The sequence below is a fragment of the Drosophila tropicalis genome, unplaced genomic scaffold (assembly GCF_018151085.1).
Source record: "Drosophila tropicalis isolate 14030-0801.00 unplaced genomic scaffold, ASM1815108v1 contig_593, whole genome shotgun sequence".
In the NCBI taxonomy this organism is placed as follows: Eukaryota; Metazoa; Arthropoda; class Insecta; order Diptera; family Drosophilidae; genus Drosophila; species Drosophila tropicalis.
Genome location: NW_027173070.1, coordinates 210962 through 355140, shown reverse-complemented (window position 1 = coordinate 355140; position 144179 = coordinate 210962). Strand labels below are relative to the sequence as shown.

Sequence of the window (144179 nt, the reverse complement as noted above, 5' to 3'; positions counted from 1 at the left end):
CAAATTCGGCAGACTAATTAATCTTATCTATTTCTACAAAACTACCAAATTTTATTGAAATCGGACTAGAAACATGAAAAATATGCGTATGAACGTATTTTACTACGCGGTCCACAAGGCCAGAATTGGCCTTTAATAGACATACATATGTACATTTGGTTTTCGAAATTTAAAAAAATTTGTTTCACCTGGTGTATGGTATACCCGAGTCGACGAGTCGACTTACTTGCTTCATTTTTTCTTTCTAGCGATTCAAACTTATAGTATATATTTTTAATTAAATTTTCTCACACAAGTATCATTGACTTTCGATGTTAGACACAAGATAAGTGTAGAATTGTTTTCAATTAGGAATGACTTGGCTATTTGCTTGTTCGCCAACCCTCGGGTATCTCACTCGATTTAAGTGTGAATGTGTCCGCAAAGATGGATTAAAATTGATATGATTATTTTGTTTGACAATTGAGGAAAACTTTTCATCTTTCTTTCCTCTCAAACTACAAATTAAACCATTCTTCAACTTAATCTTAGCATTTTGATTGCAATACTGCTCCGAAACTGAAGTCATATCTCATACTTCGACACTTTCATTTTCATTTATGTGGTAAAACTTTTTCGAATCTTTTTCCTGACCAACTTGTTGTTGTTTAGACAAAATATTCGATAAAGTTTTTCTCATGTTTTTTTCGTTCCTACCCTAATCCACACTCTAGGACTCAGTTCACCCACTTTTTGGCCGAAACTTCTTGGACCAAACACACTTTTACTTTCGTAACCAAAAGGCGGCCTAGCTCTTGATTCAAACGAAACCTAACTTCAAACATCAACAAACTCTTCGAAAATGTATTGCGTTTCATTCTCTCTTAAAATATAATTTCGAATTTCTTTGCCACTCTACGAAAAAACATATTCAGCTATGGTTAGAAATAGTAGAGTTCTGCAAAATAATAATATTTGAGTGGAGTTTTAGTAGAGTAACACGAAGGACTCTGCGCAGTTGCGAGAAAATAACACGAAGTCGATGTACTAAAACGAAATTTATTGAGAAAGGTTCTCAAGGATAGACGAAACACTGACGAGATGTTGGTGCTGAGAACACACAAATCGAAAACAGTTCAAAAATGTAAAAAAAAAAAAAACACAAAATTTAAGCCAAAGAAAAAATAAAAATTATATCATTTTACAAAAGTCTCTGCGATTTACAAGAATTTTGTTTCTTAATTTTGTATAAGTCCTCACTTAGCCAAGACACCGGCAATCAAGTTGCAAGTTGCAAACTCGAACAAGCAACCTCTGGGGCAGGTTTGACTGTGGGTTGCAGGCGCTACTTTTCGTAGGTTTGTGTCTCGGTTAAGAGAGAACTTATACAAAACTCTATATGATATCAAACATGGTATATGGTTGATTGTCTGAGTCTGGCTTCGGGTTGAAGATACTATTCAGTCTTTAACGGTCCGCCGAGGCACATTGACGTAGTCGCGTACGAAAATTTATCCCAAACGAATTGAAAACGAAACGTAAAACAAGAAAAAAGGCGCAACTGAAAATCAAAATACATGCAACTCGATCAACAGTTTGTCAAACAAAAAAAGGAAATACATACATATATCTAACGATATTTTAGTGGGTGATTTTGTGTGTTTTCTATGTGTGTGTGTGTGTGTTTAGTGCATGTGTCAAGATGTGCGAGTCAATAATTAAACAGTATAACTATCTGTAGTTTTGAAAATATAGATAACTTGAAATCATAAAAGACAGCAAAAGAAGTTACAAGCCAAAATCAACAAACACCAACAACTGAGACGCGGAGAGCAACAAAATGCAGTTTTGGATAACTTTGACATTTGTCTGGCTTACGGGTAAGTTTTAATTTTTTTTAATTTTTTATATTTTTACATGTGCACACAGATAACCACAGACAGTAAAAATAAAAAAAAAGTATCTCATAGATGCTTCTGACCGCTGTGCAAAAGTTCATGACATTTTAACAGCAAAAGAGCCACCAACAACATAAAAAAAAGAAATAGACAAAAATGAAGATGAGTTCCCGTCTAGTAGTTAGTTATCTCTGCCATATGAATAGTGGCTTAGCTTCGGCGTCGGGGTCTCCTTTTGGCCAACTACTGTTGTTGACTGCTTTTGGCTGCTGTTGGCTGCTGGTTTTTCTCGCTCTTTTTGGTTTTCTGTGCTGCTGCTGCCGCTTGCTGTTGACATTTAAACACTTGTTTTTCTCTGCTCTGCGGTTTTTACTTCGCAATAAATAAATAGTCAACCAAAAAGAAAAAACAGCAACGAATAGCGAAAATTGTTTTTGCCACAGTGTCCCAAGTGTTGCTTTAATGCCTCACCTACATCTGCTGCAAACTTCAGCCCCCACTTCCGCCTCTCTCTTGCCCTCTAGTTTGCTTCTTTAAATGCAAAAGTTTATCGTATACCTTTTTGTGTTTTCTTTTTACTTTTGTTTTTTTTTTTTTTTATTTTTTTCTTTTAACTGTTTATTTGATTTATGCGACATAATTCTGGGCGAACTCTTGTGGCACACATAATTTAATTTTTACCATCTTTTACGCTTGCCTCCGATGCTCGATTTCAACGGACGGACACAAAACAGTTTCCGAGTATTGTTTACCGGGTACTTTCGTTGTCTGAATCTGAGTCTGGGTAGTTTTTCAATTAATTTTGTGTTTTTGTCTTTTGTTTTATTGTTTGCCTGCTAATTGGAAAAAGGAAATTAAGGCATTTGCATTTTCGATACAATTTTTCTTGGTGTATTCTATTTTTGATTTATTTATGAGAAGAGTGTTAATTTTCTTACATTATAACGGTCAATCGACAGTTAGTTAACACTATGTACATATGAAGATTTTATTTTGATTCAACATGACGAATTTATTAGTGGGCATTGAAAATCTTTTTCGATTATAATCATTGTGTGAATTGTCTTAAAGCAATGCGGCGCTCAAATTGATAAAGACATGGACAACAGTTCTAATATGGATTAGAGGCAGGTCTAAAAAGAAATACGACGACGGGAAGTTTGATGGTTTGTCTTTCTCTCTAACTGATGCATTCAATGAAATCTGCTATATATTTTAGTTGAATGCAAAGACATTTTTTGCTTCTATTGTAGATTTTTTTAATCCTTTTTAACGAAAGGGACAACAAGATTTTATCAAAAGTAATTTAATACTAAAATACTAATCTTTTAAAAGTATATTAGGTCTACTTGAATTGTGAGTACTTAATAAGTCAGTTTTCTTGGAATGTAGACATAAACTAATAGAGAGTAAAAAAATTAATTATCTTATACTTCTTAACTTTAAAATTCAAATGAAAATTATAAAAATTTTTATCATGTTTCAATTGACTTTCTTCATCAACCACAAGTCATTGACAATGTCTTTAGGGCTTCGTTTTACAAGAATTACGGGATTAATTTTGAAGTTATTTTGGTTGAATTGAAAATCATTTGTAATTATTGCCTTCTCAATTCATGTATAACTTATTATTTGATATCACAAATAAGTTATACATATGTATACGTTTATGCCCATTCGGGCCACAATTCTGTTGAATTTTGTCGACAATTAAATATTTATATACAAATGAAATGAGATTTCGTGGAATTTCATCCTGGCATTAGCTCATGTCAAACTCCAACTCCATCTGCAATACCAATTCCAATTCGAATGCCAATTCCAGCACTTCAGTCAAGTCAAGTTAATTCAAGTAAATTTAATTCTGAAAAGGATGGCTGGTTGGCTGACTGGCTGTCTGGCTACCCTCTAGCTAGCAGGTTAGCAACCATCATTACCACAATTTGGCGCACGCTCAGAAGCAGCTGCTTTTGCCATCATCATCATCATCATCATCTTGGACACAGACTACACAGTTCCCCTTCTCTCTCTGTCTTCTCGCCACATTTGCACGCGTTCAGGAATTAATTCAAGTCAAGCTGCAAAAGGCAAATAAACAAGCCCGAAAAAAATGAAGAGAATAAAAACCGCCAAGAAAAACACCTGCCCCGAAATGTGCGATGAGCGAGTGCCATGTGTAGCAAATAGCTCCAACCAACCTAGAAAAAATTATGATTATTATTACTCTATATCTTTCTTTCTGTACACATTTCTTCATGTGTGCCTTTTTGGGTTGTTTGCGTTTTTTGTTTTCTGCTGCTGCTGCTGGTTTCCTCCAGCAGAAAATTGAGGATGCGGTTAAATGGAATTTGTGAAATCTCTTTTGTTGTCCATTTCTTAAGCAAATCCCGTCGTCTACCAAATGTAGGTTTATCATACCCAGATTTACGTAGGCAAATTGAATTAAAAAATCCCTCCTGTCCTCCTCCTCCAGTACAGTGTGGATTTGCAGTGCATTGAACTCAGAAAGCTTGGACTAATCGCTTGGCCAACTACTTACTAGTCAAGTGAACCAGTAAGAGAGCCAACTAAAAGCCACTTGCTCTGATTAAGTAAAGCAAAAAAATGAATTACATACTCGTTGTATGACGAACAGGTTATGGGGTTGGGCTTTAGAATCAACACAAAAGTGCGAATGAAGTACCATAGTTAGCCCACATATAAGGCTAGCTTTTAATTTTTTTGTAGTTTGCTCAGATTGAAAGCAGAACATGAAAAAATGGAGATGAAAAAAACATACTGACTGACCGCAATTCCCTGTACTAACAACAGCAACAAAATGGCAGCTTAAGCAAAGTTGTGCCATTTGGATGTGATCCAAGATTATATACCTGCATCTATGTATATGAAAGGTGCATATCTTGAAAACGAATTGGTAAATTGTGCAAATTTCATGAAATTCCATTTCTACATACATGCAATTTATGCAAAAAATAATGCCAAAAGTCAACAAATTGGGCTGGCGTTCGGGTGTATGTGAATGTGATGTGATTTTCAATGTCTGATCGGGGCTTCTTAACAAATGAAATAATGTACTATAATTCTATATTTAGACTCTGTTCTTATACCAATTTTAAATATTTTGAACTTTTCTTTCTTCTTAAATATAGAATAAGTTGGGCAGTATTTCGAGTTATAAAATTGTGTAGGCTTCTGTATATATAATTTCTGTTTTCCAAGTAATTCAATAACTTTAATCTCTAAAGTTAATAACCAAAATAAACTATGAAAACTTTTGCCATTTCTTGAGCCACCGTTAACCGTTTCTCCTTCGCTTTTTTTGGCTATCTTTATGGGGGTAGACCCTTAATCATAGCAATGCTGATCCCAATCCCAAACCCAAACACTCTTGTCACCGAGCAAGCCAAGCATTTAATGTTCGCCTTGGGCACGCTTAATAAATTCACAATAAAACGCATTTGACTCACGCGAAACAAGAAGCTCCTCCAGTCCATTTTGTTGCTTCTCCTGCTACCCATCCCTCATAGCTCCCTTTCGAACGTTTGGCCGCCAAATTGCCGCATTACCAAGTCTCTTTGTGTGTATTTGCTGGTGTGTAATTCTCTCCCTGTGTGTGTATGTTGTTTGCCAGGCACTGATTGAATTATAAAATTTGCAGCTGAACAAATGTGGCCTGCAAATGCTAACAGAGATTCGGGAGCCATTCTCCTACAGCCCCTCTTGCTCCCCTTGTCCCGTCCCTCATTCCGTTAGGGGGGCCAGTCAACGTTAAACTAATCAACTAATTTGCTATGAACTTTGCGGTCTCCGCACAAATTAGAAGCCAGAGCAGAGACTCAGTAACATTTCCCATTTTCAGGCCCAGTTCGAAAGGCATTAACATTAATTATTTTCTGCTTCATGAGCATTTTAGATGATTAAGCTGTTGACCAGAGTACCATAGAGAGAGATAGATAGATAAAGAGAGAAAGGGAGAGAGAGCGGGAAGTAGATGATTTGGGGGGTCTTTTCATCTTTAATTAATTAATAAAGAAAACACACAAAAATTATTATTGCCCTCTTGTCTGAACTTTGACAAGAATTTGTCGATTCACTTAAATATTTCAAACAGAACGAAATCGACTAAACATAAATTGGAAAGGAAACCGCAGAGAATATACCAAAAAAATTCACTTTCGCTTTCGTATTTTGCGTTTTTCTTGTTTAAACAATTAATCCAATAAATTTCCAAACAAAAACTAAATGGCCAAATTAATGTTTAGTTTTTCTTTTTTCGGCAAAAACGATTGACAATATTTAGGGACACAGAGAGAACTGAATTTGATGATTTTATAACTTGGCTCGTCTGGTTTTACCGGTTTACGATAGGGGTATATATATATATATATTTAAGTATGTATATACATATGTATCTATTTTTTTATTTGTTTGTCAACCCACAAAAAAGTAAAATCTAACAACAACAAAAAAAGAAAAAAATTAAATAAAATACAACAACGCGTGGGTTAAACCTAGGTCCAACACCCACACACACACATGCACGTTCATAAGGGAGAAAGAGACAACGAAAAATGGAATATGAAGAACAAAAAATTGACAAATTTTATTAGTCATAAATTCAAAAGCATAAAAATCATAGAGAACACCTAGGTGGAAAATGCAGAGGAGATGGAAAACCGACTGGAGCCACAATATTTTCGCTTGGCTCGGAAAAAGTCTATGAAAATAAATTAGCCAGTGCGTTGAAGGAAAAGTTGTGCCGAAAACGGGAAAAGCGCCCTAAAATATGCAACAAAATAACAAAATGGCAAAAAATATTATTTAGTGGGTCTCGTAAAAGTTTTTTCGCAGCCAAAAAAAAATAGATAGGGAAGGAAGTTGGTTGAGTGATAGAAAGTAAGAGCTGAAGTTTTTATACCCTATAAAACGTCGTTTAATAGAGGTAATAGGCAAAAAGGAAGCACTTGGAAACCTATGAAAAATCTACTCCTTTTCTTTTTATACCCAGTTCGGTAACATTTCTTGTGTTCTCTTACTTTCCATTAACGATTAGCTCTAGGTAATGATTCTTCAACTACTTCTTTGTTCTTATCTCAATCAAAACCTAAAGTGAATAGTAATGTCCTTTGTAAGCCCGGGTCCTATATTTAAGTAGCTCTAACTACCTGAAAGTCTTCCAAAAGGGTCAGGGTCAAAATGACTTAACTAACTTCGGAAGAGCATCTCAAAGTCGTGAAGACTTGTCGTTGAAAAAAGAAAAAAATTAATATTTCGTTTATATACGCATATATTATTTTGTTGCATGGGCCAAGTTTAATGTGTTAAGTTGAGAAGATTTTGGGCACACTTTGGGAATAGGGGACAAAAGCTGGTGCCTAACTACCTCTCCTTTGTGTGTGTGTGAGTTAAGTGTCGGCGGCTCTCTAAGGGATATTTGAATAAAAAATCATTTCGTTTTTCTTTCTTTTTTTTTTTCTTTTAAATGAAGGTAGTAAAAAATGGTTCAAGCAATAGACTCATAAAGAAATCAAAGCAGAAGGCAAAACCAGTTCGACAGACTAACTAAGACGCAGGCAAAGCGCAATCGACAGCAACAGCAGCAGCAGCCTACGTGCTTTTGGTACGAAAAAATACGGGTTTATGAATGGCCACCATATGAATGGTTTACAGAGACCCCAAGCCTCCACCGCCCTACACCATCAATTCCCCCCTCGCCCTCCCACACAAACACACACACACACAAGATATCAAAACGACGACGTGGGCTTAAACTGAATTTAAATTTAGCTGGGCAATGTCTCTCAGAGTCGGAATCGTAGTCAGTCTCTGGCCAGGGCAAGCAAGGCACGCACCTGGCTTTAACTCTTTTTTCTTTTACTCTTTTGTTGCCTTTTGTCTTTGGACTCTCCCCTCCTTCTTTCTGTCTCTCTCCAAATGGCTTAGTTTAATACCAAGCTGGATTGGCCGACAATCGACCATCGACGAGAGAGTTGTGCAAATGCACTTGTCGCTAATGCAATGGCAAATGCCAATGTCTGTACGTCTATAGGTATACCGATCTATGCATGTATGTACATATATATGTGACAGCTGCATAATTACAATGTCTGGCATGTCTTAAATCGGTTTGAGTTTGTTTGTCTCGCCGAAAGGTCAAACAACATATTTTTTGAGAACAGCGCCAAACTTGATTGCTACATAACAACTAACATTAATATTTTAGAACTTTGTTTCGTAAGATCCACGAAAATGTCTTTGAAATGTTATAGTAGGTGCCGATGGTCAGCAAGTTAAAGTTTTCTGTCCAAGTAAAGTCCGACTTAGACAATTCAATATTATTCAGTTTGCTGACAGATTTTATAGGTTCACACAATTATAAATTCAAATGTTTTGCAATATCTGATTCACGATTTTCAAATCTTTTTAATTATTCAACAATTTGTATCAATAAATGTATAAAATTGAATTAAAAAGATTTTTGTAATGGTATTTTATTTTAATTGGAGTTTAATACTGTTTAAATGCATAAGATTTATGTCATCGGCTGCTTTTAAAAAATTTAAGAACTCGAGAGTTATTAACGATCGTTTCAACACCTCCAAAGGTAATGAAAAATCTCAGCCCTATACTTTTATAGCAGTCTCTCTCGTTTGCTGATTAAAGCACTCCAATTATAAAGCAAAAAAATCTCGATCACATCGTAAAAAGTGAATAATTGATTAAAAAAAATGGATAAAATTTTTTTTATCATTTCAAATATTTAAGCGAAAATATTGATGATAATAAATTCATATTCTCTCTTCCATATGCAAATTGATTTAATATACATAATCGATTGTATTTTATCTGGTTTTTCTTTCATTCATTTGGGGTACACATGTATATGTTTAAAAATATGTTGTTTTTTATTATTTTTATAGCCATGTACCCGCACACTCTAGGCAAAAGCTGTTAGTGTGCCATTCATCTATTGCCTTTTCCAATTTGTTTGTTTTACTTTTTTTGGGGTTTTTGTTTAATTTTTATTTATGTATGCCGCTTAAAATGTTTTGAATTTTGTGTTTTGAAATATCTATCTATTTATAAATATCTCAAGGATATCGCTCATTATGCTGTTTTGGAAACAATTCCGTGTGAACTTATGCGGGTCTCAGATTCAGGTAGACTCTGTGTTTTTTTGTTTAATGGACAATTTTAATGGACATTAAAACCACATTTTATTTTGCACTTTTGCTTAATAATGAGTAGTTTTAATTTTACTTTTTTTTTAGCTTATTGTTCGTAGGTAATGTAAGGTGGCCAGCAGCAAAAAGAACTAAAAAGTCAGTCAAGCGCGTCACAGCCAGAAATTCAAGTTATCTTGTCGACTCGCTCAAGCATAGCATTTGACTCCCCAAATGAAAAAACGACAGAAAAACACCGAAACTCCACTCAAAAGTTAGATAATCAAGAAATAGATACAAAGATACAGATGGAACGACAGACAGTTAGATAGATATAACGAATGCAAGAGACAGAAACTGAAACTGAGAAGACTGAGGAAGAGGCACACTACACAGAGCCAGATTAATGGCTTCAAGCTGATTAGTTTGAGGCCAAAGACAAAAGACAAAGTCGTAATTAGGCAAAAGACCAAGCTAGGCCAGGCCAAGTCAAGCCAAGTTGTTTTTGTTATTGTAGTTGTTGTCGTCGCAGTTTAGTCAGAACTTGTAAATTATAGACAATGCTCTTCATCTTCTTGTGTGTCTGTGTGTGCAAGTGTGAGTAAAATATGCCCAGAAACCAAATTCATTTCCAAATCCATTTGTTCATTTGTCAAAATTAACACAAGCCAAACATCAAAAACAATAACAACAACACGAAAATACACCCAAAAGGTATAATGTGGATAATCTCCCAGCCAGTCAGTCAGTTGTTGGCCAAGAGACATTCGTATATATATGTATATACATACATACATACTTATAAGATGAGATTGAGGTGATCAAAAGGTTTTTTTTTATATGGCAAAAATATTCAGTTATTTAATTATGAATAGAGAAATACTTTGTGCACAGTATTAATTATTAGCAAATAAAGGACTAAAATTTGAGATAAAGATTGGTGTTACGGTATCTATAACTACATATATCTATAGGGAGCATCAGACATCTAGGGTATTAATATTATTGCCATTCAAATGGAGATTTACATAGAGGGTAGTAACGCCTCAAACTCTGCAATTGTATAACGTATTTTAGGTAATGTAGCTAATTGTGTAACCATAAAGTAGAGTTATGGCAGTAATGTTTAAGAAAGAGCCTTTGAAAATGATTCATAATGCTATCACTGCCCGGAAAATTTCTTAATTGTTTTCAGTTTAATTTATTTTCTACTTCTATTATGATGACTAGATTGATGTATTGACGTGTAGACACTGCAATGAGTCAATCAATAAGTCTAGATTAAGTCTGATTTTCAAAATTTATCCCCTTACTAGAATCCTATATATGCATGTATATATAGGTAGGTCAACATACACATATCAATCAGTTTATGTTTTGTTTGGATTTGACACTTTTGAGTAGGTGCTAGATGATGTCGCATACTTCTTTCTTACAAACCAGTTCATCCATCATCAGACTATTGTAAGCTATATATAAAAATTTCGTTACTCAAATTATTCTTAAAATTAGGCAATGTTTTTGAGGTGAAGAGAAAAACAGTTTTCGCATTGTCGCGTTCTTTAGTTTTCGTTTTGTTAACTTGTTATTAATTCAATTTTTTAGTCCACTTTTTTAGCCTGTTACCGTATACTTTTGAGTTTTGTTGGTGTTTTTTGTTGTTGCTTTTTTTTTTTTTGAGGGGCTAAGTTTAATTATGGCACAACAACAACAACCAACTGACTTGCAACAGTCAGAAACCGGCTTAGGCGCGTCTCACACTTGTTTGTATGTACCTACATATAGGTTTATACATATGTACGTATGTATATAAATTCCCATGCACATGTACATATGGCCATCCATCATTATGAAAATGTCTGTCAGAGTGTGTGCAGCCACTGCTGCACCTGCTCGCATTTTGTGCGCCGCGTTCGGGAAGCCTGAGAAGAAGTGGCAAGTGGTGCTGAAGTGGAAGAGTGGTTTTGTGGTAGCAGCAGGTCTCCGCCTTCATTGATAGTTTTCTCAAACTGAAACTGCAACAACTTTCGCATGCGCAAAGTTGTCGGACAACATATGCTCAACACAGCTCTCAGCCTCAGATCCAGATATCCAGCTGGGGTCTCCAAACTTCTGTTTTTTTTTTTTAGCTTTTTCTCGTTAATTTTTTTTCTTATTTTTGCACTGTGATTCTTCTGTTTCTTGTTGTTGTTTTTTTTTTTTTTTGCCTGGTTTGTTGTGAGCCCAGCGTAAGTTAATATGACTTGTATCACGATGATTGCTTCCTGTGTACCTAAGAGGGGAGAAGACATTGAAGACGAAACTCTGCTTCGTTTAGTAGGCGCTGACACAAGGCTTCAGCAGCTTTTGGTTTGATGGTTGACTTTCTGCCTCATCGTTGTCGCCGTCGATTTTTTTATGAATGAATGAAAAATCGGTGCTGCTGCTGCTGCTGCCGCTACTGCTTCTTTTTTCCTCTCTGTTGCGGAAGTTATAAATTAATTGAGTAAATATCGATTCACTCTGCTCTGCCATGCCTGTTAATTGGCAGCACTTGAAAATCAACATCAACTTTGCCTTTTTTTCTCCGCCATTTGCATAGCTAAATTGGCAATCGAGTTAGGATATATAGAACTCTCTTCCTCTGCCCCCTCTCCACCACCGTCATGGCTGGTGCTGCTCGTCAATGTCTCGAGATTAATGACCATAGATATCTTTCGCATATTCAATTGCTCATCGAGTAAGTCAGTACTTAAAGAGAGGCAAAAGAGCTTTGATAATTTATTGAAAGTACTTCTAATGAATTTTTATGTTTTCGCTCATGTCGGGGTGGTGTTGCTTCCCATATACTATATAAGTATATACATATGTACATATAAATATTATTATCTATCTGAGTTTTGCCGTTGCCTTTAATGGCTGCTTCCGCTTTTTGGGGGTTCAGTTTCAGGTTTTTGGGTTTGGGTTTCGGGGCAAGTAAAACGCGAGTTTTTATGACCATCTTCTACGACGTCGTCGTGGTAGTCGTTGTTGGTTAATGGCATATGCCATAGAGTACTAAACTTAATTAATTGCTATATGGTAGTTGGGTGTTGTTTTTGCCATTATTTACTAGTTCTCGAAAAGTAGAGAATAGTTAATTTTTTTGAGGGGTTTTTTTGTTAGCTTAGCTAAGAAAGCATTAAAAACAAAGTGTGAAATTGATGAGCAGTTTATGAAAGAGATTTTGATGGTGCCTTATTTGATAGGGTTGTCAGGTGTTCAGGTATCTCTGGCCAGATCGAATAACTATTAAATTGTAGAACCGTTATTTTTTTACTCTTTAGGTAGCCCAGTTACCTCCCTGTGGGCAAGAGGAAGACTTTAATAACAGTTTTCAACAGTCGCGAAGAAGTTTTTCTTTGCCTTCGTCTTCTAGTTCTATCTTCTAGAGACTTTAAATCCGTTTCTTCTTTCATCTTCGCACGTTACATATCTTTAACCCAATAATTTTGGTTTTTTTATTGTTGCTTTTTTGTTATCTTTCTGACATCTGTGAAAGCGTCATGCATAATTGCATGCATATATCAGATGCAAACACCTAACCTGTATGCTACAGATACATACACATATATGTGGATAAATATGTATGGAACTGTGAGTTGTTGGTTATGGGCGCAGTTGCAGTTGCAACTTGTTTGCTGTTGCTGTCGTTGACGCCACCTAACTGTCAACTTTCTTTTTTCTCTTCAACATAATTACAGACAGTGCTGGGTGTGTGTGTATGTGTATGTATCTTTCACTTACATGCAATTAGCATAAAAAATATCAACAACACGGTTTCGCATTTTATATAACGTTACAAATTATGCATCATTGAAACTGCCAAGCGAGCTGCAGCAACGCGCCAAACTGCAATGACGTTGAATAATGACCGAAAATGCAATGCCACCGACATCACTGCCTTCTCCTCGTTTCCCTGCCAGCAGCATCATAGCCATCCTTCCAAGTGGCAGTGGCAGCCACCGCCACCGCAGCTTCAACTTCAGCTGTGACTATGTACATTCAGAGTCACAGAGACATGCGACGAGACATGTAGGAGGAGCAGCCAACAGCAACAGCAGCAGCAACTATGTGCCATTGACACCTTCCAGCAACATCCTGCAGGCCCCAACCCACCTACAATCGCCCCGTTTGAAACCACACCAATATAGTGCAAGTGACTGAAATTAAATACAACTGAAAAGCAATAAAGTATTATTGCTTGGCATGATCCTATAAGACTGTACCTCTCTTCAATCAGATCGGAATCATTTTCATCAAAGTTGACTAAAATCAAATATATTATTGGATTCGATAGAGTTTATACATAAGCTAGAGCTTAATATTTATATGCAAATGCAGTTCATCACATTGAGTCGGATATCTAAAATTGGAAAAGGGGTCTGTCTGTCTATCTAAATTAGTTTTTGCAAGCAGGGCTGGAGTTAGTTGTGTTTGTAGTTGAGGCAACCTTTTAAAGGAATTCGTGGCCTTCTTATAAATATATTTATAAGATAATTTTGGGTATTTTTATTTTTCAGCTATAGCTTAATAGTTTCCATTTGTTTGACTCATTTTTAAAACCTTTTTTGTTTAGAGCCCTGTGGTCCCAACTTGTTTCCCGACAATCCCTACCTGATCATTGGTTTAGAGGTTGCCGTGATGCGCACAAGCATAAAATTGTAATATCAATTTCACATTGGCTCATCTCTAGCAATTCACATCCGTGACATGGGCCGCTGACATTGGTACAAATAAACATACATATATGTACATACGTAGGCCAGTCAGCCCCAACTCCACCGCACACCGCCTCCCCTCCCTTCATGGTTTCACCACGCATGAATAGGTGCTTCTGTACCCCCTCCTGAAAGCGCATCACATTCGCTCCGGCATTCACACATATTCACAGTCGTATTCGCATTCGAGTTTTCACTCACTTGACGCGCAAAGTGCTGCAAAAACATAAAACAGCAAAATATGTTTGTAGTATATACCAGAAGAAAAACAAATGGCAAAAAAGACAAACAAAATGAAAGCGCAATAGGAAATAAACCTAAAAGAAGTACAGTGCGGGCGGGGAAGTGGAAAGAAGAGGTAACAGAGAGAGGAAAAAAACGAGAAAAAATTGGTTCAATTTAGCACAAAGACAACATGGGCCTATTGAAGGCTTTCTGCCAACGACAACTCGTTAGCACAAATTTGCTTTAGGTGTAACGCAGGGTGGGGCTCGAGAGAGATGAGCAGGCGTGAGGTAAGAGGGCGTTTGTGCTAGTGGGGAGTGTCAACGCCTTTTAAATGGCCAAGGCAAAAAAAAAAAAAAAAAAAACCAAAGCCAAAAAGCAGCAAAAAGATCCAAACATTCTGTCCACAATAAAACCAAAAAAAATTTTAGTCGCATTCCCACAGCAACAACCAAACAGGAAAAGTCACTCCATTTTCATGACTTTGTTGTTTTTGTTCCTATTTCTTATTATTTTCATCCTCATTTCTTTTGTTTGTTGTATTTTGGCAAATTTTCATAAACTGCTATTTATTTTTATTGCAAAAAAACCAAGTTGCTGGCTATTTTCTGCCACCATCTTTTTGCTTTTTGTTTTTTTTTTTTTTTTTTTGGTGTTGGTTATCGTTAATTTTTTTCGCTTTTTGTTTTGTGATCATCTCTGGACGGAAGTGAATTTGCAGAAAAAGGAAAAGAAATTTGCTTTGCGCTTTTCCTCACAGACACACAGAGAAACCGAAATGTTTGTAAGTAAAACAAAAAAACATTTCAGACAGAAAAGTCTCTGGAAGTAAAACTTTGAGGTAGAATTTTTTTAAAAGTAAAAAAAAAAAAAAGAGGAGCAGTCAAAAGGGGGACGAGGAAGGGGCTTAAATATGCACAACATGGAAGCGCATTTTTATTTACATAAAAACAAATGACCAGCATTTTGTTTGTGTTACCAAGTCCAAGTCGCAGTCGGAGTCAGAGCCGGTTAAAAGAGATGGAGTCAGACCAAGAGTCAGAGCTGGAATAGAGTGAGATGTGCACAAATGAGAGTGAAGCCAACCAGCCAGCCAGGGGTTGTAATTATGCTGCATTTTTTTCTGTTTTTGTTTTTTTTTCTTAATATAGATGGGGGCCAAAGGAAATTTCAGCAGGGAGTCTATTAAGAAAGGGACAGACGACGAATATGGCAATGGCTGGAATCCGCCTGGGAAACAATGGAGCACATGAGATGGCACAAAAATATTATATAGGGATAACTACCAAAGTTAAGGAATGTGTTTAGACAATGTACAGTTGTTTAATCCTAATATGGTACTCTATAAACACGATATATTTTCCTTATACTTATGAGCGATTTTGAATATTGAATGCCAATTAATTTATTACTGATTAAGTAAACGTTTCAGAACACTTGCTTATAGACTGAGAGTATAAGGGTGAAGATAAGAGTATAATTTTGTGAATGATCTACAACTAAAATTAAAGTCCTGAGTTACTGAAATAAAAGACATTTTAATTTCGGAAAGACGTTATATGTATGTACATAGCTATGTATGTATATGTATTTAAATACCAACTCTAAGAAGTGAAGCGGGACGCAGCCATAGAGCCTTCCCCCTACCCGCATTCAAAAGATAATACAGTCAAAGAAGAATTGTCAAAGTTCTTAATATTTCGCTCGTTGAAATCGATATATGAGACGACATAGTGGCACGAATTACTAGAAATTCGATAAGCAATTTGTTACTCATGAGATTATCATCGGAGAGCAGCAGCATCAACAAGATTCTTTTTTAGCCAGCTTATGTTACACATCTCTTGTCATCCATGGTAATACCTACTTGAGTACTAAAGAAATGGAAATGAAATGAGAAATGAAAGTACTAGAAATGGCAGTACCCTGTTAGCCATCATTTCTCTTACTACACTCAAGATGATAAGCCCAAGGCCCCACGCCACTCGATACAGAGAAAGGGAACGGCTTATATGTTTGTGGAGGAGAGAAATAATTGTCATGGCTAAAAACATTTAAAACAATTTTTCGTCGTTTCAAACACTTAGCCCGCCCTCTGACAACAACAAAGCCCCTTTAATCAATATAATAAAAGACATTTGTTCAGTTAACAAACCGAAAAAACAACAACTGAGAGATAAAAATGGGCGCAAAAAAATGTTTTTAATTAAATTTATAACGCAAAGCCGCAAAACCCAGTCAAGAGATTTATGTGCCCGTTAATTTTGTCAAAGCGAGTAAATGCTGTAAGCAAGTGAGTATGAGTATCCCGGCTGGAGCTTTTTGCTGCTCCATGTCCTGCCAGCCGAAAACGGAAAAAATGCCAAAAACCAAAGCAAAAACAAGAAAAACAAAAACAAAAAGCAGAGTAAAGCCAAAAAAAACCTCACCGGATTTCCTGTGATATGCCACAATATTTTCCATTAACGCATTGAAGTTACCAACAAACAGAGAGGAAAGGAAAAGAGAGACACAGAAGAGCAGACAAAGACGGAGAGAACTAAACTGGTCTTGATAAGAGAGAAGGAAGAAAAAACAGAAAACGTCAAGACAGAGGAGGAAAAAAGGCACTAAAACAACGTAAGAGTAGAAAGGAAGATTGTGCGTTTGGTCCAGCAGATCTCAGGTCCAGGCCACTTCAGAATCTGCTTTTATCTATCCCTCTCTGTCTCTCTCTCTCTCTCTCTCTCTCTGTCGTAGGCCTCTGCGGGCGACAGTTGTGCCTGGCTTTGTATGAGTTAATGACTTGTAGATAGTTTAACTTACAAAGCAACAGAGGAACTGTGACTAGAGCAAGCAATTGGAAGGCAGGCAGTCAGGCAGGGGCAAAAAAGGAGTCTAGTCCAAGGTAGGGTAGGGGTTGTGAGATGCGTTTGACCATTAGTGCGACATCCGGCGTTGCGCTTCGCTTGCCATTGCCACACGAACATCCAGTGTAGTGGACCCAACAATAGTGAAGAATATGTGCTGTGTATGTATGTATATGTGGCAGCTGCTAGAGATGACAGCGTGTCAAGAAATACTTCAATGCATCACATCTCTATATAGAAATGTGCAGAAAACGATGTCAATATAAGTAAAAATATAGTTTCTTATAAAATTCACAAGTGAAAATAATCAACGAGTCAAGTCTTAGGGATTCAAATCTATTATGGCTGGAATGACTCAATACTTCTTCTTCTTTTGTGTAGTTGGTGAATCCTTAACTTTAAGTCGTCTTTGTTATAAATTCAAAATCGTTTTTTTTTTAGCGATTTGCCATTTAAAGCAAACTTCATAACACATGGCAAACAATATTGACTAAAAATCAACTTTGTTTTCGTTTAGCATTTCCTGACTTTTTGACTTCCTGACGCCTTCAAGTTGCAGTGGCAGTTGCAATTGCAGTTGGAGTTGGATAAAGTGGATCGATTTACATTTTAAAGGCAAAGTTTTCGTCACTCACGAGTTTTGTACACAATCGCAAGAACTTTACTCATGTCTTTTGTTTCCTACCCCTAAAAAAAAGAGGCCAAAAAACTATTAGTAGGCTTTTGTGACTTGAGCTGAGAGAGAAACTACTACACACACTTAACTTGTGGCCAAAAAGGAATAGGATCACGGGGGGATAACGTCATTATCATCGTCGTCATCCTCATGCACATCCACATGGACATCGAAGAACGTTTTGTGGTTAAGCTGTTAGTTTTAGTTTGCGTACAATTTGTGGGACCAAGTTGACAATTACTGCCTCTTACACACAGTATACATACATCTGCTGTTGGCTAGCAGCAGGTCTTGACCATGGCTTGGAACGAAAAGACCCATGAATGAAATGAAATGAAATGGTAACCGGTTTTAGGCCATTGCAGGCTCTCATCTTTCATTTACTTTGCACTTCACTTTACAATTTTGTGTTTTTTTTTTTTGTGTCGTCGTCGTCGTTGTCATGTCGTGTTTGTGTGTTGTCTTTTTTCATTGCTTCCTACACTGTCACACTTCAAGGATTTCTTTGTGTTGTGTGGAGGCTCATCCTGTGTGTTTGTATACCTCCTGCTTTCTGCATATGTGTGACAATTACCCGCTGCTTATTGTCTTTCTTGAAAACAGGAGGCCAAGCCAAGGGTTACTTCCCCTCACCCAGTTTATTTCCCCCTTCCTTTCCCTCTCTTTCTCATAGTAATGACACTAAATGAGTTGTATGCAATGCTGTCGTCCGGGTCGGACAAGCAAAAAAAACCTGTCAAGTTGTGCAGTTATTCTTGTAGTCTTCGTCTCGTTTTTTTTATTGTATTTTCTTGTTGGTTAATTGCCGCAGGAAATGTTCTGCCAGGGCAGAGTTGGTCAACTGTCTCTCAATTGTCTCCCAGACTTTGTGTTTGTGTGTGAGTTAATTGCTTGAACTTTGGCCCAAGCGAAAATGCATGTCACATGCAAATCGACAAAAAATGAGCTGACTTGTGGGTGGCCTTACTTAGTCACTCACTTCCATCATTCTCACTCCTTGTCCACATTCATTTCCTTTGGGACATACTGAAAATGTTTTTGGTCGTTGTCATCTACTTCTTCTACGACAAATAATCAATTAATCCATTGATGAAGTCCACGACACAAAATGTTTGTTTCTTCAAGTTCCCAAAGACCAAAAGACTCACGCAGTGATCTAACAGACTGTCATTTGCACAGTGGCTAGAGAACCAGTTGCATGTATATATAAAATTTGTTTGGCAACTAATTAAACTTGTTTTTCGTATCTTGCAGTTGAGCTTAATTTATGGCTGATAATTGGCAATTTATTTAAAGAAGCTGGTTGCAAAACTGTGTAGATTAATTGTTAATCTATTAACAGCAGTCTTTAGTTGTGAAAACGATTTATAGAAATTTTTACTAAATTGACAAGTTTTGATAAATTGTTGGTTGGCTTTGTTTTGTCAACAGTTTTTGTGGATTTGTGACAATGTGCTTGTGCGGCTTGTTTTCTGTTACCTATGTAGATTGCCCTAATGTTGATTAGGTCGGCGCAGATAGACACATACGGGCACAAAGAGTCATTTGGAAGAGTGGGCTGTTCAATTTGATATCGAAACGTGGCCAGGGCTATTTTTTTTTTCTTCTTTAAGACATTTTAATGTTAATGAGCCGCAAGCTGTAGACCTACTTTCGTCTTAGGTGTGGGTTGTTGGAACGGAAAGACAGAGAAATGAAGGAGAGACAAGACCATCTATATATACATGTCTCAATGCCTGGCTTGACACATGTGTGAGCTCACACAAGGAGAGGAAGAAAACGTTGTACCAAATTAGTGCGATGTGACTGAGCTACGTCGTCGAGGCTTTACGCTTAAGTAATGTGTATTTTATGTGTGTTTCTGGTGTGTGTTTGTGTGTGTGGGCTGTAAAAACTGGGTGAACTCTCTGAGTCTGACAGGTCGATGTGATGTCGATTTGGTTGCCAATTGAACTGTATTCTCTGTGTTCTGTACTTTCGGGGTTCCCATGTGCCGTGTATGCACTTGGCAACTACGTGAGCAAATGTCGAACGTGCCGATTAACCAAGCAAATTTCCCTACTCACACTCTCTTTCTCGTTTTCGTTTTTCCAGTTGCCGCCATCGGCTGCAGCAATGCCAGGGTAGAGGCTCAGGCACCGCCATCGGAATCGCCATCGGCATCGATAGCAACAGCGACTACAGCTACTGCGACTAGTTTACCCGCTGTGCAAAAGTTTCGCATTACCCCACACGATCTGCAAATACTTGAGGGTACGGACACTCTATTACGTTGTGAGGTTGCCTCGCGTTCGGGTAAAGTACAATGGACTAAAGATGGTTTTGCATTGGGTTTCTCGGCGGTTATACCCGGATTTCCACGCTATTCCGTGCTTGTGGATGCTAAGCATGGCATTTACAACCTTCAAATCAAGAATGCCACTCTCGAGGATGATGCAGAGTATCAATGTCAGGTGGGCCCTGCAGTAGGTAATCCAGCCATTAGAGCAAACGCCAAATTGAGTATAGTGGCCGCTCCCAGCACCATTATGATTGAGGGCTATGCACGTAATGCCAAAGTAGAGGTGGTAGAGAAACAGAATCTAACTCTGAAATGCATAGCAGAAAATGCCAATCCGGCAGCGGAAATAGTCTGGTATCAGGGCGATGTACCAGTCGATATAGGTAAGTACCTTAAAACTGTATAATGAGTGGTAAAATTAACCGAGTGCCATTATCAGTGCCCTTGGTGTCGATCAATCAAACGGCGGTCAAAAGATTCACCACAAGTTCGACATTGCATTTACAACCACATTCAGAGGATGACTATAGGGAATATTCGTGTGAGGCACGTCATAAGGCTTTGCCACCAGATGTACCCATGCGGGCACAAGTTCAACTCTCTGTCCTATGTAAGTTGAGACAAATGTCTTCATGACTAGGGTTATTTCTTATTCGCCATCGTATCTTATTTCGTAGACCCACCTGGTCCACCGTTTTTTGAGGGTTACAGTCAGGGTGAAACTGTGCGCCGTGGCCAACAAATGTCTATCGCTTGTCGCAGTCGTGGTGGCAATCCACCAGCTCAGTTGGTTTGGTATCGCAATGGTGTGGCCATTAATTCACCGCAACGCACTTCGGGCCGTCTATCGGAGAATGTATATAAATTTACCGCCTCATCGGAGGATAATGGTGCCACTTTGCTTTGTGAAGCCAAAAATTTGCTTTCGACCACGCCTCTGAAAGCCGAACTCAATTTAACAGTGTTATGTAAGTTTCCAACGAGAAGATGTGTTTCTTACCCTCTCTGACCAATCAATCCTACATCAACAGATGCCCCCAAAGATGTATACTTGAGTGGTGCCACTCAGGCTAAAGTTGGAGATTCAGTGCAATTGAGTTGTGTAACCGCCCCATCGAATCCTGCTGCCAGTATAACCTGGTCATTGAATGGTCGTCCTTTTAACAATAGCAGCTATAAGACAACTTCCAGCATAGATGGTGGATGGGTCAGCAGTTCCAATATCTCATTTAACATCGATACCCAGAGTCGCACCTTTTTAGCTGTTTGTCATGCGCTCAATAAAGAGTTGACACAAAATGTCATAGGATCCCACACAGTTAATGTTCTATGTGAGTAAAAGAAAGAATATGGAAAGGATTCACCAAGGAACTAACCCATTTGTGCCTCTCTGTAACTAGATCCTCCCTCTCCGCCTTTGGTAACTGGTTATAATGATGGAGATATTCTAGTCTCTGGCTCCATACTTAAACTTCAATGTAGCTCAGCGGGTGGAAATCCTCCACCTTCGCTGCAGTGGTATAAAAATGACAAACGCTTGAATGCCGCCTCAAAAGTGTTGGATAACAAGATCATTTCAGAATTATCACTCTTGATTAATGCCTCTGACAACAATGCCATTTACAAGTGTGAAGTACAGAATGCGGCCATTGACATACCACTATTTGCAACCAAAACTTTGGGAGTTCATTGTAAGTAACCTCCCTCAAGTAAACCAGGAATCCTTCAATAATCTTCCCTTCTCTATATAGTCCCCCCAGAAACGGTTAAAATTAGTGTGGTCCCACGTAATTTGGTGCCTGGCTTACGAGCCAAACTAATCTGTGACTCCAGCTCTAGCAATCCGCCAGCTAAAATCAGTTGGTGGAAGGATGGCATTCCTGTGGAGGGTGTCAATTTGGCCAACAAACCAGGTCTCTGGGGTGGTTCGGTATCTACACTGGAAATGTCTGTAAATATAACTCAAGATCTTGATGGCATTGTGTACACTTGTCAGAGTCACAATGAAGTCTTGCAGCGCAGTGTCCATGAAACCATCAGCTTAGACATTCTCTGTAAGTCAATACCAGGAGTGGAGTGCCCCGGCGAAGAGTGTGATTTTGTCCCTTCTTTTTTTTAGATCCACCCAAATTTGAGGCAAGTCAGTCAACAAGTTTTGTGGGCATTGAGGGCTCTCCTTTGCAAGTGGAACTTGTGGCCAATGGCAATCCCATGACTATAACCTATACCTGGACTAAAGATGGTTTACCTATCAGCAAAGATCCGCTAAGTGGTCAGCGTTTGATTTCGGATGGTTCCAGACTTAATATCAGTAAACTCAATCGCAATGATGCTGGAATCTATTTGTGTGAAGCTAGTAACAGTCAGGGCAGTGCTTTGATAGAGATTCAAGTTATGGTTGAATGTAAGTAAAGGGAGAAATTTCTTCACTTGCGAGAAATTGTGCTTAAGTTGTGTACACATATTTTGCAGATGCTCCAACCATTACCTCAGTTAGTGAAGGGCAAAGCTTCATGGCTGGCGAACAGGCCGTTTTGGCCTGCCACATTCAGGCCCGACCTTTAGAGGCATCCTATGTCAGGTGGTCAAGGGAGGGCTATGATCTCGCTTCCCGTACTGTGGCGAGTTTTGAGAATGGAACTGCCTATCTGCAGATTGAAAATGTGCAACGTAGTGACATTGGTAATTTCACTTGCATCGTAGATAATCAACGAGGACCTGTGGCTGCTCATAATGTTCTTCTGGTAGTGCAAAGTAAGTCGAGAAAGGTGATTCCTCCTTGGTTTTTCCTAAATTTGAAATTTTCTTTGTTCCAGCTGCTCCTGAAATTGAGCATTCGCCGAGTTTCACACGTTTTGCTGCTCGTCCGGGCGTGCGTGCCCAGCTCATATGCCGGGCCTTGGCTTCACCGCAGCCCAGTTTCATTTGGCGACGTCATGGCAAGGATCTAAAGATGCAACGTAGACAGAAATTCAAGAGTGTAGAACGACAGGTAGATGCACTGGTCTATGAGTCTGCCCTTTTGATTGAGAATACCGCTGCCGATGACTATGGCCATTATGAGTGTGTGGTACGTAATAATCTGGGACAAGCTAGTGCCACTTTAGAATTCAGTAAGCCGACACGTCCGGATGTTCCCCTCCAGCTGAGAGTGGGTAATGTGAGTGATACTGGTGTGGAGCTAATGTGGATCCCCGGTTTTGATGGCGGCATGCAGGTCTATTATCGTCTGCGGTTCCGTCAACACGGCGATGGTGATAAATATAAGTATGTTGATGCCAAGCCAGGACATCAGAATATGACTTTAGATGGCCTTAAACCGGGTGCAACCTATTATTTCTCTGTGATGGCTGCCAATGAGGCAGGTGGCAGTAAATTCCTACCCGACATCAAGCTAACTATGGGCAAAGGATCGCAACCTCACTCAGCAGAATATACAGAAAAGGATGAGTTGCCCAATGTAATGATAATTGGCATTACTTCGGCTGCCATGGTCCTGCTAGTACTTAATGCCGCTCTGGTGGCTTGGTTTGTCATCAGACGACAAAATAAATCCCAAGGTGAAACCGAACCCAGTAACGATGATGTCTACTCCAAGGATGACAATCAATCTGTGTATAAGGTAAGCATTCATATAGCTCTCATCAACTAACATCTTGTAACATTAAACTCATTTGCATTTTAATTCTAATCTAATCAGCTACCCATCACTGCATTGCAGGCGGATGTCCAAAAGAAGACAGCCGCCTCCACATATCTTGTGGAGAATGTTGACATCATACAATCGACTGCATATCCACCCAAATATCAAGAGAGTTCCATGTGTACACCACCCTATCCGTTATGTAATCCTGACTTTACACGCACTCTACCCAATCCGAAGCGTCATAGTCAGCGTAATAGTGCCACAGGCTTAATCGACGGCATGCCCATGCGTTCAAAAGATGATCACATGTTGATCTCAAATGGTCTCTATATACCATCACCATCGCCTGCCTCATCTTTGGTAATTAAAGGCAGTTATATATCCTCGCCATCGCCGGCGCCGCCAGCAGATGGTTCTTATTTCAATATGAGTGACAAATACATGTCCTATCCGCCGGTGGTAAGTTGAAAAACATAAACAAATTTCAAACAAAAAGGTGTTACATTTTTGGGCAAGCAACTAAATCAAAAGAGAATGCTTAGAATTTCCATTTAAAGTCTTAGGAATGGAGCGCGTAGAAGTGTAGAAAATATAAATAACAACTCGGAAGGAAAAAGTGGGAAAATCAGAAAAAGCAATAGTAAAATGTGTAATAAAAATCAATTGGAGAGAATTAATGCAGCAAATGAATGATGTACTGAGAAAATGTAATTACCAGCACAAGGACCAAGCAACTAGGGCAACGAAATGACAATAGAAAGCAGAAGTATGAAATAAGAAAGACAAGCCAAGAAAATATTTAAGGAATTTTAGCTTAAATCTTTCGGTAAAGAATAAGAAAAATATTTTAAAAACTGTTCAAATTTTTTTTTGATTTTGTCTTATTAGTTTGACATACACCTTTCAGGAACAATTTGAGCATCAACATCATGACATTTACATATATCTAATAACCCATCGTTATCTTGTCTCCCTTCTTTTCCCACCCTTGCCATCACTCTTTTACAGACTTACTAGGCCGTCAGCCGTGCAACAACATTTGCGTTCTTCAAAGTCAAGCCACAAAGCAAGAGAAAAACAGCAGCCAAAAATAAAAAACTCAACATGAAAAACAAACCAATCCCAGCTAGACTGATTGACATACATCACACATCACCAAACCACAAACAGAAATGAAAATTCAATTAGACTTTTCGTGATTTTTCAGAGTGTTTCTTCACGTTTGGTTGTTGACTGTTTTTTCTTCTTGTAGGTTTGTCTGTTCGTTTTTTATGTTTTTTATTATAATTATTATGTATATGACGTTGATTATTATTGGGAGCGCAAATGGATAAAACATGTTGAATGTTTTTTGAGAAAAAACATTTGCATGCGATGGATAGATAGCTGGATGGATGGATAGATGGATGGCAGGCAGAAAGGCGCTCGAAGGCTGTGATAAGTACCTGTACCCCTTGAAAGAAAAAAAAGCTCTGTGTCATTTTTAAAGAAGTAGATATCAACCTACTCTCAACACGCAAAGCCTAACGTCGTCAATGGCTAAAATCAGAGTAAATCCCAAAAACCTGCTTAGACATCAATCATGGCATTTTGGGTCTCGTTTCTGGCTGAAAAGGGGCCACGGGTACACTAAACATAATAGAAAAAAAAAAAAACAAAGAAAAAACACTCTTTCTATGTAGTAGTACACTCATATACATATGTATGTATTAATAACTTTGAATGCTAACGTAAAACACCTCCTACAAAAATAAAATCTCAAAAATTATCAACCACAAACAGGCCACCAAACACAAAATAGCACACTCAAAAATGAAAATATATAAACAATATACAAATATAACATTCAAGTACTATTTAGTATATACATAAATTAATTTCTAGACAGTTTTTTCCCCGATCCCATCCCAGAAGGAGTTTACGAAATAGCAATTACGCATTTTTAGTAACTAGCATAAATATAATTAGAACTCAAACAAATCGAGTCTGTCGAGTCATGACTCAATCTCATTAGCAAGTTGTTCAAGTTTTAGATATAGACATTTAATATATTATCTTTACTATATACATACATATATATAGACTCATACATATAAATATACATATATATATATATACATAAATACATATAAAAGCCCTGAACACAGAAAAGCGTAAAAAACGATTTTTAATGAAATTTCCATTCAAGCATTCGAATCATATTCTTAAGCCTGAGTTTTGTTAGAAAACAAGAACGACATATTTACCATAAATAAAGAAATATATATAGATTGAGGATTGAACGAGTTCAGCATTTATCATGCATGGGACAATAAATTATATACATACATGATAAAAAAGCAAAACAAAAGAAGAAAAAAACACAAAAAAATAATTAAAATATTGCGCCAAATATTTATTGTATCCAAAAAAAAAATGTTAATTAAACAGACAAAGAAAACTTTTGCATTTAATAAGAAACAAAATTCTAAGCTTGTGTATAAAATTTCAATTAAAATTAAAATCCATATAAATATATATGTATATGTAATATTTAAAATATTTAATAAAAAAATTTCAAAACTTTTGTAAGTTTAAGAAAAGGTAAGAAAAAAAAAAAACGAATAAGAAAACTTCAAAGAGAAAACAGAAAATATTGAATAAAAAGTAAAAATTTTTTGAAATTAAATAAACGATTTGTTTACTATGGGTCAGTGGTGAGAGGATTGGAGGGTGGTAGACGGAGGAACACCAATGTCATCAATCAGTTTTTGTGGGCTGTTTGGGGCAGGAGGCGTGTCCGACTTGCACCTTAATTGTTTGCCTAATTGTTTTCAGTCGTCCGGGCGGGCTTTATGATATTCGTTGGCGTTTAATTAACAGTCGATTTTTAATTAATGGTTCAATTTAATTAATACTTTAAAATCTCTTAATATTTATGATCGACAACAATTAACGGCACTTTGGGCCAGTAGCCATCAAGCCAACATCAGCTACTTTCACAGCCAAAAGGCAATTGAAAAATTATGGAAAATTTATACATACCGTTATAATTTTTTTATTTTTTTTTTTTTTTTTGTGAAAATCCAATTTCATAAATTATATGTATTTCAGTTTTAATTTGCTTTGATTTGATTTTGCTTATTGTGTTTTTTTTTGGTTAAATTAACTATTCGCCCACTAACCTCATACTTAATTAAATGTTGAAAAATGTTTTAAAACACAAAAAAAATACACTCGACCATATGTGAGCTGGGCGAAGGATAGGAAAAGGCAAGCATACTTTCATATTATCAAATCAAATCTAATAAATGTAATTTTAATTACCATGTTGTCTGCCATGTATGGCAATTGCATTTGCCACATTTAAATATTATCGTTTATCTCTCTGTTTTTATTCATATTTATTTTTTACTTTTATTGTTTTTAATCTTTTTTTGTTTTATTTGCATTCTATCAAAAGCCTGCTCACGACTGAGTAAAAAACCAACAACCCGTCAAAAAAAAGGACAGAAAAAGAGAGACTGAGATTCAGGCCACGCTTGACTCGACGGTTCTTTGAATATCCTTGATAAAGATTTTTTGTGAAAATAAAGTAAAAACTATCTAAAACAGACAATGTTATTAAGTAATAAATTTATAGCAAAAACATTTTACAGGATGGGAAACCCGTAAAGGGTGTAAAATATTTATCAGTTCAAAGATTTCAAATCAAATATCTAAGTTATTTAAAAAAAAACAAATTCAAATAAGTTGTCTTTCCAAGTAGAGAAACAAGAATTATGTAAATTTTATTTCATGCATAGACAGATTTAACCCCTTTCTTGTTGCGTAACAAACTTGGCCCGTAATTGAATATGCCTTTCCTAGGGAGAAGCATAGCAAAATAATAATAATAAAAAAAAAAAACAATTAAATTAATTTTCAACATATTTAAGAGAAGGACTAATGGCTGAGTGTCAACAGCTACTTGCCAGTATAGCAGCAGCCAACAGCAGCAACAACATATACAACAGCATCATCAGAAGTAGCTACAACAATGCATAATTAAATACACAGAATTCATTAAATTTTAATTAAAACATTTGAACGGGCAATGAGTTTTTATTCAACTTTTGCCAAAGCAGCATCACCAACAAATAGAAAGGATGTCAGACAGAATGATAACACGTGATTAAATTCAAGACCACATTTAAATGCTCTTTGCAAGATATAGAAACTAGAAATAACCAAAACAAATTGAAAACGAGTAAAAATAATATGTTAGAAAATTTCCCATCCTGAAAAATGTCCATTAATTTGACCTTACACTATTTGAACCTACTTAGAGATACTATAATTAGACCTTTTCCTTCAATGTACAATGTACATATATGAGGCTCTCCATGTATTTCATGCCAGTTTTCTTTTCGTTAACTAATATTTGTATGGTTTTTCCATTTAAATATCGGTCCAAACTGTATCACAGCGGGATGGTATCCTGTTTTATTTTAGGGTATAACAAGAGTAAAAGAGTTGGAGAAAAGCCAGAAGGCAGCAGGCGCAGAAAATACACAACGGAAAACTTCATTAAAAGTGGGCAGCCGTCGATGGATGTTGGTTGGGGGGTTCTGTTCTTTTTTTTTTTTCTATGGTTTGGTTTGAGATGACCGCCAATGTGACGACGCATGGCGCGGCTTCACTTCCTGTCAACTGTAGAAGAGCACCAGAGAGAAGAGGATTCAGCAAGCAGCCAACCAACTTGCCATCGAACGCATAATCATATTTAATAAGTGCAACATCAGATGGCAAGAGCAGGAGAGAAATAGAGATTCGTGTAAGAGAGACTCGATGTTGCAACAAGTGCGCGCCCAGGCCAAGCACAGATGTGGCATAAACCGGTTTTAGCCTTCAACGCAATTTGTTAACCTGACTGACAAACTGTTGCCAGTTTCCCTGCTGCTGCTGCAGAAAAAGAAGGTGCCAGTGCAATTAAGTTCTTGCCCAACCAGTTTCGGTTTTCTAGTCTGCACGTAAAACTCAAATACTGACCGGCAGCAAGCACTTCATTCATAAAATTACGCGCATGTTGCATGATGTTGACGCTAGATTAGCGAAAAAAAAAAAACAAAACATCTAAAAAGAAGAAAGAAGTAAATAAGAATAGGTCCACCATCGTATTGGAGTTAGGGCCCTAACCTGTTGCGGAAAATACTTATTTATGTATATATATATAGACTGATGACTACTAACTTGGCTTGGCTTTAGCTTAGTGCAATTGACTTGACGGACAGGAAAAACTGCAAGCACCAAACAAGAAGCTAAAGGAAAAAAAACTTGCTTTTCTCGATAATTAATGAAAGCTGAAAGCTTGACTGCAGCTTTAACTTGTTCAATTCCTTACAATTCCACTGATCTTGGACTTCTTCCTAACTGGTAATGCAGCAGCTACTGTTGCCGCCAGTTATTAAAATGTTGCGATAAGTTTTCGTGGCGGCTGCTGCTGCTGTTGGTAGCACATTTGCCACATTTGTATGCAAAGTGCCAACAGTTTTTTTCTCTGGCTGATTCTTTGGCTGAATTTGATGCCGACGAGCAAACGAGCGCAGGAAGTTGTCGCTGGAAAGTGATATTGAAAACTGCACTCAGAATGGATTACTTCCTCTCGGAGTGTCCCTTTGGCTTTGGGTGTGAATTGAAGCCAAGCCGGAGATGGAAAGGGCTTTAAATAAAGTTATACTTAGTTGTAGAGATAGCATGCATACGCGATGCAGGAGATTTGAACCTGTTTAAACTGACAAACGGAAATTAAAGAAAATAAAAGACAACATCACATCAGAATGAACCATAGGGATCTTGAGAGAAAAATACACCAAACAAGATTGCAACCAAGACACTGGCAATCACTCGAATTATTTCATTTGGGTATTAAGTTTAGGTTATTATCACGTAATGAAGACCGTAAAAGTATTTAAGCTTTGCACAGATATTTTCACCTTTCAAAACAATTTTTTACCTCTTTAATTGTTTTACTGGTGGCTGCAATAGAAGTATTAAAAGCTCCTAGGAATCTACCAAGTACCAAAATAGACTATAACACTAGATTCAAAATGTTGAAGGACTAATTGCTTACACTTACCGTGGACATCCTTTAAATAAAAAATGCTTAAGTTTAGATTGAATCGAGCTTTTTTTCAAATTACTCTTACGCAAATTAACTAATGGCATTTCTTACTAGTCGATTTAATTGCTGTCTTCTTTGGTTAATAGAGTTTCCTTTTTTTTTTTTTTTTGGTTTTTGGCACTTTATGTGTGTTAGTCGCCTTTTTTATGTGTGCACTTTTGGCTTGGCAATTAAAATTTGACTTGTCAAGGGGGCTTCTAACACTCAAAGCTCATTTAATTTCTGCCATTTGCTGCACTTGACTTTTTTTCTCACACTTCCCGGGCACACACACACACACCCTCAAAGAGAAAGACACGCATACACATATACATTTACCAATTGCAACTGTGCACCCGCATGTTCCGGCAATCAAATGCCACGCCATTTAGCATCATTAAATTACTGGGTCAAAACATCAGCACAGGCCATAAAAAATGTCACACAAGTCAGTCACAAACCCCACCTCCTCCCCAACAGAAGAAACATTAGACGTAGTGTTGGGGCAGATTATGTAGGGATGAGAGGGGGAATGTGGCAAGACATTTTCAGTTGCCAAAGCCACTTGAGAAATGTTTTCTGTTTTAGGTCCAGAATAAAAACTCAACTTTTAGACTCATCACAGTTGACTCCCCAACCACCCGCTTCACCCCATCAGCCCCCTTAAAATTTGTCACTTTTTTGTACATTCATAATCTGTATGAGAAACAATCCAACACACAAAAAAAAATACATAAAAGGAAAAATAATCATAATTTTCTCATAGAACATTTACTCATTCTCAGTGGCCTCAAGTGGTCAGCCAAAGCAATTACAAAAATTTAAAATATTAAGAAAGACAAAAAAATTACAAAATTGAAGCAGAAAGAGAGAAAAAACCAAGCTCATATTCTTCGCAAGTTCTCTGTAATTTTCTGTATGACAAATTCTGGCGGGGTTCCAACTTGAATCCCATTTGGAAAATTCTTTTCTTGCTGCAGGGGGTCGCCACATGGCAAGAAAGTTGCATTTGTGACCCCTTCTAGGTCGTTATTTTGAAAAAGAAACAGAAATAAAACAAATTTTTAATCAGAAAAACTGTTGCACTGAAGCGGGGGGATTCACATTATTCACTCATTAAAATCATCAAACTTAATAGACCCGAATGGATGGATGGGAGGGACTGAGAAAAGCGAAATTATATTTCTTCTACAAGCTGTTGCTGCTTCTGCTGCTGCTGCTGCGAATTATTAACAAACGTTCTAGACAACTTTTGCTTCTTCATTCCATTCTTCATAAATAATGCAATGTGAAGTGGCGAAATAAATAAATACGAATCACATATACATAGGGTACGGAATGAAATGATAAGCTGCGAACATAATGTTAAAATCTAGAAGGGGCGAAATAGATGGGCATAGAGGCACACAAACCGAGGCAAAACCAACACTGTGAATAAGAAAAGCTTAAATAACTTCAAGCTTCAGAAATTAAAAAACATATTCAGTAAAAAGTGACTACAGCTCGAATTAAGGGAGGTAAAACCTAAAACAAATTTCAATAAATGCAAAAAATCAATAAAGTCGTCATTTCAAAGACTGAAATTCTAATTAATTTATGTTCAAAACAAGAAAAGTTTTTAATAATTATTAGCAATATTCGTTAAAAGCTAATTTATATAAAGTTGGGCATTATCTTTATCAATAAATAGTTGTGTAAAAATGTGTGTGTATGAGTTGTTTTCAATTGTCTGTTTAATGTCGATGTGCAATGGAAATTACATTGAACTAACAGAATTTTCCACTCCGACGTTGATTAGTTCCATGTGTTTTATTGATAAACAAAATATTTTTAAAATGAAATTTACATAAGTAAATAATAATAATGGATATAAACCATAGATAAATATGAAAATGGGTGAAATTCTATTCAATTAAATATTTTTGCTGCATTTTTCTAATTAAGTATCCTATATCTATCTATGACTACCCATCTATCTATACAACTGACTGTGTGTGTGTGTTTGTGTTTTGTGTGTGTGCTTGTAGTTATTTGCTATTTGTTTTGGCTTATTAATTAAGTTGTGCAAACAGCAAAATGTTTAGTGTATAACCAAAATTAAAGTTGAAATGCTGACCAAATGATTCGTTATGACCCTCCTACACCACACTCCAATGAGCTTTGGCAATGAACTAAAAGCTGAATTGTGCCTAGACGATAATAAGACTAACCCAAAATGGTCATTGCAGGGTAAGCTATAAAAAAAGATGAAGCGATTTGCAGGCACTGTTGTAATTGCGTTCAAGAAGAACGGGAACGAGAACCAGGAGAAGAATAAGAGGAGAAGGAAGAAGAACCACTGACAGACGAATGGCAATTGCTATATGAAGTATATAAACTTGCTCCCTATATACAGACATACATACATACTCACCGTATATATATGTATGTACATGTTGGGAGAACGAGAGCGTCAAGTGCTGCAGATACAGATACGAAAAATGTTTGCCTTACCGCAAGCACAAAGTGACGAACTGACAAACAAAGGGAGTGGGAATGGGGAAGGAAGGACAGGCGGGATGTGAGTGAGTGCGAGTGTCTTGGGAATCGTCACAGGCCTGAGAATAATTAATTCCCACGAATTAATGTGCACGGCAGCAACATCGGCAGCAGCAGCGGCAACAGCAACATTCAAGGTGTTGGTGTCTCAAGGAGGGGAGAGAGAGTGAGATAGAGCATGATGCCTTGGCTGTATCTCAATCTTCTTTGCTACAAGTTGAAGCTTAAGTTACTTTGCCTTTGCCTTGCCAAGAGGAGAAATTAATATCTGTTGCTGTTGCAGCAGCAGCAGCAGCAGCATCAACATCAGCAGCCGCTTTTTGGCATCGCCTTACCTGCCGCAGTTGCTACAAATTACACGCAGCTTGAGAAACAGCTAACTTTTCAACAATCTACCCTCCTCCCAACTCTTACCTTTACGTGCGCTTTCTTCGTCCTTTTTCTTGCTCATCTTCTTGTTATGTTCTTTTCCTCATTTCTTTTTGAATGTATTTAGTCACCTTAATGAATTCTACACATGATGTTCAGGGAATTCGGTGACGACAAAAGCCGGCAAAGAGATTTGCCAACGCAAATTTGCACAGCTTCAGCAATAGCAAACGAAAGTTAACTTAAGTGAATGCCCTCATCTCCCCCTCTCTACTGTCCTTTCATCCATCCATCCATCCATCCATCTATCTCAACACTTACAGGATATTTTATAATTTTATGCAGCATGTTGCTTAAATGTGTTGTACGCATTCCATGGGAACTGTGATTTGCATATCACTCTCACAGTCACTTTTCTTTACCCTTGCCAAAGGAAGGTATAACCAAAATATGGCGAATCCTTTCCCCTATCAAAAATCAATTAAGTTATTGAACAGATTTAATTTCAAAATTGCAGTTGTGTTTGTTGCGTTCCCCTTGTAATGCTTAGTGAGTTTCACTTGGATTAAAATACGTAACCTTATTTCTATTGATTTCTGCATTTCCTTCAATTTGCAGTCCTAGATCCCTAAATCTTGGAAGAACTGCATTGCTCCTTTTTGTAAGGCAAGTAAAGAGTATCTTTTATAAGGTAATGATTTGGTGTGATAAGATGTAGGCTTCAGAAAAGTCAAAACAACATTTGACTTAAAAAGTAGTCAAGAAACTGCGTAGGGTAGGCACATTTCTTTGATATTATAAATGAAGCAATAGCTTTGCCGAAATTTCTATATGCCTTCAATCATTCTCCGTCTGTTTTGTTTAGGGAGAAAAACACAAGTCTCTCTATCTCATCTCAAGAAAGTTTAGGCGATTTCTGGTTGGCTCTTTTCTGTTTTCTTGTCTGTTTCAGTTGTGTATTAAATAATTATAATTTTAATTAAAATAGATTAAAGTCGTGTCTTGCTTATGTGCGAGAGCTTGTGTCGGTGTGGATGTGCCCGAGCTCCTTGTGAAGTGATTAAGTAAAAAAGGCAGACTGCCAGCAGCGGCAAAGGATATTGCCAGAAGAAGAAGCAGAAGGGGGAGCAGCACAACAGCAGGTAAGCCTAGCAGAAAAGCCAAGAAAGAAAGCAAAAAAGAAAAAAGGCGAAACACAAATCACTTCAAGTTGTTGATGTTGCTTCTGCAGATTATGACGATGATGAAAAGCGCGAGAGATGCTGTTGATGCTGCTCCTGGCTTTTCCTCTGTTTTATCCCACATACACAAAAGTAATAGCAGTAGCAGCAGAAACCAAAAGCAGCAGCTGAATCCTTCAAGCCAGTAAAAACACTTCAAGTGGGTGCGGTTCGAGCCGAGGGAAGGATTATAAAGTGAAAAAACTTTTGGCGGCTAGGCGTTGATGAGTAGACGCGGATGCGGATGCCAATGCGAATGCGGATTTATGGGCTTAGAAAAAATTAAAAAAGCAGCCTCTTTCCGGCTTCTCTTTGAGTGTGTGTTTGTTTGGAAGTTTTTTTTCCCATTATTATTATTGTATGTTATTAATATATGCATATAATTAAAAATTAGAATAGGCTTAAGAAATTCTATTTATGGCCAAAGTCATATAGAGAAGGAGCGGCAGTTGTGGGCTTTTAACCAGACCTAGGAATTTCTGTTTCGAATTGCTGTATTTAAAATAAAAGATTATGGTTTTTTTCTATGAGTTGCCTTCTTTTGACAGAATCATAATAAAATAGGCATAAGCAGATTGTGAAAGAATGTATAGACCAAAGGCCTTATCACGGATATTCCTATTAAGACAAATGAGGATTGGAATTGGATCTCAAATAATTGTGTAGATTTTTAATGGTTAAACAAGAAACATTTGGTGAAGAAACTAAGATTTAAAACTGTCAATTATAATGGAGACTGATTCTGAATAAAACATTAGCGAGAAATCTAGGGTAAATATCGATAGATCTATAGATTTCATCTAAATCCTTTTTTCTTTATGTAGGTACAATAACTTTTTTGTCCGGCTAATGAAAAAGATTTAAATCAGAGCTGAAATCTGAAACCAGGCGTAATCTCCTTGAGAAAACAAACTACCGTCTATTCACAAAATAAAAAAGATACAATTTCAAGTGAATACCGCAAAGGCAAACAAAAACACTTCCGCTATATCCTTGTTGAGCCACAGGTCTGGGTCCAGGTCAACACATCACGCACTCACACACAAGCAGATTAAAAAAAAAAAGGACACGACAAAACTGTGATCAAAACCCACACTGAAGAAGAAGAAAACTCAACAATGAGTACAAAAAGAAAATATTGACTAATTAATGTCAACCTCAGGCAATTCGATATGTTTTGGGCGGCACTTGAACGAACCGGCGGCAGTTGTAGTATCAACCGACTTAGAAGACCCATAGCAGCAGAGAGAAAAGATTAGTTATGTGTTGATATTTGTATTTGAAACTATCATAAATAAGAAACAGATAAATTGGTAGGAGGTTATGTTTATGGGCAAAGGCGACACCTTCAACTTGAACTGCAGACTTCAATTAGGCAACCATCAACAGCGCAAAAGACATGAAGGCGGAGGCTGACTCTGCCTCGGCCTGTTGTGCACCCATGTGGCACAATTCTTTGCCTTGGGTTTTTTTTCTTGTGTTTCGTTTTATTTTTAACCGCACATTCCTCAACAACATGCCCTTCGGGTATTTCACTCTCTTTCTCGGCCCAGCTCATTCCTTTTATGTATCTTTCTGTGCCTTCTGCCTCCTAGTACTGGCCTGTCTCAAGATTTTCATGACCTTTGCGGGGGTTTTTCCTTTTTCTTTTTTTTTGTTTTTGTTAAATCATTTATTGATGCCGGCACGGCTTGACTTTGGCTTTTGTTGTCCCTCTGGGGCATAAAGAGAGTCAGGAAGAGTGAGAGAGTGAGTGAACACATTTGGATCCATATAAATATTACTCTCTAGATCCATTTGCTGCTTTCAATTAGCTACCCCAAATAGAATTATTTTCATTCTTTCTCCTATGCCTAGGTCTGTGTCTGTCTTCATTGAAGCATGGATTATTATTTATAGATACAAATGTATAAGTACGTAAAGAAAAATAACTGAAAATTGACTTGCCCCAGACCCAGACCGTTTCTCCCCCTCATGTGTGTGTGTTTGCGCGTGTTTTTGTGTTAATAAAATGAAAATTGTTTGATGTGCTGTTAAGTAGCTATAAAATTTGAAAAATGAGCACATTTAGTAGGTAGTTAGAAGAAGAAGAAGAAGGAGAGGACCAACACCACCAAAATGACTTTCCGTTATTTTGCATGAATACCAGCAACATGCTGATGTTGCTGCTGGCATTGGGGGCCAATGTCTGACAGCAGCTACATGTTGTATAATATATATACGAGTAGACGACAACTAATGAGCTTTTGGTTAGGTTGCCCCCCATCGCAACAGAGTAACAAAAGATGAGCTATAGCTTTAGTATCCAACTGAGCTAATTACAACATGAACTCACTGAAAATGTGTCCTCTTCTTGGCTGATGTACATACATGGATGATATACGAGCCATGGAAATTGAAAGAGCTTTGCCTTGATAATACACACGTGATGAAGTTATCTCTGTAAAATATGTTTAAAGTTTGCTTACAATTTTGTTTAACCTAGACTTTGCATAATTGAAATAGTTAGCATGAGGATTTCAACTAATCAATTGCATTTAGATTGAAAGAAAGCAAATCACCAGGCAACTGTTTAAATCCTTTGATCCAAGTACAATATTTCTGCGTGGCTGAATTACTTGAAATTACTGTCATTGTTGTTCTATTAATTAGGTCAGCACTTAAAAATAAGTAAAATTACCTGTCCTTAAGGGCTTAAAAGATCTCAAGAAGGGATTACAAAATAGGTTGATTTACTGAATATCATGTGATTCTATATACCTAGGAAAGAAAGAAAAATTTGGCAAAATATGAAGCATAAAGTGTTAAGTGCATAAGGGTTATAGGCTCATGTAAAATTAACAGACATAGCAGCTCCATAAGTGATTATCAATTACTAGCTATAATCAGGCTCTGTTGCCCTTCTCGTTTTACCGTGTCTGTCTAAAATTTATTAATTGTAAGTAAACTTTCATCAAAGTACACTAGCCAATGTAGTGACTCGGCCTTATGTGACTTCTATGTCACATGTATTAAATATTTAAACAATCATAAATTTGCGATGCTCAAATACGTGCACTTACATTGAGTGTAAGATAATGCAACCGCATACGGGAGACTACCAAGACAATCCTTCAATCAGACCACAGACCGCCAGAAGCAGCAGCAGCAGCTACTGCCAGCAAAAGCTACCTCAGGAGTACAGTACCACAGTTCAAACAAAAAGCGCACCTATCGAGGGACAAAAGGTAAGCAACGACCCCCGTCCCGCGACCCTGCGGGTGCCTGCCTAGCCTAACCCACCTTTCAATCTTAACCTCAACCCACAACCAAAATGAAGCTACATACACACGTGTCAAAGCAAACAGTAAATGGCAAAATGTGTGGTGAAGCTCAAGGTTGGATGAGTTTTGGCCAGGTGGAGGAGAATTGGGTTGAGGCTGAGGTGGCACGTTCTGTTAGCGGCTTGCATATTTGTACAAGTTTATGGGCGACAAGCGGCTGCCATTTTGCCACATTTGCCTTTTTCACACGCCACAGCTGATGACTTGTTCGATACAAAAGTCATGAAAAAAAGAAAACGAGTGAGAAGTTTTAAGTGTAGATATATTTTTTTATTTAAGCATAAAAACTCGTGAGCAAAGTCAGCAACAACGAGCCGAAAGCACCGCCAAAAGTAGCCTAAGACAGGAAATCAGGCGTGCAAGAGCCAAAAACAAATTTGCATGCAAGTCAGAGAAAAATGCTTTAGCCTGTATGCGGGATGTGGTTTTTCTCCCTTTTTTTTTTAGTATGGGGTTAGAGCGATAACACTTTGACAGGATTACGCCTGCTTAAGGACCGCATCAAAAGCAGAACACACCCAAACACCTAAACGCACACACATACACAGTCTTTGGTATATGGTCCTGAAAACGATACTACCGCAAGAAATCTTCATTTTTTTCGTGCCGCCTCCTTCGATTGCCAATTGAAAAGACATTTGCGAAACCGAAAAACTTTGCATGACTTAAAAGTTATGTTAAGGGTCTCTCTCTACCTGGCTTCGAATACGTGAGGTAATTTCTAATATTTAACTTGGAATTAAGTTAAGCAACACACAAACCAGACCCCGACCCAAGAAACAAAAAAAAAAAAAAAACAAGAAGGTAGCGGAAAAAAAAGAAGGTGGTAAGGAAATACATGTAAAAAAAGGGTTGTGGTTCACTTTAAGAAAAAAAAGCGACGTCTTTAAATATTTTTACCAGGCATATTTCATTGCAAGTCCAAGGGTCTTCGTCTTCGTTTTCGTTTTGGTCTTTAGACTGGACAGTTGGTTTATTGGTCACACTTGGGCTCTCACATAATTTATGTGGGAATTGCGAGAGCAAGTCATTGCCGGCACTTCAAGTCACTGAGACGTATACGACGACTGAGACTGATTCCATCGCCTAGGCCAAGATCAAAACAAAAGCCGATGAGAGAGAGGTCGGGTCGCAACAACAACAACAAGAACAGAGAAATCTTACAAATGCAGATCGCATATGTATGTACTTCTTAACAAAATGTTGTTGGGTGCTATCGCCTTTGAGTTACCTTAGCAATTTCCAATAGAATGATTTTCTATTCTAAGGTTTTCTCTGACTACTGAAATTTCGGTGATGTTACCTTAGCATGACACCGGCTTTAAGATACTGTTCAAATTAGGTATGATCAACCAAAGAATATTCTAGTTAAAAAATAGTAGGAAAAACTCAATGCCTATCTTCTATCTTAACTGTCATATTTTGTATGTTAAGAGCATCCACATTATCAGGTAAATTATTGAATCACATTTAGCCCATCCCATAATACCACTTATCTCTCTACTTACACGGTATTTCTCCACCCACTGTGAATAAGTGGTACTAGGCCCACTTGTGCTCGACTTGTGTCTATCGCTTCAACTCGTACGATGTATTTTAATGAACCTCATGAAATTGCGTGTGCCAAAGACACAGTGGGGCTGTTTGGCATTTTCCGTTCCCAAACTGCTACTACTACTGATGTTTCATGCCGCTAATTGTTTAGTACTTGAGAAACTTACAACCGCTACAAGTCAAACAAGAGCATTTATTAGAATCATTAAAAAACTCGATGAATGATGAGCTGCGAGTTGAAAGGCAAACATTAAGAAGCGTGTGTGTGTGCCTAGTCTGTTGTGTGTAAGCCCAAACAAAGAGTACACTGATTACCCTAGCCACGCCCATACGAACTATTGGCCGCCCAACTGCCAAACCCACGACCCATCATCTGCTGGCTACTGCTCGGTAGAGCTCCCAGCTCTCCAGCTTTTGTTATGCAAATTTTGTGATCAACCAAAAAAGTAGGAGAAAATCAAAGTCAGTCAATTCTTTGAGAGGATTTTTAACACCCACCCGTTTTATGGCTTGACACAAACAGTTATAATTAATTGCCTGCTCAGAAATTGACAACCCACCATCTGCTCCACCCCACCCTACTCCTCACCAAGTCACTCTTCACACGACCTACGCATATGCGGACAGCTTCAATCAATAAACAGACAGAAGACAACAACAATGAAAAAAAATTGAACTGGCCAAAAGTTAGACATACTTATATCCATATATCAGATACTTTATGAACGGAAACAGGTTCAGAAACTAAAGATCTCAAGTCTCATCATCTCAACGGCAGCAGCTTTTGACGACTCTGTTGTAGCTGTTATTGGTCTTGTTGTTGCTCTTGTTCAACATCCGCTGCTGTCTGCCCACACAAACTAAAACCGCCGACGGCGACGCCGACGCCCGACTCCTACAGTGGTAAAAGAACCAACTAGAGTAAATTTCAAGTAAACATTACCTTACACAGTAGATGAGAAGAAAAATCATAAGTAAATTTAGGGTAATAGGGTGACTATTCGAAATATGGAGTAAAGGTTGGCAAACTAAATTGCTTTCAACTGCTTGGTTTGTGTCGCTACAAACTTGTTAGAAGCTGTCCATGAATAATAAAGGACTTTGCAATATAATTCCTAGATGGGAATGGATTCCAAAAAGTTATTATCATATTTTTTAAGCCAAAAAAAATCAGAGAACATTTTATTCGAAAGTTTGCAAAATTTTTATAAATTAGTTGCCAGTGTTCATAATAATCGTCATCACTTTGGTTTGAGCTTGATTCCACGGTTTGCTTTTAAACAATCTGGTTTGCTCGTCATGGCTAAAACTGGATTTGGCGCTTGGGATTTTTATGAATGAACTAGCATCAGGCAGCAGCTCCAGTTCCAGCCTCAGCTGAGCTCCCCATGGCCATTTGCGTTTACTATGCCGTTGCCGCTGAGACAGCGACTGAAGCTGAAGTTGAAGCTGGGGTCTGAGGTTGGCTCTGGGTTTGTGGCTTTTGCAAGAGATATACAACAGATACGAGAAAAATAAAAGCAAAACTCACACACAACAAGTGTAAGTGTATGTGTGTGCGAAGCATAGGTGAAGGTGGCAGGGGGTGTCCGGGTGGCGGATGGCAGATGGCAGTTGGGCGTGTGTGTGTGTAGCCCGGCTGGGCCAATGTATAATGAACATGAAATGCTTGCAGGTGTATTTCTCTAGCTGGTTTCCCGTGGCCTAAACCTGAACATACTCGAGTTACCTTCCCCACAACTTGGCCACAGTTCATTAATAAAATTCACTGAAGCGAGGCAACTTTGCTTAGTCGCCCATTTATACTAGATATGTATAAATACATATGTATATATTTTTTGCGTCTCATGGATACGTTTCTTTCTCTACTTAGCCCTCTTCCACTCTTTCCATTTGTTTAACCATCTATTTTGGTTTTTTAGTTTTATTTTGCGAGTATTCTATTTCTTGTTTTGTATTTTGTTTTCTATTTGAAAACGTAACTAATTGAATAATAATCCATGTATTTCCATATGAATAGCCGATTAAGACATGTTGCCTCGTTTAGGCATAGCTTTTTTTTCTTCTTTTTTCGAATGGATCGGAAATGAAGGAGGAATTAGGCACGGCTTAACATGGGATTTCTAATGATTGCCATCCTCTCTCTGTCGCTGTCTCTCTTTCTCTGACTGACTGGCTGTCTTTGTGTTTGCTTAATAGTAAGGCGGAATAAAAGATCTTTCCCATTACGCTAAGATATGGGCAACATAACACAAAGAAGGCAACAAAGAAACGGCAAATTAACACGAGACTCTTTGCTGTTACATGATTGGGAAGCGATTTTTATATATAGGATTAGCATTCAATTAATTGAAAATGTAAGCAATTTTATGGGAAAATGGAAGTATAAAAATCTTTTTCAAACAAAGTACAACATTTTGGTTTGGGAATTTCAAAAATTAAGCTTTATTGCTTTACATTCTGCTGCATGTTGAACTCTTGAGGAATTGGTATTAAATTTCAAGTGCCTATTAATACTATTTGAAAACTCTGCGATCTAATGTACTGTCGAAGACGTAATAAATTTTGTTATCTAACTTGAAAGATTTTTGGCAAATAAAATTATACAATTGGATATTGGATAGATATGTATGTACATATATACAACATATTGTTACTATATTATTTTTAGTGTAGAAGTGTTTGAGTGGACTTGAAATAAAACGTAATGGAGAGCAGAAAGGACGTGAAAGTATTAACATCGGTCTCTATACATATTTGAATATCATATGTAAATATTACTAGTAAATAACTTTGATGAAAACAAAATATACATATCGTAAATGTTTATTTATGTATTTATATAATTCTAAAAGATTACCTCATTTACCTATAAATTACAATATGTGGTGAAGCCAGAGCGACAGGCTAACTACCGTGTTAATTGACAACTCTACTGTTTAACTGAGACATATGTACATATCTACATATAGGAAATACTTAACATAATTAATTCATGCCCAATTACTAAAGAATTTGTTTCAATAAGTTTAACTGCTGTGAAATAATTTGTGAGTCCAAATTTTTTAAGCCACGTAAAACTTAGTGACCTTTAAGTTTTTTATGGTAAACCATTTTGGTTTACATATATATTAGGACTAGTTAGTTCAGGAGAACCAAAACTTTTAATATTTAATTTGAACAAAATTCAATGAATATATGTACATATGTAATTTAAATCAATATCATCAATAAAACTTAACTCTTTTCCATCGCTTTTGGCATTAAAAAACCCCATTAAAATCCATTCACTATTCAAATCGGGCTTAATAATACTTTAATCCTTTAAAGCAGCTGCAGTTGTAAACTTATACATGTATATATATAGTTTTTTTCGTTCAGTTGGCAATTGGCAATTGGCATTGTCCTACTCTTGGCTCTCTCTTTCTCTCTCTGCCTCTATCTCCGGATTGAACTGGGAATGGGGTACTGACAGCTGCCAATTGTTCAATTATTGTACCGTGGATCGTTGACTGACTGGCTGTCGCAGCACAATTTCACAGGGGACAGACGAAACAAGAAGAAAAAACGATGGGTAGAATGGCAGACTTCAACTATCATTTAATCATAAAAAATGCAAGCGCCCATAGAATAAATTCCCAATGCGTCAATTGTCTTCTCCTACCTAACCCCCCGAAAATGTTTTCCCTAGGTTGCTGTTAATTGCATATCAATGCGGCATCAGCAGCAGGAGATTCTGGATGGATGAAGCAGGCCGGGATACAGGATGCAGGATACACAACCAGGGTAGTGTAGTTCATCAGCGTGTCATTGACATCAACGTCCGCTCGTTTCAGTGATGGTTGACAACGAACGCCTGCTGATAGTTGTGTAGCCACGAACGGCAATTAAACTGATAGACTTTTAACGCATTTTGCGATTTTAATTATTAACTTGGCATATCGATAAGCCAAAAGGAACTCCTACATAAACGTACATGCTCCCCCATCCAATACATATATATACATACATCTGGCATGGAGCATGGTAATGGCTTCATTTCCCACTGACTCGACAAATGATGAATGTCTCTTTAATGACGTCAATATGTGCCATGTATCTATAGTGTTGGGGGGAGAGAAAGAGTGGGTGCAATGGGTTGACTGCACTTTCGTCTGCATATACATATGGGAGTCAGTGTTGGCCAGTGTTGTTGTGGTTTGTGGAAACTCAGGCAAAATAAGAAGCTAAAACCAATCGTTTAGAACCAATTGCCGGCTTGATTCAACTCTTACCGATATTGCAAATAATCGTAGTCAACCAATGATTTGATTTTGGTATTCTATCATTGGCAATAGCACCCACACTATTTTAGTACTCTTCTAGAAATTATCCAAAGTGAAATGCAATAAATTGTAGTTAATATTTTGTATTAAGCTTAAATCTTTTACCAAATATCGAACATTAATCTTTAAATCTTGTTTGAAGTCTGTGTAATGGATCATTCAGCAAAATCCGACTAATTTACTTGTAAATCCCTGAAAATTTGTGTTTAGTCTATACACCTTATAAACCTTACCAGAAACACTTGAGCTTAATATACTACTAATTTTTATACCCTTTTATGCAATCATAAAAATTAACATTCAGTCAAATGAAAATAATTTTATTTTGCACTCTTGCATTGACAAATATGCAGCCACACTTTTTACATTCTTTAGGCCATTTCGGTTGTAGGCATGGTTGGAATTTGGCTAATGTGGCCACACTGTGTGACATAAGTGTGTTATTGGGCTCCCCACAACTGACAGCATGTGCTGCATGCTTGATGGCAATCAACTTTGACTGATTCTTCTGTGTCGTAGTCGACTGTCTTTTGTCATTTCACATGCATATTATTCTGTCTTTATTTAATGATATGCAATTTGGCAAATTTATTATGGATTGACGATTTGAGGCACACACACAGAAGAGATGGCCGCCCAGATCCCAGTGTTTCATTTAATGCTCAACTTTTGTCCACCACACTCTCTCTCTCTCTCTCTCTGTATAGCACTTCACTTTAGTTCAGTTTACCGCCACTGGCTGACACTGATTGCAATTTTAATTTACAATAAAACTCATTAGCAGTGATTGCTGTTTACTGTTAGTCAGCCTCTCTGTCGCTCTGTCTCTCCCTCTGGCTGACTGGCTGGCAGGCCGTTAGGGCCAAGAGGCGCTTTGGTTGTCTTTACCCCCCTTTACCACCCGCTAAGTGCATAAACGTGTCACAGTATTACGAGTTCATTTACTTCTAGGCACTTCACTTCAACTAGTCCTAGTCGTCATCTCATCTCACACAAGCCTTGCACAACTTGCAATTCAAATGTGGCATCTGTTTGGCAATGTGTTGACTTTGCATGGGCATTATCGTCATTACCATTAGACAATCCTAAGTTGTATTTAATGCCCCAAAATGCTCCGTTCGGTTGTCTCACCCTCCCTCACCCGATCACCGCAGTTTTGGCTCATGGCGTTGACTTTGTGTTGAGAATATGAATATTATTTTGGAATTTGCCACCTGCCACACATAGTATAGCAATTACAATCAATATTGGTTTAGTAATTGCTGCAAAATGTTTTACAATTAAATCATGTTTCGAAATTGAAATTGATAGAGAAGTGACACGAGGGCGTTAGAAATTGTATGTGCCTTTAGACAAATATATACTTGACTAGGCCCTCTTTTGAAAGTTTCCTTTTCCTCCTACATTTTGTTTTTGTGTTACAATTCGTAAGTTTCTAGCTTTGACTTCTGGGTTTTTAAGGAATTTAATTTAGATTATGAATTAAATATAAAGCTGAATGTGGCACTATTTCAATTGGTTTATATAAGACAGAAATATAGGCATTAATAGTTTTTTGACGATTTATGCTACACGAGGCGTATGCGCAATTTTTGGTAAATGTAATGTAAGCACATTACAATTAATCATACGACCGGTAAGCCGGCTTAGCTCTACCATATAATCAAATATGTGTACCTGTGTGCAAGTGTGTTTGTTTGTGCATGGGTGTGTGTGTGTGTGCGTGTAATGCCATTCTCATATTTAAGCTGCATGCGGATGGTTCCATCTCCCAATATATATATATATATATATATATATGCCTTTCCTCTCCCTTTTTCCCAACAAACACCTGTTTCTATCCCGTGCTCTATGATAATTAAGTAAGCGCCGTGGCATATTTTAGTTAATTTCATTATGTAAACCCTTCTTTGTGATGGTCATTGTTGTTGTTGTTGGCATTGCACATTATTATGATTGGTTTTAATTAGGCCTTATTGGCAGCATTCAAATATTAGCCATGGCTTTTGAAAGGCTTAATCACCATGTGTCTATTGTCCATGTTAATTTGTATTTATGATCTCACGTTATCCTTTCTCCCCCCTGTACCAAGTGGAATCAATAGAATTGAAATTGTTCAACTTTTAAATTTTAAAGCGCTGTGCACAACTTAATGACAAAAATCTTCATAATCCGTTAATTAAAAAATTCAACAATAAAAGTAACAACAATTTTTTCAGCGTAATGCCAAAAGGACAACAGTCAATATAAAAATGCACACACTCAATCAAACATGTTTTCAGATACGAAAAGTTCTGGGTTATAAAAGGCAAAGAATATTAAGCATTTATGTTAGTTAAAACGAAGTTTATATACACTAGCTTGCTTGAAATCACAGGGAAACAATTTAAATGTGCTCTACAATATTTATAGCTTAATTTTTTTTCATAAAATCTTGGATATAAGTTTATTAAGCAATTCATTACATGTAGCTTACCAGATGACGTTTTTCAATGATTTGCGATATAAAGACGCAACTTCTAATTATTGCTTACGAAAACATTCAAAAACAGCATCTGTTTTATCAGAAAATTAAATCTATTAGTTTAAAGACATTTTCGACAATTCACTTTTATCACTTTAGTCGAGAAATAAAATGATACAGTTTTTGAAAACTTTTATCTATATAATCCTTGATTTGAGCTATTAAACTCATTTTTGAACCGAATATGGGGTTTTATTTTCACAGAAATTGCATACTGCGGCCTTACCGATAATTTTATTATTATACCAATTATGGCACCCAAGAAGAGTATCAGCAGCTGCAGTTGAAGATCGGCATAGCAAGTGTTTGCTCACTCCCTTTACAGCCCCAGCTCACACACTTTTGGTTTCCCTTGCGATGGTTCATTTTTACATGTATGAAGCCCACATGCAAGCACATCGCTTTTTATACCCTTGCAAAAAGGGTATATTAATTTTGGTCAGAAGTGTGCAACGCATAGAACGAAGCATCTCCGACCATACAAAGTATATATATTCTTGACCAGCACGACGAGACGAGTTCAACTAGCCATGTCCGTCCGTCCGTCCGTCCGTCTGTCTGGATCAACGCAAACTCCTCCTAGACCGTAAGAGCTACAGAGCTGAAATTTTGCACGTAGGCTTGTATATACTGCAGGCGTTGTATATCTCGGATTCAGCCGGATCGGACCACTATATCATATAGCTCCCATACAAACCCCAAAGTCACGAACAGTGACTTTTCTCAATAACTTCGTTATTTTCTATGCTATTATCGTGAAACTTAATATTAGAGAGTTTACTACGCCTATAAGCGACTATGCCAAATTTGATCAAGATCGGGTGACTATATCATATAGCTCCCATACAAACGGCCAAGTCACAAACAGTGACTTTCTCAATAACTTCGTTATTTTCTGAGCTATTGTCGTGAAACTTAATATTAGAGAGTTTACTACGCCTATAAGCGACTATGCCAAATTTGATCAAGATCGGGTGACTATATAATATAGCTCCCATACAAACGGCCAAGTCACGAATAGTGACTTTCTCAATACCTTCGTTATTTTCTGAGCTATTGTCGTGAAACTTAATATTAGAGAGTTTACTACGCCTATAAGCGACTATGCCAAATTTGATCAAGATCAGGTGACTATATCATATAGCTCCCATAGGAACGATTGGTCGAAAACAGTGACTTTTGTAAATAACTTCGTTACTTTTAACGCGATTGCTTTTAAATTAAACATTTCTTAATTTAATATATATGTTAATGACTGTGCCGAATTTGATAAAGATCGGGTGACTATATCATATAGCTCCCATAGGAACGATCGGTGGAAAACAGTGACTTTGATCAATATCTTCGTTATTTCCTATGATTGTAGGCCTTTCTTTCTCAAGCTTAAGCCTTTTTAGATAAAACGTTCTTCCACATTGATGGCTAAGAGGTAAGGATAGAGTTACCAAAAAAGTTGCAAGGGTATACAAACTTTGACGCGGTCGAAGTTAGCCCCGGCCCTCTGGTTTATATGTACTTTACATCGTCCGAAAGACAGACAGACTGAACGACAGCCTCCCCTTCCACCTTTCCACATACATATATGTATGTATGTATGTATGCTCATTCGCGTTCGTGTTAATAATTATGGAAAATCAACGCTTCGGCATCATTTGGCAACTCATTAAAATTCATAAATTATACTTCAGCGTTTCATTAAAAAATCAACGGGCAAACGATGGACCAGACATTAACATCAATAACAGCAACAGAACAGTAGCAGATATGAGGGCGAGGTTTAGCAACGCCCTAAAGTATGCAATTTCAACCAAATATAAATATGAGCAATAATTAAAAAAACAAAATAAATTTCTTTAATGCAAATACATTAAATCAATACGAAATAATTTAATTAAACTTGCAAAAATTGCAAAAATAATTAAAATATGAAATGAATATACACATCTTGACATTAAAGTAGAGCTACGAATTCGACATACCCTGTTACAGATAAATGTAAAGCCACTTGGAAATAAACAAAAGACACAAAATCAAAAAGCTAAAAACGATTTTTCACTAAAGACTTAACTTTCAAGATTACGGTTATATATAAAGCCTATTCATTACAAATATGCCTTTTATATCCTTTCTACGGGGTATCTTACAATAAGGAAAATGGCACATGACAACAATGCTGTTTATAATGCATATTACAATTAAACTGGAAAAATTCTTCAACGATACGATAAAAATAATATGCAGTTGTATACGTGTAAACATTTAATCCTACATACAAGTATGTATGTATAATATATACATTTAAATTATTTGCCATTTAATGTAATTAAATACTTTTAACAAGCTAAATTAAGCTAATTTCAAAATGCCAACCAACATCCACTGCAGGAGCATCGCGATTAATCAATTTTAATTTGTATAAATTATTTAACAAAATATTTCTATTATATAGTTAGAGCGATAAATTTTTATTACAATACAAAAAATAAAAAGCAAACAGTTGGAAAAATATTAAAAGGAAAATTGACAAACGAAATATTTCCAATATGGAATGGGTAATCGCTTCTATGTAAAAGAAGAAGAACTTTTTTGTACATAACTACCAATTTAAAATCGAAATCGAAAGGATGAAGAAGATAATCTGAATATGGTTTCACTCACGCCTTTGTAGATTGTATTATAAAATAACTCAGACAAGAAAACAGTTCCGATCCCACAAACTATATTTACCCTCGAAGATTACCCTTTAAGATTGCAATTATTTTAGAATATTTATCAATTCATTCCCCTAACTTCAAAGGGCATTCAATGTTTAGGTCTTTTGGGGCATCCTCATTTGCTTTATTTTGCATTTTCAATTTAGCCATCATTTAAATTGCACATTAATGTAATCAATTTGAACATTAATGATTAATTATTATGCATTTCAATTGCATTGCTACCAAAAGTGCTTACCGTGTGCATTTCGCTACTATGCAAATGGAAATATTTAAAGCTCTTGAATAATTTAATGAAATTAAATTATAGTCGGAAGAAAACTTCCACAAAAAACCAGTAAAATAAAACAAACATGTAAATATTGTTTGTGGCTTTTACAATCAGCTTAAAAAACCGGAACACACATATGCGTGTACATAGAACAATATAAGTTGGTATGTATGAAACCCATTCAATGAACAATTATAACCACTTATCGTTTTTTACCTTCATCGTTCTTTCACTAGGTAAAAACTGTAATTTATACGTCTTTTGCCGTTTGGTAAGTTTCTCGGACTCTCATAAATTGGTCAAGCATTGGCTCAGTGAACCATACCAGAGCAGAACCAACGGACACAAATGACCAGTATCGAGGAGAACCTCATTAAAACGCGTCAGCAAAAATGGATAAACCCATTTCTTTCCCTCTCTCTCTCTTTTTTCACTCGCTGTGTATGTATTTTGTTTTCTACTTATTTTAAAAATGGGCAACTCAACAACCGACGGATTTTATTTTATATTTCTGTTATATTTGGATTGCCACGAAATGCTTTGGCAGTTTTGGCCTTTACAGCTTATTTACTACGTTAACCATTTGGTGACATTTTTTATTACAAGTGAAACTCCTATTCAGAAAGATTTTTCCAATTTTTACAAGAGCTTAAAGTAATGTCTTTTTATACCCATCCAAATAGGGTATACTAATTTTGCATATGCATACATATATTCTTGATCAGCACGACGAGAAGAGTTCAAGTGGCCATGTCTGTCCGCCTGAGTCGACGCAATATCCTCATAGAGCGTAAGAGCCACAGAGCTGACAATTTGCATGTCGTCTTCGAAATATAGCATGGTTTGAATAAGTCGGGTTCTGTAGAATCGGATCACCATAATATACAGCTTTCATACAAACAAGCAATTCACGAACAGCACCTAAAATTGTAGTCCGTTTTTTCGCGAACATATGATTTTTATACAAAACTTTTTTTCCAATTTGACTATAGGTAAGGAAAGAGTAACAAAAAAGCTTGTAAGGCCCTTTGGCCAAATTTTAAAACTAACGCTAAAAAACCAACCAATTTAGCTATCTAAAAATTATTCCTGTAATTCTCAATTGGTTCTGGCGTTGAAAAAGTAGTCATTGTCATTGTCTCGTTTTCATGGTTGTATAGGAAAATGTTTAAAAGATAAAAGATTTAAAAGATATTGGTATGGAAAAACAAAATAAATAGCAAGAGTATTGGCTAGTCAAATGGTGCTATATTTTGTGTATTTCTTTTTATCGTTTCCAGTGCGCTTTTTGATTTAATAATTTTCCCAGCCGGTGCTCTCAATAAGCAAAAACGGGAGGAGAAGGCAAAGCAGAGGCTGGAGACCTGGATCAGAGACTTGGTGCAGGCAACGAAATCAATTAATGAATTGGTAAAAATTAAGTGCTTCAATTGCATGAAATTGATTTCGAGGCAGTAATTTTCAGCTCGAGAAAAAATACACACCACACATATATATATATGTATATCTACAGAGAGAAAAAAGAGGAAGAGATAGTCGTCGTCCTGGAGGTTGTGTTGTTACTGCTATTGCTCCTGCTGGTCAGTGGCAGGAGTATAATAATGCATAATGGCCATAGCCCTTGGCGGTAAGTTGCTAGTCCTTTTTAACAGCGTGCAATGACTTTAGCCAAGTTCAAAGGGCCGTTGCGATGCCCAAAGGACGAGCCTTTTTCACTCTTTACTTTTTGAATATTTATATTTTCTGTCTGTCTTGTTTTTTCATTTTTTGTTGCATAATAAAAAGTCATAATAATTCTTGTTCTGGCGCTGTGCTTTTTCTTTCTCTTTGCCAATTTTAATGCACTTAGTTTTGTGGGCAAAAGCAGCAAACAGCAATGAGAGAATGAAATATAGACTATCTCCCTCTAGCCTGTGGCAGGTGTTGCTCACGTTTTTATATTTTATTTGTGTGTTTTCAGGGCATTTTTTTTTGTTTTGCCATTTTAATGGGCATTATCTGCAAGGGGAAAATGAAAAACTTTATGCCTCATCTTAAAGCATACAAATTAATTTCTCTAATTATAAAGAGCAACTTTAAATGGCTCACAATGCAATCGTAAATTAGCCAACTTTATGTCTGGCCAAGAAAAGTTCGCCATCCAGCAGCACCTTCTTCTCAAGCCATGTCGGAGATAGGCAAACAAGTTTCTGCCACAGCGACCGAGCCAACGCGATAATGTTATCTAAACAAGCATAAAGTTTTGCATCAAGGGTTAAAAATCTAAATATTATTACCAGCATCCGGTTCGTACCCCTCCCCTCTATTAGCTCATCATGGCTACAGAAGAAAACTAGTTGGTTCACTTTTATTTTTAGACAGTTGGCCAATGCCTCTTGTGTATAGGCATTGCCTTAATTTGTTTAAAGGAAGTGGCCAATAAGTCTAAGAGGGGGCAAGTAATAGAGCGAATTATGGCAGGGGTGAGGATAGAGCGAGGCGAGTGTTTCGCTGATACATCAATGACAGCAACGGCCTGTTGTCTATCTAGGTAAGTCAATCTATTGACTTTATTTTTATTTATTTTTATTTTATTTTATTTTCATATTTATTTATTATCAGAATGGGACGTATGATTATGCAAAATTTGCTTAATTTTTCTTTAAACCGAAAATTGAAATATCGTTTTTATTTCTTAGCTTTTTTGGTGGTTTATTTGTTTTCGTTTCCATTTTTTCCTTTTTTATTTTAAATGAAAATTCAGGTGAGTGAGGCTTTTTCAGTATTTTCCCTTTTTGATTTGTCTTGTTCACAAAGGCTGGATACTTCTTTGCAGTCGATGATATTATTTTTTCTAGCCCGTTTTACTTCGAATACTTCTTCAAATATGATTCTTCACAATTCTCATCGCTATTAGTACTTTGCTTATCATCCATTTCAATAGCTTTCTTTTTTTCATCTATAGAGCATTTTCTTTCTTTAAAAGATCATAATATTTGTTTATGTATTTATGTTATTTCTTCGTATTTAATACTTTTCTTCATATGTATGTCTCTTAATTTTTATACCCTTGCAAAAAGGGTATATTAATTTTGGTCAGAAGTGTGCAACGCATAGAACGAAGCATCTCCGACCATGGATCAACGCAAACTCCTCCTAGACCGTAAGAGCTACAGAGCTGAAATTTTGCACGTAGGCTTGTATATACTGCAGGCGTTGTATATCTCGGATTCAGCCGGATCGGACCACTATATCATATAGCTCCCATACAAACCCCAAAGTCACGAACAGTGACTTTCTCAATAACTTCGTTATTTTCTGAGCTATTGTCGTGAAACTTAATATTAGAGAGTTTACTACGCCTATAAGCGACTATGCCAAATTTGATCAAGATCGGGTGACTATATAATATAGCTCCCATACAAACGGCCAAGTCACGAACAGTGACTTTCTCAATACCTTCGTTATTTGATGAGCTATTGTCGTGAAACTTAATATTAGAGAGTTTACTACGCCTATAAGCGACTATGCCAAATTTGATCAAGATCAGGTGACTATATCATATAGCTCCCATAGGAACGATTGGTCGAAAACAGTGACTTTTGTAAATAACTTCGTTACTTTTAACGCGATTGCTTTTAAATTAAACATTTCTTAATTTAATATATATGTTAATGACTGTGCCGAATTTGATAAAGATCGGGTGACTATATCATATAGCTCCCATAGGAACGATCGGTGGAAAACAGTGACTTTGATCAATATCTTCGTTATTTCCTATGATTGTAGGCCTTTCTTTCTCAAGCTTAAGCCTTTTTAGATAAAACGTTCTTCCACATTGATGGCTAATAGGTAAGGATAGAGTTACCAAAAAAGTTGCAAGGGTATACAAACTTTGACGCGGTCGAAGTTAGCCCCGGCCCTCTGGTTTTTTTTTTGACATTCATGCTTTCTCGCACATTTATGTTCTCAACCCTCCTTCTATGACTGTCTAAATGTGTGTATTCTTGCCTTCTTTAAATAGCCAAGCAGTAAAGGCTAATGAGCAGATATGCAACATGTGGTCATGTAGCGCATCATTTGCCATAATCAATGGCTCAGTCCCCTCCTAGAACCGTGCCAGGCCCATTAACAAGCCAACCCTGAAACACTCACTGAGCCACACTGAGGAGTTCTGCGAAGTTCCCTCTTAATTGACTTTGACTAGCAGGAAACGACGACCGCGACGACGACATGCGACAAAAGTGCTGATTATTGAAATTAACTTTGATTTGTTTGTTGTTTTACCTGGCAATTCTGGCATGTGCCATAAGCACTAAAAACATGTACAGACAGTAGAAGGCGGTGAAGCCGAAAGGTAGGAAAAACTGTAAATAAAGAAATGGCTAGATGGAAAAAAGGTACAGTCACTTTAAAACCGTTCGCCAAATGGAAATTGCTGTAAAATATGAACTAACAATTTCTGTTTTTGCAACAGCAAAAACCACTCAGAAATATGTATATAAGAGGGGAACGTTCAGGAGTGTAGATTGAAGTAAAGGTTGGGCCACATTGACACAATAACACCCAAAGTGGCTTTGTGTCTGGGTACCGCAATATTGACTATGGCGAAAGTGCTCACGGCAGCAGGCCAGACCCAGAGATCCTGACGAAAAAAAGCCAACTAAAAAAAGGCAAAAGCTAACAGGCAATGGAAAGGGGCAATGGCAACCTGTTTCGAAATCCCATTTTTCTTCTCCATCCTTTCGCAACTTGCTATTCTTGCGAGAATTTTTCATACCGTTTTCGCAATATTCTTGTCATTCTGCTGCCAGACCACCCACTGTACCCCCCGTTATCCCTTCCTTAACTCTTCTAGAAAATATCCAGTAGTCCGTTACTTTTCAATTTCCACTTTCCACTTTTTTTTTGTCTTTGGCGCGATTTTCAGCAACGCTGCATTTTCATTACACGGGAGTGAAAGAGAAGCCGCCATTGGAGAGAATGAGGGAGTCACATAAAATTTTTCTTTTTTTGTTGGTTCTTCTTCAACTGTCAGAGACAGTAAGGCAATCGACGCCTTATTGCAAATTGGCTGAATGGTGCTACTCTGTGCAACTCCCTAGAGTTGCAATCTGCATCTTCTGTTTGTTCACTTGACCAACAACAAAAAAACAAATCAAAGAAAAAAGAATGGAAATAAAACCCCAAATTGGCTGCCACAACAGCAGCGACAGTGGCAATAACAAGCTGGGGCAGCAACAGATTATGTTGTTTAACAATCAAATAAGTCACGCGGCGCTTAACTCAACTCAGGTGGAAGAGGCAGCATCAACAATCGTAGCTATTAACTGGGTGTTAACAAAACAAAAGGAAGCTAAGACACAAAGCGAAAACAGTGCAAAAAATCATGAACTCGGAATACCCTTCATATGGAACAATATACAGATTGTTTGATACATACATCTTCAGCCCATTGGCAAAACCGGTTCTTCAAACTTTTCCCTTAAGCTGTCTTACAAAGAGGCTAGAGGCAACAAGGCTGAACCCAAGCTATCGATTACAAAATGTTATCGATCTTGTATACTACTAACAACAAGCTTAATTAACCTTCTGGAACCTATTTTTAAGAATTTTTTTGAAATTATGTTATAATCAAACACTATTCGGTTACGATGGATAGAAGACATTTGGTTTTTACAATACTAAAATAATAAGTTAGTCGTTCACTTTATGCTACAAATTTTAACTTCCTTTAAAAAAAAAGATTTAACAAATTATTTTAATATCATGTTTCTAGCCAATTGTGAATCAGACTCTTTTTTTACACTATGCATATCAGCACGTGCGATCCTTAAACAGCAATATTATGAATATTCTTTTACACTTTATGGATTGGCAAGGTTTATTTTTTTTTTTTTTGCAAACTTTCAATTTGTACCAATTACATCATATAGTCATTTGACTCTTATGGCCCATCCCCACTCTCCATGTAAGCATTATGTTCTGCACGAAAGAATTTAGTTACCTTTTAACGTGACGGAAGCGGGACTGGACAGAGGTCTATTCTCCTACCTGCCAAACTGCCTCCCACCACACTATCTCGCACGCTTTAGTCTGGTGGTGCTGCCAAGCATTTCCATTATCTTGTGTTGTCCCTTTCATTCTGCAGTGTGTGGCTTATTGTACAAAGCTGGTCGGCTGGGGCACGGACCCTCTGCCCAAACTTCTCTCCCAATCTTCTCTTCAAACGTGGGCGTATCATATGGTTCCTTGTTGTGAGTGTTGCTTGTCCATAGCTGTTGTTGTTGCTGTTGCCTCTTGGCTGATTGTTTTGATTCTTGCTTCGCAATATGCCCAGGTTGAGGTCCGTTCGTGGTCCATGGTACGGTATGGTCTTCCCCGTGTGTGTGTATTCGTTTGGTATGTCCGTCTGCTGTCTTCTGTGTCGCCTGTGCCATGAGCCGTGTAAACATTGGCGCGTGCCTCAGAGCCAGCCAACAATAATAATAACAACAACATCAAACCGACACCAAACACCTTTATGTGTGCGCCTGCCTGGAACTGATTCTAATCACTTGGAGTGTGGTGTTAATGTTGATGTTTCAATTAATTTTATTAGTTGAAAATATCAATAAAGGAAAAAAACGACAATGGTGAAAAATGATGAAAAATGCATACGATGGCATAACAGGAAAGAGCAAAGAAGGACTCGAAAAGGATACATGAGCCAGAGGCAAAGAGTTCCTTTTTTCTTTGCTCACATTTACCTTAGCTCAATCAGCTAACAAGCTTAAGCTTTTTAGCCTACCATATCGGGGCATATGTACATGACCTATCTCCAAGATCCATCAATTTGCATATTGCCAGGACACACACACGTTGAAGAATATGGAGATGAGGAAGAGACAGAGAAAGGAGGAAAGCTCACCTATAAATCCTTTTCTGCCCAACGCTTTGCACGCTGTAAATAACCCAGCCCAGAAGGCACAAACCAAAGTGAGTCAGAGAGAGAACGAGAGAGACCATGCACAACGACATGGCCGCCAATCATTTATCAAAAATATTATCAATCAGTCAATAGATGAAATGGCTTGATGAATGTCCAACAAGCAGTCGAGCAGCAGCAGTAGTAGGAGCATCAGTAGAGGCCGCACAAGGATTGGTATGTTCCAGTGTTGACAGGCACACGGGAGAGAAGGGAAAGAATAGAGCAAGCAGTCAGCCAAAAGTGCCAAAGTGGGCAAAAGTGGGCGTGGTGATGGTCAACAACAAGAGCCTGCATTTGATTGATTTCACAAAATGAAGAAAAATCGTGTCGAAACGCCAAGACAAAGTGAACGCAGACTTGTGTGTAGATGTGAGTGCGGTGGACGTGTGTATGTGTAGAGTGTGTGTCCTGGTTGGAAATTGGACAATGGATGGTCTCAGTCTTGGTCAGTGAAAAGCACTTACCTCTTTTTCCTTGCCTATTTGGTTCTTTCATTTCGTTTTAAGTCTTTTTTCACTTCTTTTCTTGTTGATAGAGGCCATGAATTGAATTTGCGGCTTCTTCAATTCTTTCATAGAAAAAAATATTGTTGAAAAAACAGAAGAAAAAATTGAAAAATAAAAAGGAACTATTTAAATAACGACATTCAAATCGAAAATGTTCAAAAGAATGAAGTTTCATGGGAAAAGAGAGGAGCAAAAAACATTGATATGGCCATAATCGTGAAGGACTTAATTTTTTGGGGAGGTTATGAAGAGTTTACAGTAGCGTGGCTACAATGTCCATGTTAAAAAACAATTGAATATTTTATTCATTCCATTAAAATGATTTATTATATTGTTATTGATTTATTCAACGTTTGTTGTTAACTATTTTCGGTACAGGTTATCAAAACTTTAGTTATAATCATGCTGACTTATCTTTAATTTACATGCAGCAATTTTTGAACCGACTAATAATCATTACTATTCTTTTAAAAAGAAAAATCTCTATTCATCAAGTTTATTTGACACTTAAGAACAAAACAGTAAATGATCAAGGAATTTATTAATTTTTTTCTCACAAACTGTCGTTGTATGAATATTTCCAAAACATTTTACGAAATTACATCTTATTGGCTTTTCCTACCCACAAACATTTTCATTTTTTAGAATTGTTTTTCTTTTGTGCACTTGATTAGTATTTTGCATTCCCTTTTAGTAGAAGCAGCAAAAATTCAATTTGCCAATACGTTTTCCTATTGAGACTCCTTGAATTTAGCCTCAAAAGCTGTTTATTAGCAGCTTTTGTGTCCAACCAGAGGAATTTTCAATTGCAGTGACTTAAAATGCAATGTTTCCAAATCTCCTCAGTCAAGGGAATAGTTTTTCGCATAGGTAGGAAAGCGATTAACAAAAGCTACTAGTCGCAGTAGTTGTAGTAGTAGTGTTGTTGGCAAATTTGATTATTGTGACCGAAGGCAACGAACTGGCACAAACATCCCATCACCTCACCACCCACACACACACACACACATGCATAACTGTATGTTCGTCTCTCTCTTTTTTTGTGGACTTATTCAATTTGCACTGCAACATGTCAAAAAGTTTTGTGTCAGTAGATGAAAAATGTTCAACAAAAGTGCAAAACGCAGCAAACATGCTACGAAAATTACAAAAATTTCGACCAATTCCTTTTTTTTTTTTAATTCAGAGTTTCTTCTTTTTGTGCTATTGTTTGTTAGTTTGTCTGTGGCTTGTTGTTGGTGTTGTTTTTGTTTCTGTTGTTGTCTCTGACGTTGTCAAAAAGTGTGCCAACGATGGAGCCAGCCAGGAGTTTTGGTCCTTGTTTGAGTGATGGACTGACAGCGACTGCTGTTTTATAAGCGTGATGGGTTAGAATGACCTACCCATTCTATTACCCCTTGTCACCCTGTACCCCTTCCACATTCTTTCTATCTCTTTCTTACTTAACCCATCTCTCTCTCTCTCTTTTTCTATATACAGTTGACAAGTGGAGCGTGCGGCCAAATGCCTTTTAGTACCTCTTTCATCTGCAAATATTTGTGTTATTAGAATTTTTAAGCCAGCTCGCAAAAACGTTTTTGTCAGCTTTCACAAAACTATACCCAAAGAGAACTGAAATTATATATATGTATGTACATGTATATATTTGAAAGGATGTTCTGGACTGTCGAATCGCTTATTTATACAGTCTAAATATTTATATTTGTTTAATGCTTAAGTAATTAATAGATTATGATTTATTATTGTAATCATTTAACTTTTTCCATAATTTAATACATATCTTATATATCTTCTATCGATTTATCGCATTAAAATTATATGATTAATTGGATGTTATGTATTTTGGAACATGTATTCAGTTGCTTTGGCAGAGCATACTTTTATGCGCAAACATGATCAGCATTTGTGTGTGTGTTTGGTGTCCTGTCTTTCTGTGTGTGTGTGTGTGTATGTGTGTGGGGAGGTATGTGCGCTTGTGGGTCGCTGTCAACGAAAATGTTTTGAAATTGTTTCGAGGTGCTCTCTTTATTGTTTTTCCGTCCTTTTTTCCTTCACTTTGTATTTTTTTTTCGTTTCTTTCTGCAATTTTTCAAAAATATTTAATTTCCGTATTAACGCTGCGCCAAATTGTTAAAGTTTGTTCATGCTTTGTGTGCACATTTTTCCGCCGCGACGATAAAAGCCAATTTTTTCATTATGCATTTTTCTTTTCAATGTCAAGTGAGAAGGGGTCGGTGGTGTGGAGAGTGTCGTCAATTGCGGTGGATCCAACTTGGGATATCGAGCGGTGACAATCGAGTGGAATAGATTTATGACAGTCACACTGCATTTTATTATACTTAAAGAAAATTTTTCTTGAAATTGGCACAGAAAATGGAAGAAAAAAAATGTTTGAAATTTGTGAAAGTTTTTTTTTGTGTAAAATAAGGCAACGGCATTTATCAGTGTGACACCTTTAGAAGGGGACATTGGGGAAGGTGCAAAAGAAGTCCATAACTGAGTTCTCAGTTTACAGTTTGTGCTTGTGTGTATGTGGCATTTTTTATGGCATGTGAGAAATGGCGCAGAAAGTGTGACACAAAATTGTAGACAAATTGCTTGAAATGATTTCATTTCCCTTATTTATGACGTTGCCCTTTTTTCATGTGTGTTAGTTGAACTTTGATTTCAATTTTTATATTTTGATCAGGAAAATGTAGTATCGTTAAAGCTAAAATACGAAATTTGAGCCAATTCTTTGAGTAAATTCAAATGTTTCAACCAGTATAAATTCGTAGAATCCCAAAGGTATACAAGCCATATTACAAAAATTTAAAATTCTTGTTTAAGTAAAGAAAATTACAAATTTAATATTAATATTTTAATATTTAATCAATACGATCGATGAGAACTAGGAAAATAAGTTTCTGAAACTCTGCTAAAATCTATAGAAAGCTAAATGAAATTGCAACTAGCTCGCCCCAAAAGTTGACAATATTGAAACAATTTAAGGGTCTTGTTTCTTCCAATTCAACAAAATAATATATAACTTTAAGAAACAAACAAAAATAATTGAATGTCTATTTGATTATCACTCACAATTTGCTTAGAATATAGGGGCAAATATTAATATTTTAGATTGTAACTAAGCTTTAAAAATAATTCTGCTCTTAAATTAAATAAATATTCCGTTAAATATGAACTAAATGAAAAATATATACATATAATATAGCTTTGTTGCTGGCTGAAAATGTATTAAATAATCCACCGGTTTTTGTTTTTATAATCTATATATAAACATTTAATATATATGTATGTGCGCTGCATAAATCAGCTAAAAACAATTTGTAGAGAAAATAAAACTTTCAGTTAAATCTAAAAAAACCAAAAATCCCATATTGTATATCCCATGTCAGGATGACAAAACTAAACCAAAAACACAAATACATATGAATAACATGAGAGAGCAACAAAGAGCCATGCTTAAAAAACAAATCTCCAACACAAATAACCGCCGCACAGCAACAGCAACAACCAGCAACAACATCGCATTTGCATATCTCACAAATAACGAAAAGAAAACAAAGCGAACAGAATTCAAACAACAAAATAAAAAACCCCCCAAAAAAAGGAGTACGCAGAAAAAGAAAGTCACAAAAATGCAAAACACTTCTAAAAATGAGGCATTTCCGGCCGACACACACACACACATAATATCCTAAAGAGCGAAATAAAAAAAAATAGGAAAAAAGGGGTTAAAGCGAAACAAAAAGAGGTAAAAAAAAAAGGCGCGAAAAGTATAGAATATAATAAACGCCGAAAACATAAAAATCAGCAATGAAATCAGCAAAAGGAAACGTGAATCGAACAAAAGGATGAAGAGGTCGAAATAACAAAAACACGCGCAAGCAAAATCGGATAAGCATATGCTCAAGGTTTTTTGTAAATGCCAAATATAGGACTGGATTAACAATTGAAGAGCATTATGGGGCGCTTGTTGATATTTGATATTATTGTCACTAATACGCAATCTGGCTTAAAGCCATGGATATTAATTAAGTTTCTGATGTCTTAAGAATATAACTAACAATAAGTCAAACTAAAAAATACATTTTTAATAAATTAAGATAGATTGAGCCAGTAGACATCTGAACATTAAGAACATTTAAACTATTCTTTATAAGTATTACTTGATAGACACTTTCTCTATATATCAGATTATAATTGTAGCAACAATTGATTATATGATTTGGGATAAAAAACCCGTCGTTCGATATTTAGTATTTCTGTACCCACCTAGCATTTATACCACCTCTTAGTCCGCTCCTGTTAATGGCTAATACAATAATATAAAACGCAATAAAAAAAAAGTGGTTCTAATAAAGAGTAGCAGAGCAGCTGCTTATATCAGTGTGAAGCCATCTAGGATTCGATTAGCCGCCCAGCAATAACTACAATACGTTCTCGCACTTGACTGTTTTTAATTCTCTTCAAAAGAGCTCTTTGAATATGGTAAGTTATTGGGTAAAACGTTGAGAAAAGGTTTTTGTCTGTTGCAGTAAAGTTTAAAACAATCTAATAAAATTTGATTTAACAAGAAATGATACCATTATTAAAATCAGATAAAATCTGACTGATTTATTGTAATGTCAATTTGAACATAAATTTTAAAGTTTTAAGATTAAACCCTGCCTGAATTTTTTATCAGATATGAATATCTAATATGTACCTACATACATATATGTATTTCAAAACTCTAATGAGATAGTAAATACCTAGTAAATACCAAGAAGAACTAAAGAAGGACATTTCAACATCGTATTTAGGCCAATTGAAGTGACTGAAATGTTTATTTTTCTTGCTGGCAGCTGGAAAAATGATGAAGCGAATTCAAAAAGCTGTTTTTTGTTGTTGTTTGTTTATTTTGTATTATTTTTTAATATTGTCAAGGCAACAACACCATTGAAAACAGTTGAAACCCCAAAACAGAAGGCAACTTGTTGAAGGACCAGAACGCAAAACGACCAAATTGAATGGAAATAATCGTACGAGATGTAGAAAGAGAAGCGTGAAAGACGAGAGAATAAACTAGAGAGGGAGCATCATCAAAGCAGAGACCATTTGGTATCCGTTTTTCCAAAATGGACATTTAGATTAAGAGATGTCCATTCCCGGGTTATGTCATGCTACCACCTGGCTTACCTAAAGGCATTTTTTATAGAACAGAGCCTAAGAGATTTCCTGATGTTGGAATCTTCGAAAGCTTTACAAACAAAAAGCTCAAGAGAAAAGGCTACCAAATGAAAGCAATTTATGTAAAAGTAAATAACAAAATCTTTTTTATAAGAAGGAGCTAAATCTTACTATCTGATGGAACAAATGTACAGATAGAATCTTATCTGAAAAGAATATTTGAAAAAATGCAATTTAAACCACTTAGCCAATAAGTATTGTTAATTTATTGTTACGCCTAGTCTGTAAATATTTTTACGTGTGGACTTTTACTTGGTATCATATCTCCCCCGTGCCATTTGATATAGGAAAGTCCAGCTAAGCCAGTCTTGTCAATCAAGTAGACAAAGACAAACGCCATTGGCATGAGATTCCATAGTATATATTCCAACAAAGGAACAACAAATTTTTCCAACAAAGGAACAACAAATTTTTAGGCGTGGTTGACTTTATTTGAAGTTGTAGTCGAGCCGTAGCTTGAAAGGAGTTTTCTCTACTTATTTCTAAAAAATATCGAATATCGCCGATACAACCGTTCGGGGATTCCATCCCTACATTAGGATGCCTCTAAATCATTTATAATGATAATTTATTATTTATAATGTTTTTTCACCTTATCTAATCCTTAGAAAAATTGCTAGAAAATGTACAACCTTTTTTTGGATTATACTTTTTAAGTAAATTTTTATTTTGCGGTAATATAGTACTGACAAATTTTTGGTGCTCGTTTTTATATCTGCTCATTTTGTAATCAATGCCAAGGGCTAATGAGTCTCATACGTTAGGCAAAAGCTACTTGTTGATAATGATACACACACACACACACTCTCCCTCTCACATACACAGAAACAGTGGTGAATGTGTTGTTTCGCTTCGTCGTGGCTCGCTCGACAAGATAAGTCACTTCTGTGCTACGTCTCCCTCGCTCATAAAATGCGCACACCCTCCAACCTCTCCCAACCCAAACTCACATGCCGAAAAGCATCCTCCCTCCACCTTTTAACTTCAATTAGCAGGCGGCGTTTTTTCCCGGTATGAGCGAACTTTAGGGGTTGACTGCTTGTCTGCCTCCTTGCCACGATGGAAGATGGAAACTGAATGGATTTTGTTGAAATCAACCGTCTGTAGCTCATAAAAAAAACTTTCGTCTGTATTTATACAATTAACACGAAGGAAGAATGTTTTACCATTTATGTTTATCTTAAAGGCGCCTCCGGTCTGTGATTAGAAAATTGCGAACAAATAAATTAAAGGCATTTAATGCCATCCATTCTTCCGCCCTTTTCTCCGCCCCTATCTCTTACGTTTTTCTTCTCCCACCCCACTTTAACGGAAGGACCTTTTGCTTCATTGTTTTTCCTTTGTTTCGATTTCATGTGTTGTCTGCCCTTTGACTTTCAGTTTAATGGTGATAGATGATGTTGATTGCAAAGAGAGACTGATGTCATGTACCAATAATCAAGTCAGTACCGAAATCTAAGCCCTTTTCTGTTCCCTGTTAAAGGAACAAAAAATTAGGCGCGTGCCGGAGCTCAACAGAAAAGCAGAAAAAAACGAGGAAACGGCATTGACGAGAGAAAGCGTGGCAATTCAAAAATGTTTCCTGCCAAAAAAATATATAGTATATGTATGTATGTACATATATACATACAAAGCGCAGAGAAAGAAAGCGCGAATTTTTTAGCACTGACGCAACACAGAGGAAAAACTTCAAAGTAAGTGAGAAGAGGGCAAGGCCAACCAAGTAAGTTACAGAGCAAAGGAAGATTGAAAGGGAGGTAGGAATTGGCCACAAGCCGCAGAGTGTTTTGGCCCTGGGCCCTTTACTGGCACAATATGCATGTAGTTTTCGAGTGCTCCTTATAAGCAAAGACTAAATGAAGCAAGAAAGGAAAGTGACCATCAAAATTTAAATAAAATTATTATCCAGATATTATTAAGTCTTTCATAGTTAAAGCATAGATATCTCCTTAAAGTGCAGTCCTCGGCAACTGAACAACGAGGATCCGGGTTCGAGTCCCAGGCTAAAGCTAGAGTTGCTAGTGCTTCTAAAATATATAGTGATAATAATATTAAAATTTGATAGTAAATCATAAATCTTGTCCAAAAATATAAAATCTCAAAAATATTTATCAAACTACCCGATAAAACAGGAGCATACTGGAATAGAACTTTAAAAACAAGCTTTGTTGTAATGTTAAAGAAATTCCAAATAAAAGAGTATTTATTTGCCTATTTGAAACAAATTTTAATTTCTGTTGTTATTCTATTCTTTTGCTTTTCTGGGCTTTTGTTGTGCTGTGTCTTCGTCATTTATTTCGTTTTTCGTTGTGGACCTGTTATTCATAGCTTATAAAACAATTCCCTTGGCTATTGCGCTTTAATGTTGGGGACGCAGTCTCCCCTGAAAAGCCAAAAAATAAAAAGAAAAATCCAGAGAGAGACAACAACAAGTCGTATGACGACTACTTAAGGTAAATAGATGGCACTACCCACACAACACACACCCACACACACATACAGACCTAGAAAGGAAAAGGGAATGAGAGCATCATCCCTGCCCCATTGGCCCGTCAGTACTCCAACCTCCACTTAGGTGGCAACTCCTCCTGTTGCTGATGATGATGTTGCTTATGTTGTAAACATTTTAAGCAAATTGTTTAGGTAAATAGATAAGACGTGACCTTTTTTTGCTTCTTGGTCGAAGGACACACACAGGACACAAATGCATTGTCAGTGTCAGGGGAACAACAAGGACGACGACGACGTTAGGTTTTGGGCTTATGTCTGGGCTAATGTATTACTTACCATTATTATGCTCTTTGCTTTCTTTCTTTTTCTATATATCTTTTATGTATTATTGTCAATTATAAAATGGCGACACAATGCAGCAGCAGTACCAGCAGAAGGCATTGAAACTTGACTATTGTTCTGGCTTTTGTGTCCTAAAGCCCTGCTCTCTCTCTCTTACTTATTGTTGTTGTCATCGTCTTTAAGTTAAAAAATATGCAAATAAATATACATAAAGTAGGTAAAATTGTCTGGCCAATAACCGAAAGTTTGACCAGGAGAAGGAGAAGGGAGACTAGAAAGATAACTAGACCCAAGAGAAATGTCCCTAAAGTGTTAATGGGTAAAGGGGGGCGGAATGATGGCTTGACGGGTTCAAATCCTATGTGACCCCAGGGTGATATGATATGAGCAAAGTATAAAAGCTAAAAGCCGACAATGTTTCTTTTTTTTTTTATATAGCTTAAGAATTTACGGGTTATGAAAATAAAACTTTGCCAACTAAAAAAAATATTTGAATGTATATAGAAAGGCTACTTACCCTCACAACCAATCAGGCCACCAAAAAACAAACCGCACAAAAACCGCAGGAATGAACTAAAAGAAGAAAAAACCAAAGGCCAAAAATGTTAATTGAAATGCAATGTCAAAGCCTTTTTGGCTCTTCATCCTTTTTTGTTTGTTATTTTTTCCTAGGCCACAAGCTTTTTTCTGTTAGCTGGGCCTAGCCACATGTTATTAGACTAACTGCCAAAAATCAAGGCTGCCCTTGGCCTTACCCTTCCATTCGACCATGGGCGGGGTCAGTAGAAAAAAATGTGATAAATTTTTTTTATTTTGTCACCCAAGACTTTTAATTTGTGACTTAACTCTCTCTTTTCATTAACCATCATCAATTATTAATAGTTCCAAGAACTTAACTAATATCCTTTACATAAGATCTTTAAAAATTTTAAGTACTATAGCCATGACCGTCTGTCCGTCTATTTTTAGTTCGGTTTTCATCAATTTTTGTACATTGCTGGATATTAATGACATATTTAATTGCATTGGATAGCAAATTACGGGGAATAATAATTTTTTTTAGGCTGCAGGGGCAGAAAGGGGCGTGCACGAATTTGAAACAAACTAAGTCCAGCTTCTTTTGGTTTTCGCAATATAATTATATATTAAATGAAACATTATTTATGGGTTCGCCTTCCTCTAAGTTTGTAATCCAACCTACGCCCATGATTTCTAGTTCTATTTAGCCCTCTGGGACCCTCTAAGAGTCATTCGAAATGCAGACAGACCAAAATGGGAGACAGCAGGCGGGAAAAAGGCAAACGGCATGACACAGGGAGAGGGTCTGTCCGTAGGCCAAGCAACGCATTGTAGCGCATAATTAGCTCGAATAAATGAAAGCCAAGCTAAAAAATGGAAAAAAAGAAAACAAATTGGCGCGACAGGAAAAAAATCCGAGGAAATTAGAAAACGAACTGGCTGGGGCTGGGCAACAAAAAACACTTTAGCTGTGAATTTTCTTGTTTTTCTAATTGAAGATTTGCACTTGAAATGATTTTTCAACGAAAAAAAAAACTGGGAGACAAAACCTTACTAAACAAATTTCCACATCATCTTAATGCTAAGTAATAAAATGTGTAAAATTGATTTGCATAATGAAAAGTTTGTTGTTGTTGTTGTTATTTGCCTTACAAATTACTTGTTAGAGAATTTCGTAATCTATGCTACTGTCTCGCTCTCTCTTGCTCTCTCTTTCACTATCTCTCTCTCTCTCTCTTGGTCACTTATCACGTATTTTGATTTTGTTTTTTATTGACAGTAACATTTGCATTTTATCGAGAGGGAATAAGAAAACAGTTCTACAAAAATGGTGGATCTTGTAATAAATAACGTATACGCCTAGTTGTGTGCGAACAAATTTCAGTTGTTTCAATGGCCTTTATCCGCTAGTCAAATGGCCTAGAAATGTCTCTTGGTCAAATGTGAATACGCATCCAAATGTGTATGCGAATGACAATGGTCATGTCAATTGGTTTTACTGGGTCCGGTCTCTGGTTTTTGTCCTTCTGCTTGATTTCATAGGTAGGTTTATTTTAGCTTTTGTAGGCATTTTTGGTAGGCATTTTTATTGCGTGTGTTCTAATACAAGGCTAGCAGCAGTTACAGTTACAGTGTCCCCCATAGATTACACCAAATTGCTAGGACAACAGAACTGAAATTGTTGCCTGATTGATGGTTAGTTAGTTTTGCCCAACACATCACAGCATGAATGGGATGGATGTGTGGGTTTTGGGACGTAAACTATTATCGAAAACGAAATTGTTTGAGTTAATTTAAGTGTATATCGATAAATCCATATACACTTATAACTTACACTCAATATGCATATGTATATATATTTGTTTACTTGAAAGTCCGCTAAACTAAACTATTCTCCTAGCTAACCAATAAATCACTGTGTACAGTAGCTGCCAAAAGTTATGTGCTAGTCCGCAGCAAACTGTCAAACCAACTGCTCATTACGCCCTATCTAACTCATGTGGCTCCCTTTGCACTACTCTCCTTTCTGTTGCCAGCATATAGAAATGTCCGAAACCCATCAGGGGTGAGTGCTTATTATACTTTGACTTTTGTATTCTAGTTCTTTTTTTTTTGCCATTCTGGTTAGTTGGTTTGGCGCCCCAGCATCACCAGCAGCATCAGCAGTCGGCGGGGCTAGCTGACCCATATGCTGCTGCAGTTGGGACTCGATTCAACGACCACAGACCATAGTAAGACAGAAATCTCCCCCGTGTATGTACATATGTGTTGGCCAGACAGTTGGTCCATTGTTGTCATTGCTGCTCATTGCTAATATTGGAAGCTGTGCTCTAGTGTTGGTCTATTGCACCAAGTCGATGGCAGTGTCAGTGGCACTTTTTCCATTTCCATTGCCTCATTCATGTGTTTTATTGCCACACACATGTAGATGAAACAGCCGTACCGGAAGCAACTCAAAATCACACATACACCCATATACAGGGAGGGAGAACATATCACAACACTGGCCATATATTTATGCTCCATATGTTGGTGCCATATCTTCCATAAGCCACAACTCAACGATGACCACAAAAACGGAACTCTGCAGCAACAACAAGACAACAAAAGCAGCTAAAGCAACACCACCAGAAGCCAAAGCAACAGCAGGGACAGCAGCAGCAGCCTGACCATGTAAGAACTAAGATTCAAACTAGGCTTTATTACGCTCTTTTCATATCAGGGACGGCTTCGAATTTCAAAAAGAACCCACGAATTTAAATTAAAGTTCAACGATTCATTTCTATGAAATACCCTAACAGAATCAAACCAAAAAGACTACTATTTTTCCTGTCTTCATGTCCGCCTCTCCGTTGGCATACCAAATTATTACCAAAATCGGACTAAAAATAGTTAAGTTGTGCATATAAACATCTCTTACTAGGTGTGCCATAAGGTCGGAGTTGGTCCTGAGACCAAGTTTAGTTTACCAAGATATTTAGTATGAGAACTAGGCCAATAAATTTGCCATCTGCAAATAAGACTCACGAAAGGAAAGCGGCTCAACATTTTTATTGTCTGTTTAGAGCAGCGCTGGTGCTATAGCAATTTTGGGTTTTAAAGTTGAGTTCAACTTTAGTTGGGGTTAGTTAAAGTACAAGTTGTGTCCTGTTCTGTTGTGTCATATTATGTTATTAAGAGTGGTTTTTGGGTGAGAGTATGTTTTGGGAATGTCCTTTTTTTGGTTTTGGCAATAAATCCAATTCCATGCAGCAGTCAGCAGACATCAGACAATAATGTGCAAACGTCAGCCAAAAATTGTTAGACAGCAAAACAATAATAATCACAATATTTATGTATTATCATATTTTATGTATATGAGTATCCTTATTTGTATGTGTCTGTATGTGTCTGCGTTGAGTGTGTTTGTCTCGATGTATTTATTTCATTCTCACATTTAAATTGAGTTGGGCGGACCGCCTAATAAGCTGCAGTAATAAATTATAAACTCATGCAACGAATTTATATTCCTACATAAATTGTGCACAATTAACTAGCTAAAAAAATACAAAACAAATTTTTGCATAAAATGCACAAAAAATACAGTTGCGAACTTAATAATAGCACCACTTGCTGAGGTAATGTGTTCAAAGGATTCCTAGGCTTATATTAAGGTTCTAGGAACATGTAAATACGTTTTTGAACGTAAAATACTTTCTACTAATGGAAGCAGAAAAAAATTCTATCAAAATCCAACGTTTTCAAAGATTTTTACAAAAAACCTTGATATACTCAAAAAATACCCGAAACTAAAAAATAGCACCACTTTTCAAATATTTACTCAAAATTAAAAAATAACAGAAAAAAACAAAATTCATTAACAAGTTATGATCAGATATTAAAAATAGTATTAAATAATAAACTTTATACTTTGTTGCATTGCCCTTATTGGCAATAACCGCAGCACATCGTCCTGGTATTGAGTCAACCAGGTCTTGACAGCATTTGACCGTTATTTTTGCCCAGGACTTCTGGATTACTTCCCAAAACTTCTCAATTTTTGTTGGTAATGAAACAGCAACTGCTTTTTTAATATCAGACCAAAGATTTTCAATGAGATTTTGGTCTGGTGACTGTCCCAGCCACTCAATTAAATTCAGATAATTCGCTGAGCACCACTTCCTGGCTTTCTTACTGGTGTGCTTTGGGCTGATGTCCTGTTGAAAGGGTCATATTAGCTGTATATTATCCTCAGCGTATAGTGGCAACACCGTCTATAAGATATTTACATGAACTTGCTGATCCATAATCGATTTGTGGACTGATATGTGACCGACACCATAATAAGACTAACAGCCCCATACCAATGACACTGATTCTAGACTCTAGGGTGAATTTGGAGTTGAATTCCAGGTTCTGTGGACGCCAGACGTATGGTCTATAGCCTTTTCTACGATATTTTACAATTTTATTTTCATCAGTCCATTGTACGTTCCTCCAGTTTTGGACAAGCCAATTCTCATGATCTTTGACCAACTTAAGGCGATTGGCATTATGTCTAGCGTTCAAAAGTGGAGGCTTTCTTCGACTGGAATCTTTTGAATTGATCTTCCGGAGGTAGTTGCGAACAATTTGGACCCTAGTTTGGGGCTTGAAGTCCTTTTTAAGATCTGTTACAGCCTTAACAGAATCCTTATTGCTCTCTCGCATTAAGGGACCGACTTCTTGCTGCTTCAGTCTTGGCTTTCGTCTGCGAGTTTAAGGCTTCTGTTTCAAATAGATCGCTATTCGGATCACTCTGTTGGAAGTACCAACCAGTTTTCCATCTTCAAGATCCGATTTTTTCTCCAAAACCTGGTTTTGGATGACGTTTCGCTTTTTTCCCGGGGCAGTGTTTTCCCCGACCCATTATATCTAAAAAGTCTCGGATATTTTGTAGTACTGTTGCTTTTAAAATCGACTTTGAACCAGGGACTGTTAAATATGTGTTTTTTGCTATGCAATTCTGCGAAATTTAACGGAATTTTGCAAAATACTGCAAGTGGTGCTATTTTTAGTTTCGGGTATTTTTTGAGTATATCAAGGTTTTTTGTAAAAATCTTTGAAAACGTTGGATTTTGATAGAATTTTTTTCTGCTTCCATTAGTAGAAAGTATTTTACGTTCAAAAACATATTCACATGTTCCTAGAACCTTAAAATAAGCCTAGGGAATCCTTTGAATACATTACCTCAGCAAGTGGTGCTATTTTTAAGTTCGCAGCTGTATGTCTATCTAAATTTACCCAACACAAAACACAAAAACTTTCGCTCATATTTTTTGGCAACAGATAAAGAATTTTTTGGTCTGCCTGACTATAAAATATATTAGTAAAACATGTTTAATTAAGTCCGCGAATAAGGAATACCCTGCAAGGTGTTCCATACATAGAATAACGATTAAAATGAGTTTTAAATGCTTTTAATATTTATACTACTTTTTCCACATTTCGTAAAGTTCATTATAAAAATTAAGAAGAACAATAAAAAGGTTGTTCCATAAGATAAAAAAATCCAAAGTTCATAGAAGTAATTTGTTATATACATACATATATTAAGATTTAACAGAGAACTCTATCCCGTGTTTAAATTCTTCCCTTAAATATTCTTCTTAAAAAACAAGTTTTATATACCCACAAAAAAAGATAAAACTAATTCGAGGGTATAAAAAGCATTTAATGATGTCACACGAATGAATGTGTAATTTTAACCAAGTGTGGAAAATAAATTTATTTGGGCTCGTTGCATGTTTGCCATTAATTGTTGTTTCATGAAAATAAAAACTTTTGCTTTATTGGCCAGCTGATTAAAGTTGATTATATGCGATATTTGTATGAGAGTGTGTTTGTATAGCATGTTAATTTGTATGGGCAATAACTAAATCAAATCAAAATGATTGTTATGCATAAGACAAAACAAAGACCTTGTGGGATATCTCAACATCATCTACAAAAAATGTCTTAAGTGAATTTTTATGTGCAAATAAAATCAGAAGATTCATTTTGATGAGGCCATGACAAACACAATATTAATTGCCAAAAAAAATAACGATGAAAAACAAGCAAAAGTTCCGAATCAAAGCACCCTGGAAACCCACCCACTCACACCGTTAACTCTCTCTGGCCACTCTCTCTATCTTTTTCTATCGTTGTTGGTAAATCTCGGACCTGCATTTAAATTTATGTGCAACTTAACGCTTCAAAATTGAGTGCAACGAACGCCATGCTTCTGCAACAGTCGCATCAAGTATACGCCCTGGCAACCGGAAGCTCAACTTGGAGTGTTTGCCTGGCTCTGACTCCTATCCTTCACTCCCCGGCATCTCTTTACCCTCCCCCACCACCCAGCAAGTGGAGCAACAAAGCGCGACTACAACAAGGATGGCTGACTGCCTAGGTTCATGTTTTCTTTGCCGCTTTTAATTTCAAAAATTTATGCGCTCGCGCCACGCTAAGCGTAAAATAACGATGCCCGAGCAAAGTCGCAGAGAACAACAACATTGTTTGCATATGCCCTACAAAACATTGATTTGGTTATACTACAAAATTATATACATTTTGTTCAGTCGAACTTCTCATAGATTGACGTCTCTTTTCTATGTATTTGGCCTTAAATTTTTGCAAGGCATATTATTATGCCGAACTCGTAAAAGTCCGCTTAATCACCTATTAACTTTTATTTTATGAGACACTTAAATTAAAATAAAGAAAGAACCATAAATTGTGCAGATGTATTTATTTGTGCCAACTTTTTATTGAAAGTTTTGCAGTTATTTTTTCGACTTTTTCAAATATAATACTCAACTAGGAATTCTGTGGTAAAATCTGTTGATAATAGCACTACATGAAATTTTGGTTAAAATTACTATTCGTACAGTTATTTCAAAAAAGTACAGCATAGTCCTAGTCTTTGTTTTAAAAAAGCTAAGACATCAATTGTTTTTTGGTTTAAATTGCAGTTTTTTTTAAATTCCTTAAATAATAATATTTTTCTTTTAAACATATTGTAAATGTCAGTTTCTGCATTCTTTTTAAGCATTAAAGGGTTAAGTAGATTAAATTTTCCGATTTTATACCAGCTATATAGAATGGAACAACTTGCCTAAAAAGTGTTATGCATAAGAGCATAAACTTTTCGTTCCTTGGGCATTAATTTTTTCCTCATGTTTTTTTACATATTTTTTTTCTTTGTTGTAGCTTGTTCTCTTTCTCTCTCTCTGTCTCTCTATTTGTGTGTGTAGCTGGTGTGTTTCTCTGTGCCTTCCACTCTGGTACTCTCTGGTAAGTTGATCCTTTGCCGCCATTTTGCAACAAAAACTCCCTCAGCATGCACTCCATTAAACTCTGCCGTTGACTTTGTTGCTGCAACTGCAACTCGCAAATTTTATTTATTAAACAGAGGGGTACAACAACGTACAAGTCAAGTGGCTCATCTCGAAAACAATTAAAACGAAGTTTTCCAAGCACACACACACGTACATAAAGAGAGAGAAATCTGTGAACCGAAATCTAAACGGTTCCCTAGCAGAATTATTATTTTTTTTTGGCTAGTTTGGCATGGTTGTTACTCATTACCTTTTGGCAAAGAGCACCCCAAATCTTTTTGCATAAAAGAATGGCATAATTAATTGCTGGCAAACTGCAAGCTACTACTACTCAAAATTCTAGAGGTAAATGTTGCATGCAGCCTTAACGAAGTTTTTCTTTTCCCCAATCTACTTCATTCACAATTTTTGCATAATGTGTGCATGTATGTAAAGCATCCTTGATGAACTAGTTACATATGAAATATGTAGAGTAGATAGGTACCTTTAAATTAGTACCAGAAATTTAAAGCAACTTAAAAAATTATCATAAGCAAAACAGCTAGTAAAACCACAAGAACTCTGACGACAAAATTCAACTTAGGTAAAACGCTGAGGAAATTCGCACAAACGTTGACAATTTGTTTTTCTGGGTGGGGAGAGATGGAAGGAAGTTAAGTTAACATCAACATTAAGCAGTTAGCATAGTTTCACTGTCACTTCAACAGAGAGTTCTAACACTTAAAGAGGTCCCCAACGAAGATATTTTTGTCAACAATTACTTTTACGAGCAATTCCAAAAACATTGGCGGGGAGAACGGGTGACGGGTGTTTGGGGGTGTGAGAGCGGTTTGGCACACTAATTTCTGCAGAAAGATAATCAAGAGTGATAATTATTTTCGTTGGACTTCCACAGATACGCAGAACCGCAACAAAACGAGGCACCTGCTGGGTGAATTACTTGGCATGGCTGAGTGTCTTCCCCCGCATCCGATTTCTCACCTCTTCTCCCACTGTGGTTTGGGGTTACAGATGATAACCAACGTTTTGCCATAACCGTTTTATGTACCTTTATATATATAAAGCAGGGAGCCAAAAACTTTTGTAATTACATAAAATTCTGTCGAGGGTAAATAACTTTGAACTACGCAGAAATACACCACAAGAGCCAGGGGGAGGGGGATAGAAAGAGAAATGGATATGGAGACAAAGCTTTAGACCAGGGTACACTAGTCTAGCTGCTGCTGCTGGTTGCTGTGGCTATAACTGCGGCTACTGGGCACCTGCCAGACCAGTTCTGTCAGACAAAGACACAGACATATAGACCCGCACCCCCCACAACCCAAATAAAACCCTCGGCTTGACCCATTGAGCAGAACAAACCGTTCAAAATGTTCCTTCAACTAAGTGCACCCGCACATTTCAAGTAATTAAAATTTCTGTTTATGTTTCTATCTCAGTAGTAAACGACAATGGAAACGGCTAAGGAGACGGCGACGAAGTCGGCACCAGCAACGGCGATGACAACGACCATGAAATATTCAAAATATAATTCTCGGAAAACTGAATTATTGAAATGAGCATCAATTGTCTGTTTCTGTGTATTTCTTTCCTCTATCTCCTTCACTTTGTTTTTATTGTTATAGTATACACATCATTCACGCTATGTCAAAGTTCTTGTGAATTGAGTTGAATCAAAAATGAAGCAAGTAAGTCGACTCGTCGACTCGGGTATACCATACACCAGGTGAAACAAATTTTTTTAAATTTCGAAAACCAAATGTACATATGTATGTCTATTAAATTGTTTTTACATGTTTCATAGTATGTGCTATCTCGCTCACTCTACGAACACACGAGCACTCTAGCGCCGCTACTAGCCAACGGCCAATTCTGGCCTTGTGGACCGCGTAGTAAAATACGTTCATACGCATAATTTGCATGTTTCTAGTCCGATTTCAATAAAATTTGGTAGTTTGGTAGAAATAGATAAGATTAATTAGTCTGCCGAATTTGAATGCGATAGTCAAAAAAATACAGGAGGAAATCGGTTTTTTCTTAATTATGGAGGCGGAAGTGGGCGTGGCAAAATATGAAAATATTTATACTCTGCGCGCCTACTAAGCCAGTATACATACTAAATTTGGTGACTTTAGCTTTGTTAGTTTTTGATAAAATCAGTTTTGTTTAATTTGCGGGGGCGGAAGTGGGCGTGGCAAAATTTTTAAATAGCCAGTTTCTGCGCGTCTATTAAACTAGTCTGCATACTAAATTTGATGTCGGTAGCTGTCATAGTTTTTAAGAAAATCAGTTTTATGTAAATTCCGGGGGCGGAAGGGGGCGTGGCAAAAAGTTTAAACAATTAGTTTCTGCGCGCCAACTAAACGAGTATATAAACCAAATTTGATGTCTCTAGCTGTTATACTTTTTAAGAAAAACAGTTTTATGTGATTCCTGGGGGCGTAAGGGGGCGTGGCCGAAATTCCAATTAACTCTGAACATGTGCATACTACACGAGTATACATACCAAATTTGGTGGCTCTAGCTCTTATAGTCTCCGATATCTGCGTGTTCATACGGACGGACGGACGGACGGACGGACGGACGGACGGACGGACGGACGGACGGACGGACGGACGGACAGACGGACATGGCTCGGCTATTCATCCTGATCAAATATATATATACTTTATAGGGTCGGAGAAGCTTCCTTCTGCCTGTTACATACATTTTGGCGACTTTAATATACCATTTCACCCTATGGGTGTATGGTATAAAAAGAATTAAAAATGTTTATCTCTCAGGGTATATGAATTATGTCATAGAGGTTAACTGAATTGTGCTTTATAGTAGAACATATGTATTTAGTTAAGGAAACGAAAAAAATATACTAAATTACTCTTCTGGTCGAATTTGAATAGAGCCAGTGGCGAATCCCAAATGTTCCTTAGCTAACATTTTCAGAAACGAAATAAATATGAAAACCTTAATCTTCTAGGTTTCAAAATATACTAATATTTATTAACTTACATTAATTTTTAATAATATAGATAGTGAAATATAGTGTTTATTTTTATTGTACCTCAAAACAAACGAAAATGCATCTTCAGTTACCAAGAAATTGCTTCGATTCTTTTATGCGATAAATATTTACATATGTAAAATATTGAATAAAAGCAAATAAAACATAGCACAGGTAGACCAAAAATTTATGTTGAAAATATTTATAATATTTTAGAGAATTTGGGAATGACTTTCCTATGAATTAATTGCTAAAGCACCAGTACGAAGTCATGAAAAATCTCTAAAACCTGCAAGCCCAGGAAAGACTTCTATTAACCTCTGTTTCAGGGAATGTAAAAATTTGTCTATTGCTGTTCGAACAACTTTGTTTTCTTCAAGGTAACCCTGACTGCACTATCACTAAATACTTGTTAGAGTTTATATTGAAAGAGCAACTAAAGTTCCATAAAAAAAAGATTTCCAATGGCGTCTTGTTTGAGAGTCAGAGAGCACTCATCATTTTGAATGTGGACGACATTTTATAGTTGACCATTCACCTTCACCTCCCCCTTCCCTTCGATTCATTCGAGAGACAGTTGAGTCACTTGTTGTTGATTCTGTTTTTTCTCTGTGTATGTTGTTTGCGCACGCGAGGCGCGACAATTAAATTAAAAATAATTAAAAATTATGAAAATGGACAAGTCGAAGAAGACTTTCAACTCAACTTCATTTGCTTCTACTACTCCTCCTCCTCTCAGTGGGCCATTGACCCAAAAGGCCGCGCCCCATGGTGTGTCCTGCCACTTTACATTGGAACTGAGCATTTAATGAAAATTTATTCTATGCAATTTGCAGCTCAGCAAGAGCTTGGGTAAATAGGAGGGGGCAGTAGGTTGGTGGTCAGCGGCTGCTCCGATTACACAGTCCGTTTGCTTGTCTCGTGTCAATCCGAATGTCTTTTGCCTTAATTAGAATTGCTTATCATGGTTGAAAGGGGGAGAAAGGGAAAGAGAATGAGTCTGATGTCTCAGGCGGAAATAATTTTATGCATTGACAGGGCTGTGTAGGGCCAGGGGGGTGGAATTGTGGGCGAGGCCGGCTACCCTTTGATGCTGAATATGTCGCCAGTAAAATTGTCGTCCATGTGGCGTTATGTTTTGTTGCAATTAAATGGGCGTAGTCGTTTTATTTTTGCGGTTTTCTCTTATTTTCTTTTATATATTTTTAATGCGGTTTTCTTCGACTGCCTGGCTGCCTGTTGATCTTTATCTAATTCTTGCCGCCGTCGCCAGACAGTCCATGACTGCAATTGCAACAGTTCTCGGTCGTCGGACCTTCCGCCGCCCATCACTCATCACATTGATGTGGTCCCGATGCGCTACCCGTCGTGTTGTGGTAAACGTTTATAGTTACACATAGCCCCAATTCCCCCTAAACTAAAAGGAGTCCATCATTGTCAAACGTTAGAGAAGCAAGGCGCAAATAAAGGGGAGCAGTCGTGTAGCTTGGTTTCCAGCTGTGTCAAGGTGCGGTTTATGCTGTCCACAGGGACGAGTGTGTGTGCCAAAGGAACAGCAAAAGATGCGAGGCTAGATGACTGTCATGAGCAGTTTACCAACTTTTGCTCGTAAATGTCTTATTCGTTGCAAAATGTTACTCCAACGGGAAGGTACGGATGGTGTTGGTTCATGAGGGAGACGACCACCGACAACAAGATGTAGAAAATGCAAAATAAACAAATGGCGAGTTCTTTCTTACTCTTTTCTTCTTACATACATATACATTTTTCTGCAAGTTATTTGTGCAACTATTAAAAGAAAATATTGAGCAAGTGTGACTACAAATATTGACAGTTGGTTGGGAATATTGAAAATGGAATTTTCCAACACGACATAGAGTGAAAAATTGCAAACAGTAAAACTGCGGAACTAGTTATACATTTTGGAGGATGAAGTTTCCCCATTTTCTCTCCTTTTCATATTTTCCTTCCGACCCCTTTCTCGTTTGAAGGACAAATGTCAATGAACATCTTAAATTATTGGAAAGAGAGCTAGGGGCTAGTTTAGGATAATATCAGCTCCATCATACTATATCCACATACCTTACATAAGAAAGAGTAAAACATTTTAAGACTTTATAACAAATTTCATTTTAATTGTAACGGTTATTGCATAATTAATAGAAATCAAAAAAGCAAATGTAACAAAGAAATTTATATAAATGCTCAAAGGCATTTATTTGGATCTCATTTTATAAAAATCTTTTTTATTGTCGCATTTACCAATTTAATTATCCTGCAAGGACAAGTTGTCTCCTTACGAGGGCAATTCGATTGCAAATGACATTCTTTGATGTTGCAACTGTTTCGTAAGTAACAATTACTTTAATTAAGTTTTAATGAATGAGTAAATATAGATATTGGTATACATATGTACATATATCGTATATATAAGAACAACAAATGCTGCTGCCACATGCACATTTTCAAATTAAACAAATGTATTGACATTTGAGTTATGGCCCAAGTTATTTAAAATTTTTAATTTGTACATGCAACAGCAACAAGACCAACATCGACAACAAAAATATGAAACATAAATCAAGCAGCTGACTGCTGTCGACATTGCACCACATTACCCTAACCCTAAGAAGCACTATCAAAAGGGAGAACGAATGAATGTAAGAGAGAGAGCGAGAGGGTAGCATGGGTTTAGGGAACATTACCTGTTTGGGTACGCCGTTCGTTCCCTTTGTCCTGGTTATATCTTTCGAAGCAAAAAACCATTTGCACCTCAGCAATTTTGTAACAACCTGTGGCTAAAAACTGAACTCACCGGAAACACATTTGGTCAACAGTGTGCGTGTGTGCGACAAAGAGTCATAGTGCAACAAGGCGGCAAAAAGGGGTTTTTAGGGGGCGTGGTCATTTTAGAAAATTGCCAACTAGCCGAGATGAAACGAGACGAGACCATTGCCTCGTTATAAATTTGTTAACCACAACAACAATTTAGTATTATTATATTGTAACTCCCTTGCCTCTCTCTGACCTGTCGTTGGGGTGAAATTTAAATACCCCTTAAAAAATAAAGGTAGAGTATATTAAACCAGAATATCATGAAGCACTTTTATTGTAAAACCTTGCCCTTTTTATGAGTGAACAACGTTTTAATACTAGGTGGATAAAAATTAAACTTACTACAAACCCTTTGCAACATTTTTGTTTAGAATCGGTTCTTTGAATGCAATAGATAAGAATGTTACCATTAGCAATTACGGTATCAATATATTGGATACTTTTATTTTGCTCTATTTAAGCATACATTTATTTTTGTTGCTGGTCAGTTTAATTCCCTTTCATGTTGTAGTTTTCGTGTCATTTGGCTTTCTGCCTTGGCTCTGTTGTTTTATGGCATGTTATTTGTTATATACGAATATTATTTGTATTATTACTATTATTGTAGTCGCTCCTGGTGTTGCTGCTAGTGGCGAGCAGGACCTTGTGGTGTTTCTGTTGCTGCTGTTGCCATTGTTAAATGCATTGTTATTTATGTTTGGCACTCTCCCGCCTTTCTCCTTACGCCAAAATTTTACTCAATTTATGTTATTTTTACGTGCCGACACACACACACACACACACACATTGGCTTTTAATTAACAAAACCAATGCAAGTGAAACCCAACTGAACCAGCAACTTTTTTTTTAGTTTTTTACAGGGCAAATGAGAAGACTGAAACCGTCAAGAAAAAAATATGACTAAAGCGTGAAGCCACAACTGCAGTCAAGCGCAGCAATTCTATGGTCAAAATCATGAATCTGAAACATTCATTAAATTACTTTGGCCATAAAATATATACTTTTACTTACTAACAATTTACTGTACAGTGAGGGTAGGGAAGCGAGTACAGGAAATATGAAAGGTTCTACATGAAGGAATGCACACGATGTGAAACAAGTGTTTTTTGTGCTTTATTTGTGGGCAGGTGCTATTCTCCCAAAAATTTCACGACTTACCTGAAACTGGTTAAATTAAATAATAAATATACAAGAACAATTTCCTGCCCAAAACAACCGATTTCTTTCACCAAAATTACGAACTATGTATGTATGTATATCTTCCACAGATCAACCTACAAGCAGTTTTTAAAAAGTTTAGTAGGACAATTAACTACTACTACTACTACATACACTGAATATGTGATAGTCCTTCGTATTAAGGAGAATTTATTTACAACTTTTATCTGCCGTAAAGTTGAAAATGATTCAATAATCAAGATATCATCTTTCTCCCATTTAAATATTCGAAATTTTTAAAATGTTTTAATAGGACTATATTTTCGAAAATTAGTTAAAGTAAGAAAAATGATTTAAATGAATCTTTTTCTACTTTATCGATATAGCTAGTGATTACTTTTTTCAAATAATACGAGGTACATAAGTCTCCATGTAATACTTTTTATTCCTACTTAAAGATAGTTAAATAATAACAGATATTAAAATTAAAATGTACTAATTCTATATTAAGAGATATGAAACAGAAATCGATAAGATTGCCGAAGCGTAGGTTGCTTCCTGATTTCAGCATAACTCCAGTTAGTTTAACAATTATTGCTCTCTTTTGTTTGTAGATAAAATCTCTCAAACTTTGCTCATTTTAATTGCCTTGGATTAATATATAAAAAAAAAGTATCACTTATTCCCCTTGTACATTAAGAATGGCTTACAGCAGAATGCGAAACAGATGATGAATAGGTAGATAAACTTTTGCTGTTGCTGCTGCACTCAACTGCGTATGTAATCTGAGGCAACGCAAATGCAACAACATGAACTCAGTAAACTCAATAAACCCGAAGGGCTGAAGGGAGAGAGAAGAGTAACGAAAAAGAAGAACCAGTCAGTCACCATATACACTGGCTCATCAAGGCTCAACAGCCAAGCGATCCAAACCAAGCAGCCAGCCGCTTGTCTGGCACGTAAAAAATCAACGAAAAATTGACAGCAACAGGACCGACTGCTGCTGCTGGGTAGCCTTTTCAAGTGCCCAACTGTCTGGCATTTTGCAACAACTCTGCCTTCCCTCAGTCCTCACATTGCAGATCCTCTAGAAGACCCCCACCTATTGGCCCACTCTTCAAACCAAGTGTACGTGCCATGTCGCTAAAAATCATGGCCCGCATTTCGTATAAATTTTTTTCTTTGTAAATAAACAGAAGCAAAAACAACAGCAGCGACACCAACAAAAATTCTTTTGCTTATTTATTTGTTTATTGCAGGCAAAACTCACCCTTGAAGGCGAATTTTCCTCTGGCTGATTTTTGCTTTTGCTGATTTATATCAACAGCTATTTAATGTCCATACACAAGATAGAGAGAGAGAGAGAGAGAGAGAGAGAGATGGGAAAAAAATGTATGTATATACATACAAAATGTATGTATATACATACAAAATGTATGTATATACATACATACATACATGTATATACATACATACATACATAAAAACAGTTGCCTACATTTCTGTGCTGAATGGTGTGAATAAATGTGCATGTTGTTGGCCAGCAAATTGGTATGGCTCGCTACACTTTGGTCGGGATTGTGTGGCTTCAGTTTGGTGTTTGATGCATTTGATTGGTTCACCAAACACCCAGATAGACCAACAAGCAGACAAACAAATAATCAGAGATTTGCATGCAAATCAAATATCAGTGGTGGATCCAAGGCTGTGATATGGGGAAATATCAGTGGCGGATCTAAAATCTAAAGTATGCCGCAAGCAGTTAAAGAACTTCTATTTTGAAACATTCTTCGGACAGGGCACAGTGGCAGTTTATATTTTTTTACAAAGAGTAAATACTTTAGGATGCAAGGTTCCCCGATTTGGCAGTCTAGATCCGCCTATGCCAACTATACAAATATGTACATATGCAATGTTGAAACAAATCAAGAGCCTAAAATTTGATGGAATTGTTTGATGGTGGTTATCTGAACAATATGAAGTAAACATTCTGATTCTATTCGATAAATAATGATAAAGTAATGGCCTTAGCTGATCCAAGCAAAAAGGTGAAAGTTAAAAATTCCTATCGTAGTCTCAAATTAGTCGAACAAGAGCTCAAGTGTAAACAAAGTGGAAGAACACTCCAGAACCATTTGCGAAACAGGACAGCAATAAATTTTCAAAATTCATTTGCACAGCTTCGCACAGAGTCAACTGAGTTCCTGAAAAATGTATGCCAGGCAAAGAGACTAGGACAAACTAACTTCAGCTGTAGAAAATGAAGGTTTCAGTGTGTTGTGGTCGCACTGAATAATCGTTGTGTGCATTGCATCGTTCCTCTAGAAAACCAATCGAAATACACGCCTAATGCGTTGGCAGCTTTTATATAAAAATTATTTTCCAAAATTTTCCAAGCCAACTTTTTTACATATTATAAATACAAATATAAGGTTTCTTCCTTAAATTTAAGAAAGAGCACAAAAACATAATATTTGGGTTTTCGAAAATGCTGTTAAATTAATGGAAAAGTTGAATATATAATTTAAATAAGTCCACTTTAACTAGTGTAACAAACAACCTATTTGTTAATTTTTGAATTTTACTCGTTAAATGGAACCAATATCAACTTCGGCTTTGCTTGATCCACGACAAGCTTTATTAAGCAACAGCAATTGAATATTCTTTTTTAGAAATATAATTAGCATTTTTTCTACTGCCCTTAGGGAGTGCGTATGCGCCCAAACTCTCTGATTTTGAGTATTTTAATTTTTTGATACATTTGGCTTAGAGTTCATGAGAGAATGGATTTTTGGCGTCGGCAGCTAGCCAAGCGACTCCCTTAGTGGTCAAACAGAGCACACACGTTCACACACACAGACACACCTATGTATATACAGACAATAACGTCATCGACATCCTCACTCTTCCTTCGCGGCTCAATCCAATCCATTTTCATTCACATCTCACCAGCAATTTCCATTTTGTAAAATGGGATGTGGCCGAGTTGTGCCGTACACTCTGGCTTTGTCAGGCATTGTCTAGACTTGATTCGAGTGCTGGCGTTGATTTATAATTATTGTGTGTGTGCCAGGAAAGCTGCTACCACCAGAGGACATTGTCAGGCACACCTCATAGGACTGTTGACTCTCCAATTCAACCGAACCCAACTCAAACCCAACGTCAACCAAAATGCTCAACCATTGTCTTTTATCATTCGTGGCACGCTGACTAATAACCAAATTTCATTTCCTCAATTTTTGATTTCCTGCACTCGGCGGTTAGACAATTTTTGGGGCAAGGACTCATTCAGCATCCCCATACGATATATATATGTATTTTATGATTTTAACACGCGCCAGTCTAAAATTTTTGGCACGCACCAGCGCAAACCAAAATTATCATCGTCCTTACATCTGGCCGGATGGTTGGGGAGTATTGCCAAAGGGTTAACAGCTGCAGCCACGCCCAATTGCCATTTTAGTCCTTGCCATTTGTATGGAGTTTGTCAAACGAACAAAAAATTTCCTTCTTTCTTTTTTTTTTTTTTTGCTTATTATATGGCAAATGTTTGCTGCTGCTGCTGCTCCTCTTTGCTATTGTTTGTGTTGCCAGAAATCATATTCATAAATAAAATTTGCATTTGGCATCGGCAAAGAGATAGAGAAGAAACCGAGCAGGGTAAAATGAAAACAGCATCCATGTGTTGCCAGCACTTTTGGATAACGAGAACGAGGCAAGGACAACTGCTGTGTTGCTTTCTATGCTGACTGCTAACTGCCCGACATTATGGTCACACAATGGAATGTCCTTTTTCTTCTATTTAGTTACGTGCCAGGCTAATATATATCATAAATATGGTCAACAGCCAGCCAGCCATCGAACCAGCCAGCCACACAACCACCAGCCGGCTACTGACCTGACCTATCCTTTTTCATAATGCTGTCAATTCGTTCGCCTAACTGAACACAAAATGTTTCAGCTAAAATGTATCTTGCCTTTTTTTTATTTTCTTGTCTTGATTGAACTGGGAATACTCTTTGGCAACTGTAATGACAAGCTTGACTAATAATAAACCCCATAAAAGTAGACCATCATAAACTTAAAGTTTTCGAAAAGCAAATCAAATTACTTTCAAATTTAAGTAGGTATCGCAAGTTAAGAATTTATTAATCATAGAATTGGTTTATTTTCGTTCAAAAACGAAAGTTTACCAATTTCACCCCCAAATACTTTTTATTCAATTCATTTTTGCATTTGATTGAAAAAGCAACAATGCCTTACGGGCATTTGTAAGTGTATGCCAAGTTTTGAACAATAATAATGGAATTATGAATATTTGATATAAAATAAGATTGTTAATGTATTTATTTGGGTAGGTTCGACCTAAATATTTAATACAAGAGAGAGAAAATATACAGAAAATACAGAAAAATAAATATAATTTGGTCAATTTGATATTTGCTTTAGATTCGTTTAATTTTGATGACCATTTTTAGTGAAAACAACAATGAATAGCCCACGAGTAAATAAGATATATAGAATCAAAATCGGATTACAGGTAAGCCCTCAACTGCCTGTCAGTAGTCATAGACCAAGTTGATATTGCAAACTAAAACTAACACTAAAATATTCAAACAGCAAACTAAACAAAAACTCACTCAATCTATGTGTATGTGTGTGCAAAACTTATAAGTATCTTTGGGTGGATGTGTGAGCTGAAGAAACTGTCATAGAAAGATTTTGAGGCACAAGTATGTAAGTTGCATTTTCAAGCCCGAATACAAAAGTTTTTCTGACAAGAAAAATAAAAATTTCACATGTCAAATTTCAGTGTCGACAAAAAGTTACTTTATAAAACGCAATTTGTAATTGAAATATGCTGGAAATACATTGAAGGCTGCATTTATCTTATAGTTCCTTGAAAGTTTTTATAATATTCAACTGAGCAGCAATTCTAGGAATAATTAAAAAAGACGCACTATGCATGTATGTATGGAGCTATATGGCATTTAAAGTACTCGGAAATCCTAAGAGTTCGAATGAAAAACAAAAAGTCAATCGATAAAGGATATGTTATCTCTCTTTTTATATATAAGATATGGTTTTAGATACAGCTGTAGCATTTAATTGCTGAGTGTAAGACACAATCGACAATTTAGAATAATATTCAGAGAACTCAAGAGTTTTATTATTATTGAAACAAACGCTTTTCTGAATCTCACACAAATGGACAATGGGTCATGCATGAGGCCTTTTCAACGCCTAAACTAATTAAGATGTCTTTTAGTCCTATAGCCTTATTACAATTAAACATTCTCTACAACTTTCAAACAATTACAGGGTGTCAAAAGCACAATGGTCCAATGATCTGTCAATACAATACAATACAAGGAGATAAAGTGTTAAGTAAATTAAAATTCTAGCTCAATTTTTTACAAATATACAACTTAAAGAAAAGTTCAAAAACTAATACAATGCATAGGAATGTAATGTACATGATGGAAGCAAGAATAAATATTTTGGGTCAAATGCAAAGATATCTCTGCCACTGTCAGGCATTGAGAACTGAAAAGCGGAAATGGAGCAAAGTCTCTCTTGCTTTCTCTAAGAACATATCAAAAGTTGTAGCGCGACTTTAATTAAACTTTGCAACGGAACAGAGGAGCTAAACTCTGTTTATAAATGGAGGAGATGAAGGGATGAGTAAGAGAAGAAGTTGAAAGGAAGTGAAGTACATTTGGCAGTTCAAGCACACAGCACACACACACACTCATGCAGATGGGGCAACTATAACTAGGCGGGGCGCAAACGGCAACTTACATACACAATGGCTGTGTGTCTAGTGTTACAGCGTGGGTTAACAATGCCAGAGAACTGGTAAGAAACAGGACTTGGCTGCACACCAGGTGCCACACAATGTCATCGTCGTCCTAGTTGTCGCTCTCTCTCTCAGTCTCTTCCACTCATTCTCAGCCTGTGTTATCCTCCCGTTGTTGTCGTTGTCTGATTTGAAACAAACTGTTGATGGCTTGTGGCAGGCACAGCACAGGCAACCAAGATCTTGTCTATGTATGTGCGAGTTTCTCTCTCTCTCTCTCTCTCTCTTTGTAGTGTGACACCCAAGACAGTTAAGGATTAAATAGTAAAATACCACAAATTGTTGAAAATGCCGCAAAGTTTGCAAAATGTACAATGCCCCCCAAGCTAACCCCATCTCCTATTCAATCCTGCTCCTAGTCCCTTTTCTAAACGTTTGCAGTTCTTTTGTCGTTGATGATGACGATGATGCTGATGGCAGATGAAGTTTCTGCATGTCTCAGTCTGTGCAACAATGTTTGCAAGTGCATAAACATAAAAACAAATAAAAAATTAGTTGCCTTTTATTCTCCATATACATATACATATGTATATGTATGTATCTATGTATATACATAAATGAACTTCTATCCCATGCACTTGGCTATTGTTTACCAACAAAACAAATGTTAAGAATAGAAATGTTTGTGGAAAATCGCTAATATTGTAAGCTTAAAAAGTAAAAAACTTTAATGAAAATTGTTCGAAGAAGAATTTTTAACCAAGTATTTGACGCTGAAAACTTCAATTTTCGGCAATGAGCAAACCAACAACGAGCTGTTGGAAGTTTGATGAGTTCTTGGGTTTCATCATCCCCCTCCCCAAACTCTACTCTACGATACATACATATATCTTTAGAAACAGCACCTCATTGCGTGCTAAATGGTTTCACGCCGCAAATTTTCGCACATCCAAAAACAAACAGGAAGACAAACTGCTGCTTTAGCACCCAACTCCCACTTTTTCTTAACTCCAACAATTTCTTCTCTTCTTACTTTACTTTCGAAATTGGGTTTGAAATTGAAATTGCTTGAGTTTGGGGCTGCGGCCTAGGGTTTTGGTATTTTGCGTCTTTGTCTGTCTTTTTACCATGTGCTGTAGTATTTCATTTGTCGGCAAATGTTTACTTACGACAAAAACCTTCCTCAAGTGGGGTTTGCTTGCAAGAGAAACTACCTAAGGAACTATGCAGCTCTTTACTTTAAAAATGAATTAACTACTGGTTACCTCTAATACTACATCAGTTAGCCATATAAGTTGGCATTTAAAGTTGGGCATTGCAACATTTCCCATCAGGGAAATACAAGCGTCGTAGGGCTTTGAAATTCCTCATAAAGTATGCAAAATAATGAAAAAGTATTCATTTTCTTCAACAAATGTATAAACTTTAATTTGCCTTGCGTCTGCATAATGTATATTTGATTCCAGAATTTTAATATTTACAAGATATTCCAAAAATGTTTTTATAATTTTAAAAATGTGTATTCTTGGACGTTCCATAGCTCTAAATAGGACAGGAAACCTACAAAATGTTAATTCAAAAAAGCTCCAAAAGGAGGAAACGGTTTTCCCAAAATAAATCTTTTAAGTACCTCATCCAAAATTATTAGATGGGGACCAGAAAATGCAAATATGGTGTAAGCTTTTTGAATCTGCAGGACTTTAACTAAACTTAAGCCCGAAAAAAAGGCCAATTTCAAAAAAAAATTTTGTGAAGATATGACATTGAATGAATTTGAAATTGAAATGAAAGCAGGATTTCAAAGTCAATATTTTGTTTTTGGTCAAATTATTGACTAATTTTAAGTTATAAAAAAAAAAAATTGAAAACGATCGGTCTATATTTGTGAAGTCGTAGCGGTCTTATGAAAAGAGCGGATATGAAAGTTTTTCAACTTTATGACTCACACAGATCATCGGGAGGAGGAAGCAAGGAAGGAAAATATGCTTTTAGCCCTGGCCATTTTTGACATTCCATAAATGGCTAAGGCCAAAAACTTTTTCTCCCACCACCCCCAGCACACTTCTCTTACCACTTTGGCGTAGTTGTTAAGCAGATACAGTTTTTGCTGTTTTTTAGCCCATTGCCGTTTGGCTCTCTTTTGTGTATATGCCGAGCATTTCCGCTTGTAAAAGAAAGTTGTACTTTTGTTTATTTGTCGCTCATTTCAGTTGATGTTGAAGTTGAATGTTGTTGTCTTCTGTTTCTTTTTTCATCATTTGCAGCTGCAGTTTGTTGCCCTCTTTTTTAAATGAAAGCTAATTAAGTTTGTTTTCTGAATGACGCCCCTTAACACCATCTACCCCGCTCTCCCTTTCTCGCTGGCCTCTTTTACTTTGCTGCCCGCACTTTAAGTAATGTCCGTCCTTTTGGTCATTACAAGTTGATTAACTCATAAACATTTACTGACAACTGATGTCTTGCAGGAGTGGTGACCGAGAGAGAGGGAGAGGAGCAAAGTCTGTGTCTGACAAGTGGCAACTTTGTTAGCGGCCAGAGATTTTTTTCACTTCTCCTCCGTTCCTCCTCCCTTCTCAGAGTTCGCAGTCTCTTTTTAACTTAACTTTACTTGATTTCTTTATTACTTATTTAATTCTCTTTTGCGTTTTGGCGCATTGAAATGAATTTACGTTTTCCGGAATTTTCTTATTTTTCTTTTTCTTTCTGTCTTTTGTCAGTTTGAAAATTAAATTTCAAAGAGCCAATTTTTTCCACTGTTTTCTTTCTGTTTTATATTTTTTTTTGCACTGTCATTTGCTGCAATTTTTTTCTGCGTGTGAACCCATTTAATGGATTTTATTGTTGTTGTTACTGCTGTTGCTTTTATTTTGTATCTATATGTATTATGTTGATTGTTTACTTGGTTGACTTTGATTACGAAATTGTTCAAAATAAATACAATTACCGCTCTGAACGGCGGCCGCGGCAACTAAGCAAAGACGCTTTTAATTGAGTTTTTCTTATTTTTTGGTTGGGGGCCATGCCGGGAGGACTGAGTTTATGGTGTCTTGGGTAATTTTCTAGCATTTTGGACAGATGTTCATGATAAGAAACTCAACGAACTAGGGGAAGTGGAAGGAAAACAACTTTGGCCAGCGCCAAAAAAGAAGAGAGGGAAAAAAGGCAAGGTAAAACTGTCAGAGTTAATTAAATTGTAACCTGGCTGATATGATCGGGTCAAAATGAACGTTTTTTAGCAATAATGTAGCTTGTTAATTTCATTTATATCACAAAAATAATTATATCACAAAAATTTACAAATCATAGACCATATTCATTTAATTAATGTGAAATGTCCCACCAGAGAGCAGAAACAGAAGCTAAATTGTGCCAAAATTTTACGAAATACTCAAAAACCTTCAACTCTAGAACCAAAACTAAGTCAATTTGTAGACACATTAAAGCTGCTGCATTGATGACTAGGTTAAGTCGCTTGCACTCAGTTTTTTAAGTAATTTAGGGACCAATATACTACTAATTCAACTCAAATCTCATTTTATTTTCATTCACAATTAAACAAATGGTTTTTCCTTTACTGTGTCTTCGCACTTGATCCCAAACCATCTACAAACCACACACACACAGAAACCAATAATCCATTTCGATTCCCACTCTACTGAAAATCCCCAACAGCTTCTGGAATCAATGTTTCACTGCATTTTCCCAAGAGAATTAATGAAGAAGGTAAAAAAAAATTCAATGCATGAGATGCTCCTCATATAATAATCATGGTAATTAACATGCAAACGAAATTATGAACCAAAGAGAGCAAAAAAGGTAAATAACAAGCAGATGACGACGACGACCAAGAAGACGACCTCAATGAAAGGGCATTGTAGTGATATTGCTCACGGATAGATGGTTGAGTGGTGGGTGCAATGTTTAAATAAACAAGATACTTACTAATAATACGAACAACGTTACAACGTGGCCCAAAAAACCGAAAATAGAAAAAGGGAAAACGAATGAGTCTGCTAGAGTCTGAGAACCAAGTTTTAAAGTACGTGATGCGGTCTATTGGCATTGTCATTGTCATTGTCATTGAAAACGGGGCAATGATTGGCAAAGTCAAGTCAAAGTCCCGCTCCCGTCACGACCTTTTATGCGTATGTGTGTCTGTGTGTGAGTGTTGTGTATTTGTGTGTGAGCGTTAATTAAGCAAAGTGAGCGCGTCACACGTAAGGAAAAGAAAAACGTCTAAGGGACGGAGGACGAAGACTCATTGCATTCAAATGAAAATGCACGGGCACAGACATCGCGACTAAGACCGAGACGTTGACTGTGTTGTGATGTACATACAGAGACCAGAGACCACCACCATCAGCACCAGTAAGGTTAAGAAGCATCACACAAAGGAACCAAGATGACGACGACAACCAGTGTGTAAGGCTATTGCCTGTCGGGGTTGCTGTTGTCTACCTGCCAAGGGTAATGTCTCGTCCTAACGAACATTTTATGACCTATAATTAAAAGGTTCAAAAAAATTTAAGAGTTTTATACCAGACTTGACAAAATTATGTAAAAACCGAAGCAAAATACATTCATTTTAATCCAGTTAGGCATTATCATATCAGCTTATTTTATCAGATTTATAAAATCATTTAATTAGATCAATCTATGAACCTACCAAAGGCTAGATTTTCCTTACCAAACAGAAAAATTTTTTGTTTTAATCAGATTTCTTCATAAATATAATTAACAAACCCATACTTTGAAATAGAATTAGATTTTTAGTGCACTAAAAACATTGTTTGTGGTATCTTCGGAATAATCTTATACGCAAAAGAACATCTAATCGGTTTGGTTTGAGGAGTTTGAGATCTCGACAGACCTTTTTGTATACTCTACATTTGTAATTTGTTATTCAACTATACATTTTATTAAAATATTTGTGAAGATTTATTACTCTAATGTTGATAGTATCCACGATGTATTCTAAAAACTGAGAGCTTAAGATATACATTTTAACATCCGTAGAGGAAAATCATTTTCCAGGCAAGCTGTTATTATTCAGCACAAAAGTGTATGCACCTTTAGATGAAAATGTACTACCAACATAGAGCAAATCCTGTGGAAAAAAAATTTGTTCTATGGCAAGAAGGCATTCAAGCGTAAGTCAGTGATAATCACGGCAAACCGACGCCTCAACACGTGAACCATAACGTCAAATGCCACGACACTGACTCCGACGCGGACGACAACGACAATGTAGATGACGGTCGAAAGGCAAAGCCAAAGTCAGATTTTTAGGATGGCTGGCACAGTCAGTCAGCCAAGCACCCAGTCAGTTCGTCACCGAGTGGTGAGGGAGTAGAATTAGAAGCGATTGTCATATACCCCTAGCTAGGGAAAATTGCACGATAATCACAGCAACTTGAGTTTTCAAGTGCATTCCAGAAGGGGCAAAAAGAGAGTCGGTTTTTTTCTCATCCCGTCTTTCCGCACTCCTTTTTGGTCTCTGTTTATGCGTGGTAAGCCAATTTTGATATGCCAGAACGTTAACCAAAATTCAGTAGCAGACATGAAGCCTGCGACCCGACTTTTAGAATACTGAAAGCCGAAAGGCATTTCGACTCTTTGTCCATTGTCTAAAGTGCAAGCAATGTAAAGTCATCACAAGAAGGCAGCCAAAAAGGGGGGAAGCGAGAGGGAATCAAATGGAGAATAGAATAATGACACGAGTCTCTCGTCTGTTTAAGGTGGTGGTGGGGTAAAAAGGAAAAATTCTTTAAAGGTTTCAACTCAAGTCTATTCAATATAAAAATGGAAAAATTCAACTTTTCAGAATTTTAATTACATCAGCAAATTTCTCTTCGTTTTATTATTAGTGAGTTTTTTTTGTCTCAGATTAAAAATTTCATGTCTTGCAAGTTTTTATTGGCTCCAGAATTGTAAATGACATACCGAAAACATTTCACTTGAAATGTTCTTAGGCTGCAGTTTTCAAAATTGAAAGTTTAAGACCAAAATTTTTAAATGCCTGAGAAATGCAATTGCTCTTCGTGGTAGGCATTTTCATTGAGGAGTATACATTTATTATTTAAAAGAAAACTACGAAAAACAATGTCACATGTCATGTTGAATTTACGTTTAAAACAACAATAACGAAACTATAGAAAACTAATAGAGATGCATTGAGACTCTATAAAGATATACATTGAATTGACTTTAACTGGGAAGATTTTTCAAAACATTTAGAAACTTGTGAGCACTTGCAAAGAGTACGTGCAGGATTCTTAGAGACTTATTCAAAACTATCGTAAAAGCAAATGTAGTATAATCCTATATTAAACAGGAAACACCAAAAAGGTGGCTGATAGATCGAAAATGCTTTTGCTCAAAAGTGCATAGTTATTATGATATTTAATCGCTTCAACCTATTACTAATATCTTTTGCAAGTGAACCGAATGAAATATTAAAATAATATGATGATATTATGCTATTTTCAAATTCACTTGCCAATACTTATTGTTTGCTTATTCATATTCATTTTCATTCAAATATATATTTCGGTCCTCTATATTTCTTTGTTGTACTCGAAATCGTTATTTCATCTTTTTCGGCTTACAATTTACATTTAAATTCATATTTATTTCATCTGCTATTAGTTTTTCTTCGACATTTTTCACATTTTTTGCCAGTCACCTCTTCATCCCTCAGATTCCCTCTCTATCTCGTATCTCTTTGGCTTTCCACGCGTTGTCAATTTGATCTGCCCTAGTGCAATTTCCGTAAATTGCGCGTAAATCGTTTCAAATTTTCACTTGTCTACATTTGATTTCCCCCTCAACACACACACACGCACACACTCAGATACAGACTCTCATATATAATTCCGCAAACATTTTTCCCCATTTTCTCTGGTAAACGACTGTAAGCCAAATAAATCAATAAAAAATTATGCGAAGTAATGTGTGTATATAGAAAGAAAACGAATAAAGAGAAAGAGAAGAAATGGCAAATGGCATTGGTATAACATTGAAGAAGAAGAAAAGACGCAGGCAGAGTGAAATGAAAAGCAAACTGGAAAAAAATATAAAAATTTGAACTGGAGTCCAAGTGTTTTATATTTTCAACACCCATTAAATCATAAACTAACAGTGGGCATATTCAAATTAAGTGTGTAGGAATAAAAGAATTTATTACAATCTGTTGAACTAGTCAAAAATATGTTCGTACTTTTATCAATTAGTTATCTTTTATCAGGAGATAAGTAAACCATATCGATAAGGTTCATTTCAAGACAAAATCTCAAACTAAGTGTATATGAATCTTTCAACTATTTATTTTGGTTTACTTACTATTTTGTCCTTCAAATGGTATGCTATTATTCCAGAACCAATTCTTAAGCAATTATTTCCAAGAAGCTGATTAATTTAAAATTAGTAACATATTTTTACCACTTTCTGCTCACAGGAGTACCTAATATGTAGTAGGAGTAGTTTAGTAGTTGACATTTTAGTGTTCGCTTTTTATTTTCTCACCGAGAAGGTATTTAAGGAACAGCAAGTAAAAATAATTATTAAATATTAGCCAGGATATTTAATAGGTCGATATTTGCTTGCGTTGCTTAGAAAATATCGTTTCTTCATTGCTTTCGCCAGCGAAATTTTAAACGGCATCTAAAGCAGCAGCAAATATGAAACTTATGGCAATAATATTGATGTCGTCTTGCAAGAAGACTCCAGGATACGCCAGGATACCGAGGATACCAGTCAGCCCCATCCCCTTCCCAACCCGCATCAAAAACATGCCAAGTGCCAGAGAGGGGAAAAGGACAAACGAATTGCGATAAAGATAAATAAGCTGCGATACAGTTGATGATGTTCTTGTTGCTCTTCTTGCTTGGCTCTTGTTGTTGTTATCCTTGCTGGTTATTATCTCTTTCCCTCTCTTTTTCTCGCTCGGGGTTTCTCTGTCTTAAGGTTTCTCTTTTACTCCTTCTAGAGTTGACGTTTAGATTTCCCTTCTTCCGTGTCCCCATCTTCCTTCGACCGCCCCATCTATTGTATTATTTAAATTTGATTTTATTTCATGAAAATTGAGTTTCGCTTTGCGGGCTTGTATTTTCTTTCGTTTTTTCCTTTTTCTTTTTCCTCTCCGCCCCCTTTGACGCTACGACCTCATCACATTTTTCTTCCATTTCCGTTTCAGCCTGTTTAAAAATGAAGGCGCGGCATTCCTTGTTATCGTTTATATTTCTTATTTTTTCTTTTCTTTTATTTTGAATTTCGGTCGTGGCAAAGAAAGTTGGTAAACAAATTATAATATTGAACTTGTCATAGATACGCGCATTTGATTGTCTTCCCCCTGGACACCATTTGAACGGGACGTAGACCGGAGCTGAGGGGCTATGAAAAGGATTCGTCTGGCAGTGATTACTATGTGGCTATTGTTAGGGTCGAGAATATTGTCTATAAGGGCACTAGTTAAAAACTTATTTTTATTTACTTAATCATAGTTTATCTATAGAGAAGTCACAAAACAGATGAGTTTTTCGTTGATCAGATTTCAATGTAATAACAAGGCATTGAGTTGCTATGGTTTAATTAAAATTATATTCGATTTGTACATTCTACCCTAACTGTGTTTTATCCAGGTGTTAGCAACCTTGGAGCAAAATGGCTAACTCCCCAATACAACAATGAACAAAAAAAATGAAGCAAGTAAGTCGACTCGTCGACTCGGGTATACCATACACCAGGTGAAACAAATTTTTTTAAATTTCGAAAACCAAATGTACATATGTATGTCTATTAAATTGTTTTTACATGTTTCATAGTATGTGCTATCTCGCTCACTCTACGAACACACGAGCACTCTAGCGCCGCTACTAGCCAACGGCCAATTCTGGCCTTGTGGACCGCGTAGTAAAATACGTTCATACGCATATTTTGCATGTTTCTAGTCCGATTTCAAAAAAATTTGGTAGTTTTGTAGAAATAGATAAGATTAATTAGTCTGCCGAATTTGAATGCGATAGTCAAAAAACTACAGGAGAAAATCGGTTTTTTCTTAATTATGAAGGCGGAAGTGGGCGTGGCAAAATATGAAAATATATATACTCTGCGCGAATACTAAGCCAGTATACATACTAAATTTGGTGACTTTAGCTTTGTTTGTTTTTGATAAAATCAGTTTTGTTTGATTTGCGGGGGCGGAAGTGGGCGTGGCAAAATTTTTAAATAGCCAGTTTCTGCGCGTCTATTAAACTAGTCTGCACACCAAATTTGATGTCGGTAGCTGTCATAGTTTTTAAGAAAATCAGTTTTATGTAAATTCCGGGGGCGGAAGGGGGCGTGGCAAAAAGTTTAAACAATTAGTTTCTGCGCGCCAACTAAACGAGTATATAAACCAAATTTGATGTCTCTAGCTGTTATACTTTTTAAGAAAAACAGTTTTATGTGATTCCTGGGGGCGTAAGGGGGCGTGGCCGAAATTCCAATTAACTCTGAACATGTGCATACTACACGAGTATACATACCAAATTTGGTGGCTCTAGCTCTTATAGTCTCCGAGATCTGCGTGTTCATACGGACGGACGGACGGACGGACGGACGGACGGACGGACGGACGGACGGACGGACGGACGGACAGACGGACATGGCTAGATCGACTCGGCTATTCATCCTGATCAAGAATATATATACTTTATAGGGTCGGAGAAGCTTCCTTCTGCCTGTTACATACATTTTGGCGACTTTAATATACCATTTCACCCTATGGGTGTATGGTATAAAAATACTAAAAAAATGTTTTAGTAAGCTACCACAAGAATGAAAATACTTAAAGAAATGTATGTATAAATCCGCTTATGGCATTGCCACAGCAACAAATAGATATGTATAGATTATATGGATTGTGTGTAATTCAATTTCAGTGAGGTAAAAACAGTTCGAAAAATAAGAAAAATCAACAGCAAAATCTCCGTCTTTCTTTCTGCTCTTTCTCTCTCTCTCTCTCTCGTTCACGTGGTCGTTGCAGTAGTAGAAAAATCAACAGAAACCAATAGACCAAGTCAACGAATTTTGTGGGTAGCAGCCAGCGAGAGGAAGCTTATTAAAAACTACTTGTTAAGTTTTGTTTTGGCCAAATTCGCGATGATAAGAGAATTGCGACTCTGAGATACTCTATAATAAGTGAAGGCAGCTAAGTAAGCAGCTTTCGGCGATTTTAGGCTATTGAAATTATTATTGCTGACATTAAAAGGAAATATTAAGGATTCCTTAATCTCTCCAATGCGAGCATTGAGATGATAGGAAAAAGTAAAAAGATACCAAAAAGGTTATATCAGAAAATTTAAACTAACGTGCTTTATTATACAATTAAAAGTGTTATACTTACTATGTATTTTAAAATGTTTGACTAATAAGAAACACAAATACTTCATTTTCTTTTGTACAGGGTACATAACATAAAGAACTATTGCAGCATAATTGTTGCTGAAGCATTTTGATTGTTTATTGTTTTGGGTTTGTAGCGGAGAAAAAAATTTCTCTTTCTACCTATATTCTCTATTCGAATTTATGTTGTATTTTTCTCTTCTTCCTGTTTCTGATTTTTGATTGAGTCTTAATTGAAAATAAATGAAACCAAGCCCTTCCCTCCTTCATTTATATTGTTTATGTTTAATGGGCATGAAATAAACTAGAACCAGCAGCAGTAGTAGGACCGGCTTAACCTACAGAATTAATTTTGAAGGATCTCAAATTTCAAAGCATTAAAAGTGAAATGGACGCAACACTTCCAAACGAAAACACGGACAGAGAGAGAGAGAGAGAGAGAGAAAGGGATGGTTAGAGACGAATGGGTTGTGAGGAGAAATGGAAATAGAGTGTGCAAGGCGACATAAACTAACAACTAGTAGTAAAAGCAACAAAATGAATCCTAAACGGAAATGTCGATATTAGCATGGCGGAGAGCAGCATCAGCAACTACAGACACAGATACATACAAACATCAAGACAGAACGACAGTTAGCGACACAGTTCCAGTTTACAGTTCGCACATATGGTCAAAAAAAAAAGACAGAAAAAGGACGAAAGGTTCACTGACCAACAGCTGGTGATGTAAACGTGATAGAGCTTTCAATCTAAAGAAAGAGTTTGTATTTTATTGACAATAACCTTAGATCATTGGGAGATCTTGGGCTGTGCAATGGAGAAACTTTTCCCCTTGAATTATCCTATAGGCTGAATAACCATTGCCCATATTAAAAAAAAATAATTGCTTCGAGAATTTTGTTTATCCACTTTTTTTTTTTTTTAATTAATTTTTTCCAGAAAGATTGCGTGCTTCACTGATATACAGAGCTGAATAGACTCAATCCCTGACCCAGCTTTAAACATTTTCCAAACCTCAAACTCAGCTTTCATACATGTCCTTCGACTGCCTTCAAAGAGCAAAACTTATTAAGAAACTATAGTTTATGCTTATTAAGAGAAGAGGAAACTAGTTTTCCACAGCTAATTTGATTTCTTTTCTGATAATATTTCTTTTAACAGAAAACAGTTTATATATTGTAAAGGAATTTCATCAGTTTCGCATTGAGAACTTGTAACGCTCTCACGCTTTCATCTCCGTTCCAATGAAAAGCAAACGAGAAACAACAACTAAAAATGGAGTTTAGGTTGTCGATGCTAGAAGGAGGCTTGAGGGGTGGAGAGTTTGGAAAACAAAAACGTAAAAAAAGATGGAAAACGAAACGAAAACGCGCCATATTGACCAAGCGAGTGCAGCATCATGATGCAGTGCAAGCAAGCAGAGTACCAAATGGGTATAAACTGGGCGAAAAATTGAGGGGGCGTTTTGCAGGATAGTGGGTGGAAGCGGGGTGTTGTGTGTGTGCGGAAAGGCAATGGAAATGGTTGCCTAGCCGTTTTGTTTTTAGCCAAAGTGTGCGCTCTTTGGCGCTGTCCCTCTCTCGTTCTCTTTCTGCCTCACTCGATGTATGTGTTGACAAACGCCAGTGGTTAGCAAATGTGTGCATGTGTGTGTGTGTGTGCAGCTGTGTCTGTATGTATGTGTGTTGGCAATTCAAAATGGCATGCACTTCACTAAAAACTGCGCATTTCCGGTCAAAATGACGACAACGACGACGACGACAGAGCGCGGCTGCTGACAACGCCAGCCGCATGTTTGTGTGTATACCCCCAGCCCTCTTCTCAACCCATCTGGCTAGATGGGTGTATATGTATGTGCGTCTGTGTGGACGGGACAAAAAACTTTTTTACAGCTTTAATAGTTCCACTTGGCGCAAAAACTTTTCAGTGTTCCATCCGAAAGTGCGTCATAAATGTGTGTAATAAAATATTTAACGAGAAACAAAACAAAAACAGAACAATTTTTTCAATTTTAAGTTAAGCAACGACTCTCAGTTACTCTCAAACATCTGCAATCTGGATAACAGCGTTTAACAAAAAAAAAAAAACCGTTGGGATGTATTATTTGTTTATTTCAGCAGAAAGATTTTTCCCCATTTTTTCCAATTAATACACATTTGTTAACCAGATATGCCAAATTTATGACAAACTAATCTAGGCACAGTGGTTGCTTATACTTCTTTTTTAGTTGCAGCTGAAAACTGTGATCCACTGTTTGGTTTCCAATCAATCAATCGTAGTAGATTGTGTTACAAATCTACAAACTCCAATTGCCATCAGGCAACTTTTCGGGTTTGCTTTCAATACCGTCAGCTGAAAATTATGCTCCACTTTTTTGGAATCTCACGAAGCAGGTCTAAAATATGTATCCACATCTTAAAGAATGTCTGACCACTTAATACCAACCCTTTACACAATCTAATGTATCCCTTTAAGCTGCAGGGTAAACGCATATATATGAGAGTAAAAATTTGAAAAAAAGGAAGGGAACGAAATGCTGGTAACAAATAATTGCAAATCTTATTTTCCTTAACTTGCCACTATGTAAAATCAAAGGAAGAACATTTTTTACACACATTTCGTATGTATGTATATGTATAATATTGGCTAGTGTTTGTCTGTGTGTGTACAACCCTTGCCTTGTGTCTGCTTTATGCAATTGTTTACTTTGTTTACCCGATTTACACATCCCACATAAAGCAAAAAACAGAGACAAGGGAAAACAAGTTGAAGAAAGAATGAATTTTTCTCCCCGCAAAAAGAAAAATATTGTGCTGCTATATTTATGGCGTCTAGTTCCTGCGAGATGGTCCGACAAGGGGGCGGGTTGGGTATGGTGGGCTATAGCGGGTGGGGGTTTGTCAATGACAGGCGAGTAAGCCCAAACCGATCGACAAGTGTGGGTAACCCTGAAAATTTGCTCGTCAACTTGGCTTAGTTGCGGACTTTACCCGGGCGTTTTTACTCTTTTTTAGGGTTACCAACAGCAAAGGAAGAGAACGAAGTGGGGGCTAAGTACTAATGCGTAGATGTCGCGCACAGACTTTAACTTATTATATTTTGTGTGTTATTTTTGGGTTCTACCTGGAAGGGTTTCCATAAACCCCTCATCGAAATGTCTGAGCTTGTACGACCATAATTGGCTTCAAAAAATATATACATTTATATACATGTATGTATATAACGAAGTTAAAGTAAACAACAACATGGACTGAAATGTGTACATTGTCGTTAAAGTTTAGCCTCCATTTGCTTGCCTTAGGCTAAAGCTAGTTTTTTTTCTAAATGTATTGTCAGTCCTGTAACAGACAAGAGAGGCAGTAAGAGAGAGTTCTAAAAAACTTTTTTACAATTTTAAAAAATTAGACAAAAACACTGAGATCATGTAACATAATTTGGTCATTTATTAAAAAATATAGAATATCAAAGTACACTAGTTCTTCTGGATCTAATAAGTACCTATACCATAGTAGACATCTCAATATGAGGTTTCAATTTTGTATAATTAAAAACCTGTTACTGAATTAAAATTTTTAAATCGTTGTGGAATATTAAACCTAAATTAACGGAATTTGTTTAAATACACAAAATAGAATAAGCCAAAATGTACATGTTTTGTGTTTAGCGCAGTATTGGGGATTTCAGCTTTGAAGAACAGCGGATTTGGTTAAAGCCTGATGTTGCCGGTTGTTAACTTTTCGAATATATCTATCATGTTTGCTAATTTATTGCACATGCTAGCCCAAGAAATTTACTTCGATTTTGTGTAGTTATATTTCTCGGCTAGGTTACAGAAAAACTTTCTTTGCAGGCATTCAAACTTGTTAGAGCTGGCCGCTATCAAGACTTGAGTCTTTAAATAATCTATAGTATGCATATCTATACAGATACATATATCCGATTTTAGTCACAACTAACTCAGATAAATCTATTAAAGTGGTCGACGCCATTCATGCCCCTTCCGTCTTCCTAAACCATCGTCCTTTTCTGAACAAAGTCATCGTATTCATCGAGTAAAACTTTGGCCTAGTTTCTAGTTTGCTTGATTTTGATTTTCTGGCACAAACTAAAATCGCGAACAGTTCTTCCGCCTTTTTGGCCAAGTTTTCCGTAGGGAATGAAGGAACCGGGTGAACTCTGTTTTAGCAAAGTTTTGGCTTATAGGCTAGCTTTTCCTGTTGCCAACTTCAATTACTTTAAGTTTTGTGCTGTGATATTTACTCATCTTAACAATTCCACGCTTCGTGTCTTGGCTCTCTCACTTACTCTATCTTTCGCTTAATTTGGCTATCAAACTTTTCTTGGCCTTAAGCATGGCCTTTTCTTGTCTTGACTTGTCTCCCCCCTCGCAATATATCCATACATGTATGGAGATGCTTCCCCCATGTTGGCTTAATACTTAGTATTTGACTGGCCAAAAGCTTACTTGAAGTCATTGCCTTACTTACACAAAGATGAACCCCTTCTCGATGATAGGAATTGCCTTTTGGAAAATGGGGAGATTTTTTTCCTTTCTCAAAAGATGAAAGAAAAGGTTATGTGAAATTGATAGGAAATATTATCGATTGCGAATTTTATTTGAAGTCAGTTTACACCCCTAGCATAAGTTCTTTGTTTTCAAAATATCAAATTGCTGCGGCATATTGTATTATAATTCCTCTTTCATGCAAATCTCTAGATTTTGCTTTGCATACTTTTGGATTTTATGGTTAAGCAGTGATAAAATATGAATATAATTAATCCTTATTAATTCATGCACATAAGGGTACTTGATATCAAATATATAATTGCTGAAGCACATTTAATTATGTTTTTAAAATACTAAATCGAAAAATATTCCCTTTCTTGTTGCATATTCTTGGGTCTATTTCTTACAAAACTATGAACTGAATTAGATTATTATGAAATTGCTAAAACATTTAATTATCCACTCAAAACCATTTCTTCTATTTTGCATACTTTTCTACTTATGTTTGAAAGTTTGAAGATAACGAGAATTTATTTAAATTAACTTGTATTTCTGAGTTATAACCTAATATCATATCATGTGAGGATGAGTTTGCACTATTTCCACTTTACCAATCAAATAAGCATATTCCATATTCCCGCACCACCAAACGAATTTCCCTTTTTCTTGCCGTTTTAATGCTTACTCATCTGCTTAGAAACACGATGCTCCTTTTTTTGGTTGTTTGCATTAGTGATATGAAATCCTTCGACTTTAGCCTTTTATTTTTACTTTCCGTTGTTGCTGCAACTCATCAAAGTAGTTACTCCGGTTTTGTCATATGCTCTCAGTTTAATCATTATACTCACTTTCAGCATCAGCTATCCTGCGCAGGCACTATCACTTAGTTTTACTATGACAACTCAAGACCATAAACATTCGCCTTATATCAAAAGAAATGCGACACTTTGATGACTCCTTTTTGAGTTTATGGCCAATGACAACATTGCAGAACACTTTCAGTCAGTCAGTCAATGAATTATTTTCATATTTTCCTATTTTCTTTTTCGCCCTCAGTTTTCTTCCTCTTTTACGACCAATCGAACACACACACACACAGAAAAACGGCATCAATCGTAAAAGAAAAGACTTCGAATAATAAAGCACAAAAAGGGATAAGAAGATGGAGAACATCATTGTCATCGTTTCAAATGTTAGCCAAGTTAGTCCAAGTGAGTGAAAAATGTAACAACAACAAGTGCAGTTTTCCTTACCCATCCTCGCCCCCCGCTCTCCTTTGCTATATATTTCTCTGTTCTCCTGAATCTTATATTCATATTTATTGAATTTACGCTTGACAGCCTCAAGAGCTCTGGGCGATGTTCTCTGGGTAAGGGTGGCAACTCTGAAGAGGAGTTTCGGTTTTTACTTAAGGGTTTCGCCGACAGCCATGTGTGTGTGCCACTGTGTATATGGGTGTATGTGTGTGGCTTAGTGGATATTTATGTGGCTCTCGCCTTTTTTCTTTCATTTTTCATAAATATTAAAAGAGCCAAGAAAAGGGGAGGAACAGTAAAAAAATAAAAAAAAAACATCAGCGAAAACATCGGCTAAAGTCAAAAGTCGCTTGAAGTTGAGCAACGGTATGTTATGCCAGGGGTGTGTGAGGGGGAGACAAGTGCAAAGAAATGACTGTGCTGCATTGGCATTTGGATGTAGCAAGTGCGGCAAGTGCATTTGAGGTTGGCTTGCAACATCAAACTAGTCTCGCTATGGGTTTGTTTCTTAGCTAAAAGTCTGTATGATATAAGCAACAGAAAAATAACACTGCTCCTTTTAAACTGTGAAAGTTTTAAACTACATGGGAAATTTACAAAGCAATATTATGAAATAACGGATATCTTAACAGTCCCGTGTTCGGAAAAGGATATTATTACAGTAGACTAGAGAATATATTTCAGCAGTAATCAGACTTGTGCACCTCTACATTTTCTTTTCCAAGTTGATTCCAAAACAGAGCCTAATTTACAGGTTCAACTGAATCCCAAAGAGATCTAGATAGTCTGCCAAGGGTTTTACAAAGCAATTGTATACTTTAGGGTAATATAAGTCAATCTGCTACACATGTAGAAGACTTATTGTGGTAGTGGTCTTAAGTATAAGTTGGAATCAGCCATTATAAATGAGTGTATAAGTTGGGTATAAGTGAAGTACCAGTGTATTTTAGTAGTTTCGTATAACAGTTTTCACCTTTGTTTTATGAGTGAACCAGCTAATTAAAATGACTATAACAGAGTATAAGTTGGGTATAAGTGTCGGACCAGTGTATTCTAGAAGTTATTGACCAAAGTTACTGTTTACTAGTTAAGGAATATACTGTGAAAAAGAAAAATCGGAAACCGATTCGCTTGCCAACAACAACTAATACCATTCCTGCCACATCAGCATCTGCTGGTGTGTCAAAAAACTAGCTTCGTCCCTTAACCTGGGTTACCAGAACGTTAGAGGGCTGAAATCTAAACTTTCTAATCCCTATGTAGATAGTCTTTCTTTTGAACACAACAGTCTAGCTTTTACAGAGACGTGGCTAAAACCTGATATTGCTGATGCATCTGTTTTTTCCACAAACTTTTCTATATTCAGACGTGACCGGATTTCTCGTATAGGTGGTGGCGTTCTGATAGCTGTTGATGCTGCTTTATCATCTGAAATGATTCAATTTTCTAGTACCCAGGAGATTGAGTTTGTCGGTGTTAAAGTAAATTTTAAATCTTTTAATGCTTTCATTACTTGTTCCTATATTCCACCATTGTCAGACATGGTGGTATATTTAAATCATTTAGAGGCAATTCAGTTTGTCTCCTCTTTAGTTTCCAGTCAAGACTTGCTCATAGTTGTAGGTGATTTTAATTTACCCGCTTTAGCATGGTCACTAACAGATGAATCTACCACGTTGCTGCCCTCTTTGTCACATGACTTTATTGATGGCCTTCTAGGCTTATCTTTATCCCAAGTCAATCCCGTCTTAAATTCTAATAGAAAATCGTTAGATCTTATTTTTGTATTGGATTCTTCTTATTGTGAGGTTTCTAGGATCGAACCATTTGTTCTTCCAGAAGACAAATTTCATCCTACATTAAATTTAACCAGAGGGCCGGGGCTAACTTCGACCGCGTCAAAGTTTGTATACCCTTGCAACTTTTTTGGTAACTCTATCCTTACCTATTAGCCATCAATGTGGAAGAACGTTTTATCTAAAAAGGCTTAAGCTTGAGAAAGAAAGGCCTACAATCATAGGAAATAACGAAGATATTGATCAAAGTCACTGTTCTCCACCGATCGTTCCTATGGGAGCTATATGATATAGTCACCCGATCTTTATCAAATTCGGCACAGTCATTAACATATATATTAAATTAAGAAATGTTTAATTTAAAAGCAATCGTGTTAAAAGTAACGAAGTTATTTACAAAAGTCACTGTTTTCGACCAATCGTTCCTATGGGAACTATATGATATAGTCACCTGATCTTGATCAAATTTGGCATAGTCGCTTATAGGCGTAGTGAACTCTCTAATATTAAGTTTCACGACAATAGCTCAGAAAATAACGAAGGTATTGAGAAAGTCACTGTTCGTGACTTGGCCGTTTGTATGGGAGCTATATTATATAGTCACCCGATCTTGATCAAATTTAGCATAGTCGCTTATAGGCGTAGTAAACTCTCTAATATTAAGTTTCACGATAATAGCATAGAAAATAACGAAGTTATTGAGAAAAGTCACTGTTCGTGACTTTGGGGTTTGTATGGGAGCTATATGATATAGTGGTCCGATCCGGCTGAATCCGAGATATACAACGCCTGCAGTATATACAAGCCTACGTGCAAAATTTCAGCTCTGTAGCTCTTACGGTCTAGGAGGAGTTTGCGTTGATCCAGACGGACGGACGGACATGGCTAGTTGAACTCGTCTCGTCGTGCTGATCAAGAATATATATACTTTGTATGGTCGGAGATGCTTCGTTCTATGCGTTGCACACTTCTGACCAAAATTAATATACCCTTTTTGCAAGGGTATAAAAAGCAAGCACTGATCAGGCAATTGCCGATATGTTTGCGAGTTTTTTCAAAACAACTTATTCCTCAACGGAATATCGAGCAAGTCCTTATCCTTATCATTCTCCTTATCCTTATCCTTATATTCTCCGGGGCCAGATGGTCTTCCTGGATGCGTACTCAGGTTCTGTGCATACGCATTATGTAAACCCATTTTAAAATTGTTTCTATTGTCTATCGAATCTTCCTCTTTTCCATCTATTTGGAAGGAGTCATATATCATTCCTCTGCATAAAAATGGCAAAAAGTCCGAAGCCTCTAACTATAGGGGTATCTCAAAATTGTCCGCTATTCCGAAAGCTTTTGAGAAAATTATAACTTCTCAATTGCAACATTTTTGCAGCTCTATTATTTCGCCATCCCAACATGGGTTTGTGAAACGTAGATCTACAACCACTAACCTTTTAGAATTTACATCAGTAATTATCAAGGGGTTTAAAAATGGTAAACAAACTGATGTAATATATACTGACTTTAGCAAAGCCTTTGATTCCGTTAATCATACCCTATTACTTTCTAAGCTGAGCGACATTGGGTTTCCATCCCTTTTCCTTTCTTGGGTTCGTGAATATTTAACAAATAGAAAACAGAAGGTACTTTTTAAGTCTTCTTTTTCCGCTTCCATTCCTGTGACTTCTGGTGTACCTCAAGGTAGTCATCTTGGCCCTCTGCTCTTCACACTATTCATTAACGATCTTCCATCAGTCATTGTTCATTCGCGTGTGCTTATGTATGCTGACGATGTCAAGCTTTGTCTTACTCATAAAGATACAGATTCATTTAGTCGGCTACAAGCTGATCTTAAAAACTTTCAATCCTGGTGCCAGTTTAATCTACTAAATCTTAACACTACCAAATGTAAGGTAATGACTTTTTTTCCGTAACTCTCCCCAACTGGTCACTTATTTTCTAAACAATAGCCCTTTAGAACGTTTAAATAATATAAATGATTTGGGCGTACTTATCGACCATAAGTTAAATTTTAACACCCACATTTCCACCACGGTCGCAAAGGCCATGAGTGTCCTGGGTTTCATTAAAAGATGGTCAAAAGAATTTGACGACCCCTATACAACTAAAGTTCTTTTCACTTCGCTTGTCCGTCCTATTTTAGAGTATGGATCTTGCATTTGGTCACCTTAATATGAGTCGCACCAGATTAGACTTGAATCCGTTCAAAAGCAGTTTTTGCTATTTGCTCTTTGTGGCTTAAACTGGGATCGCAATGTCAATTTGCCTTCGTATTCTAGTAGACTTCTCTTGATTAACCTTCCGTCCCTAACTAACCGTAGAATTATGCTTGGTGTCATTTTTATGCACAAGCTCCTAATTGGTGATATCGACTCGCCTGAGTTATTAGCTCAGGTGAATCTGTCGGTACCATGTAGACGGAGTAGACATCCTTTGATACCTTTATCCCTTAGTCGTTGTTCTTCTAATTATGCTATGCATGAACCTTTTAGGGTCCTCTGCTCTGATTACAACCTTCTATTCCCTGTAATCAGCTCAGAGTTTTCTATTAATATGCTTAAAACATCTATCCTATCCCATTTAGTTAATAGATAGCTATAGTATTATTTGTTTGTCTGTTTTTTCTATTGTGTATTTGTCCAAGCGATTCGTGCCGTGCGTTATACGGCTGCACCCCTCGGTTGGTCGGGTGGGAGGTGGGCAGTTATCTGCTTGGGCTTGCGCGTAAAAAAAAAAAAAAAAAAAAAAAAAAAAAACTACCAATTGTTCCTATGGAAGCTATGTATATGATATAGTCATCGGATCTTGAGCAAAACTAGCACAGTCATTAATAGCTATGTTAAACTGAAAAGTATACATTTTTATGACTTTTGCGTAAAAAGGAACAAAGTTGTCAACAAAAGTCGTTGTTTTCCACCGATCGTTCCTATGCAAGCTATGAGATATAGTCATTCTATCTTCATCAAATTTGAGACACCTGAGTATAGGTATTATAAACTGACCAATATTAAATTTTACGACGAAAGATCAGAAAATAAAGAATTTATTCGGAAATGTCAGTGTTTGGGACTCTGCCGTTTGTATGGCATCCAAGATATACAAACTGTGCAGTATATACAAGCCTATATGCTCTGCAGCTCTAATGGTCTAGGAGAAGCTTGCGTTGATCCAGACTGACAGACATGGCTATATAAACTCATTTCGTGGTGCTGATCCAGAACATATATACTTTATATGGTCGGAGATGCTTCCTTCTATGCGTTGCACATTTCTCACCGAAATTATAAAATTCTTTGTGCAACGGTATAGAAACGGTAAGGAACCTTATATTATATCGTTATAGGAAACTGCTTCGATTGCTGCCTTATTGAAATTATTTGATTTCGATTACAAAAGCAGTAAAGTTGGTGCAAAGAGTGTAAAATGCCCTTGCCTTGCCCATCAGAGACTAACAATGCTAATGGATCGTGCTATTTCAATTGAAATAACCACCAAAAAGTACACACACTTAAACAAAGGAATCCCTGAACAAAATTAAAATAATTCGAAAAGTAAACTGAAATATTGTTCCACAAAAAGCGAGAAAAAAACAAGCGAAATGAATCGGGGTATGGAGGTGAGTTCGCGGAGAGGGTTGGTTGGCACTGCGCGAGGGCAATAACTTCAACAACAGTGAATTTTACTTTGTTGCACTTGAAACTTTTTGGATTTTAAATTAACCAAACAGAAACTAAAAAAAATTGTATATATGTAAAAATATATGTATGTAGAAAATTCAGTGGATGGAAACAGTTTGTCTGACCACCCGCAACTATTTGGAAAAACCCGCAGAGCGGTAATGAAAATGTCTTTTTTCCTTCCCCTCTCACACTCTATCTCTCGCTCTCTCTCTCTCTCTCTCTGGGGTATTCAAACGTTGAACTGGCTGCAACTCGTTGAGCTCGTCAACGCTTCATCTAATTTCCATTCATTGAGGCCTCAGGGGTTTTAAATTTATATCGAAAAGTTCCGAAATAAAACAACAAAAACGACAAAATAGTGCAACTTCTTCGTCTTTTTGCAACTTAACCTGCCGCAATTTGTGCTAATTGAAATGTCTATCAATAGAAATAATGCAACTCAATCAGGGAAAGTTTCAACTCAATCAACTTCATTTCGAGATCCCATTAGAAGACAATGTAGACAAAATGGAAATAGTAAATGCAAAAAGGTGAGAGGGAACATAACACAGCAACTAACTACAACAACAACTAACAAAAAAAAAAAGATTGCAAACAATTAAACATGAATTATGTATTAATAATTTCCTTACCTCAAGGGAGTGATTCAGCTTGGCATGATATAAAGTTTTTTCTTATTTTTGTTGTTTTTTTTTTGCTTCCAAATATAACAAAACATAGAAATGCTTCCCACGAGCCGCTGTGAACAATAGTGAGAGAATACATTTTTCCAGGCATTGGTAATACTGAGAGGCTCTGAAGACTATAGTCCAACAATCAAAATGGGGGAGGTTGAGCGAAAATACACACAGTGAAAAAAAAAAAACACTACCTTTTGCCACATGCAAGAAGCTTAGAGCCAACAACAGCAGCAGCACCAGGTCGAGATATCGATACTGGGCCAGGGAACAGTGGGTCACAAATTTATCTTACCACATCTTAACCCTTGGGAAACTTTTTGCAATCTGTAAATTGTCATAGATCTGGATATAGAATCGTTTACTGTGGTGAAATTGTTTTATGACTTATTGTAAGTAGAAAGCAGATTTAAAAACCTTTATTGTAAACATGACAATATGGTTAATGGTTAAAAGCTTCATAGCTTTGACTGTTCTGAATTTTAGTTTTCTTTTATTAATATTTAGTAATGAAAAATTACAATTTCCTTTTCATAATATATAAAATTTTTGAAAGTGTTTGCCGAGTTTAGGAACGGAAAAACTTGTTCGATGTTTATATTCATAATATATGTATGTATGTATGTACAATTTAATGTTTTCCAAATTTCAATTTAGTGATCTTTGTAAGTCTCATCTGAGGTGTTTAACGATTAAAATTAAGAATAGTTAAATTTTTATTAAACCATCTCAATTAAATTAGTATTATTATTATTAGTATAGGATATAAGACAACTATGTAGCTTACAAAAACTATTAACCTAACTACATTTTACAAGCACTGGCAACTAAGGCCTTCGGCTTAGACGAAAACTATATCCAGGCTAGTGCCTGGGATTCGAACCTGGGTCCTCGTTGCTCAGTTTTTTAAATGACTGGACCAGTTAGACAACTCATCTACCGAGGACTGTTCTCAATTAATTATGATAGATTAATCAATAATTTCAAATATCACCATAAATATTTTTAAAATTATAACAAAAATATTTTATGTGGGTTTTTATGCTTTAGCCTTTGATTGTCGTAGTTTATGGCTGCTATGTCTTAAGAAGATTTCTGATCTATCCGAACATAGACTTGAGCTTATTAACTTTTACCATGTTTATTGTCTATTTGCTTTTTGCCCATTGTGCTGCATTTTGTGGTACAATAAAGACGAGCTGTTGCCATTCACAAACTCACACACACACATCAAGCCATACATTTTTATGTAGATGGAATACGCGTGGGATTTTCTGTTGCATCTGTGTATGTACATACATATGTATATGTACATATGTATGCATGAGGTTTTTCCGTTTGTGACGCCATTTTCATAAGAAGCCGCAACTGCATTTGTCTATGCATATGTGTGTAGGATGTTGCGCTTTTTTCTCTTTATAGGTATATGCATGTACATATGTATGTATATACTTTTTTTGTTTTTGTCTAGCCCGGTGCGGCATCTAAATAAGTTTTTCCGTTTCTTGTTTGCATATTTTAACCAAAAAGAGAAAAAATGAAAGAAAACCAACATTTGTGGGTCCATCTCTTTCTATCGCCCTCTCTTTCTCAGTCACACTTTGTTCTATCTTCTTCTTCCCTTTCTCCACTACAGTCCCTAGCCATATTTATTCGTTTTCATAGCATTGACTGTGTGTGTGTGTGCTTGTATTTTCATTTTGGCTTTGGGGTCTTCCTCTTTTTTAATTAAATGCATAAACCAAACCAAAAAACTAAAGTCAAAAAACTCCAACAGGAACAACAACAAATTCGTTTGCCTTAAAATGTTATATTAAAAATCATTTTGTTGAAAACAAACAAGAAAAAGTGTTATGATGATCATCCATCCATCACACAAAGCAACAAAAAATCTTCCAAAATAGAGAGACAAATTACAGAGCGAGAGCAATATACACGAGTATAACTGAACAGTTGGGCGGTGGCCGTGGGTAGGGGGTGGTCAGGGAAAACTCTCGGAAAATGTAGGCTCAAGCAGTTTTTCCTACACTCCCTCTCATTATAAATTGTTTTTAATTGCATTGAATTTGGTTGCTGGAAAATTGCACCACCCAAAACGCCTTGTGAAAATCGAGGCAACAAAGAAAAGTCGACAACTTAAACGAAGTTGTAATTTCTATACTCTTGGGAGTTGGAAGTGAAATTGAGGTGCCAAAAAGATGCAGTCCCATTTTAATTACAGTTTGCCAAATTTTATTCGTAAGATTTTTTAGTATTTTAGTAATATTTTAGATTCTAAAGTTTTATTAAGATTGGGATTGCAAGCAAAGTAAGAGTAACTTTTTTAAGGTCTATAATTTAATTGATTTCGAAATGAATATACCCTTCTTGTATGCGAGGGCATTGGGAAAAAAATAGCAACCAAAATGTTTGCCGTTGGTGACGATGATTAAAAACTTTTCGAGACAGTTGACGTTGCAGAAAAATGCTCAAAAAAATACAAAATAAAAACGACGAAAATATGTGAAAAAGGAGAACAAGAGGCTACTGGCAAATTAGGTTAGTAGACCCGTAGTGGTTGGGATAGGGATAAGAGGGAAATTGGGTGGTTTGTGGGTATGCTATGTTGGTGGTTGAGTGGTTAGCTAACGGTTGCCTATGTGGTCACATGTGCAATTTGATTAAAACTTGGCAAATAGTTAAAACATAAAAAAAGAAGAAAGGAGCATCGTCATGGCTACGGCTTTAAGTGGAGAAACCCAAGTTGGCAATCATTTGGCCAACGAACTGCGTCCAAATGGAATTGGAAAAAAATAAGCAGGAGTATTTTTTTTATTTTGTACTTTTTCTTAATAGCTAATTGAAATAGTTAGAAGGAAGCATCGACGCGGTTGAAAAGAGCGTAAACTTACGGCACTTGAAAGTTTTTTGTTATTTTTTTTATTGCAAGGTTCTTGTAATGTAATAGTAAGTGCATTAAATATTCAAATTATTTAAATATTATATTGAAGATAGTAAATTTTTTGTTTTTTTTTCTTAAGATTTTTAAAGAATTCATAACTAAAAATCTAAAAACTAAAACTACAAGCAAAGTTTAAGTTTAAAAACATTTGCTGCCAAATATATTAATTCAATTATTAATTCTATTTTATAGATTTATTCAATTTTTGATTTAGTTTCAATAGTCTTTAAGAGACCATTTTCAATTACCCTTTCTTCTCAAAATAATCTTTTAGAATAATATTTTATTACAGTATTGAAATCGATAAATATGATAAGGAATAAAGATTAAAAAAAAAGAAGAATGGCAATCCTTCTCAATACCGTTGCTCCAACTAAAATTTCGGTTTTGAAGAGAATCGAGGCGAACAAGATGCGCGAGGGAATTTCGAAGCATAAGGAATACTGCAATAACTCGAAGGCGAATGAAGATAGTCGTATTCTGGAGAACCAATTCGCTGGAAGAGTTTGCAAGGCAGCATTTCTTCGTGAGCATCAATTAGCTCTTTTTACCCTCATTGGTAGGTTTAAGAAACTAAAATAACTTTACAAAAATACTTAAACATCATTTCAACTTGCAGATTCACGGAATTTGGGAAAGGATACCGAGGAAACCGGCCTTTCAAAAAAAAAAAAAAGGACTGGGAATATAGTGAAACTGCTCAGTTTGATGGCGGTAACGCTGCATGGCTCCAGGAGTATAATTTACACAAAACTTATGATTACGAGAATTCAGTTTATGTGTGTTGACACGATCATAGAAGTCGTGAATAAGCCCATGCAGCTCATGGTAAGAGCAACAGTATCCACTAATTTGGGTTGTTTCGAATGCGAAAGTGCGAGATCATTTCCTAGCTAGGGATACACAGACATTTTCATATAATGTAAAATTTTTCAAATATTTTTTAACTCACAAAAAAGATGAGAGGCGCGAATTGTGCCTCAGGAGAGGACTGAGAAGGCGCAGAAACCAAGAAAGGAGGGGCCTTTGGTACCGAAAGAGGCACCGGGAAAGCCTCCGTAGCGGACGGAGATAGCACAGGTGCCAGGAAATCCTTGTGTGGAAGAAGAAGAGGCGCAAGTACCAAGGACGGAGGCTTCACGAAAACAGTCAGATAGCCAATGAGCTGATGGAGTTTGACAAAGTTTTCAGGTGGCTCATGGGTCATTTCACTTACCAAGCTGATTTTACCTTGTTGATGGGAAATAGAGTTAGATGAAATATGCCCCAAAGACCGTTCCAGGCAATGACCACCAGAGGGAGAGTGTTTCCAGCATATAGAGACCAGGTTGATTAAAGCCCTTTCAGAGACCAAAAGTAAGATTTACGGCAAGATATCGATCTGTGTATGTGTGTGAGTGCTTACCAGAGTATTAACCATTGTATCGACTTGTGATCCATGGTGTAAGGTGCCGCTCCAAGGTTAAGCAAAGTTCGTATTGCCACCAAAAAAGAGCAGAAATGATGGCCAGCCTATCGCAAAAAAACCAAACCTTATATGTATATGTATGTATGAATGTACGTTGTTTTGGATGGAGAAACACCCAAAAAGCCATCCACATCAATTCCTGCAACACGACCCATTTTGTTTTCCTCTCCCCGCCACAACGACTAGCAAAGAGTCAAACAGTTTTTTTCACACTCGCACAGTTTAAATATTTTTCGTTTTTACTCAGTTACTCAGGCCGGGTTGTGTCTCGGCTAAGCGAAATGCACCCGCCATGAAAAATGTATCGGTTAATCGACATTTCGGAGCACGCCTATCGAAAATCGACATTTCGGAGCAAAACCTATCGAAAATCGAATTTGAATTTGTGCACTTTTTTAAATTTCATTTAAAGTTGTTTTATTGATATAAAATCTTTTCAAAATTTAAAATGTTACCGCCTTGTAGTGCAGATATTTGAATTTTTTACGAAATAATGACGAAAAATCGTGGCACTGACATGCAACATTTCACTATATCTTTTCAACTATAGAGGAGGATCCTTTCGGACTTTATAGCATTCCTACTATTTAACATGCTTTCCAGCAGCAGCATTTCACAGTTGTCAGGAAACTTTAAGGTCAACTAATGTTTAATGTTAGCGATTATGTATAGACATTGATTTGCCCTATGATAAACAAGTTAATCTCACAATCTTAATTAATTAATTAGTTATTTATTTAGTTTATTATTACTAAGTTTCGTCCCAGTATTTCAGACGATAATACGATATTTCATAAATAAAGAGTTAGTAAAGAAAAACATATCTTTATATGCTATAAAATTTCAGTTTCTCTCTAGTTCCAACTTTTTAACAAGTGAGACTTGACTATAATTTGACTAATTTTGATGCGAAAAATTAATATTGAATCTATAACAGGACGTTGCAGTGTCAATAGAGCCCTTAATTTTTAAATTTGTAGCGCATCACAAAATAACGGTAAACTTTTTGTAAATAAACATGGCGGCCAGGGTATGGGCCCTCTCAATCGAGAGAGCAAGTGTGAAGGAGAGACATATATAAAGAGAATGAAATAAAGCAAGTGAGATAGCGATAGACAAGAGAGGCAAGTGAGCGGGAGCGGAGAGTGCGTACTTGTTATGCGTGGGAGTATGTTGTGGAATGCGCGCGCTTTTTTGTGTGATAACACGGACAAAAAACCCCCCACACTAACAACAACAACTGCAAAACTAGCTAGGCAAACTCGGACAGGAAGCTTTTCCCTACAATTGCACAACTGGAGTTAACTCTGAGAGACAGAAAGACTGAGTACAATTATTATTACGCGACTGGCAATCGAGGCGACAACAACACATACAATAATCAAAACGGACATCTAGAAGAAAAACGGAAAATACAAAAACAAAACTTTTAAAAGGCATAAAAAGAAAAACAGCTAAAAATGTGCACACACCAACGCAAACGTGTCTAAAACCAAAGGGGGGTTTGGGGGCCCCTACTAAATAGCCCCCGATACGAGTTTTTCTTTCGCCGACTCTGTGTTTTGCGTTGCGTTTTCAGCCAGTTTAGTTCTCGTTTGGTCGCCGTGTTTGGAGGAGCATTCACAATTTTCCATTCATTCACAGCAGTTACAAGTTTAGATTTCCATTCAGTGTGTGAGTGTTGATGAGGTTAGTTGTGGAAACAACAAAAAATAAAAATAACGATAGCACGCATCGGTAAAAATTAATTCAAGAAAGAAAATATTTTAAGCAAACCCAATAAAAGTGTTGAGGAAGTGAAAAGCAACGAAAAGGATAAAATTCCTTTATATATAAAGGAAAAGCACAGTTTTGTGCTCTAAGTGAGTGGAGGAAGAAGGAATTGTGTGTGTGGTGCTGCATACTTTGAGGCTGATAGCTGAAAATCATTTCCAGCAAAATGGTAAGTCAAGTGAAAGAATTTTCGTTTAATATGGAGTGTAAAAAACGCGTTTTAAAACTAGTAATAATGATTTATTGATTTTTCGAGCAATGACTTTTTTCAGTATGCACTTTTTCCCCTTAACTGAAAAACACACACACAGACAGACACCCCCAAGTAATCCCAACAAACACACATAAAGAAAAAGAGAGTGAGAGAGAAAAACTAAAAAGCGCCAACTTCTATTTTTCCCATACATATCAATACTTTGAAAATATATTCAGTATGCGAGATGGTATTGGTATGGAGCAGGCGCTCTCTCCCCTCCACACTATCTCTTTCTCTTTCTCTCTCTCTGTCTTTCGTTCTCAGTAAGTCCTTGTTCTATGCAAGCATTAACAACCCCCTACAACAAAACACACAAACATAGACACAAAATGCACTCCCTCACTCTCTCACAATTTCTCCCTCTCTCTCTCTCTCTTTCTCTCACTGACTCTGTCATAACAATAGCGTGCTGGCATTTGAAAAACTAAACCCACCTCCGCCCCCAAGTGGTTGGATGGGTGGGTGGTTGTTTTTCCTATCATAAATTTTCGTGTCTATAACAATTTTTCGCCTCCCCCAAAAAGTACGTTGGTTCAAAAAACTGCACGGGAATTGTTGCAGTTTTCCACACAAACACACATAACGGCACATATGTACATTCATTGCAATATTTCTATCTTGCTTTACTTGCTAGTTTTAAGTCCCCTCTCTCTCTCTCTCTCTCGTTTCATCTACTTTGCTTTGCATTTCGATTTTTGATGCGGTTCGTAGGTGTAAGAGGGGGTAGGGAAGGGTATATATTTGCATATGGTTTTTATGCAACATATGTTTGTGTGTGTGTAGGAAAGGATTACATATGTGTATACACAAATGTATAAGTTTTATGTATTTGTGTGTATATGTTTTTATTATATAATTTCTATTTGATTATTTTTGCTTCTGATGAATTTTCATAGATTTTTTGGGGAGTTTTTTGTGCGTTTGTTTCGTTGCTAGGCAAACGACTAATTGTGTGTGAGTGTCGGCTATGTATGTATATGTACATATGTATATTATATGTACTTATGTACATACATATGTATGTACATATAATAAATGTCTACATATTTCATTAGATCTTTACCATATATAGAGAAATGCAATTGCATTCTGGGATAAATAGATACACACATTTAGCACATACATATGTATGTATTTATATAATGCCGGCTTTGGATTTGTCTCTGTCCATCCATCAAATAAAAGTTCATTTCGAATAAGTGGTTTTTAGTTATGCATATTTGTAATGGCTGACGTTTGTGTCTGCAAAAACGCAAAAAATACATGTACATACATACATACATTTATTCAATTAGAATACATATCTAACAAATTTTTTTAATAGGACGCAAACATAGGTTTTCAACCTGTCATTCTTATATATCACCCTGATCAAATCAAGTTTAGCACTGTCATTGTTAACTTTGCTAGACCAACAAATATGACAAAATAAGGAGTGTTAAGAGTAACGAAATTTTTGTTAAAAGTTATATGATATAGTTATGATATAGTCATCCAGTTTTAATCAAATTTAATAAAGTCATTTGTAGGAACATAAAAATTTATTTTTGTGACAATAGCTCATAAAATAACGAAGCTATTGAAAAATTTCTCAGTTCCTACCTGAGCCATTTGCATGGGAGCTATATCAGTATAAAGTGATCTGGTTCGACTGAATCTGAGAAATTCAACCTATACAAGCCTATTTGCGAAATTTCAACTCTGTATCTTTAACAGTCCATAAGGAGTTTGCTTGTCTCGTCGTGCTGATCAAAAATATATATGTACATATGTGTATACATATATGGTCCTACCTAAATGCTTTCTTCCATGAGTTGTAAAACTCTGACCAAAATTAGTATAACCCTTTGTTATTCTCTACGAAAGTTTACGCGACAATAAGCAAATTGCAGTAAATAAAATAAAGGGAGAAAGTCGACTAGCCGTGTCCTATATATCGTGCACCAAGTGAAACAAGTCTTTCAATTGTATTATGGTCAAAAAAGGTGGAAATGTTTATAATCAAATTCGATAAGCCGATGGATATTAACATAAAATAAATGTGCCAAGTTTGATGGTAATTTATGAAATATTGGGGTTGAAAGGAACGTGGCGAAAATGTTTAATTAACCGGATCCTACGGAAAGACGCGCAAAAGCTTCCTTTTGTCTGTTGCAAACATTATAGCGCCTTCTATATACGATATTATCCTGTGGGTGCACTTTATATAAATATGTTTCTCTAGCAATTGAAACTTTGTTTAATATATCACAAAGTTAAAAGAAAGTTAAAAGAAGATGGTAAAAATAATTTTTTTTGTACAAATTTACAAGATTATTAATTCCCCAAAACGATCATGTTTTTCCAAACTATTTGTCGATTAATTCAAAATCAATGAATCACCACCACTACCACGTATGGAAACTAAGTCAAAAAGGAGACTTTACGCAATGCAGGCACACCAGTCCCACCCACCAGGCCACACATACTCCCTCCTCTCCTACACCGTGTCAAATGTTTTAAGAAAGAATTGCGCATGCGTGGCCGCCGTCCCACGCTTCTGCCTTAGGGGTGACGCCATGTTGTGTGTCCGAGTGTGAGAACGCCAACCGTTTGTAAGCAACCCCAGGGTAGTCTTGTCCAACCCAAACGATTCGCTGCGATCTCAAACGCGATCCCTTCCTTTGTCTTTTGTTAAATGAGACGTGACAAAGAGCAACTAATGCGCCCCTTCTTAATTTAACTGGCGCCCAATATGAAGCCCTATTTATGCGAAGTTGCCTCAGACTCTCAGCTTTAGACTTTCTCCCACCATAGGAAGGGCTTCTTCTACAGGGCAACAGGTTTTTTGCAGCCTGCTAAAGAAAACAAAAACACAGCGAGAGAGAGAGAGAGGGATAAAAAACACCGTAAAGAAGGAAGCCATGTGTTGTATTACTGTTACTGCCGTTTTGTAATTGACTTTTGGTCATTACGCTGCTTCTTCTTTGTTTTTTTTTTTTTATTTCATCTTCTTGGGTTATATCACAACATCCAAGGATGGACAGTTGAAGGTGCACTTCAAGTAAAAATTGGCCCGTTTGCAGTTTTTGGTCCACATGTTGAAAAACCGAACTTAGAACCGGTTTACTACTAACAAATTGATTGCTGCCTGCTGCTCCTTATGGCTGGCCCATCACTTCGACGGCATCTTCGTCGACGTCGACATCGTCATCCTCTTCCACTTTTGAGTAAAAATTAAGGTATAGTAGTAGTAGGATGCTCCTTTCAGGTGCTCCATTTAAGATGGCTAGCCTGCTTTTGTTGATGCGCTACTTAGAGAGAGAGAGCGGTTGATAAACACGATGTTTGGGATATCGTTTTTGTGACACTCGTTACGACTTGCGGATCTTCAATATTTTCCGAGTTTCAATGTCAAAAGTAATCAAATATTTAAATTCATTTCGATTTGTTGATGAAATTTTTACAAAGGCATTTCTTGACATCATTTTTTTATGTACATATGAATGGCCCTTTTATGATTTTCGAAACTAGTTGGCCATTTTCCCTCTTTAGAACTTATTTATAGGTAATATGTTTGAAATTTTGGTGGATAGACTTACCTGAACTAAAAATTCAAACCATTTTTGGGAAAGAAACGCCTTCGGGTCTTCTTTATTTTTGAAGTTTTTCATAAAGTAGCGCCCGCTAAAGTCTTTGTGGCCATTGCCTCTGATCTCACCACATTCTGTGTGCTTATTGGACATGATGCATTTATTGCTGCCCGTAGTCGTCGTTGTTGTCGTCTTCGCCGCCATCCCACACCATTGCTTCCTTTTGTGGCAACGGCAGTTGGCTGATGATGAAAAATGCAAGACTACAACGTACAACGGATGACGATGATGATGCACTAGCAGCTACGGCAGCGGTTGCATGGTCCATTGAATGCGTTCGACTTTCAATTTCATTGATTTGTTGTCGCAGCACCGGTTTGTTTTTGCGGCAAGGTGTTTCCCATTTAGTTTGTGAGTCATAAAATTTGCATAGTAATTGTGTAGTACACATAAAAAGGTTAAAGGTTAGTGCCAGAGTAGGCTGAAAATCAAAAAGAACCAAAAATTTTGTTTTACTAAAAATGAAACCCACGCGATACCAAAAACCACCCAATTGACTTACCTGACTGCCCAACCTTATATATATAACCTATGTACATAAATACATATGTATCTACCTGAAAACCATGTACCAGCACGCCCTCCTTCTGGCCATATAAACGAACAAAAAATAAAAGCCTCGGCCCCGCTAATGAACGCAACAGAGTCACTGTCTCCTCCACAGCCGCCGCCGACGCCGCCAGCAACAACAACAAGAGCAACAGCAACCCACATGCACGAAGATCATTACCAACCAACAACAAAATCAAGTTGCGCCGCACACACACACACAAACATGAATACGCTCACATGAACACAGAAACCCAAACTGACCTGCTTCGACTGTCCAAAATTCTACTCAGCTCAATCCGAACCGCCCTACGCAGGCGGGGAACAGCACCAACAACAACGTCCGCTTGGGTCTCTCCCACTCTCGCTCTCTGCTCTCGCTCTCACTTACGGGGCCAGCCCACACAAAATATAAACGTGAATGAGCGGGTGGCTTGCCTTGCTTGCCTGCCTTGCCATGCCATGCCGTCGCTTGTTTGTTGCAATTTCTCTTTTAGACGATCATTCGCTTGTAAGGTGGCCGCTTGCACAGTGTGCCGTAGTTTGAGAATAAATGTCATAGTTCGTAACCTGCTAAAATATTAATACTCCTAACCGACTTAGCCATTTACGTGAGCGATTGGACGCCTCTTGTTATCGAATATTTAATATCGACTTTAGGATCTTTGGAAATTTTTTTATTATCTGTGTCATTTACTGAGGGGTCCTGCATACCTATGTGTGTTGTCCCACTGTGTTCAGTGTTGTTGTGCGGCGGCGTGCTGCTTTGTGCGTTTGTCTCGTCGTCGTCGTCGGCGGCTTCGCCAGCAGCAGCAGCTGTCTGCGTCATCGTTAGTCTCAGTCTGTTGGAATTTTTCGTGGTGTGCGGTTCGTTCTCGCTTAAAAAACAAACCGATTTAAAATTGTTTTGAAAACTCTTTGGCGCGAGGGAAAAACATTAAACACATCCATATGAAATACAATTGCAACGCGTTCTTTATTTTGGCAATTGCTTAATTAATTTATCCAAAAACTTTTTGATTAATTTGTGCCTCAAGTGTCTTTAAGTGCGTGTGAGTGTGTGTGAGGGAAATTATATCAATATTTAATTGCAAAAAGTACACAAAGTCATTGTACAAGGAATAATATTCTGCCGGCAAAAATAAAATAAAATGGCCCAAAGGGCCAAATGTTAATACAACTGCAACAGTTGAGCAAAGGTAATTATTATTATTAAAGGTTAATAGACTCTAATAAGAGTCTATCCCTTGTGGTTTTCTCTACATCCAAGTTGCGTACCATCTTTAGTGACACATGTTCCCCTACCAAATCCTCCCCCACATACGCACCTACAAGCGAGATGTGTATACACTCCCATCTTATACATATATATGTCTGCTTTTTTTCTCTAAACAATTTTTCGACCCATCGAAAAATCATACCGAAGGCCATGTGCAGAGAGGGCCCATCAACCCACAGGTAGCGCTAGCCGTTCACCAGAACCGGTTAACCAATTTCCAATTATACACGAGAAAAAACTCTGCCACTCCAACGCCCAAAAAAGACAAGAAAAAAATACTGTAGGGCACCCCTTTTCAGAGCTGGGATCGAAACGAAGCGGAGCCCAAACAATAAAAGATGCCAACACACTAACACACACATACAAAAACAAGTCGCCATAGTTGTTGTCCCTCCCTCGCTTGGCGCAAATGCTACGCCGCAAGGGGCATAAGCACACCGAAAGAAAAAAACACTGATGATGAAACCCACCACCAATACAACCTACCATCAATCCTTGGCAGCTTGCGTGTGGTGTCCTCTTTCCTCTCTCTTCTTCTCCCACTCTCTACACTGTACCCTACCCTCCCCCTAATCTACCTACTCTACTCCCTCTTGCACTTATCCTACTTTCTTTTGCTCGCCTGTTTCTTCTACTTCCCAACATGTGAGTGAGTGGGTGAATCTGTATCTGTGTGTGTGTGTTGTTGGGACTAGCCCTATTCTGCTTTGTCACATGGTTTACTCGGGCTGTCTTTTCCTCGCTTCATTCGTGTAGCTCTCCCTCTTTTTAATTGCCGCCTGCTTGCATGGCGACTGACCGTCGGGTCACCCGAACCGACCCGCCGCCCGCCTGCTGTTCCTAATTTTTTTTTTGATTTTGTAGGTTCTTTTTTTGTCCTCCCATCAAACCGTCACTTTGCCACTCAGTCAGTGAGTCAGTTAGTCAGTTCTTCCTTGTTTGTCTGCATTCTGTTGCATATTTTATATACCCAACCCACCCACCATCGATAGCAAAAGTTTTGCATTCTTTCCCCTCCTACAGCAACTGCATCAACTACCTCCCCTTTTCGCTTATATAGCATGTTCGTTGTCTGTTGCCGCCCCCACAAACAATTACCCTCTTTCACAATTTTTTGCTGTTTATAGAGCTGAAGAAAAAAGTAATAAAAAGACCCCAGAATTGTTAATGGAGACGATCGTTAGACTAGGGACATTGGGGAAGGAGTGCAAAAAGGGAGTCCGCTATTTTTGCCATATTAGCTGCTGAACACATTGTATTTAATAATTATAATGAAAAAGATAGAGAATCTTTTAAGAGATATTTTGTGATCCTTTGTGATATACGCCGTCATCCTAATTACTACCCTTCGTTCTTCTTCTTCAACTTTCACAAACGAGTTCCATCAATGCACTTGTAACTAAGGTGCATTTGTATGTACATATGTATATGTGCTTAAGGCACGCCATCTTCCACCCGCCAAAAGTTTAAGTTCCCATGATGAACAGCAAGCCCAAAACAAAATGAAAACTATTCAACTTCACAAAACTAAATTACGCACTTCCCGTCGTGTCACACGAATGTAAAGAAATTTTGTAGGGAATAGTATGTATGTATGTGTTGTATGTGGGGAGGGTGTTTTTGGCAAAGAAAACGAAACGGGACGATCGGTCGGTCTATATACCTGCTGCTGCCTGTCACTGAGCCCCTGATAAAATCCATGAGGGTTGTTGCTGCACCGACCAACCATCCATTGGTTGGTGGACTGTCTCCGACCCCAGTCACTGAACAATCTCACCAAAAATCACATAGGAATTTCCTGTGTTACACCGCCGCCCGATCTGGGTCTAAATGAAACTTACCTGTGCCCTGCCCTCCCTTACTCTGCCCCTGTCTCTTTTTCTTAGAGCTCCGTTTTACCTGTTTCAGCAGAGACAGCAGCAGCTGTTTGTTTTGCGGCTTTCAAGGTTCCACACTACCTTTTACCTGTTGGCTTCCCCTTTCTGCAGCAGCAGCCACCCCATTGCGTAGGATTCATTTCAGAGTTTTTTTTCGAGTTTTTTTTTAATATTTTGAGATGGGGGAAGGGGTAGGGAACCTCATACCCACCACTTCATTATTATCATTCGTTTTTTGTTCGTCTTCACATATATTGGTCGTTTCTTCAGTTTTTTTGTGACGATCATCATCTGCGTTTCGCTGCCTCATTCTATGGGCCAACCACCGCCGCATTTTGCCTCCTCCTACTACAACAACAACAATTTGCCTAAAACCTCAACCGTTTTTCAATATTCAACGAAGACAGCAGCGAAGGTTGTTGTGAAATTTCATTATGGGTCTGGGTCTGGTCTCCTCTTCTTCGACTTCTCTTCTTCCTCCTCCTCCTCAGCCTTGTCCTCCTTCTCCACCTTCGCCACCTACTCTTCTGATTGCCTGCTGCTGCTTGCTGTTGTTGTTATTTTTAAGAGGCGTCCAGCGTCAACATTTCAACGTTGGGTTTTTAGTTTTGGGTTGGGTATACATATATCGTCTGTACATGTATATATTCATTTATATATAAATGGCTCTTTATGTGAATGTGGTGGTAGCTAGGGTAGGCTGGCCTCGTCTCCGTCGTCGTCGTCATGGGATGATGATGGTTTTCGGATTTGGTTTTTGGCTTGGCTCAGCTTCGTTTGGCTTGGCTTGGCTCTGCCTTTTCTTGGCGTGGCATTTCTCATGTGTAGGTAGGTGGTTTTCTTGGAAATCCATTTGTACATATGATAACCCACAAACAAAAATATATATACTGCTGCTGGGAGACGCTACATTTTGCTGACAATGCTGGCAAAACTCCATGCCATGATGGGATGTGGGAGATATTCCCGTTCTCCGCCCTATAACCCACACCCGATACCTCCTCTCTCACTACATTTTCGCCATGTTTTTAGGTATTTTGTCGCATTGCGTGGGCCGCAACTTTTATGAATGAAATGAGATCATACGGCAACATTCACATCAGAAAAACTCAACTAACAAAGCAAAATAAGTTTGGTCCCAGTTAGATAAGAATTTAAGGGGAAATAAGCAAAATAAACTTAGTCACAGTTAGATAGGAAGTTCAAAATTTTGACACCCCTTTAATTTAAAATTGATTATTAAAAATATAACACCTACAATTGCCTTTAAAAAACTATCATGATTGAAGTGCTCACTCATTCATGACTCTCTCTTCCTGCCTAATCCATTATAAAGATCTTTGCCCATAGCCATAATCAAGCATAACACTCTCACCAGAAATGAATTGGAGACATTTTACAGACCGACCCTTTCCACTTCAGCTCAGTTGTAAGTGTATATCTAAACTCACTCCCTAAACAAAGAGCAACAGGCTAAAATGGGAATGAGCAGGAGGAGAAGAAGGATCTCACAAAATGGCAGATGCAACCTGCAACTTGTCTACCCTAAAAGGATCTGCAGGTTGTTGGTTGAGAAACCACCCCTAAAAATAAAAACCTGAAAGAACTGCATAAATTGCCACTAACGGGAGGAGTAAGGGTAAGGATACAAGGATAAGGATATATAGAGTCGAAGCAGAAGAGCACATGTTGCCGCAAAGATTTCACAAGAAAAAAGAACCCAACCCAGGCCCGAAGTCCAAGAAGACGAACCATAAGAAGAAATTGGAGGGTGCAAACGCGCATGGTGCAACTGACACTAAACACAACGAGTGGTGTATCTTTTTTTTTCGTGCAGGACGGCCTGCATTTTTTCTTCCTTCATCACAATCATCATCATCGTCATTGTCGTTCTCCTTTCGATGCCGTACAATTTTATGAGGGCGCGCACCTGCCAACAGCTGCCAAAAGCTAAAGTCAAAGACATTGTCTGGGGACTCACTCTGCACTTAAACGCCTACAAGGTAGAGAGAGAGAGGCAGCGTTTCTGTGTTTAGAAAAACAGCCACCCAAAAAAAAAAAATTATATACATATATACGATACTATTAAATATATAAGTCTATAGATATTTGTAACAAAAGAAAACCAGCTTTAAGTGTTGGACTAAAAGCAACAAACCAAATTGCTTTTGTCCGCTACTTAAAAAAGAAGACGCCAAAAATAAAAAAAAACTAAACAACATACAACCGAGAGAAACAGAGAAAAGAGAGAGACAAAAACGATGAGCCACAGCAGCTGCTTTGTCCAGCCACAAAAACCCAAAGACAGAAATTTTACCACCTGCCGCCCATATATATTTCGGCCCTCAGCACCAGCTCTCTGTTTCCTTTTTCAAGCCGCTATTAAAGCCTGGCCAAGCAGGAACAGCTGCTTTTTTGGTCCAGACAACGTGACCAATCAAAAATATATACATACATACATATATTTACATGTATAGTCGATGAAAACAGTTTACTAAAATTCTTAGCAAGTGTGTGACAAATGAAAAGGTATTTTAATCCTGTTGTTAGGAACCACGACCGTTACAGTTATAATTAAAGAACTTGAATATATTTAACAGTATAATTTTAAGGATTCTTAATTGATCTAAAAGATGAATTTGACCCAATATATAAACTCTTTTGGCAACTTTTCAACGACAAATTTAGAACTTTGCAAAAAGGTTTAAACTGACAAATATATGCTTTATTAGCTCTAATGTTTTGACATTCTACTAAATACGAGCAGCTTTGAAAAAAGTTTAAAACTTACAGATGAATATATATTATATAAATTTTAGATATAAACCTTTTGGAAATTCAGGAATCTTATCTTTCAAGAACTTTTCCTTCAATTTACTCCATCATAAAAACTCTCCATAATTTTTTGGAAAATCTGATTTTCACCAATTAAAAGTTCTAAACAGTAAAAAGAAAAATTAATACACTTAGAGTGAAAACTTTTAGTGTGCGCCTTTAAAATTATTTTTCTTATTTCTTCTTATAAAATGCAATCGATGACATAGTCCGTGGTCGGCCCACACATAAACAGCCACCCTCGGTCACCTCCCACTTGTCCCCCTTCTGCACAGTTTGTTTAGCCCAGCTGCGCTTGCGCCTGCGCCGCAGTTAAGAGTGGGCGTCCGCGAGAGAATTTCTGTGTGTGTTGTTTGTTGATTGTGAATTTGGCTCCGCATATAAAATCGAAGATTTTATTTCGATGTTGGATCATTGGGACGAACGGCATGTATATATTAGTGTGTGTGAGACTCTCTGAGTGTTGCTTATGCTCGTGGTCAGTTGACGGCGCTGTTAGACACCCACCCACTTTGATGATTAGTTGTTGCCCATTAATGATTTTAGAGTGGTGGGACACAGCGGTACAGTGGTTAGATTAGAAGCTTTTTTAATGAATTTAAAATAATCTTCAAGTCTTTATAATTTTACTTTTAATAGGCAAAAAGGCTAGTTTAAAATTCAAAAATATCCTAGATTAGTCCGATGAAGAAAATTGTAAATAGTTTTTCAAAACTATAAACGAAATATTTAAGAATTATAAAATGTAAAATTGTTTAATGATTTTTAACCATTTTACCGTCTAGGTACAGGGTTAGAAATTTACAATATAAATATTCTTATATCAATCATAAAAAATAATTATTATTGCGGTTTATTGATTTGTTAACAGGCAAATTCTTTTCTCTTTCGAAAATTTGGAAAACAGTTCTCGGAAGATGAAGATGATCCTGAGTTTAAAGTTTTATTTTCATATTGATCCTTTCGGTTTTTGGCACCCCCTTTTACGCTTGTTTTAAGTTACCCTATAATTGTAAAAACATCTTTACCTCATTTAGGAAATACTTCGGAAAAAACTTTCGCCAATTCTCTTGCATATAATTAGTTTTGATCCACTGTGCCAGCTGTGAAGCTAAAGCGTTTTTTAATAACTGCGTGTGGAATAGTCGCTGTGATGTTGATGAGGAGGCTTAGGGGGTGAGGATGGTCATTCATGTAGATGGTTGGAACTTGTGGCTATGGCGTTAACATGTCATTAGCTGGTGGCGTCGTCTGCTGTTGTCTCTATGTCTGTCTGGCTGGCAATTTGCGTGCCCCTCCTTTTCCGCCTTGTCCTCACCATCTTACACTCCCCCTTTTGGCGTTGGCCTTTCACCGCAAGTAAATGTTGTGGCTCACCCTGAGCTGCCAGGTCGCAGCAGCGGTCGATGCTGGCCCAGCCCACGGGTGTTAAAAAGTTTATATATACACATTCACACTCACAATCACATACATTCATACAATTGTGTACACATATAAACTTGCGGTATGCGTTATGTAGGTGACTGTGTTTGCATGTAATTTGCACTTCTGATGAACGCCCCCGAAAAGTGTAAGATATATGTATGTATGTATGTACATACAAATGTAAAAGAAAAACAAAAACAGTTCATCAAATCATTCACCTCAACCACCCAATATATATGTATGTGTCTGCATGTACATTTTTATATAAGTATATAGAATGTTGTGTTCTGTAATACTTTTTAAGTTACCGTTAACAGCATCTGCATAAGATGAAGCCAAGTGCCATCGCTACATTTTGGTGGTTTAAGTTGAGAGATGCGGTGGTATGAGTGGGGGAGACAGGGCTTTTTGGGAGTGGGAGAGCGACGTGCGTTCGAACATGACAACAAAAAAGCCCCAACCGGCATTTTTCAGCTGCCAACCGGTTTTTGCACTCTCTTGCTCTCTTGTGTAAGCATCGCGCTCTATCTAAAGCGATCGCTCTCTTGGTTACTCTCTCTTTCTTGCTCTCCCCCAACAAAACTCCCCCAAATTGGCGTCGTCGTCGTCGCCTGATCGACGTTGGTTCTCTTTGTTGTTGCGCCCATTTTCAGCCCACTCCCGGTTGTCGGTGGCTGGGTTTTTTTTCTGCTGCTTGGTTGTTATAAGCAAAGCGGATGTTGTTGCTATTGCCTTGCCCTGCCTCCCACACGCGCGTTTCAGTTGTTGTTGCCGTTGGCAAACGCATGTCGTCTGACCGTCTATCGTCTGTATCCCGACTGATGTTTCTCCCCCTTTCCACCCACACAAAAACAAAAAAAAAAAACTGCACAGTTGACGCCAGATATTGGCTATCGTATCACATTTTTCTCTTTTTTTTTTGTAGAATTTTAATTCTTTCTTTCTTTGCCGAAATCCTCGTTGGGTAAGATGATGTAAAATATTTATCTGTAAAGAAGTCAAAAGATGAGGTCTCTTCCGCCTATTAGATTTCTTTAAAAAAATGTATTGTACGAAATACAGCAAAATACAGGTGTATTTACAATAAAACATCAAGAGAGATTTACAAATGAAATTAACACCTCCTTATTATGCAGATAAAACTTACTACCTCTTTTAAAATATGGAATGGAATACCCCATCATTAATTTCGTCACTCAAACTAATTAGCCAGGGTTTAAGTAAGTCACTCTATGAGTCAGTGTCTAAAACGATCATATGTAGAAATATTTATTTGCAGATTGGTCTAATGTATTTATGTAATCAGACCTAAATACTTCACTCTATTTAATATAATTGCTGTTGAGTACACAACATTATTCAAGAAGTTTAGTTTTATTATTTTTTATTTTGTTTACAGTGTTATGAACTCGGCTTACAGCTTGTAGAGTCATCAGTTTACAGAATTTAGAGTTATAGGCCATTAAGTGGAAACAAAATCTTAAGTTGAGATTAATTGTGTACCATTTTTATAAACAAACACTTACACTTTCCTGCTGTGCACACACTCACACACAGAAATGAAAGAAAATGGAGTCATGATCTTGAGCATAGCCAAAGTCAAGCCAACAACAACAAATGTGAATACAAGAAAGGAAAGAAAAAAATTAATGCCCTTGGCTTGCAAAAGCCACACGCAGAGAAGTTGAACTCAAAGTAAAGCCAGAGCCAGAGTCACAGTCAGATTAGGGGGAGAGACCTGAATAACAACGACAACCACAATAACAACAACAGCAACAACGAACGCCCCCATGGAGGCAACCAAACAACACCCAACTGTAAAAAGCACACGAAGCATAAATATCAAATATGCAAAAAATAAAAACAAAACCAAACAAAAAATCAACTCACAAATAAGAAAAATGAACTCGAAACGAAACTATAGAGAAACAGGAGTGGGGGTGGGCCAATGAGTGAGATCAGGAACAAAGTGTCTGCTGTGGGGTGGAGAAGGGTGATGAGGAGCAACCGGGCGTGGGTGGCTCCGTCAGTTGTTGGCTCGGGGCCATAGAACGTTCCCAGCAAAAAAAGCAACAACAAAATATTGTCGCCAGAGTCCAAAAATAAGGCGCAGCAGCAACATGTGGCCCACAGAGGGGCAGAATGAAGGAAATCTAACAATCAGCCACCCACCCACATCCTCACCTAGCCACCAGACCTAGCCACTCTTTACCCTCTGTATGAAACACGAAATCATCTTGTCGGTGCTTTTGTTGTGTCACTGTGTGTGTATGTGCTCTGCTCTCAATGGGTTTTTTATACCATACACCCATAGGGTGAAATGGTATATTAAAGTCGCCAAAATGTATGTAACAGGCAGAAGGAAGCTTCTCCGACCCTATAAAGTATATATATTCTTGATCAGGATGAATAGCCGAGTCGATCTAGCCATGTCCGTCTGTCCGTCCGTCCGTCCGTCCGTCCGTCCGTCCGTCCGTCCGTATGAACACGCAGATCTCGGAGACTATAAGAGCTAGAGCCACCAAATTTGGTATGTATACTCGTGTAGTATGCACATGTTCAGAGTTAATTGGAATTTCGGCCACGCCCCCTTACGCCCCCAGGAATCACATAAAACTGTTTTTCTTAAAAAGTATAACAGCTAGAGACATCAAATTTGGTTTATATACTCGTTTAGTTGGCGCGCAGAAACTAATTGTTTAAACTTTTTGCCACGCCCCCTTCCGCCCCCGGAATTTACATAAAACTGATTTTCTTAAAAACTATGACAGCTACCGACATCAAATTTGGTGTGCAGACTAGTTTAATAGACGCGCAGAAACTGGCTATTTAAAAATTTTGCCACGCCCACTTCCGCCCCCGCAAATCAAACAAAACTGATTTTATCAAAAACAAACAAAGCTAAAGTCACCAAATTTAGTATGTATACTGGCTTAGTATTCGCGCAGAGTATATATATTTTCATATTTTGCCACGCCCACTTCCGCCTTCATAATTAAGAAAAAACCGATTTTCTCCTGTAGTTTTTTGACTATCGCATTCAAATTCGGCAGACTAATTAATCTTATCTATTTCTACAAAACTACCAAATTTTTTTGAAATCGGACTAGAAACATGCAAAATATGCGTATGAACGTATTTTACTACGCGGTCCACAAGGCCAGAATTGGCCGTTGGCTAGTAGCGGCGCTAGAGTGCTCGTGTGTTCGTAGAGTGAGCGAGATAGCACATACTATGAAACATGTAAAAACAATTTAATAGACATACATATGTACATTTGGTTTTCGAAATTTAAAAAAATTTGTTTCACCTGGTGTATGGTATACCCGAGTCGACGAGTCGACTTACTTGCTTCATTTTTTTTTGGGTTGGTTCCACCCGCCATTCAGTCAGTGGGCACGTCAAGGTGGTAAATTTATTAATATATGCAACCAAAAAAGCAAAATAAAAAGACAATTTAACTTTTTTTCACTCTTGTGCCGCCAAGCCTGAGCTCCAGAGTTGTTGTTTGGAGGTGAGGTCGCTTTAACTCAAATGATGAGTACAGGTGGCAAATGTGTCTTAAACATTTTATGTGACTAACCACCTGACGGATTAAAGTTCTTTAAAATTTTGTTAAGTGTGATCAAAAGAGATAAGATATACCCTTAAAAAATCACAGCTTGGTATATTTTTTCAACACTTCGCTTAAACAGCCGAAACTCAAATACGTCAAACCAATTGTAGAAATGACGTATCTTTGGTTTTCTTACTTCTTTAATCGAATATTTTTTATCCAAACCTTAAGTAAGCGAAACAAATCATTAATGTTTTTAACTCATGTTTGCTACTCAGGTTAATAGCAATCCTTTGTGCCTCACATAAGTTGTGTTCAAGAGGCTTTTGAAACTTTTGTCGCCTTTAATCATATCATAAGAGTAAAAAAAGAATCGTATGAAGAAAAAAAAACAAAAGCGCTCAAATGCTGACTCAGTTGATGCTGATGCTGGGACGACGCCATCAACCACAAAAAAAGCACCCGAAACCCCCACGCAAGCGCCTCCAAGGCAGACAAGTTCCCTACGCGCCCCCACTCCCTATAACCCGCACCCACACGCGCACTCTCGCCTCCGCCTAGCCTCAACTTCATACCGGGCCATCACACACATTAACAGCAAAAGCAACATTGATGTGTCAGAGAGTTTAGCAATTCCCAGAACTGAATACCGGATGTGCTGCTGGGCCTCAACTTAGACAGAGATTGACTAAAAAACTCTTTTTCTCTTTTCATCTTCTTCTCTTGCAGTTTTCAAAGTGTGCAACGTGCGGCGAGTTGAGCAAGAGAAGCAGCTGTAGTTGTTGTCGTCGCCGTGTTAACCGAGTAGCGCTACGCCCGCTAATCAAGGCCAAACCATGGCAACACTAATACCAATAAGCAGCAGCAGCGGCGGTCATCCTCCACCAGCAGCGAGCAGCGGCAGCGGCACACAGTCCTCAAATGTTGAGGCAACCTATGAAGATATGTTTAAGGAAATCACACGAAAGTTATACGGCGAAGAGACCGGAAACGGTTTACATACGCTTGGCACACCAGTGGCACAAGTGGCCACTAGTGGCCCCACAGCAGTTCCGGAGGGGGAACAGCGTTCCTTTACGAATTTGGTAAGTATAACGGCTACAACGGCAAAGAACTTTTGAATAATATCTGTCTCTCTTTCTCTCTGTATTAGCAACAACTCGATCGCTCGGCAGCGCCTAGCATTGAATACGAAGCCCAGGCTGGTGCCGGTGGCTCAAATCCAAGTAATAGCAGTAATAACGTGGCCTCTACTCAGGCCACAAATGTAATCCAACAGCAACAACAAACAGAGTCCGGCAACTCTGTGGTAGTCACAGACAGTAGCAGTAACAGTGGTGCTGGCGTTGCTGTGGTGCCGGCATCCAGCGGTTTCAAATCCGAGGATCATCTTAGCACAGCCTTTGGTCTGGCTGCTCTAATGCAAAACGGCTTTGCTGCTGGTCCAGCTGGTCTGCTGAAGGCTACAGAGCAGCAACGTTGGGCACAAGATGGTGCAGCGGCAGTAGCCACAGCAGACCAACAGCAACCACAATTGGTTCAATGGACAACGGGTGGGAAGCTACAAAGTTATGCCCAAGTTAGTCAGCAGCAGCAACAGCAACAGCAGCAACAACAGCAACAACAGCAGCAACAGCAGCAGCAACAACAGCAGCAGCAACATCAGAGTACGCCCAAGTCCAAGTGAGTAAGACATCAAAAAAGTACCCAAACTATCAAATGCATAAGAGCTAAGTTAGGCAATTCAAATTCAAATCTTGAAACTTGAAGGTTCTATGTGAAGAGAGAAGTAAATGTGCGTGGGGCTTAGTTAGCTTAGAACTCAGATTGCGAGACTTTACAAAAATCCTTCACTTGGACCTTCCTTAAATGTTCCTCAATCTCTGTCTCAGAAAAAGAAAGGGAGTCGCTAAGATGGATAACCATTTCTAAAACCGTGCATTTAAGTTCCTACTCTTTGATTAGCCTAAACACTAATTTCTAACTCTATTTCTCTTACAAATTATTTACAGAAAACATCGTCAAGAGCATGCTGCTGAACTAGTCTATGCCAGTCCCTCCACATCGACCAATGCAGCCGGTGCACAGAATCTAGCCCAATCGACTCCCACCTCAGCGACCACAAGCAGCAGTGGCGGCAGCTCCTCTGGCGGTAGTCGCAAAAAATCCTCGGCGCAGGCTCAGGCAGCTGCCGCTAATGGAGTGCATATAGTGAAACGGTATGCCTGCACCCATTGTCCTTACTCGACAGATCGTCGTGATCTTTACACACGTCACGAGAATATCCACAAGGATGAGAAGCCTTTTCAATGTTACGCCTGCTTGAAGCAATTCAATCGTGCGGATCATGTGAAAAAACATTTCCTTCGAATGCATAGAGAACTCCAGTATGATATCAATAAGACTCGGCGTCATGTTTCGTCTGGCAGCAGTTCGATTAGTGGTTCTGGCGGCCAATCTCATCATCATTCGGGCGGTCGAGGAAATGTCACTATAAATGCCGCTGGTGTTAATATTGATAATGCCTTTTTAGAGGCCCAACGTCATCCCACCTCGACCAGTATGAGCATCGTGGAGACCATTGAAGCGGTGGCTTCGGCAGCTGATATGCCGTTAGCTCAACTGAAGCAAGAGAAACTTGATGATGGTTCAGTGTTACCCCTCCATGTGGCAGCTGTTATGAACAATGCCCAACAGCCAGTGGCTAGCTCTAGCTCTGGTTCGAGTGGCGGCGGTGGCGGTAACGGTGGCAGTAGCTCATCTGGTCTCCTAAAACCCAAACGTGAGAAACGTTTTACCTGCTGCTACTGCCCCTGGTCCGGGGCTGACAAATGGGGACTTAAGCGTCATTTAAACACGCATACAAAGCCGTTTGTTTGCCTGCTTTGTGATTATAAGGCTGCCCGTTCGGAACGTTTGGCCACACATGTACTTAAGGTTCATAATAAACGGGCATGCAGCAAGTGCTCCTATCTGGCGGATACACAGGAGGAATTCCAGGCTCATATGAGTGATGTTCAGTAAGTTATCCTTCTAATATTTTGATTCTTCACGGGGAACTGTAATAACCTTTTTTTGGGTCTTTAAGTGACTTTACTCGAAGAGGCGATTGCGTTTTTTAGGCCCTTCCTTTTCATTTGATAAAACTTCACAACAATTCTCAAGAAGTTTCACATTAAATAGTGAATTAACTGATTGGCGTTGTTGAAGGAATTGCAGTTTCCCCAAAGATAGTCTATTGAATATTTGCAAAAAATGAATTTTTAACAGCAATCTTCTTACACTATACTCTCTCTGATAAACACACGCGACACGTACAAACAAAACATGCACCCAATTCCCCCGTATTCTCTCCCCCTCTCTTTCTCTCTCACTCTCTTAATCTTTCAATCAGTCCGCATGATAATCGACCAGCGAGAAGTAATAATCCAAGCAGCAATTCAGCAGGAAATGGCAATAGCAATGGCAACAATGCCAATGGCAACAACAACAATGCAACACATAATCAAAATTTGAATGTCTTGCGTACGATTGGCAATACCTTGGTGGCCCATAATAATCAACTGAATACGTTCCACAATGCTGGCAACGCTTTTGGGTAACATTCTCACAGCAAAGCATCCCCAAGCGCGCACAACGTTCCTAACTCAAGTGTTACTCTACTCTCCCACCTTCTCCCCTCGTTCTCTTCATTCGCTGCCCATCATCATCATCTGCATCCCAAATAGTGGCCAAAATATTGGTAATTCCAATGGCGGAGCTGTTACCATTTATACGACAACAACCAATGATACAGGCGTTTCTGGCGGTGGCGGTGGTAATAACATCTCTGGCGGACCCCTACAGGAGATAATTGTGAATCCTACATCCATGGTCGGGTGGCGCTTAAGTGCCAATGGTTCATTGATACCACCGCATGATCTATTAACTGGCGGTCTACCAAATGCCGCAACACAAAAACGCGGCTCGGAACGTTTATTTCAATATTTGGAGGCCGAGGGCAGCGATCCGGAGGACTATGCGCGGTATTTGTTTGGACTTTGAAACCCTACTTTTGCTTTTCGCACACATTTAATTTTTGTTGAATTTTGTTGCCTAATCTCTTAGCCAAATCATTCTGAATTGTTTTATTTGTTGCTAATAACTAGCCATTGTTTCTTTCTGTTTTGTTTTAGCATTGTTGCCATAATTTCGTTCTTAATTTTCTATACTTTGGCCCATTTTGTTGTTTTAATCAATTTTTTTTTAAATTGTTCAGTTTTGGTTTTTTAAGGAATAATCATTATCCTGACAGCATTTACATTAATTTCATTTTTTGACGAATCTTTAAAAAACGAAATTATTTTTTGATTTGTTTGTTCCTAAACTCAAAAGATAAATTTGTCTTATTTCATCTATTCTGAATTCTCTCTTTAAGTTCATATGAATAAATTAAAAGAAAAAAATTTTCACATGTATAAAAAAACTTTAAAAAAATATGTAAATATAATTTTAACATTTTTTGAAATGTTAATTTCTTATTTTTGTCAAAGAAATAATTTTTCTGCTGTTGGGATGTTTTTTCATTTTAGTTTGTTTTGATATATGTATTTGTATGCTTTTTGTTATAATGACTAGTTATTTATTTATAATTTGTTTCCTTTTTACAGTCTACTGAAAATGGATGCAATTAGTCGTAATACCGCTTCGGTCGCTCAGGATTTTCATAAAGCGGGAGGCGTGCACGAGTTGAAACTACCAGCAAATCATCAACTCCTGTTCAATAATAAACTGCCTTCACAATGGACGACTCGAGAGGCGGCAGCCCTGCTGCATAGCCTAAGCAATATGGGCAACAACAACAACCATAACACTCAACAACTCCAACACTCCATTAATAACAGCAATAGCAACAAGAAATTTGGCATCCGTACCCGTCAACTATCCACGGGCGAAGATGATGAAAATACCCCATCATCGGCATCTTCATCATCCAGCGATGAGTATAACCTATCGGGTAATTCACCATTGAAGCTAATGGTGAAATTAGATGACGATGATGTTAATGATGTTAAACCAAATATCAAGTTGATGAAGGAGAAGTCATTGATGGCAACGGCATTTCTAGAAGCAGCGGCTTACGAGCAGCAGGCCATCGAGCTGCTCGCCAGTAAGCGTAAAGTTAAAATAGAAAATCAAGAGGATCACCATCATCATCATCAACATGACCTCGATCAAGAGGATCAAGAGAATCGAGTGCAGCTTATTAAATCGTCTCCCGCGTATAAATTAAATAATAATAATCACAGTAATAACAACAATTATAGCAATTACTATAAAGAAAAGTCGTTGCATAGAAATGCCGTACGCCATCAGGATAATAAGGAGAATTCATCTATGATGGATGGAGGTAGTGGGTCAACCACGCTTGCATCGCCCAACACAACAAATGGCACACCATCATCAATCAATGGTAGTCCACCGAATCAAACGCCATTTTTAACACAAATGGAATATCAGAATCTCAATCGCATTGGCACACAATTTCAAAATTATGTTAAAGATATTATCAATAAATATTATGCAGCCGAGACTCCACTGTTGATGGCAGCAGCAGCGGCTGCTTTACCCACAGCCACGACAACTGGCCAACAGGAGGAGGTAGAACCATCGCCGCAAAAGCGCCGTCGATTGCTTAGCGAAACGGAGGAGTATATAGAATATTTGCGAAACAAAGAGGATATCACTTTGACCATCACGCCCAAATTGTCAGGTCTGCCCATGAAGACATCGCCTACAGCGCCAATACCTTCTGCTCTTCCTCCTCATCCACCACAGACATCATCAGGAGCGAGCTCTCTGCTGAAACGACAACTGGATTTGTCTGCGCCCCGCAAAAGTCCTAAAAAGAATGCCCCACTAAGCACTACCAACTCCTCGCCCGCAAGCACCACAAACAACAGCAGCAGCAACACCGCACATTCCCGTAAATCTCTCAACCAATTGGCCACTCTGCTACCACTCTTAGCGGATGCAGCCAGTAAGCAGGAATATCTAGCTGCCCCCTTGGACTTTAGCAAAAAGTCATCGGATATGGAGTCGGCACGTAGTTCACGCAAACAGGCACAACCCAAAAAGATACGCCTTACCCCGGAGGCCGTGATAGCTATGCTGCGAGACAAGTACCTCAATCGCATGGTTCATCATCGTTTGGGTTGCCTTAAATGCAATCAAATGGGCAGAAAAAGTCGTTCTATTAGCTTCAACTATCACACACTTGGATCATTGGCTCTCCATCAACATTGGCGACATCGTGGAAGTCTAAAAGGAAGCTCTATTAAGTGTGAGCCTTGTGGCGGCATTCAATTTAAACAGCGCTACAGTCTTGCCCTTCACAGGCGTCTCAAGCATAAAGGCTGAAAACCTAAACCCAAACACACAAAATCATGAATGTTGACTGAATTGACTCACTAAAAAAACTCACTCAAATTCTCTTTGCTTGCCCAGAGACTACAATTGAACAAAAAATATTATTTTACAAAAACTAAAGTCTCGAACAAAAATTCTATTTTGCCATAATTAAAAATAGTTTTCTCTTAGAAAAACAAAGAAGCAAAAACAAAAATTAAAAAAAAAAATTAATATGCATTTATTTTTTAAATTTTAAGTTGTGATGTACCTGAAATATGATTTCTCTTTAAACGACAAAAAAAAAAAAAAAAAATGAAAAACAAAAACCACAAAAAACATGAAAACAGCAAAAAGTCACAGTCAAAACGATTAATGCTAATTCTTTATAATTTACTTATTGATCGGGGATTGTTCTAAAATTAAGTTACTTTTCGCTAAAATTAGTTCATCAAGTTTTGAAGCATATAAATCAGAAGGTCTTCTTGAAACTCAATGCTAAGTCCATAAATTGATCTGTTTAACCGTTTTCTACTAAAACTGTATAAATATTCCATTCAGCTTGTCAAAATTCGATAAAAAATCCTTATATCAAAAATTCAACGCCATTTTATAGATCAATTTGAAAGTAATGGTTCTCATTTAAATTGATTGTTTAAACATTCATAATCCATTATTCAATTATTGGAATTACGTTTCGAAAATTTAGATCAAAACTCCCTATATTGAACCTAATGCTACTTTTTTGACACTGAGCAATCATTAAATACATAATTATGAAAGTTTTTTCTAATGCTACACACCCCTTCCAATTACTTATTACAATTATTATTAAATTTAATATTATAATTAAAATAACATTGTGAAGTATATAAAAAAGCTTTAATTTGCCATTTACAAAGCTGAATTTTTTGCCATTTTTGTTTTAAATAATTTATGGAAGAAAAGGAAACCCAACCTCATAACACATATTTGCCTTATTATTTAAATTTATTTTTAAAGAAACACAATTTAGTTTTAGTTTTCTTATCTCATCGAGCAGCAGTCAAGCCACAAAACAGAAACATAAATCATTCTCAAATGAAAACTTTTTGCATAAGAAGAACAATTTATTATACACTTATAAAAATTAAAAACGCAAAAAAAAAAAAAAACAAACCAAGAAGTAAACAAACAAAAACGAAAGGAACACAATATTATTAATATAAAAAAAAAAAAAACACATAAAACACAAAACTTACGTGTAGTTGTATTTATGATTTTAAAAAACAAAAACTAAAAAAATACTCAAAAAGAAGAGAAAAAATGAAAAGCCACACTGAAACAAAATGCAAAACAATTTGACTGAAAAGTGTCGGGAAAATATTAATAATAATAATTATAATATTATTATTAACATTAAAATGATGGAAACTTAATGCAAACTACAACAAAAGATATGTAAACAATTTTTAGTGTAAAATGAGTATGTGTGTATGTTTTTGCTAAATGTGGTAAACTAAAATTTAATAAAAAAAAAAAAGTAAATTTATTACAACACAAAAATAAGAAAAGAAACAAAAAAAATCTTAAATAAACAAAATTTTTGGATAATAAAGCCATTTAGACAAAATTTTTGAGACGAAAAAAGACATTTAAGAAGAGAAACGAAAACAAAATAAGAGTACGAAACAAACAAAACAAAAACAAAGAAAGACAAATGAAAATGAACAACAAATTACTTTAAAAAATCTTTTATTTAAGCAAAATGAACAGTAGAGGAGGAGTTAAAAAAGAAGAAGAAACAAAAAAGATTATTACAATAACTGTAATGTGAGTGTTTTTTAGTTTAAAAACTATATATATATATACATATATATTTCCAAAATAATGTCAAAAAAATAAATGATACAATTAGTTTAAATATAGAATATTCAGTGTCTTTTTTTCCGAATTTAAAAGGGATTTTCAGGTGTCTGTTTAAAATTCTGTAACTTATAGAATCAGGAAATATTATATTACAAAATCGAACGCAATTTCCGTGCATGAAATAATCAAAAACTGTGTTGAGGCAACTGGTCAAACTGTGAAAGACGTTGCTAATATAAAAAGCCATATCACCAAAGCCCCTTTAAATATGTTTTATGTAGATCTAGAGTCAAGTAACAAAAACTCGGAAATCTACAAGTTAAATAATATTGGCAACGCGATAGTTACAATAGAACCTCAAAGAAAGACAAGCGATGTCCTCCAATGGCACAGATGTCAGAGATATGGTCACACGCAGACATATTGCGGCAAAGCGTATATGTAGATGCGTCGAATGTGGCAAAAAACATGAGTCCAAAAAATGTCCCAAGGATAAGGAAACCCCTCCAAAATGTGTACACTTTCATGAAAATCATACTACCAATTATAAAGGCTGTAAGGTATACCAAGAACTTCTTAAAAATAAAGTAACAACACGCGTTAACGCGTGATACTCACTTTACAAACAAATCCTTTTTTAAACTGAGAGAATATGAGATTTACTGTGCAAATCATATATCTGGAAGAACCCAAGGCGGGGCTGCAGTGATTGTTAAAAATGGAATAATTTATGAAACGCAAGCTGCCAGTATCAAAGATAAATGTATGCATACTGACTTTATTGTTACTGCCATCTATTTCCCTCCAAGGTTTACTGTTAAAGAGATAGATTACAAGCAATTCTTCATAAATCTTGGAACAAAGTTTATTGCTGTTGGAGACTATAATGTGAAGCTTCCTTTTTGGGGCTCGAGACTGGCAATGATACAAACCCTAAAGGCAAGGAGCTCAATAAATGCTTCAGAAATAATAGCCTTAGTGTGCTATTAACCAGTAAACCTACATATTGGCCCACTGATCCCAGTAAAATTCCTGACCTAATAGATTTTGTCGTTTATAATGGAATCCTACAGCAATATCTTGCTATCTCAGAGAGCTTGGACCTCAATTCTGATCACTCGCCTATAATAATGGCTTATAGTACGCGAATCCAAAAAAAATTCGACAACCCCTTCCAGGTTATTACAAGCAAAACTGATGTTGCTGAGTTCAGATATTTGTTAGATCAAAAATTTACGTAAACATTTCTTTAAAAACTGGATCCGAGATACATACTGCTGTAGAAAATTTTACAAACGCGATTCATGAGGCCAGCTATTGGAGTACACCCCCAAGCGATGATACTCAAAATAACAATTTTACTGTACCAAATGAAAGAGGACGTCAAATAAAACAAAAAAGAAAGCTTAGGAAAAATGGCAAGAGACAAGAAGTCCAATAGATAAAGCATTGTTTAATAAAAAGAAATTACTGAAGATAAAACAAGAATCTCTAACAGAGTATCTAAAGAGCTTAGATCCACATTCGCCGAATCAAGAACACAATCTCTGGAGAGCTACTAAGTATCTGAAACGCCCAACAATCAGGAAAGTTCCTATCAAGGATATTAACAAAGCATGGTGCAAATCTGAAAAAGAAAAAGTGAACGCTTTTGCTCAACATCTGTATGCAGTCTTTCAGCCAAACGATATTCATGACGCTGGTATAGAAGCAGAAATAAAATTATTCCTTGACACTCCAAATCAAATGAGTCACCAATTCGAAAAACCAGCTTTAAAGAAGTCGGCGGAGAATTAATACTAAAAAGTCTCCCGGGTATGATCAGATTGATGGTATCACTGCAAAGAACTGTCTCGTAAGTCGATTAAATTCCTGACCTTTATTTATAAGACCATCCTTCGTCTTGAACACCACCCTAGTAAGTGGAAATGTGCTGAAATAATAATGATAGCCAAGCTGAATAAACCAGAAAACTGCGTTTCGTCATACAGTCCGTTAGTCTGCTGGCTACTTTTTCCAAATTATTTGAAAAATACTGCTGAGAAGAATGTTGCCAGTGTTGGACGATCTTACCATCATACCCGAACATCAGTTTGGGTTCAGAAAGCAGCATGGAAATAAGAAATACTGCTCCGTAGTTTTCCTTGATGTGCAGCAAGCGTTTGACCGAGTATGGCCCGATGGCATTCTGTATAAAATAAAGAAATGTGGCTTCCTACTCTTTACTATCTATTATTAAAGTCTGATCTTGGCAACAGACATTTCTATGTTCGACAACAAGGAGACAGAGCCAATCAAATATTGAAATTATGCAACGTTATCAATCGAAAACCCTACGCACAATTGTTAACGCACCTTGATATGTTTCCGATGCTGAAATTCATAAGGACCTTAATATACCATTTGTAAAGGATGAAATAGCAGAGTTTAGTGTTAGATATATTGACAGACTGCACAACCACCCCAACTCATTGGCTCTAAGTCTAGTTGATAATATAACAACAAGAAGACTAAAAAGATTACATATGTATAGTAGCGCTTCCTAATAGAATTAAACTTTTGTTTTATATATGTACATATACATACATAAATATAAATATATAAACCAAATAAATACTTAAGTAGATTTTATTACTCATCTGTACAAGTTAGAGTTTATATATAATAGTTGACTCAGTGGAGCCGACTATTCCTGTTATGTTTTATGTATCTCCAAATTTACTGATTGTCCAAGGACAGTTTATAAATAAAAAAAAAAAATTAAAAAAAAAAAATTCTGTAAACTTATAGAATCAGGAAATATTATAAGAAAATCGAACGCAAATTCCGTGCATGATAAAAATATAAATCTTAAATTGAATAAAACAGAAGTCAAAAACTTACAAGAGGCGTCCTGACTAGGGTCCCGTTTTCTCGCAACCTAGGAGTCATTTGTGATCAGAAAATGAGCTCATTTATCTCTAAAATGCTGTGGGATGATCCTTTAGTTAGTATTTTGAAAATTAGAAGGCCATCCTTATATTCTCGAAATATTCTAATCCAAATCCCACAAGTTTTTTCTGATTCGAAATATTGTCTTCACAAAGAAGCACTTTGGTGCAGATTTTGCCACTTTTCAATTGCTGTTTCGTAATATTCCTTATCTCAAAGATTGTGACAATCAATCAATCAATTCATAGTTCACAGGATTTATTTCCAGTTGCTTTTTGCTGCCGGAAATGTCGAACCATTCTAGAGCTTTTTTTAACGATATTGCAATCTGTCCTCTTGAGAAGAACCATTAACATCTATTCTGCATCGCATGACTGCTGGACAATTACTGTCAAACGGCAGAATGTGCGTCACTTATAATCCTAAGCAGCATTGTGACAAAAATTTGATTGTTCGTTCTATGAAGGGTCAAAAGGACATATCTCTCAACATGCGTTGGATGAGCGTTGTTTTTTGGAACTAATGAAGGCGATGATAAATCTGTCGGCTAGCGATGAATAACTCCATAGAAATCGGTTACTAAGTACATTAGACTTTCCGCTCATTTTCCACAAATAACAAGAATAAGCAACTAGTTCATCATAAGTATTTTTAATAATAGTTGTTTTTCTACAAACTATGAGTCCTCCGAAGACATTTTGACTTTATTTGCAATTTAACGTGCATCAAAGACCACAACTGCAAGAGAATAGTAAAGTTTTTGACACAACAGTTTGAGAGTGATTGGAGCTCCTCTTTCAAACAATGATTACTTACGACGCTTGGTGCGCTTCTTGTACATGATGCGGTAGCCACATTCACGGCAACGTATGGGATCACGTGCTCTCATCTCATTCTCGTGATGGCATTCTAAATGTAATAGGTAATATTTGTAAAACGTGGGGTACCTAAACACAGATTGCAGTTTTTGTTTTTAAGTTGGTTCCAAAGCCATGTGCAGAACAACTACCCGCCTAAATCTGTGAGTTTTAATGAAGACCAAGCTTACCTCCGCAAATGTAAGTCATGGCGGTTTTCACATTGTCTTTGGTGCTGGGCTCCGACATATTCAAATGTGTTTATTCACAAAACTGGTTTGGTTTAAACGTTTTGTACGAAAAATGAGAAAATTTAATTACGTTTTTGTTGTTGAGACGCCAAAACCAGACAATATAAGATCCCACTATAAGGTAAAAGAAATCCCAGTATAACGTATAGGAATCCCAGTATAACGTAAAGAAGTCTCGATATACGTATAAAAATCCCTGTATCAAAGGTATACGTGATAACAGCTGTTGCACAAAGCCAACAGCTGTTCAAAAAGTGGCGGACGAGATCACGATTTTTTTATGAAGGAAATGGCTTAAATATATGTAACAAAACCATTTTTAAGGACTTTAAGATAAAACACACTCCTGAACATCATCAGTAATGGATAGATCTAAGAAAAATCAAATGCACCACCGTAATGTGCTGCGCTCACCACCTGACTATACAAAATTGGCAATAAAATACAATGACTTTCGAAACGTTTGCGCATTGGTATGTGTTTCAAATAAAATACTATTAATTTACCTCCATACTTAATCAATGTTTCTTCAAGGAATTGACGGGAAAGGTAACAGTAAATTTTATGCAGGAACGCACATTACGTGAACTAGCAACTTGTTCATCATAAGTATATTTAATATTAGTTGTTTTTCTACAAACTATGTGTCCTCCGAAGCCATTTTGATTTTATTTGCAATTTAACGTGCATCAAAGACCACAACTGCAAGAGAATAGTAAAGTTTTTGACACAACAGTTTTAGAGTGATTGGAGCTCCTCTTTCAAACAATGATTACTTACGACGCTTGGTGCGCTTCTTGTACATGATGCGGTAGCCACATTCACGGCAACGTATGGGATCACGTGCTCTCATCTCATTCTCGTGATGGCATTCTAAATGTAATAGGTAATATTTGTAAAACGTGGGGTACCTAAACACAGAGTGCAGTTGTTGTTTTTAAGTTGGTTCCAAAGCCATGTGCAGAACAACTACCCGCCTAAATCTGTGAGTTTTAATGAAGACCAAGCTTACCTCCGCAAATGTAAGTCATGGCGGTTTTCACATTGTCTTTGGTGCTGGGCTCCGACATATTCAAATGTGTTTATTCACAAAACTGGTTTGGTTTAAACGTTTTGTACGAAAAATGAGAAAATTTAATTACGTTTTTGTTGTTGAGACGCCAAAACCAGACAATATAAGATCCCACTATAAGGTAAAAGAAATCCCAGTATAACGTATAGGAATCCCAGTATAACGTAAAGAAGTCTCGATATACGTATAAAAATCCCTGTATCAAAGGTATACGTGATAACAGCTGTTGCACAAAGCCAACAGCTGTTCAAAAAGTGGCGGACGAGATCACGATTTCTTTTATGAAGGAAATGTCTTAAATATATGTAACAAAACCATTTTTAAAGACTTTAAGATAAAACACACTCCTGAACATCATCAGTAATGGTTAGATCTAAGAAAAATCAAATGCACCCTCGTAATGTGCTGCGCTCACCACCTGACTATACAAAATTGGCCATAAAATACAAAGACTTTCGAAACGTTTGCGCATTGGTATGTGTTTCAAATAAAATACTATTAATTTACCTCCATACTTAATCAATGTTTCTTCAAGGAATTGACGGGAAAGGTTACAGTAAACTTTCGGCAGGAACGCACATTACGTGAACTAACCAAAGTCCTTTTAAAAGAATATTTTCAATTGGATGTGGATTTTGCTCCTGGCAGTTTAGTGCCCACATTGGCTTTACGTTTAAATTATATTTTATGGTTGGAGGATTTGCTAGCGGCACAAAAAGGAAACTCTAAAGTGCGGGGCATTGATATAGGATGTGGTTCATCATGTATATATTCCCTGCTGGCAGCCAAGAAGAATCAATGGGAAATGTTAGCCCTGGAATCAAAACCCCAGAATATTGAATATGCTAGAGAAAATGTTAAACGCAATCAATTGGATGACCTTATCGAAGTCTATGCCCAACCGGATAAGACAAATATATTTAAAACTTATTTCGAGACGGCCATGGATGAGCAAGTCTATTGTTTTTGTCTATGTAATCCTCCGTTTTTTGACTCGAACTCGGCTAATCCTATGGGTGGAGCTTCACGTAATCCTGAGAGACGTCCGGCTCCGAATAACGCAAGAACGGGCAGCGCTGAAGAACTAAGTTGTGCCGGTGGCGAAGTGCAGTTTGTGCAACGCATCATAGAAGAGAGTGAAATCTATAAAGAACGCATATCGTAAGCTTTATCATCTTTCTTAACCCTAAATTAAGTTTAATTCATTTAAAACTGTTCTTTGTAGGATATTCACCAGCATGTTGGGAGTCAAAGCCAATGTACCCAAAATATTGGTCATATTGAAAGAGCGAGGCATTGAGCATGTCGCCACAACAGAATTCCATCAAGGACACACCATGCGCTGGGCAATAGCATGGAGCTATCAACAGTTTGCTTAATTTCAGCGTTCACCTTTTATTTTTTTCTACCTTTAAATGAAAATTTGCATGTCCTTGCTCACTTTTTTCGGTTCAAAACGGAAATTATCGTATTCATTTTTTATCATCTGCACAACATAAACACGCACAGCTGGTGAACATGGGCAGGGGCTAGCAGCTTGAAGGCGTGGTCATCGCCGCCCTTTCTTCGTCACGTTGTACTCCCACACACCTTAGGGTTTACAAAATATGAGGACTTTCTTTTATTTTTAATTAGTACTTAGCCATTCGGCTAAGAGTGCATATTTTGTATACTCTTTTTAAAGCATTTTAGATGTTTTTGATTACTATGTAAACTAATCTTTTAAAATTAATATCGCAACTAGGTAATTAAACTGTATTACAGATTATTACAATTTAATTCTGAAATGAAATCGAACTTAGAGCTTATAAAAGGGTTTCACCTAGGAATATCTTAAATGTATCTTTGAATATTCCTATCAACAATACAGTTTTTATCAATATAAATAAGGCAATGTGTATTTTAATGATATGTATAGAGAGAAACGTCACATATTGTATATATGTATCAGTAGGCAATATTTTATGTTGGAATTTTAATTTTTAGTCCTACGATAATTAAAAAGGATTATACCTTTGAATGTACCTAAAAGTTGAAAGACATACTTAAAAATTCATTGATTAATGATTAATGATCTCCGCTTGATTGAATTGAATATGGAATACCAAATTTAGATATTTCGTATGTATAAAATTTTAAAAAAAAAATTAAGAAAAAAAAATATAATATAAATAATTGAAATGTTTAAAAATAAGGATTTTCCCTTCTACATTATACATAAAAAGCAATTTCAGTTATTTTTAGAGAACTCATGTGTGTGCCCCTTGCAGATTTTATGCCTGTGGAATTTTGTTCCTCCTTCCTTTCCCTTATTTTATGATTTTTTAGTCGAGCCTTAAATTCCTTTACGCGACTGTAAGTGTATATGGAACTTCGCATT

The 144179-nt window shown here is 37.0% G+C and overlaps 5 protein-coding genes and 2 long non-coding RNA genes across 11 annotated transcripts; 3 read left to right on the top strand and 4 right to left on the bottom strand.

Moving 5' to 3' along the window:
- The first annotated feature begins 1471 nt into the window (after nt 1–1471).
- On the top strand, nt 1472–25866 carry hbs (hibris). Of its 2 annotated transcripts, none has more exons than XM_068288461.1 (12): nt 1472–1859; nt 19624–20193; nt 20250–20420; nt 20488–20778; nt 20842–21141; nt 21211–21501; nt 21562–21864; nt 21930–22214; nt 22283–22564; nt 22627–23432; nt 23532–23915; nt 24465–25866. In XM_068288461.1, exons 1-12 carry the CDS (start codon nt 1820–1822, stop codon nt 24471–24473), a joined length of 3732 nt encoding a protein of 1243 aa, XP_068144562.1. In that variant the 5' UTR covers nt 1472–1819; the 3' UTR covers nt 24474–25866. The 2 variants fall into 2 exon arrangements, with proteins under 2 accessions (XP_068144562.1, XP_068144561.1); XM_068288460.1 differs by having other exon boundaries at nt 23511–23915.
- A 38178-nt stretch (nt 25867–64044) lies between these two features.
- Nucleotides 64045–117747, bottom strand: LOC137575778 (uncharacterized). Of its 2 annotated transcripts, XR_011032230.1 has the most exons (5): nt 117435–117747; nt 116882–117353; nt 111209–111315; nt 111020–111143; nt 110762–110938 (listed from the first exon to the last, which is right to left on the bottom strand). It is a non-coding gene; the product is annotated as an uncharacterized lncRNA (long non-coding RNA). The 2 variants fall into 2 exon arrangements; XR_011032231.1 differs by lacking the exons at nt 110762–110938; nt 111020–111143; nt 111209–111315 and adding exons at nt 64045–64071; nt 64413–64468.
- chn (charlatan) lies at nt 112648–136750 on the top strand. 3 transcript variants are annotated; one of them, XM_068288458.1, is made up of 7 exons: nt 112648–113213; nt 129183–129538; nt 129607–130136; nt 130466–131473; nt 131848–132051; nt 132182–132478; nt 133103–136750. In XM_068288458.1, the coding sequence occupies exons 2-7, from the start codon at nt 129290–129292 to the stop codon at nt 134850–134852; spliced, it is 4038 nt and encodes a 1345-aa protein (XP_068144559.1). In that variant the 5' UTR covers nt 112648–113213; nt 129183–129289; the 3' UTR covers nt 134853–136750. The 3 variants fall into 3 exon arrangements, with proteins under 3 accessions (XP_068144559.1, XP_068144557.1, XP_068144560.1); XM_068288456.1 differs by lacking the exon at nt 112648–113213 and adding an exon at nt 118333–118680; XM_068288459.1 differs by lacking the exons at nt 112648–113213; nt 131848–132051; nt 132182–132478 and adding an exon at nt 118333–118680.
- Nucleotides 136751–137198: 448 nt separating this feature from the next.
- LOC137575779 (uncharacterized) lies at nt 137199–137491 on the bottom strand. Its single transcript, XR_011032232.1, has 3 exons — nt 137466–137491; nt 137307–137388; nt 137199–137241 (listed from the first exon to the last, which is right to left on the bottom strand). It is a non-coding gene; the product is annotated as an uncharacterized lncRNA (long non-coding RNA).
- Nucleotides 137492–140251: 2760 nt separating this feature from the next.
- Nucleotides 140252–140848, bottom strand: LOC137575776 (DNA-directed RNA polymerases I, II, and III subunit RPABC4-like). The gene is made up of 3 exons (XM_068288470.1): nt 140668–140848; nt 140436–140528; nt 140252–140357 (listed from the first exon to the last, which is right to left on the bottom strand). Exons 1-3 carry the CDS (start codon nt 140723–140725, stop codon nt 140335–140337), a joined length of 174 nt encoding a protein of 57 aa, XP_068144571.1. The 5' UTR covers nt 140726–140848; the 3' UTR covers nt 140252–140334.
- Nucleotides 140252–141920, bottom strand: LOC137575775 (DNA-directed RNA polymerases I, II, and III subunit RPABC4-like). Its single transcript, XM_068288469.1, has 5 exons — nt 141740–141920; nt 141508–141600; nt 141234–141429; nt 140436–140528; nt 140252–140357 (listed from the first exon to the last, which is right to left on the bottom strand). Exons 1-3 carry the CDS (start codon nt 141795–141797, stop codon nt 141407–141409), a joined length of 174 nt encoding a protein of 57 aa, XP_068144570.1. The 5' UTR covers nt 141798–141920; the 3' UTR covers nt 140252–140357; nt 140436–140528; nt 141234–141406.
- Nucleotides 141454–143830, top strand: LOC137575773 (U6 small nuclear RNA (adenine-(43)-N(6))-methyltransferase). The gene is made up of 3 exons (XM_068288465.1): nt 141454–142273; nt 142335–142960; nt 143025–143830. Exons 1-3 carry the CDS (start codon nt 142163–142165, stop codon nt 143176–143178), a joined length of 891 nt encoding a protein of 296 aa, XP_068144566.1. The 5' UTR covers nt 141454–142162; the 3' UTR covers nt 143179–143830.
- Nucleotides 143831–144179: the final 349 nt, after the last annotated feature.

Coding starts and splice junctions, on each gene's coding strand:
- chn (XM_068288458.1), top strand. CDS start 129,290: ATGGCAACACTAATACCAATAAGCAGCAGCAGCGGCGGTCATCCTCCA. Junction 129,539..129,606: donor AGCGTTCCTTTACGAATTTG/GTAAGTATAACG, acceptor TCTCTGTATTAG/CAACAACTCGATCGCTCGGC. Junction 132,479..133,102: donor GATCCGGAGGACTATGCGCG/GTATTTGTTTGG, acceptor TCCTTTTTACAG/TCTACTGAAAATGGATGCAA.
- LOC137575773 (XM_068288465.1), top strand. CDS start 142,163: ATGGTTAGATCTAAGAAAAATCAAATGCACCCTCGTAATGTGCTGCGC. Junction 142,274..142,334: donor TTCGAAACGTTTGCGCATTG/GTATGTGTTTCA, acceptor TGTTTCTTCAAG/GAATTGACGGGAAAGGTTAC. Junction 142,961..143,024: donor ATCTATAAAGAACGCATATC/GTAAGCTTTATC, acceptor TGTTCTTTGTAG/GATATTCACCAGCATGTTGG.
- hbs (XM_068288460.1), top strand. CDS start 1,820: ATGCAGTTTTGGATAACTTTGACATTTGTCTGGCTTACGG. Junction 21,142..21,210: donor CCACACAGTTAATGTTCTAT/GTGAGTAAAAGA, acceptor CTCTGTAACTAG/ATCCTCCCTCTCCGCCTTTG. Junction 21,865..21,929: donor CATCAGCTTAGACATTCTCT/GTAAGTCAATAC, acceptor TCTTTTTTTTAG/ATCCACCCAAATTTGAGGCA.
- LOC137575775 (XM_068288469.1), bottom strand. CDS start 141,797: ATGTCGGAGCCCAGCACCAAAGACAATGTGAAAACCGCCATGACTTAC. Junction 141,601..141,739: donor CATGACTTACATTTGCGGAG/GTAAGCTTGGTC, acceptor TATTACATTTAG/AATGCCATCACGAGAATGAG. Junction 141,430..141,507: donor CAAGAAGCGCACCAAGCGTC/GTAAGTAATCAT, acceptor ATTCTCTTGCAG/TTGTGGTCTTTGATGCACGT.
- LOC137575776 (XM_068288470.1), bottom strand. CDS start 140,725: ATGTCGGAGCCCAGCACCAAAGACAATGTGAAAACCGCCATGACTTAC. Junction 140,529..140,667: donor CATGACTTACATTTGCGGAG/GTAAGCTTGGTC, acceptor TATTACATTTAG/AATGCCATCACGAGAATGAG. Junction 140,358..140,435: donor CAAGAAGCGCACCAAGCGTC/GTAAGTAATCAT, acceptor ATTCTCTTGCAG/TTGTGGTCTTTGATGCACGT.